At 43.5% G+C, this 121,896-nt stretch overlaps 6 protein-coding genes across 11 annotated transcripts; 3 read left to right on the plus strand and 3 right to left on the minus strand.

The window, feature by feature from the left end:
• Positions 1-12,208: 12,208 nt before the first annotated feature.
• Positions 12,209-14,989, minus strand: LOC135572782 (uncharacterized). Its single transcript, XM_065021208.1, has 9 exons — positions 14,932-14,989; positions 14,636-14,844; positions 14,365-14,482; positions 14,019-14,224; positions 13,807-13,924; positions 13,538-13,704; positions 12,795-12,877; positions 12,528-12,641; positions 12,209-12,262 (listed from the first exon to the last, which is right to left on the minus strand). Exons 1-9 carry the CDS (start codon positions 14,972-14,974, stop codon positions 12,256-12,258), a joined length of 1,065 nt encoding a protein of 354 aa, XP_064877280.1. The 5' UTR covers positions 14,975-14,989; the 3' UTR covers positions 12,209-12,255.
• Positions 14,990-27,865: 12,876 nt separating this feature from the next.
• si:dkey-19b23.7 (uncharacterized) lies at positions 27,866-33,288 on the plus strand. Its single transcript, XM_029667249.2, has 8 exons — positions 27,866-28,154; positions 28,511-28,582; positions 28,703-28,774; positions 31,108-31,322; positions 31,456-31,516; positions 31,599-31,764; positions 31,890-32,087; positions 32,435-33,288. The coding sequence occupies exons 1-8, from the start codon at positions 28,140-28,142 to the stop codon at positions 32,557-32,559; spliced, it is 924 nt and encodes a 307-aa protein (XP_029523109.1). The 5' UTR covers positions 27,866-28,139; the 3' UTR covers positions 32,560-33,288.
• A 329-nt stretch (positions 33,289-33,617) lies between these two features.
• LOC115133520 (uncharacterized) lies at positions 33,618-40,010 on the minus strand. The gene is made up of 3 exons (XM_029666795.2): positions 39,643-40,010; positions 36,839-37,588; positions 33,618-36,574 (listed from the first exon to the last, which is right to left on the minus strand). Exons 1-3 carry the CDS (start codon positions 39,656-39,658, stop codon positions 36,489-36,491), a joined length of 852 nt encoding a protein of 283 aa, XP_029522655.1. The 5' UTR covers positions 39,659-40,010; the 3' UTR covers positions 33,618-36,488.
• Positions 40,011-66,011: 26,001 nt separating this feature from the next.
• Positions 66,012-74,382, plus strand: sat2a.1 (spermidine/spermine N1-acetyltransferase family member 2a, tandem duplicate 1). Its single transcript, XM_029666796.2, has 6 exons — positions 66,012-66,217; positions 67,072-67,123; positions 67,535-67,618; positions 68,447-68,548; positions 70,164-70,204; positions 72,378-74,382. The coding sequence occupies exons 1-6, from the start codon at positions 66,155-66,157 to the stop codon at positions 72,549-72,551; spliced, it is 516 nt and encodes a 171-aa protein (XP_029522656.1). The 5' UTR covers positions 66,012-66,154; the 3' UTR covers positions 72,552-74,382.
• Positions 74,383-76,727: 2,345 nt separating this feature from the next.
• On the plus strand, positions 76,728-88,656 carry LOC115133522 (tumor necrosis factor ligand superfamily member 12-like). Its single transcript, XM_029666798.2, has 6 exons — positions 76,728-77,341; positions 78,868-78,949; positions 86,456-86,512; positions 86,620-86,643; positions 86,872-87,002; positions 87,148-88,656. The coding sequence occupies exons 1-6, from the start codon at positions 77,141-77,143 to the stop codon at positions 87,412-87,414; spliced, it is 762 nt and encodes a 253-aa protein (XP_029522658.1). The 5' UTR covers positions 76,728-77,140; the 3' UTR covers positions 87,415-88,656.
• Positions 88,657-89,448: 792 nt separating this feature from the next.
• On the minus strand, positions 89,449-121,187 carry chd3 (chromodomain helicase DNA binding protein 3). 6 transcript variants are annotated; one of them, XM_029666803.2, is made up of 39 exons: positions 120,741-121,185; positions 118,126-118,259; positions 117,790-117,969; positions 117,563-117,687; positions 117,053-117,339; positions 116,757-116,935; positions 116,478-116,610; positions 115,872-116,053; positions 115,406-115,678; positions 115,126-115,329; positions 114,641-114,858; positions 114,404-114,535; positions 114,157-114,253; positions 113,775-113,966; positions 113,207-113,407; positions 112,852-112,989; positions 112,600-112,721; positions 112,192-112,365; positions 111,744-111,885; positions 111,251-111,382; positions 110,958-111,075; positions 110,701-110,825; positions 110,094-110,325; positions 108,503-108,720; positions 108,065-108,242; positions 107,665-107,751; positions 107,107-107,195; positions 106,792-106,925; positions 106,437-106,581; positions 105,772-105,970; positions 105,406-105,572; positions 104,918-105,287; positions 104,598-104,735; positions 104,003-104,111; positions 103,422-103,554; positions 101,471-101,666; positions 100,204-100,367; positions 99,873-99,999; positions 89,449-92,692 (listed from the first exon to the last, which is right to left on the minus strand). In XM_029666803.2, exons 1-39 carry the CDS (start codon positions 120,901-120,903, stop codon positions 92,589-92,591), a joined length of 6,441 nt encoding a protein of 2,146 aa, XP_029522663.1. In that variant the 5' UTR covers positions 120,904-121,185; the 3' UTR covers positions 89,449-92,588. The 6 variants fall into 6 exon arrangements, with proteins under 6 accessions (XP_029522663.1, XP_029522664.1, XP_029522659.1 ...); XM_029666804.2 differs by having other exon boundaries at positions 107,665-107,730; positions 108,503-108,672; positions 120,741-121,164; XM_029666799.2 differs by lacking the exon at positions 89,449-92,692 and adding an exon at positions 93,234-96,233 and having other exon boundaries at positions 120,741-121,187.
• Between the last annotated feature and the right edge of the window lie 709 nt (positions 121,188-121,896).

The following is a 121,896-nucleotide window of genomic DNA, read 5'->3' on the forward strand; positions in this document are numbered from 1 at the left end:
TGTTTTATTAGGCATTCAACCGAGCATCTTCCCTGTAACAGCAATCAAAGCTCCCATCCCAACTATCGCCACACCCACATACTGCCCACTGCCCTGACCTCTGTTGGAGACTAGTGTATTAAATAGGCAGCAGAGGTTAGAGGGCAAAGGTTGAGTTGACAGGGTGTTCAATAGAGACAGTGACGATGTCATTAGCAGGGTAGGGACACTGAACGGTCAGCCTGAAACAAAACACAATTGTTAAGAGAACGGAACATTTGAATGTTAGTGTGTAAATAGTGTGTGTGCGTGCATCCATGTGTGTTGTTACCTGTAGGGAGAGTCTTGCAGATGAGGCCCTCCCTCACCCTCCCTCACCCTCCCTTTGGCATATCAGACCATGACTATCTACCTGCTTCCTGGTTACAGACAAAATCTCAAAACAGGAAGTACCAGTGACGTGCTCAATACAGAAGTGGTCTGTTGAAGCAGACACAAGGCTACAAGACTGTTTTGCTAGTACAGACTGGAATATGTTCTGGGATTCATCCAATAGCATCAAGGTGTTTACCACATCAGTCACGGGCTTCATCAACAAGTGCATAGATGACTTCATCCCCACAGCAACTACGAGAACGAACCCAAACCAAAACCATGGATTACAGGCAATATCGGTGCTCTACTAAAGGCTATAGCTACTGCTTACAAGAAAGCCCGCTACGATCTCCGATGAGACATCAAACATTCAAAAGGACAATATGGGAGGAAGGTGGAATCCTATTAGACCGGATCTCACTCTCCGTGGCTGATGAAAGTTAAGCTTTAACCTGTTACTCCTACCCACTACTTTTTTGAACATTCTGTTAAAAATCGCGCAACATTTCAGCGCCCTGCTACTCATGCCAGGAATATAGTATATGCATGTGATTAGTATGTGTGGATAGAAAACACTCAGACGTTTATAAAACTGGTTAAATCACGGCTGTGGCTATAACATAACGTGCGTTTCATCGGAGAGCGCAGGAAAAACTGATCACTGAAAATGGAAAAATATATTGCTGCGCGGCTTGAACCCATTGATAAAGGTGAACCACAATTAATGAGGCTGAGGTTGCAGTACCTACAGCTTCCACACGGTGTCTAGAGTCTTGTCATTTGCCTACGATTTGTTTCTTGGTCAAACACACGCAAGGCAGCTCGGTTCTTCAGGTCTAGGACCGGATATTTTGGTTGAGTTTCTAGCCGGACATTTTTCCAGACGGACAGCTATAGAATATACTTCGTCTTGTGATTAATTTGATCGCTTATTAACGTTTACTAATACCTAAAGTTGCATTACAAAAGTATTTCGAAGTGTTTTGTGAAAGTTTATCGTCGACTTTTTGAATTTTAAAAAATGACGTTACGTTATGAAACACTGTTTTTTTTTGTTTATCACACAGTCTACATATAACGATATCTAGGCTATATATGGACCGATTTAATCGAAAAAAAAAGACCCAATAGTGATTATGGGACATCTAGGAGTGCCAACAAAGAAGATGGTCAAAGGTAATGAATGTTTTCTATTTTATTGTGCGGTTTGTGTAGTGCCGAATATGCTAATTATTTTGTTTACGTCCCCTGCGGGTCTTTTGTGGTGTTACATGCTATCAGATAATAGCTTCTCATGCTTTCGCCGAAAAGCATTTTAAAAATCTGACTCGTTGCCTGGATTCACAACGAGTGTAGCTTTAATTCAATACCCTGCATGTGTATTTTAATGAACGTTTGAGTTTTAACTAATACTATTAGCATTTAGCGTAGCGCATTTGCATTTCCAGAGCTCTAGATGGGACGCAAGCGTCTCAAGTAGGAGCAACTGGTTAAAAAAGTTTAAACTCACAAGGCCACCGGGCCAGACGGAATACCAGTGAGTGTTCTTGGAGAATGTTCAGAGACCAGCAAGTGTCTTCACTGACATTTCCACTCTCTCTTTGTCCCAGTCGTTAATCCCAACACGTTTCAAGTTACCACCATTTTCCCTGTTCCCAAGAACTCCAAGGTAACCTGCCTAAATGAATATCGCCCTGTAGCACTCAACTGTAATTATGAAGTTCATTGAAAAGGCTGGTCATAACACATCAACACCATCATCCTAGACACCCTGAGTCCATTTCAATTTTCATATCGCCCCAACAGTTCCACAGATTACGCAATCTCAAATGCACTTCACAATGCCCTCTCCAACCTGGACAACAGGAGAAATAACTGGGTGGGCAGCCCATTACAACACTGGGGCCAAGCCCCCTGCCATCCAGGACCTCTGTATCTGGCGGTGTCAGAGGAAGGACTAAAAATGGCCAAAGACTTCAGCCACCCAAGCCATAGACCGTTCACTCTGATACCGTCCGGCAATCGATACCGGAGCATCGGCTCTTAGACCGACAGGCTCAGAGACCGCTTCTACCACCAAGCCATAAGACTGCTACATACTTAATGAAATGGTTACACAGACTATATGCATTGACCCTATCTTGCACTGACTCTACGCACACTCACAAGTATTCAGCGCATGTGACAAGTATAATACATGTTTTTACATTTTAGTCATTTAGCAACACTCTTATCCAGAGCAATTAGGGTTAAGTGTCTTGCTCAAGGGCACAGTGGCACATATTTCACCTAGTCGGCACTGGGATCTGAACCAGCAACCTTTCGGTTACTGGCCCAACGCTCTTAACCGTTGAAGTTTCAAATGCATTCTGACATTACTGAAAGTGTAGGTATTTTAACATTACTATTGTTTAACAGACAACACTTTTGATCAATGAAATATTGAATCAGTCATCTTCCTCAAATGAACGGGATGATGAAATCTTTGCAAGATTTGGTCCTCAAGTCGCGGCTCAGGCAATATATTCAGGATAAATCGATTTAACCCCGAGTAAGCCTGCCCCGAGCAGGTTATTTATGAACGATTAATTGGCATAACATTTTACCTGGCTAAAAAGGTGAGCCACTTTCATGGTACTGGTTATCCCGAGTTGAACTCAGAGTTGACCAAAGTTATCTAGAATTCCTGAAATCTGATTTGTAGTATCGGGCTCTGATTCTCATACAGTACACTAGCAAATTCCCCTCAACCTAGATGAGACATAATATACTGTATACTTAACACGTATGTTTATTTCATAACTCCAACTGGAACTGGTGATATGCCCACAGATGTTTGTATTGACCATTATGTTGGTAACAATTGAATAAACTCGAACCAACAACTGTATTCTGTGGCTCAACACACACACACTCTCGCGGTAGATACAGCCTGACTCAGACTAGACATTGTAAATCTGGGACACTAATTAGTATGATATTGTAATGGCCTCTATAAATCATAAATGAGCCAATGTCCACAACAGTTCTTGAGTCCTTCAATGAAAACTCACAGGCTAGTGCAAAAGTACCATGCACAAAGAAAAAGCCAGGTTACAACCTGCGGTGCCCCGACCCCCTTCCCAGATCCCCTGCCCCCACATAACTGACCAGGAGGGTCGCTACACAGCACCCTCACCACAAAGTCCCTTGTTCCAGAGGGAACAAAAAGTTCCGGAAGTGACCCGGAGGTCTCCTTTTTTTCCTACGCTTCCTGGATCCAGTACACCATCTTCTCCCATCCTATCCAGGACCATACACCGTCCCACCCAGTGACTCTCCAGCTTGGGGCAACTACGTTTCTTTCTTTCTTTCTCATCAGAGATGATGGCCAGCTGCTGCGCTAGCGTTTTGTTGAAGTGCTCCACGAGGCCATCGCTCTACGGGTGAGGCGGAGTGGTGCGGCTTTTGTGCCTATCCAGCCACTCACACATGGTGACGAACACACGGGACTGTCGCTGTGAATGGACTCAGCGACAAACTTGCTGAACATATGGCTGTGAGGGCATCGACGATGGTCTCTGCTTCCTGGAGTGTAGGTTTCAGGCCATTTTGTAAAATAGTCCATGGTCGAGAAACACCCAGCGGTTTCCACGGTCTGTGGTGGGGTACGGCCCGACTACATCCACTCCCAAACTGTCCAATCCCTACTCCTCCATGCATGCCCTAGAGCACAGCCTCCCACAGTGCTTTGGGACCACCACCTGCCACCTATCCTCTCCTGTAGCTGGCTCCTTCCATGCTCACTGTAGCATGCCATCAGCCAGCCGCACCTCCACCCACTCTAGCACTGGTTGCAGATCTGTGTCCTGCTGCTACCTCCATTTAGCCAATTTGACAGCCTGCATCTCACAACAGACAGGCACGCTCACCTGGCATACTGAGGCACCGACCCCCTCCTCCGCACACAGCTCTCTCTCATGGGCCTCTCTCAGCTCCCGTGTGCAGTACAGGGCCGGCGTTAGAGTGGCCCGATGTACAACTGTGAAGTCGTACAGCTGGAGCTCCTCCAACCAGCATACGACCTGCCCCTCTGGCTCTTTAAAAAACATGAGCCACTGGAGAGTGGAGTGATAACTCCTTACAGTGAAGGGCAAGCCACACAGGTAGTACTTGAAGTGTTTGATGGACTCCACTACAGCGAGGAGCTCTTGCCATATGACACAGTAGCAGTGTGTGTTTGTTGAATGTCTTGCTGAAGTACGCCACTACTCTCTCCCCTTCTGGCCCCACCTGGGCCAGCACCCCACCCATGCCCACATTGCTCGCATCTGTGTTCAGGAAAAAGGGCAAGGTGGGGGAGGTGAGCACATGGGCCTCGATCAGTGTACGCTAGAGGGTGTTGGAGACCTCCTGCCACTCTGCTGTCCTTTGGCAGCAGGCGGTTCAAGGGAGTGGCGACACTGGAGAAGCCCCGTACAAACCTCCTGTAGTACGAGACCAGGAAGCTCTTCAGCTGCTGCTGGTTAGTGGGAATGGGCCAGTCTTGGACAGCCCACACTTTGCGCCCCCAGGACAGACTGGAAGGAGCTGCCATGGGCCAGGATGTCGTCAAGGTAGACCAGACACTCCTGTTGGGGAATGCCAGCCAGCACCCTATCAATCACCCGCCCAAAAGTAGCTGGAGCGTTGCGCAAGCCGAAGAACAGGACCTTGAACTGCCAGTGCCCTCTGTTGGTGGGCGAAAGCAGTCTTGGTCCTGGGGAGAGGAGAACCTGCCAGTGACCACTGTTGGTGGGCGAAAGCAGTCTTGGCTCTGGGGAGAGGAGAACCTGCCAGTGCCCTCTGTTGGTGGGCGAAAGCAGTCTTAGCTCTGGGGAGAGGAGAACCTGCCAGTGCCCTCTGTTGGTGGGCGAAAGCAGTCTTGGCTCTGGGGAGAGGAGAACCTGCCAGTGCCCTGTGTTGGTGGGCGAAAGCAGTCTTGGCTCTGGGGAGAGGAGAACCTGCCAGTGCCCTCTTTTGGTGGGTGAAAGAAGTCTTGGCTCTGGGGAGAGGAGAACCTGCCAGTGCCCTCTGTTGGTGGGCGAAATCAGTCTTGGCTCTGGAGAGAGGAGAACCTGCCAGTGCCCTCTGCGGAGGTCCAGTGAGGGAGCTAGGAGGACGTCATAACCAGGTTCAGTGAGGGAGCTAGGAGGACATCCTAGCCAGGTTCAGTGAGGGAGCTAGAGGACGTCCTAACCAGGTTCAGTGAGGGAGCTAGAGGACGTCCTAACCAGGTTCAGTGACTCTTCGTTACATGATATAGGGTATGACTCCTTCCTGGTTACCGTATTCTGTAGTCCGCACATAACCTCAGCTTATCCCCCTTCTTAGGAATCACGACTATTGGTGCCGCCCAGGGGCTGCCTGAGGGCTCAATGAAGGCTGCCCACTGCATCTCCAACGGCCTTGTCTGCTGCCTTGTCTGCTTGTGTGCCAGTGGGATATGGCTGGGATGCATCTTGATGGGCCGAGCGTCCCCTCGTGCTGCACCAGAATCTGACCCACCTCCTCTTCACTCAGAGCAAAGCTGTCTCTGAATTCCAACAGCAACAGCCAATCCTGCTGCTCGGGGTCAAGGCCATCACAGCTCCTCTCCCATATCTATCTCACTGCGGACAGTGTCCTCTTCTCTCCCATCTGGGGTGGCTGGGCTGGCCCCGGCTCACAGATGGACGTTTCATGGAGGTAGCTGGGGAAAGTAACACACAGATGGGGGTTGTGGGCTTGAACCGAGTCCAACCTAGTACAATGTCCGTTCTCACCAGGGTTACTGTAGACAGTGACAGCGAAGAGACAAAAGTCCCCAACACCGTTCCGGCCAACCACAACAACAGGCTCCATTCTCATGCAGCAGTCTGCTCCTGAGCTCTGTGGGACTTTGGGTAATCCCTGCGTAGATGGCCTGGCTGGCCACACCCCCAGCAGACCAAATGGCCAGAGCGTGTGCTGCATGCTGTCTGTAGTGCAATAGAACGATTGAGTTTAGTTATTTTCACGCAGGTTTTTCCGGCTCTGGGCAGCACTGCACCACAGCCCACACAGTGGGTGTACTGTATCAACATGCCCCCACGGAAGCTCCAGTCCATACAATCTCCAAGGCTTTCTGTAATGAATCAAACACGACAGCGTCTTGGGTTTACCGAGAACCCCCCCAACAAATGGGGAATGGAATTAAAACATTTTCAGGGGGGGTCTCTCAGTTGGTTGAGGGGCAGCTCTCGGGGAACTATGGGAAGGGGATCCTGGGGGCTGGTCGCCTGGCAGTTGGGCGCTTGGGCCGATGGCTGATGGGGACCTGAACCAGCGATCTGTTTTTTGGCCTTGTGGGAGATCTGTCAACGTGCCCTTGTTTAGGGCGGTGACCCTGGTTGCTTCTGTGAGTCACTCTGGAAGATGGCTAATGTGATGTAGATGTTGTGCAGCTATACTGCAAGTAGATATAATTGTTTTATTAAATAGTACAACATAAAGAAAAATAATTACAAAAAAAGATTAGTGCAAGCTAATATACGGGCCACAAACAGGCAAATAACTGTGCAGCACAAAAGTGGTGTGCAAAACGGCATCTCAGAACGCACAACTCATCGGTGCTTGTCACAGATGGGCTAATGCAGCAGACAACCACACCGGGTTCCACTCATATCAGCTAACATCAAGAAGAACTGTGGGCACGCAACCACCAACACTGAACAATTGAGGAGCGGAAAAACATTGCCTGGTCCGACAAATCCCGGTTCCATCATGATGGCAGAATCCCGATTTGGTTTAAGCAGCATGAGTCAATGTCCCCATCCTGTCTGTTGACAACAGTGGTGTAATGCTGTGGTGGATGTTTTCCTGGCACACGTTAGGTCCAACACCGTTCCCCTGATGACCGAGGTCAGCCTGCAGGCGCCCGGTCTGCCACAAGGAGTCGCTAGAGCGCGATGAGCCAAATCAAGCCCGCCCGGCCAAACCCTCCCCTGGACAATGCTGGGCCAATTGTGTGCGACCCTATGGGACCCCCGATCATGATCGAACCCGGGTCTGTAGTAGCGCCTCCAGCACTGTGATGCAGGAGGCCCTTTTAGCGGGCTCTCTTGTATGCATCCATGTCCTATTCCCTCTGCTCTCGGTGATGCATTTTCTTCTTTGACGCACCTTATGTCTAAACTTCTTTACAGTGAAATGATCTTGATTGGTGATCTCAACTGGTTGGTTAAAGCCGGCGTCTGATGGTTTAAAAATGTTTTGTAATTCTATGAATCTTACCCAGTTGATTAACTCACCCACTCGCCCAAATCTTAAATGCCCAGATAAATCTACCCTGATTGATTTGATATTAACAAATGTTCCACATAAATATTCTGCGGTTGGTGATTTTTGTAATGATTTAAGTGACCATTGTGTTGTTGTTGCTGTTAGAAATATGAAGGTTCCTAAGACAAACCCACGTTTTATTCGTAAGAGAAATTTGAAGTGTTTTAATGAGCAGGCTTTCTTTCATGATTTGTTTTATTTTGACTGGAGCAAGATTGAGCTTACCCCTGATGTGGAAACTGCCTGGATATTCTTTCATGATGTTTTTTTCCAAATAGTAAACAAACATGCCCCATTCCGCAGGTTCAGGGTTAAAGGGCGGGATAATCCATGGTTTTCTTCTGAGCTGTCTTGTATTATTCACAACTGTAATCTAGCCTGGGCTAAAGCAAGGAAATCATGTTCTGATGCTGATTGGCTTATTTTTAGGCACTTACGAAACAAGTGTTCTTTTCTTCTCAGGAAGGCCAAGTCTGAATATTTTATGTATTTTACCACTGATAACCTGAATGACCCTAGAAAGTTTTGGAAGGCTATTAAGTCTATGTCTGGTAACAGTAATGTTAATTAATGAATTACCGTCATGTGTTTTGAAGGACTCTGTTGCTGTATATGACAAAACTGAAATGCTGAATTGTTTCAAAGAACACTTTGTATCATCTGGTAGGCTGTTTGATTCAGTGTCCTCTGTCTCTGTACAACCCTGTGTGGATGAACCAGTGTCCTCCGTCTCTGTACAACCCTGTGTGGATGAACCAGTGAGAGCTGGTCAAACGCTTAGCTTTTTGCCATTCTCAGTGCAGGTGGTACATAAAGCCTTGAAATACTTAGATCAGAGAAAGCCTGCAGGTCCTGATCTTTGGGATCCCTGCTTTTTAAATCTGGCAGCTGATTTCATAGCTGAACCACTTACATATCTGTTCAATCTAACCCTGGAATGTAATGAAATTCCAAAAATCTCAATGTACCAATCAGGCTTCAAGAAGAAGCATAGCACAATTACAGCAGCCATGAAGGTTCTAAATTATATCACTGAAGCCCTTGACAAAAAACAGCACTGTGTCTCACTTTTTAGTGATCTCTCTAAGGCTTTTGATACAGTTGATCATGCTATACTAAAGGCAGAGATTGTCGAGTGTAGGTCTTTCAGAGCATGCAGTTGCATGGTTTGCTAACTATCCGTCTGATAGAACTCAGTGCACTCAATTTGATGGTCTTATGTCTGTTAAATTGTCTGTCTTTAATGGTGTGCCCCAAGGCTCTGTACTTGGTCCTCACATTCAATATTTATTTAAATTATTTAGACAAAAATGTCCAAAATGCATTTTTATGCTGATGATACTGTTATTTACTGTTGTGCCTAGTCTCTTACAACACCTTTCCAGAACATGCAAACTGCTTTTTATACTGTTCAACATACCTTGTGTCAATTGAAGCTTATCCTCAATACTGACAAAACTAACCTAATGGTGTTTTTTAAAGCAAGAAATAGACCTCTGAACCTTTCACCTATTACTACCTGTCAGGTCAAGGAAATTGAGGTTGTAACCTCATATATCTTGGAATTTTAAATTGTTGACGGCCTCTCTTTTAAATTGCATATTCAACAACTTACAATTTTTTTTTAACTGAAATTGTGTTTTTCTTTTGAAGCCAGGAGGCGGCTAGTATCAGCTAAATGTATGCCTTTACTAGACTATTGGGGATACTTTATATATGAATGCTTCTGCTCAGTGTTTGAGATCAATTGACACTCTTTACCATGGCACTTTGAGATTTATTTTAAACTGCAAAACCCTTACGCACCACTGCACTTTGTATACCAGGGTTGGCTGGCCTTCTCTAGTCACTCGTAGGCTCAGTCACTGGTATACTTTTATTTATAAAGCCATTTTGGGTTTACTACCGTTTTGTTTGTAAATTTTTTATTGTTCATAAATGTGGGTACTCTTCATTCGTTGGACTTTATCCTGCTAACTGTTCCAAATGTCCGAACTGAATTTGGTAAAAGGGCTTTTATGTACTCTGCGCCATCGTCTTGGAACGCCTTACAAAATACTTTTAAACTGGAAGAACTTGTATTGGTATTTTTAAATCACTGATGAATGACCTTGAGACTGATTCCCTGACCTGTCAATGTTAATTTGTTGTTTTTGATTTTTGTTATACCCTTGTGAATTCTATGGTTTTTACTAGATTACTTGTAGTTTATGTTTGTCTGTAACTTTTGTAATGACTTGGTGCTACCTATCTTGGCCAGGATGCTCTTGAAAAAGAGATTTTAAATCTCAATGAGCCCTTCCTGGTTAAATAAGTTTAATAAAATAAAAATTCCTTGTAAGCGTTAGATTAGCCTTTAACCCAGCACTGATATTGTCTGTAATTCATGGTTTATTTTGGATACATTCGTAGTCACTGTAGGGATGACAGTCTGTGCACTTATTGAAGCCTGTGACTTTTGGTGGTAAACTCAATGTCTGTGTGTCGTCATCACAGGAGGCTGCTGAGTCCAAGAAGACTCTTGTCTGGAATAGAGCAAATGAAACAGCTGGAAACCATGTATTGGATAGCATTCTGCTCCAGCCATTAACACAAGCCAGTCCTCTCCAAATAAAAAGGTGCCACCAACCTCCTGTGAGTCATGTATATCGTCCTAAGGTCATGATTGTGTTGCTCATATTTGGTTTAATTATTTTATATTGGATGAACCCCAAAACATATCCCAATCTGTGCTAGCGAAAATCTTGTAGCCTCGCGTTTGTCGTCCTACCACTTCCGTATTGAGCGCATCACTGGCACTTCCCGTTTGAGCTTTTGTTTGTAAAACAGAATCACGTTTAGATTTGCTGAAGGACCTTATGCGTAATGACTCGGGATGAGCCAGCTGGGTCTGTGAAGCACCGTAGGAGAGAAAGTCTTTGTTCTGCGGCAGGTAGCCTAGTGGTTGCAAGATTGAATATGAGCTGACAAGGTCAAACAATTTTTTTAAGTCGTTCTGCCCCTGAACACAGTTAACCCACTGTTCCTAGGCAGTCTTTGAAAATAAGACTTAACCAACGTAATAAAAAATAAAAACTGGGAGAAACGCCAAGAATCAGACAACTCCACCGTCTGTCCACACACTGGAATCCACACCCATGCCCACTTCATCCACCCAGCAGACTTATGACCTGATGCCCTTGCCTCAGCCAGATCCGATGTCCAGCCACAAGCATTCCAGTGATCCTACACTCAGACCACCTTGAAGTATTGTCCCTTTCCACTGCTAGGCTTACCCACATTGCCAGCCACTATCGTCCACTAGTGCAATTTCAGTTTACTTGACACCAATATAACAACCTTAGTGTTCAGGCTACTGTAAATTACGTTGGTTAACAGTCTTATTTTCGGGGCGGCAATGCTATGTCCAATGCTCGAACCACTAGGGTAGCCTAGTGGTTAGAGCATTGGACTAGTAACCGAAAGGTTGCAAGTTCAAATCCCTGAGCTGACAAGGTACAAATCTGCCGTTCATTGAAAATAATGTTCTTAACTGACTTGCCTAGTAAAATAAAAAATGTATGGCTGTAGCCCACAAACACCCTAAAGAAACAGAACTGTTGGGACTAGAGATAAAAGGAAAAGCCTGGTCATAACTTGGGGCGGTTTCCACTGGCACTTGAAGGGTCAAATAGCTGGCTTAAAAGAAATGCTCAACTTCACGCTGGGTCAAGGGGCGGTAGGGTAGCCTTATGGTTAGTGTTGGACTAGTAACGAAAGGTTGCAAGTTCAAATCCCCGAGCTGACAAGGTACAAATCTGCCGTTCATTGAAAATAATGTTCTTAACTTACTTGCCTAGGTTAAAGAAAACTGGGCTGCACTGGCCCAGGTTAACTGGTGCCAGCTTGATTAGATTTAGGGCTGTGACTTTACACAACTACCAAGCTGATCACTTCTAGACACTGAAAGTTTAGCTAGTGCATGGACAAGCAGTAGTCATACATGGGGAATTACCTCCATAAATCCATCCTTCATACAAACGTTTTCACTATACAAAACAGACCCTTCAGCCCTTGAATGCTAGCAAGTCAGTTAGAAGATGGCAAGTGAATTCCTGCTAGTTCATATTGAACACTAGCCAGAGCCTATCATTTTTTTCTGGTTTGCTAGGTGGTAAATGCCATGGCAAGCAAGGAATTAAGCTAACACTAACCATTTAGTTAGTGAACATTAGCAAGCTAAATAGATGGATCAGTCATGCCACATAGCAGGAATTTGGGGTAAAGTTAGAACATGGTAAATTACTCAGGTCAACATCTTGCTAGCTACATTAGTGACTCCAGCTCATCACATTGTCTACCTACAGTAGCATCATGGCAATCTAATTTCTGGAGGCAATGGAAATAACATTCGAGTTAACCCACCCTGGGTTGACTTCAAAGTGCCAATGTTAACAGGGCTTTAAAGTGTTACCCAATTAGAATTCACTTGGGGTATAACCCCCAAACTGAATGAAGCCACATCAGGACAAGCTACAGAGATTTTAAAGATTATATTTATTAAGACATTTACACTCAACTCTTGGCAGCATTATCACTTCATTAGTTCCTACAGAGAGAGGAAGAAAAAGTTAGCTCAGTTTGAAATGTAACACCATACTAGTCGTCATTGTACGTCATAAAACTGTGTTGCGTGACTGGTGTGGGCCTAGAGGTTAATTTGCCAGTTGCCTTAAGCTGGCAGGTATTTCTCCCAGGAGTCACTCCTGTTTTGGAGGTTGAAGGTATAATGGGTAGGCTGAAATAGTGTGGACAGAGTCAGGATTACATTTCTCCACTTTTTAGATGCATGACACCAAGTATTGAACACTTACTTTACAGGGACTCTAGTCAAGATGGTGCCAAATCCTGGCGAGTCTGCTTCAAACCGCCGATACGCAAACAGCTTGTAAAGGCCACTCAGTGGATAGACACACCGCACAGTCACCCTAACGAGAGAACAATTGAACATAAGTATACATTAAAGCCACAAGTGCCTTTAGTGAGAGTTAATGACTGATGAATATTTATTGTACTTGGTTTCAACCAATGAGACCAATGAGTATATTATTAGTGAAGTCATGTACACAAAGGCAGTATACCTGGTTGAGACTGGTGCTTCCACTGATTGGCTTGTATGCTCAACGGTGATCTCATTTTCATAGGTAAGGTGCTGGTAATCAAACTGCAACACAAGAGGTCAAAACAAACCTGAATTTATTAATTCAACCATTAACCTGTTGAAAGCCATGTCTAAATGCTTACGGTTGTTCTTTTGTTTGTCCTCATGAGAAATCAAGACAGTTTAAGTCTTAATATTAATTTAAGTAGTTGGCCTGTATGCTGAAAGTTCCTGAGTTAAACCAGGGTTTCCCCAAAACTCAGTCCTGGGGCACATACTTTGCCCTGGCATTACAGATTCAAATACCAACTCCGCAAGCTTTGAATCAACTGTAGCACTGGAGTTTAAAAATGATTTTTTCAGTACCAGGGGCCCTAGAATAAAGTTGTGAACACCGAGTTAAGGCACACTAATCACTTGGACCGTCTCTGCACATTCAGGATATTCTGGTCATCAAATTATTTGGCCAGATTAGGATATGGGGCAAAGGTGGTGCTTAAATCATTTAAGTTAACAGGTTAAATTAGGGGGTTTCAGCCGAGTCCTTTGGTAAGGACTCAAACCGAAACCCCAGAACTAAGACCCACAGCTGACCAAAATTTAGCAAGATTTTAGTTGTTGGTTAAGATGGAAGAATGCTGGAACTTCCATTTCAAATACCGATCACTCGTGGAGCCCGATTGCATTTATGACTCTAATTCTATGGGTTGGACAGTGCTATACCTGGACCCTGGTTCCACAGGTGTCAAGTCTAAAGCTAAAGAGAACCCTGGTGTCATCCATCTCTTGAGGCCTGCAGTTGGAGTTCAGGAGGGAGGATCTGATGGGTTCAGATCCAGGGATGGCCAAAATCACAGACACCACTGTCATCACACCTTCAGTGGAACACACTGGAGAGAGGAAGGCCTGTTAGTGCTGATCAACCCTATAAAAGCGTCACCAGGCAAAAGCAAGCGACGCTGCAGGTTAATATCTGACCAACTAGTAGTTACCTATGACCTCAGTAGTCTGGAATAGACACGCTTTGGCCAAGGAGCTCTTGACCTCCAAGGTCTTCGGAGCTCTTGAGAGAATTTCAAAAGTGCCACGGAACTGCTTCAAATGGATGTCCTAGGAAGAAAAAAAGAGCAGGTACACTTTAATTATAACTCCTACTTTATCCAACTACGAGTCAGTTTAAGCACTTGACCAATGAGCATCTCACCTTATAAGTGTAGCCAACAGAGAAGAGGGGCACTTCCAGGGTCAGACTCTTGCTGTCATTCCGCATAATGTAGCCCCGCTTGGCTGCCAGATTTGTGGTCAGAATGTGAGGGCCAACACCCACCTCCCACAGGTAGTCAAACGGCTTATGGTCCATCTGGAAACGGATGCTTTTCTCGTTGCAGACGCCTTCGAAGACTGGAGGAACTGAGAAGAAACAAATAGTTTAGTCAATAGTGACACGACGTTAGGGGTAAACTTGGGGAAGTGTATCGTGGTTGGTTACTGGGCTGCGTCAAACCATCGTGCAGCCCAGGTCTTATAGTTGAAGGTTGAAGTCAACTTACAGACATCATTGAACTGAGCCACGACTGAGGCCAGGTAGAAGTACGGCTCCGCCTGAGGCAGGATGACCAACGTGTAGTTGATGTCCAGCGAGTATTCGAGAAGCCCCTCTGTAGGGTACTATGGACAGGAACACATCACCAATTAAGAAACAGTACAAAAGCCTTCAATTCACCTCTTAAAACCATGGAGAAAGTAGAGGCCAGGAACCCCCTCTTCTCCAATGTTGAGGAAAAGCTGAGACCACAGTAGCTAATATCATTGCATCATTACCAGCTTGTGAATAACGGCATCAAATGGCACCCTGAGAATGTAGGCATGTAGGGTACTATTGGGCTGGGGGACCATGGTTATGACGAGGCCACTTTTATTCGCCTCTAGTATGGTGAATTTGTGACCATTGAGCTTCACAGCCACCAGGTCAACATCATACGAGAGGTTCCCCAGGTAAACAGTAAACACACGATCCTCAAGGACTGTTTCTGTGGTGGGAGAAGGACAACAGGGTCATTAGCAATCATGACCATGGAGCTGAAGATCCACTTGAATTGGCTAGTAGAACTCCTTACGGTTAATGATGGAGAGGTGCTGGATCAGAAGGGGTGTGTTCATGGGCCTGTGGAGGCGGAGTCTAACACTTGCGGGGTTGATATGACCCACAATTCAATGCGAACTGTAGCCACATCAAACTCTAATTGGCACGAAGTGTCGAATTTAATGAACAAGACTGCAATTTCGGCACGTCAGAAAAAAGTGTGAAGCTAGCTTGCTAAAAAATAGACATTGATTTTAACGTTGGAAAATTGTCTTAGTCTCGCAGTGAGGAACCTATAAAACATAGCTAGATTCTTAAAACATATTTTTGGGAATTCTGACATGTATTGGAATAAATGACCAAACTATAAAACTAGCTAGGCAGCAGTGAAGGCTCCTCAAAGGAGAAAGGGGTGGACCATCCTCCTCTGTGAATTTCATAAAAATTACATGTTTAAAACATTAAAAAAGTGATCCCTTTTAGATAAAACTATACTAAATATAATCACATCACCAAACAATTGACTACACCACACTATTTTGAAAAGAAGGTCTACAGTAGCCTCAACAGCACTCTGTAGGGTACCGCCATGGAGTAGCTGGAGGACAGCTAGCTTCCGTCCTCCTCTGGGTACATTGACTTCATTACAAAACCTAGGAGGCTCATTGTTCTCACCCCCTTCCATAGACTTACAGAGTAACTATGACAACTTCTAGAGGATATCCTCCAGCCTATCAGAGCTCTTGCAGCATGAATTGACATGTTGTCCACCCAATCAACGGATCAGAGAATGAATCTAGTACTAAAAGCATAAGCTACAGCTAGCATTGCAGTGTATACAATGTGGTGAGTAGTTGACTCAAAGAGAGAGATAGACAATAGTTGAACAGTTTTGAACAAATACATTTCTTCCAAAATTAAGGAGAAGCAAGAGAGAAATAGAGAGAGCTTTTAAATTTTTTTCACTTTCAGTTTCACTTACTTAGCTAGAAAATGCAGCTAGCTAGTTTAGCCTACTGAAACACCCTGCTCAAACAGAGGGATGCTATGTTAGCTAGCTGCCTATGACTATCCAACACAACACTGGAACTTTTCCAAGTCAAGGTAAGATTTTGGTATTACTAATGTATTGCCATCGGGCCCCACCGGTGTAACTGCTCACTGACTGTACATTAACGTTACTCTATGATTGTAGCGGGTTTACTAACTCATTAGTTCTATTAGCTATGCTGACTACTTTAGCTAATATGATGGCAATGATGTAGGCTGTGTGTAGCGGTTTGGTTTGGAAAGGCTTTTTTGCCTGGTCACATACAGCTGATGTGTTGTGCATTGAAGTCCACAAGGGAAAGGACAAATTGAAAGGAGAGCGAATAGAAGGAATTCAACGTGGCTGCTATGAAAGTGAAATGTGTTTACATATGATCAGATGTGTATTCATTCCACTGATTCTGTTGAAAACGTTTCTTAAACGAAAGCCGGAAGTAAACGGAACAAAACAGGGATAAACATACCTAAATTTGTCCAATAGAAACTCTTGTTTGCAACTGTTGGACTAATGATTACACCCTAGATCAGCTAGATGCAGACAAGAGTGTGCAAGCTGGTATTGAATGTCACTGTCAGTCCAAGTGTCACTGTCTGTCGCCTCAAATTTGTCTCTCAACCTGTGTGCACTTACGTTGTAAACATTCATTCATAGGCTAGGTTGTAGCAACCTCTTGATGGGTATAGGGAAAATTTGAGTATCATGTTTAACCTCGCACTTCAATGCTCCTGGTTGTTGCTGAAATTGACCCATCGATAATTGACCCATCTCACTGAGTCTACCTTTAAACCTAACCTTTGACCTGTCCCATCACCTTATACATTAGCGCCCCACAGTGGAAAGAAGTGACATCCCAAAAAACACAAAACCTGTCTCCTAGCCTCCTATGCATAGGCTTCTTTCTGTACATGGGCTTGCTCCTACCTATCTTTCCGATTTGGTCCTGCCGTACATTCCTACACGTACGCTACGGTCACAAGACGCAGGCCTCCTAATTGTCCCTAGAATTTATAAGCAAACAGCTGGAGGCAGGGCTTTCTCCTACAGAGCTCAATTTTTATGGAATGGTCTGCCTACCCATGTGAGAGACGCAGACTCGGTCTCAACCTTTAAGTCTTTACTGAAGACTCATTTCTTCAGTGGGTCATATGATTGAGTGTAGTCTGGCCCAGGAGTGTGAAGGTGAACGGAAAGGCTCTGGAGCAACGAACCGCCCTTGTAGTCTCTGCCTGGCCGGTTCCCCAATCTCTCCACTGCGGCCTCTAACCCTATTACAGTGGCTGAGTCACTGGCTTACTGGTGCTCTTTCATGCCGTCCCTAGGAGGGGTGCGTCACTATAGTGGGTTGAGTCACTGACGTGATCTTCCTGTCTGGGTTGCCCCCCCCCCCCCCCCCTTGGGTTGTGCCGTGGCGGAGATCTTTGTGGGTTATACTCAGCCTTGTCTCAGGATGGTAAGTTGGTGGTTGAAGATATCCCTCTAGTGGTGTGGGGGCTGTGCTTTGGCGAAGTGGGTGGGGTTATATCCTTCCTGTTTGGCCCTGTCCGGGGGTATCATCAGATGGGGCCACAGTGTCTCCTGACCCCTCCTGTCTCAGCCTCCAGTATTTATGCTGCAGTAGTTTATGTGTCGGGGGGCTGGGGTCAGTTTGTTATATCTGGAGTACTTCTCCTGTCTTATCTGGTGTCCTGTGTGAATTTAAGTATGCTCTCTCTAATTCTCTCTTTCTCTTTCTTTCTCTCTCTCGGAGGACCTGAGCCCTAGGACCATGCCTCAGGACTACCTGGCATGATGACTCCTTGCTGTCCCCAGTCCTCCTGGCCGTGCTGCTGCTCCAGTCTCAACTGTTCTGCCTGCGGCTTTGGAACCCTGACCTGTTCACCGGATGTGCTACCTGTCCCAGACCTGCTGTTTTCAACTCTCTAGAGACAGCAGGAGCGGTAGAGATACTCTTAATGATCTCCTATGAAAAGCCAACTGACATTTACTCCTGGGGTGCTGACTTGTTGCACCCTCAACAACTACTGTGATTATTATTATTTGACCATGCTGGTCATTTATGAACATTTTAACATCTTGGCCATGTTCTGTTATAATCTCCACCCGGCACAGCCAGAAGAGGACTGACCACCCCTCATAGCCTGGTTCCTCTCTAGGTTTTGTCCTAGGTTTTGTCCTTTCTAGGGAGTTTTTCCTAGCCACCGTGCTTCTACACCTGCATTGCTTGCTGTTTAGGGTTTTAGGTTGGGTTTCTGTACAGCACTTTGAGATATCAGCTGATGTAAGAAGGGCTAGATAAATCAATTTGATTCGATTTGATTTACCTAACACTAAAACTGAAACTGAATAATATAAAAACGAATTATAAATGTTTTATAAAACGTAAACTACATAAAAACTAGCAAAGTGGATTTGAAAACTAACGGAACTAAACTGAATTTCAAATAAAAATCTTAAAACGAAATATGTTTTTAAAATACTTAAACTAAATAAAAACGAGTAAAGCGGATCTGAGAACTAACTGAACTAAAAAAGAAAAGTTTTTAAAAATCTTAAAACGACTAGAACGACTATAAAAACGAATATAAAAACACACAACTATAATAACCTTCTAGCACACACTCAGGTTGCTGTGGTAACACAGTAATCCAGGGAGAAGTTGAATAGGGCTGTTCATCTCTTTGGGGACACAGCTGAGGTCAAATATGGTGGTGCAGTTTGGTTGGGTGGGCAGGATCGTACCTGTCAGTCATTATCATCATCCTGGTAAGCACACTGGAAGTCAAGAGTTCAAGGATCGGTTTTAACAGTGTTTGAATGAGGTCAATTCGGTCATAATTTTCAATAGTATACCACACGTGTGTGTGTGTTACGCAGCAGCTCCCTGACAGGAAAGGTGTAGAGCTGGATAAGGCTGTCCTCCACTCTGTTTGTATGTTCACCACACTCACCTCCACCCTGCATACTCAGTTTCTACAAGGGGATGTAGCGAGCGAGAAAGGGGAGGTTTTCATAATGAAAGAATCCCCTGCATTGACTTAGATGTAAAGAAATATTATTTACTTTTAAAATATATTTATCAAATCACTTTTCCCTAATGGTATGTTTAAGCTCTCAAAATACTCAACAAATGCTTATATACTCTCTGATTCACAAATTAATTCTTAATTAATCCAACAAAGAGTGTACCAAGATCTGTGGGGCTTTAATGAGATTGAGATTCGGAATCACTTGAATTAATTACAGATTAAAATATACACATTAAGGCTGGTTAAGACAAGTTTCCAAAGCCCACATATCACATGCAATCCAACAGTTGGATGCCACCTCAAACGTGTAGTGAAGGTATTGTAGGTGAGTTTCATAGCTACAGTCAATAGGTGGCGCCACATCACCATTTTCCTTGCTTTCATATTAACAACATTTGACAAAATATGAAACTCACAAAGTGTGTGTGTGTGTGTGTGTGTGTGTGTGTGTGTGTGTGTGTGTGTGTGCGCCCGCATGTGTGCACCTTAACGTGTGTTCCCTCGGCTCCAAACGGAACGCTGACCTCCATCATCATGCCCATGTCCCTGAACCGCCCAGGGGGTAGAGGACACGGGGGACAGGCCAGAGCAGGTGTGACCCATCCACTATCGCCTCATCTGGTGGAGTTGAGAGAGGGCGGGATAGATGGAGGAGGAGAGGAGGAAAGCGACGTAGGGATAAAGGAGATTTTCAAAAGAAGGAATGGCAAATAGGACCCCAGTCAAAACTAGCACTTAGACAGAAAACATGGACTGACTAATAGAGCAGGCCGTTGTGTCATCAATGGCAAGGACCTTCCCTTGATATGGGTACAGGAATGTGGCATTGACCACTTCCAGCTCCACCCATTTGTCCTGTTTGTTCATAGATCCTGCCAAGAGGCAAAAAACAGAGTTACTCCATCTCTAACCGTATACATTAAAGCACACACAAACTGAGCACCATAAACCCCCTGCCTACATAGAAGTAACCTCTGACCTTGATGGTGTAGGAGAGGGATGAGGAGTAGGGGCAGCGGAGGATGATCCTGGAGCCTGAATCAGAGATGTGGTAAACCAGAGCACTGGGCTCCGTCATGTGCCTGGGTCTATACTCCTCCTGCGGTTGGCCTGGTCTGTGAACATCATGTTCCTATCTCCCACGTCCTCCTTTGACTGCTCAGATTCTAACACAGCTGGAACTGGTCGCTTTATGGACACGTTGGAGACATATTAAAGGAGAGACAGACGGTGTAAGTGAAATTAAAACATTGCTGATTTGAAACACGTACGTTTGACATGGACGTTTGGCAAAGTTCCACGCTCAGATGGACAGTAAAGCTCTCGGGGTGGCAGGTAGCCTAGTGGTTAGAGCGTTGGACTTGTAATTGAAAGGTTGTGAGATCAAATCTCCAATCTGATAAGGTAAAAATATGTTGTCTGCCCATGAACAAGGCAGTTAACACACTGTTCCTAGGCTGTCATTGAAAATAAGAATATGTTCTTAACTGTCTTGCCTAGTTAAATAAAGGTAAATATGATATTGTGGTCTGATGGTCCTGTAAGTCACTTCTGTGTAGTTCTCCTCACAGATGAGCTCATGGCTACCCTAGGGACACTGGGGAGAGCAGTGGGGTACTGCTACGTCCCTCCCATCTACCTGCCGGGTCATCAGCCACCACCCTGGACTGAAATCTGAGTCCCCCAGGCACACAAAGAGATATTATTAAATAAATCAGGTGTTATTGATTTCTTCACGACTGGACCACCGACGTTATCCAACTGGCCAACGTTGTGACGTAACCTGAACGCCCATCTGCGGCCTGCTTATTGTTGGCTGCTATCTATCGGGCAATTTTCTTGGGTCACTATAACTATATCTATTTTGCCAATTGGATTGGTCCCCTCTACCACACGGAACCCCACTAATCTACCGACGGAAACGCACGAGGTGGCTAAAAACAGACCTCCATCCTCTGATAGCTTGCTACCCATGGCCCGGCTAGCTGTCTGAATCGCCGTGACCCCAACCAACCTCACTACTCACTGGACCCTTATGATCACTCGGCTAAGCATGCCTCTCCTTAATGTCAATATGCCTTGTCCATTGCTGTTCTCGTTAGTGTTTATTGGCTTATTTCACTGTAGAGCCTCTAGCCCTGCTCATTATACCTTATCCATCCTTTCAGTTCCACCACCCACACATGCGATGACATCACCTGGTTTCAATGTTTGTGGAGACAATATCTCTCTCATCATCACTCAATACCTAGGTTTACCCCCACTGTATTCCTACCAAACCTACCAAACCTTTGTCTGTACATTATACCTTGAAGCTATTTTATTGGCCCCAGAAACCTGCTCTTTTTACTCTCTGTTCCAGACGTCCTAGACGACCAATTCTCATAGCTTTTAGCCGTACCCTTATCCTACTCCTCCTCTGTTCCTCTGGTGATGTAGATGTTAATCCAGGCCCTGCAGTGCCTAGCTCCACTCCTATTCCCCAGGCGCTTTCTTTTGATGACTTCTGTAACCGTAATAGCCTTGGTTTCATGCATGTTAACATTAGAAGCCTCCTCCCTAAGTTTGTTTTATTCACTGCTTTAGCACACTCTGCCAACCCAGATGTCCTAGTCGTGTCTGAATCCTGGCTTAGGAAGACCAGCAAAAACTCTGAAATCTCCATCCCTAACTACAACCTATTCAGACGAGATAGAACGGCCAAAGGGGGCGGTGTTGCAATCTACTGCAGAGATAGCCTGCAGAGTTCTGTCCTACTATCCAGGTCTGTACCCAAACAATTTGAACTTCTACTATTAAAAATCCACCTTTCTAAAAACAAGTCTCTCACTTTTGCCGCCTGCTATAGACCACCCTCTGCCACCAGCTGTGCTCTGGACACCATATGTGAACTGATTGCCCCCCATCTATCTTCAGAGCTCGTGCTGCTAGGTGACCTAAACTGGGACATGCTTAACACCCCAGCCTTCCTACAACCTAAGCTTGATGCCCTCAATCTCACACAAATTCTCAATGAACCTACCAGGTACCACCCCAAAGCCGTAAACACGGGCACCCTCATAGATATCATCCTAACCAACTTGCCCTCTAAATACACCTCTGCTGTTTTCAACCAAGATCTCAGTGATCACTGCCTCATTGCCTGCATCCATAATGGGTCAGTGGTCAAACGACCTCCACTCATCACTGTCAAAGGCTCCCTGAAACACTTCAGCGAGCAGGCCTTTCTAACTGGCCTGGGTATCCGAGCTGGCCCGGGTATCCTGGAAGGATATTGACCTCATCCCGTCAGTAGAGGATGCCTGGTTTTTTAAAAAAAGCCTTCCCCATTCAAGAAATTTAAAACCAGGAACAGATATAGCCCTTGGTTCTCCCCAGACCTGACTGCCCTTAACCAACACAAAAACATCCTATGGCGTTCTTTATTAGCATCGAACAGCCCCCGTGATATGCAACTTCTCAGGGAAGTTAGAAACCAATATACATAGGCAGTTAGAAAAGCCAAGGCTAGCTTTTTCAAGCAGAAATTTGCTTCCTGCAACACAACACACCTATCCTCAGCTGCCCACTGCACTGAGGATAGGAAACTCTGTCACCACCGATAAATCCACTATAATTGAGATTTTCAATAAGCATTTTTCTACGGCTGGCCATGCTTTCCACCTGGCTACCCCTACCCCGGTCAACAGCACTGCACCCCCTACAGCAATTCGCCCAAGCCTTTCCCATGTTTCCTTCTCCCAAATCCAGTCAGCTGATGTTCTGAAAGAGCTACACAATCTGGACCCCTACAAATCAGCCGGGCTTGACAATCTGGACCCTTTCTTTCTAAAAAATGATCTGCCGAAATTGTTGCAACCCCTATTACTAGCCTGTTCAACCTCTCTTTCGTGTCATCTGAGATTCCCATAGATTGGAAAGCAGCTGCGGCCATCCCCCTCTTCAAAGACCTATATCTATCCTACCCTGTCTTTCTAAGGTCTTCCACTGCAAATCTACCATTCCAGTGTTTTACTTGCTATATTGTATTTACTTCGCCACCATGGCCTTTTTTTGCCTTTACCTCCCTTATCTCATCTCATTTGCTCACATTGTATATATACTTATTTTTCTACTGTATTATTGACTGTATGTTTGTTTTACTCCATGTGTAACTCTGTGTTGTTGTATGTGTCGAACTGCTTTGCTTTATCTTGGCCAGGTCGCGATTGTAAATGTTCTCAACTTGCCTACCTGGTTAAATAAAGGTGAAATGAAAATCAAATAAAAAATTGGTCAAATATATATATTTGGCAGACGTTATCGCAGGTGCAGCAAAATGCTTTTGTTCCGCGCTCCAACAGTGCAGTAATACCTAACAATACAAAAAACTCAAACCCAAAGAATAAAAAGAAAGAAATCAAGAAATCAACTTGCCCTCTAAATACACCTCTGCTGTGCAAACGACCTCCACTCATCACTGTCAAAGGCTGTGCAGTAATACCTAACAATACAAAAAACTCAAACCCAAAGAATAAAAAGAAAGAAATCAAGAAATATCAGAACGAGCAATGTCAGAGTTCGGAATATAAATATATATGTATATGATGGTATGTGTAGACATTATTTATATGAATAGAAAAGGTGTGTACAGCAGTAGTTATACAGGATAAGCCTTGACTAGAATACAGTATATACGTACATATGAAGTGGATAAAACAGTATGTAAACATTATTCAAGCGACCAGTGTTCAATGACTATGTACATAAGGCAGCAGTCTCTAAGGTGCATGGTTGAGTATCGCGTGGTAGCCGGCTAGTAACAGCGACTAGCTTTCAGGGCAGGGTACTGGGCGGAGGCCGGGCTAGTAGTGACTATTTAACAGTCTAATAGCCTGTTTTTCAGTCTCTTGATCCCAGCTTTGATACAAGTGTACTGTCTCTGCCTTCTAGATGTTTGCAGGGTGAACAGGCCATGGCTCAGATGGTGAGGTCCTTGATGATCTTCCTGTGACATCGGGTGCTGTAGATGTCTTGGACTGCATTTGCGGAAGTTGCAATTGCTGTACCAGGCAATTGGTGCATGGTGCGGTGCATCTGTAGAAGCTTGTGAGGGTCTTAGGGCCAAGCCGAATTTCTGTAATTGACTGCTGAATACAGTCGATTACACACACAAAAACGTATCAAAATAAATACATTTAGTGGGATTCATTGTTGTGTGCAACATCAGTGGATGAGGTGAGTTTTCCACCCCAACCTAGTGTAAAACAATTAGAAAAGGACTTTATCAATCCAAAGCGATTTTATTACCACAAATAAGTAAATTCCAGCCTCCCGGGTGGTGCAGTGGTTAAGGGCGCTGTACTGCAGCGCCAGCTGTGCCATCAGAAACCCTGGGTTCGCGCCCAGGCTCTGTCGTAACCGGCCGCGACCAGGAGGTCCATGGGGTGACGCACAATTGGCCTAGCGTCGTCCGGGTTAGGGAAGGCTTGGTTGGTAGGGATGTCCTTGTCTCATCGCGCACCAGTGACTCCTGTGGCGGGCCGGGCGCAGTGCGCGCTAACCAAGGTTGCCAGGTGCACGGTGTTTCCTCCTGGCTTCCGGGTTGGATGCGCGCTGTGTTAAGAAGCAGTGCGGCTAGGTTGGGTTGTGTATCGGAGGACGCATGACTTCGTCTCAACCTTCGTCTCTCCCGAGCCCCGTACGGGAGTTGTAGCGATGAGACAAGATAGTAGCTACTACAACAATTGGACACCACGAAAAAGGGGTAAATATTTTACTAAAAAAGAATAATAAAAAAATAAAAAATAAGGAAATTCCAATATGGGTCAATCAAGTCAACCTAGTCGCTGACCAGACAGGAAGTGGACTCCATGGTGGTCTGATGACATCAGAGGTTTACAGGAAGTGAACGTCAATATTCACAGTGCACCTAGCTTACTCTAAGGGGACACAAAATCGTGTTATTTAATTGAATGATGTCTGAACCCATCACTATTTTCAACCAATAACATTACACTTTCACCTTAAAAAGTCGAATCTGATCATTAGGCAGAGGGAGCCAGACACAGACACATTCCTGTGTTAAAGGAATGTTCCTTTAACACAGGACAGATGGAATCATAACCATAAACTCATTGACACAGAACATGTTGTATTTGGTATGAGTCAGTAATAAAAGCAAGGAGGCTGATCAACAGTGGCATGTGTTTCACAGATTGTTTGTTTATGGTGTTTCCATCCGTCGAACCGTATGCAACCACAATAAGAACAACATGGTGAATGAATAACAATATGAGATTCTGTACAGTTTCATCATGTGTTTCCTGTCTGACAGGGTTATTTTCCAATCCTGTCAGATATACAGTACCAGTCAAAAGTTTGGACACACCTACTCATTCAAGGGGTTCTCTTTATTTGAACTATGTTCTACATTGTAGAATAATGGTGAAGTAATCAAAACTATGAAATAACATATATGGAATCATGTACTAACCAAAAAAGTGTTAAACAAATCAAAATATATTTTAGATTCTTCAAAGTAGCCACCCTTTGCCTTGATGACAGCTTTGCACACTCTTGGCATTCTCTCAACCAGCTTCATGAGGTAGTCACCTGGAATATATTTCAATTAACAGGTGTGCCTTGTTAAAAGTTAATTTGTGGAATTTATTTCGTTCTTCATGCATTTGAACCAATCAGCTATGTTGTGACAAGGTAGGGGTGGTATACAGAAGATAGCCCTATTTGGTAAAAGACCAAGTCCATATTATGGCAAGAACAGCTCAAATAAGCAAAGAGAAAATACATTCCATCATTACTTTAAGACATGAAGGTCAGTCAATGCGGAAAATGTCAAGAACTTTGAATGTTTTTTCAAGTGCAGTCGGAAAATCCATCTAGCGCTATGATGAAACTGGCTCTCATGAGGACCGCCACAGGAAAGGAAGACCCAGAGTTACCTCTGTTGCAGAGGATACGTTCATTAGTTACCAGACTCTGAAATTGCAGCCCAAATAAATGCTTCACAGAGTTCAAGTAACAGACACATCTCAACATCAACTGTTCAGAGGAGGCTGTGTGTATCAGGCCCTCATAGTCAAATTGCTGCAAAACCACAACTAAAGGACACGAATAATAATAAGAGACTTTCTTGACCCAAGAAACACGAGCAATGGACATTAGATCGGTGGAAATCTGTCCTTTGGTCTGATGAGTCCAAGTTTGAGATTTTTGGTTCCAACCGCAATGTCTTTGTAAGACGCAGAGTAGCTGAACGGATGATCTCTGCATGTGTGGTTCCCACCGTGAAGCATGGAAGAGAAGGTGTGATGTGTGGGGGTGCTTTGCTTGTGACACCGTCTATGAACTATTTAGAATTCAAACCACACTTAACCAGCATGGCTACCACAGCATTCTGCAGCGATACGCCATCACATCTGGTTTGCGGTTAGTGGGACTATCATTTGTTTTTCAACAGGACAATGACCCAAAACACACCTTCAGACTGTGTAAGTGCTATTTGACATAGGAGAGTGATGGAGTGCTGCATCAGATGCATCAGATGATCTGGCCTCCACAATCACCCGACCTCAACCCAATTGAGAAGGTTTGGAATGAGTTGGACCGAAGAGGGAAGGAAAAGCAGCCAACAAGTGCTCATCATATGTGGGAACTCCTTCAAGGCTGTTGGAAAAGCATTCCAGGTGAAGCTGGTTGAGAGAATGCCAAGAGTGTGCAAAGATATCATCAAGGCAAAAATGGCTTCTTTGAAGAATCTAAAATATATTTAGATTTGTAGAACACTTCATTGGTTACTACATGATTCCATGTTATTTCATAGTTTTGATGTCTTCACTATTATTCTACAATGTAGAATAGTAAGAAAATAAAAATAAAGAAAAACCCTTGAATGAGTAGATATCCAAACTTTTGACTGGTACTATACATGCTTAATTTAAGTGCATCTAAGATGAACTTTTATTGTGAATCTTCTATTGGATGTTGTCCTAATAAAATATCTTTGTTTTTGCATTAGAGCGTCAGTTTTGGATTTGTCCACATTTTCGACAGTGTTCAGATCTCCATCTCTCTGACAAATCTAAAGACAAAACACTTGACTGAATTCTCCTCTACTGACACTAAGAAAGGTTATGCTGTAGATGGCCAACAGGGGTCGACACTATCATATGACATTTTCAGTAAGAGAAGCAGTCCGGTCGTTCATTAATAAGCTCGTTAAGTCCGGTGGGTGAGAGCAGCACTGTAAATGTAATCAAATTTAGCAACTGGTACATAAGTATGGGTACTGTTGAGTGTAGCACAGAGTAATAGTATGCTGGGGAAAAGTGTTTAATTCAATTAAACATGTATATATTTATATGGAATAACTATTCTATTACTGTGACCAAATACTAGTAGCTTCACAGTCACTACCATCCAGTCTTAAAACTCACCCCAGCATGTATTTGGGAGACCAAACTTTTACTTAACAATGTATGGTCATGGCTGGTATAGTGTGAAGATGAAGTGAAAAATAATTGTATTTCTATTTCTTTATCTTTTTCTATTTTCTTGTGCAATTAGTCAAACTTACAATTGTTTTGCTGTTCATAACTGGCGCCATTTTGACTATTTTGTTGACACCTGTTCACACCTAATTGGTAAAAATCTGTTTGCTGTCATAGGATCTACCAAATAACAAGGCACATTGAAGAATTTACACGGATTTACAAGGAAATATTCAAACCCCATGCATTAATTGGCCCTCATATTTATGAAATCACTTTAGGCTTAAATGTATGTACGCCTACCCAACAGTTCCACATATTATGCCTGATCACGCATTTATCCTACGTTTCTCTGTAACACGGGAAGATACAGATGATCCCTTGCGTGTGAGACAACACCCGAGAGATGAGATCGAAGAACAAGGGATCTTCCGAAATAATATCTATAATGTAGATTTCTGTTTTAAAAGAAAATGCATTTGGCAGATAATTGTATCGCAGAAAGACGCATAAGATTCTGATGCAGAATACATTAAATTAAGATTAATGAAAAAGAGGGAAGGAATGATGCGTTTGCCGTTGAATCGTTTTGTGTATAGGTGTGACAGCGCACATTAACGCAGTGCAAACGTGCTAAAATACACAGTTCTGGGTTTAGATTTTTACAGACAACAAGATGAGCAGCGGCAGTGTAAGTAACCAGCCTAAGGAATCTGTTTCGGAAACGAATCATTTGACAATTAAATGTTTATTGTAGCCTATGTTTTCAATCACCCATAGATGAAATATAATCAATGATGTAGTTTTAAAATGCAGTTGTTGATATTATTTGATTTATATTTCCTTTGCATTCATAACCATGCATCTAAATAGCAATGGATGTATTGTTTGTGCACCATATAGTGGGATACTTGTCAAGGATGCTGAGGTGTTGCTAGGAGATAAGGGGTATCTTATTTTCCATGCACCATACTGAGGTCCTTGCTTTCAGATAAACAACATTTGCTCAAATATGAAATTCACAAAGTGTGTGTGTGTGTGTGGCAGAAGCGAGAGAGAGAACAGAGGAAAAAACTGCAGCACTTTCTGACAGACCTGGCCTTATTGGGATCATTGCAGGTTAGTTCTTATAGTTCTAGAACCAGATACATGATAGTTACAGAACACCTAAATAATAATCATTTTAAAGGTCAGAAAACATATATTATCATCAGGATAATCTTGTGTCTCTCCATGTAGGGTTTCCGGTACTTTCAACCTTGGCTGAGGGGGAGAGAGGAGCTACTCCTGACAGTAGTCAATGAAGACCTGGTTAGTGTTGAACTAACTCCACTAATTAACTGCACCTATCTTGTTTTCTCAAACATTCAGAAATCGATGATGAGCCATTCCTTTAAGTCTATATGAGTGGTTCCCAAACTTTATATAGTCCCGTACCCCTTCAGACATTCAACCTCCAGCTGTGTACCCCCTCTAGCACCAGGGTCTGCGCAATCTCATATGTTGTTTTGTTGCCATCATTGTAAGCCTGCCACACACACACTATACGATACATTTATTAAACATAAGAATGAGTGTGAGTTTTTATCACAAACCGGCTCGTGGGAAGTGACAAAGAGCTCTTATAGGATCAGGGCACAAATAATAATATAATAATAATCAATACATTTGCTTTTTATTTAGCCATCTTACATATAGAACCTTATTTGTTCATCAAAAATGGTGAATAACTCACAACAGGTTAATAAGAAGGGTGTGCTTGAAAGGATGCACATAACTCTTTATTGGAGAGTCTTCAATTATTTTCCACACACAGTCTTTGCCTGTATTTAGTTTTCATGCTAGTGAGGGCTGAGTATCCACTCTCACATACGTACGTGGTTGCAAAGGGCATCAGTGTCTTAACAGCGCGATTTGCCAAGGCAAGAAAGTCTGAGCGCAGCCCTATCCAGAAATCTAGTAGTGAATTCTGATTAAATAAAATTTTCACAAAACCGCTTTCTTGCAATTTCGATGAGCCTCTCTTGTTCACATATCGGTAAGTGGACTAGAGGCAGGGCATGAAAAGGATAACGAATCCAGTTGATTGTGTCGTCCGTTTCAGGAAAGTACCAGCGTAATTGCGCACCCTGTTCACTCAGGTGCTTCGCTATATCACATTTTACATTGTCCGTAAGCTTGAGTTCATTTGCACATAAAAAAATCATATAATGATGGAAAGGCCTGTGTGTTGTCCTTGTTAATACAGACAGAAAAGAGCTCCAACTTCTTAATCATAGCCTCAATTTTGTCCCGCACATTGAATATAGTTGCAAAGAGTCCCTGTAATCCTAGATTCAAATCATTCAGGTGAGGAAAAAACATCACCCAGATAAGCCAGTCGTGTGAGAAACTCGTCATCATGTAAGCGATCAGACAAGTGAAAATTATGGTCAGTAAAGAAAATGTTAAGCTCATCTCTCAATTTAAAAAAACGTATCAATACTTTGCCCCAGCGCATTTCTGCATGTTGTAAAAGCGTTAAATGGTCGCTGCCCATATCATTGCATAATTCAGAAAATACACGAGAGTTCAGGGGCCTTGCCTTACATTTTCACTGTAGTGTCCAAAATGTCTTTCAAGCTGTCAGGCATTCCCTTGGCAGCAAGAGCCTCTCGGTGGATGCTGCAGTCCGTTTGATGTCACAAAGCTGTCCATTGCTTTAAAAATATCCTATCATGTTTTCCTGGTTTCCAGTGGTTTGCAGAAGAGGATTTCTTCCTTAATTGAACCCCCATAAACGTAACGGACATATAGCAGGGGCTGTTCCAGGCCCAACACGTCTGTTGACTCATCCAGCTGTAACGCATATAATTCATTGACTTGTATGCGAAGCAGTAATTGTTTCAAAACATCTCCTGCCATGTCACTGATGCATTGTGAAACAGTGTTGTTTGATGGAGGCATTGGCTGTATCGTTTTTTGGGCCTTTTCCCCCAGCATTGTCTCAGCCACATCCCCGGCAGCAGGAAGAATTAAGTCCTCCACAATAGTATGTGGCTTGCCTGTCCTAGCCACTCAGTAGCTCACCATATAAGATGCTTATAGCCCCTTCTTATTAATGGTATCTGTTGCTTTTATACATGTCTTACTACTCGAAAGTTGTCTTAATTCTTGCTCAAAAAACTCCTGTGGCTTATTTTTCAAATGGTCATGTTTTGTTTCTAAATGTCTGCGCAAGAGTGAAGGTTTTCTGCGAGAGAGTAACGGTTAATGTGATTGGATGTTAATTATTTGACATTGCATAGATGGTTAATGTATTTATTTTTGGCAGTGAAACGAGGCTACTCAGGTGAGAAAAAAAAACTCACCCAAATGTATAGCTGAGTTGGAAAATATAAATGTACTATGAAGAATTATTATTATTAACAATATTTTTATTTTTTTATGTGAATCACATTTTTATTTGGCGTACCCCCAGTTTGGGAATACCTGGTCTATATTACTGTTAATCTTTCATTCCAGGACAGTAGGGAGAAAACGTTTTAAAAGAGAGTGAAATTCTACTTTAACTTGACCAATTAGAACACTGGTTTCCATTCCCTGTTCCAAAAACTTTTGCTACTGTGTGCTCTACTGAACAAGACCCTGGTCTGCCCCCTCAGGGTTGGCGTTCCCCTGGGTTCATGGTGTCGGCAGCATCCTCCTTCAGTAGCAGTTCCTCATCCAGCAGCACCAGTAGCACTTACAGCCTGGCTAGTGACGCCAGCTCCCCCCTGCCCGGGGACCACCAGGGGCCTCATCAAGGCCCTCAGGGGCCACAAAGCATGCTAAGGAAGCAGCAGCACTCATCACATGGGCCCAACCACCATGCCCACAAGTGAGGGGTTATGTTTTGCGATTATTAAAGTACACACACAAATACACACATGCAATTATGAAACACACACAACTTGCATAGATTCATGCCCACATGCACACACACAGAATCATTTATCTATCTTTTTCCACAGGGGCAGCAGTGAGGCCCATCTCCTACCAGCCTCCCCCAGTGAGAGGGAGATAGCAGTGCCTGTGAGTATAGTCATCATTGCGTTCCATTCACGTTGAGTTGTAAATAAATCAGTTTTATTCTGACCCTCGCTCATCTTTTCAGGAAGTGAATTGCACTCTTTTCCTATTGGCTGGCTATGCCAAGTATGGTCGCCCGTACGCCTGGATAAGGTCCAATCACGAGCGCCTGGTCAACATTGGAGGCACAGATTCGATGGTCAAGGACACGCCCATGAAACTCAAGGCCATCACGGACTGGGGATCACAAGGTTTAGAACGTTTATATTTATGTTTTTCTAGTTTGCACCCCACCATAACAATAATCCATCTGAAACACTGCATCACATACTTGGCTGATCAGCTATCCTCCTTTTCCCTGTTGCTCTTCCTATAGGAATACGGGTATGGGATGTAGTGAGTGAGCTGGTGTGTCTGTGCACCGTTCCATCTCCCTCCAACCCCTTTGCCCTGGACATGCGCTACCTGAAAAGCCTTCCTCTCCCAGAGCGCTTCCTGGTCTCTGGGGCTCTGCTTAACTTTCTGGAAACCTACGCTGTCTATGGCAACCGGGATGAGCTGCACTACGACAAAGGTAAGTCATAATTAAATAAAACTTCCTGGAAACGTATCTATTTCTGTACCCAGTATTAAATCGTCAAGACTAGAATAGGCCTATGGTGCTGGGGTTTAGTGAACATTTTCAACACAGAATCAAAACATCCAATTATGAATGTGTTGACCTGCAATGCCAAGTGTTTATAAATGGCTTAAGATGCATGGGCTACATTTGTATTTATTATCCAACCAATAATATTCATGAACATAATTATTATGAGTGTTGCTCTAGTCTATAGTTGCTAGGTGGCACTGTTGGGCTGTATATGTATGGCAAATGGCCTTCCTTTCTTAATCTCCTCACTCTTTCTTTCTCTCTCTCAGTCGTAGAAGAGATGAAGTCTCTGAGGCGTCTCCATGTCCAGACTCTTTCTGAGGTCCAAAGAAGACCGGGCAGAAGCACCAGGCCAGCCACTCCCGTTTCAGGAGAGTCCTCAGAGGAAGAGTGACAAGGGTCATATTCTTTAGTGCACAGCACACCGTAGCAAAACGCTTTGGAACGAAAAACTTTAAAAAACTACAGTTTCTTATAGGGCAAGTCCAGGGGTGCTTTCAGTTCAATATAACATTTGCTATGTTGCGTAACGGTTTGTACTGAACGACACGTTTCCCCAAAACGTTCAACGTTCTTAAACAAGACTTTGAGGTTTGCTCTGATTGGTAATGTATTTTAAGGGCAGCGGTGCATTTTGAACCCACAACTGAACCCCCCTCTCCATTATTCAACTGGTCGTTTCCGAACAGCACCGTTTCCTTTTAATTGAACGCTCCACTCATTTTTGTCCAACTTCAGGATGTTTACTTCCTTTTGGTGCCCCTGAACACAACCCTGATGTGGTGGTCAGTCGACATTGTAGGATGGAAGGAGACTGAGGGGGTACTAGTATATCCCTATGTTTGTGCATTTTTAATATAGGTAAACATATAGCCATATTGAATGATTATTTCCCCAACAGAGGTGTGATCAATGTGCCAATAAGACAATACAAAAGGGAACTATTATTTATCCCCCCCTGAAAAATGCTCTCATTTTTTGTGCTAGCCCCATAAATAGGGCACATTTGAATGTATGGTACTCCATTTCAATGTGTTAATGTACTGTAATTTCACCTCTGTCACAGTGATGTAGAGGTAAATGTCAGTTTAAGCAATTATGAAATGGGTCAGAATAAAGTAAAGTATCCTAAGAAATAAGCCTCATGACTTTCAGCTTATCCCATGAACCATGGTGAACTTCTGCTTTCCAGCTCCTTGATGGAATGTGTTCTTTCGAGTCAGAGATATAAACGCCCCTTTTAAAAAAAGAAAAGGGCAAATCGCCTTTTTAAATAGATAGGCCTCAGATTGTTTTGTCTCATTCATCAAACGCTTGGCTCCAGGACTAAAGATACAGTACACACTAGTGTGGTACAGGACTCTTGGTTTGGCCTGAGGTTGGCTGTTTTGATGCTCTGTGTCTTCAGTTAAGGTAGAAAATACATTTTCAAATATACAAGCACATACAGTATCATTGTATAAATGTTTATTATTCCATAGAACACATTTAAATATTTAAATATGCAACATAAAACCAGACCTTAAAGCATGCACTTACAAATGGCACAACCTCATCTTTGGAGTGTAGTTTGAGATACATCAGAATACAGTCATTAAAAATAAATGGTTAAACAAACATCCATTGACATCAATGGCATAACCTGTCAAGTCAAATAACATTTTAAAACAGAGGCACCTTTTACTGTAAAACATGCAGATAGCCATCGCTAACCTTTTGTTTATTTGTCACTAAAATGGTAAGGTGTAATGTGTGTGTGTGTGGGGGGGGTTGGCCCGAGGATAGGTAGGGGCTCAAATGTAGAATAGCCCCCATACCACCCCATTCGTAGACAAGCAGTCTCCTGTGTAAACTCTACACAAAACACCAGTCAGCTGTCATGAAACTAAATTATACAATACTGCATACTGTAGTATCTCGTCGAGAAATTAAGCTGGGATGTAATGTGACCTTTTCATAATGGTTGCCTGAGTATAGATGTCTTTAATGTATGGAATAAGCAGATGTGGGGAAGTGTGTGAGGCGCAAGAGAGCGTGTGTAAGAGAAACAGGTATTTGAGCTTGGGGCCACACTAACACTAATGCTATGAAACATGCAAAGTCATGAGGTTACAGTAGGTTAGGCCAGACAGAGAGGAGAGGTTGGGGGCGGGGCCAATGAGGATTTGTGAACTCTAGTGTCCCCATTGGAATGCAGGAGCACGACAGAAGTTCCCGAACAGTTCAAACCAACGTTCCTGCCCCACAGAGGAACAGAGGTAGCCTAGCGGTTAGAGCGTTGGGCCAGTAAGTGAAAGGTCGCTGGTTTGAATACCTGAGCCGCCAATGTGAAAAATCTGTCGATGTGCCCTTGAACTAGACACTTACACCTAATTTTCTCCAGGGCTGCTGAACTACTATATCTGACCCGGGGAACACATTTCACTACACCTATCCGGTATATGTGACAAAAACTTTACTACTTTGCATACACCGGAATAGTGAGGATCACAGATGAGTGATTTTTCCAAATAAACTGCTAATAATATAAATCTAACTGGTTCATCATTATGAGAAAAAAAACTGTTCTAGCAAACACTAACGCCTGTAAGGGAGGATTTAGTGTGAATAAGTAGGTTGATATTGCATCTATAGTATACATAAGCCGTGAGGCTCATTCAAATTCAGAATATTTGTGAAGACAGAGTTAGCATAGTCTTGGAATAAAATGCACTGTCAATGACTGGCCACATCATCATTTGATTTTCCCTTTAACAGTTCCATTAGAATTCCACAGCCCAGCCAGGCAATTTATAAACTTCATTTCTCCTGTAAAATAGTGTTAAAACATTATTTCCCCACACTACTAGGCTAGCATTTAGTTTGCAACAGTTTGGGTTTGTCTAAACCTTGCTGCTTGCCCCCGACTTGTGCAACGATGTTGCAGGTTATACTTGCGAGTGACAAGACTGACAGCTTCTCTTAGTCAGGAAAATTTATTTATAAAGGGTCATAACAATGGATATGTCAAAAGAAATGGCAATAGAAACAAAGGTAAAACAAACTAAAATGCACATAGTTTGCCATTATTTCAGCTGCTTGATGTGATAGTGTCAGCTTTAGTTAGCTAACTAGCAAAGGAAAAGTAGCTAGCCTGCATGGCAACCTTTTTTGGATGACCAGCTCATTTGGCTAGCTACTTCATTATTTCAGAACTAACAACTGGCTTTTGCTCAGGCTAGATCGCCATGGTGGAAGGATGAAATAAAACACATTTACTCATTAAAATAACATTGAATGAAAACACATCTTTAAAAAAAAAAATGGTAACCGTTTTATAAAAGCAATCAGGCCCCAGGAATTATCGTGAATAACATCCTCCTAATGGCCGTTTCCCTGATCCTCCATGTTGGGTCTTAGTCGTGAGTTATTCACACGATAAACCCTGGGTTCTCATGTCTTATAGCCTTAATTACAGTTCTGCCTATAAACACAGCCTACCATGTACCTACGACAACTCAGCAGATGTTCTTCTATGGTCGGCTCAAATGAACCCTTTATGCCCCATGAATCCTCACACACACACTTTGTAACACCTCTCCCAAGACCAACATGGAGCTCACATTGCAGGGTCAGCTCAAACAAAGTTCCTCGCCCCTTAAAAAAAAAAAAAAAAGGTACAGGCTGATGATCCATAAGCTAACAACAAAAACTTATTTGAAATACATTTTTTTTAAACTATAAAAAAAACAACCATCATTGCTATGACTGTAACCAGTTTCAACCATTCCAGCCCATACCCAGCATTGCATTGAGAGAAGATTGTGGTTTGGGGATATATTTGGTCATATCCTTACCTAGTTATAAAAGGCACACAAGACCATGTGCTCCTTTCTTCGAAAGCATAACTGGCAGTTTAGAGTAGCAAGGCCACTAGAAAACAAGTGCCTTGGAATGGCAATGGATATTAGCAGTTTAGCATTGAAGCTTTCCAACAGTGAAAGCAAGTCACAAGGCAACGGAGGTGAATGCTGGAAACAGCTTACAGTACCACACCATCAACCCAATGCCTTGTTCCCAGGTCTTCCAAGGCAGCTAGTCATGAACTGTCCCGGTTTGTAGGCTAAATGTTCATTTCAGTCATGAACTGTACTGTAGACTTACTAAGGCAATGTCCCATTTAAAAGAAAGTCCAGCACTAATCTCCTTCTCTCACCCTTCAGTCCTGTTGAGTCCAGTAGTGGTGGGTTCTTTCAATCCCTCGTCTCTTCCCTCCCTCCCTACGTGCTGTAACTAGTCTCTGTGGGTGTCATCAGTTTAGTGTCATGCTGGGGATCAGTTGTCTCAGTGCCAGATGTCTGAGGTGGATCTCTTCCTGATCATGGCACTCAGTGGACTGCGAGACAGGGACCTCCTCTTCTTCCAACGGACTGCAAACAGACACAGGAGTGAGAGAGGGTGTTAAATGTGCTGACTGGGCTTGATTTTAAGCACATACAACTCTCAAGAAAAAGACAGTGAAATGTGCAAATACAGGTACATACATATTCATGCGTTAACTGAAGACTATCAATTGATCCCTTTGAAAGTTTCCCCTACTGATAGGCGGTAAGGGGATTGCCTGCCTAAAAATGTTGGTTTCTATTGATTTCAATTGAATGTTTCAGTGTATCAGGTGCTCAGGCCATGTTCACCTCGTCTTAAGCTAGCTGTTAGCATGGAGTTTTTGGAGCTATTAGGGGTGGTGGGCATATCCTCTCCCTCCTTCACCCCAACCTTTTCTGGAGTCAGTGTACCGGTACTTCCGCCATCCCCCTGCCAGTCACTCAGTGCCCTCTGGAAGGAGTGTGCCAGACAGGCCGTCATGTCCCGTGCCCGCTCTGCCCGGCTGCACCAGAACACCCGGCACTGCAGCTGTTGCCCACGCTGCTTACAGATGTACAGAAACACGTTGGGTCTGGTGGCGTCGGCCGCGCAGTAGGCGATGTCCTGGAGGTACGTCTTAGTGAGCTGGCGTCCTGTGCTGAGCTCTTTGACTTCGACATAGCGTGGACGAACAACCAAGGCGTGGTCTTTGCTCAGCTTCTTTCCATTTGCGGCCCCGTCGAGCAGACGGGCTATGGCATCCTGGGCCTGCTCTCGATCCAGGGAGAAGATTTTCTCAGTGCCCAGGTAGTGGACCTTGAATAGCGGATCGCCGTGGGAGAGGGACTCTGTGCGGTCACGGCGGAAACGGCGGCGTAAAGCCGCCGGGGATTTCTTGAGGGTCTCCATCAGGTGGAAGGTATTGAGAGACATAGTGGACAGGAGGGTGGGTTTTGAAGGGGTCAAGGGGGGGTTAGTGGTAGATGTGGCACAGGTGTCGTGGTCTTCAGTCCTTTTCCTAGTTGGATTTCCCACTTTCTCTTTGAATCGAGTACAGTTGGAGGAGTCAACGTTTTGATCTGGAATACAGAGAAAGACAAATTGCAGCCTAGTTAAATACATTACCACAAATCACACATGAATTGCCAACACCATAACATAAGTTATAATGTGGAATATGGACACACGGTTCGAGAGATTTTACTAAAAATAAATATATATTTTTTGTTGTTGTTGAGAGGTGAACTATTCTTTTAAGCGTATTATGCAGAGTGGACACGTGTCAGTAGTTAAAGGGGACTGTTAGGACACAATGAACTGGGTTGTGGAAAAACAACCAAGAGCCAGTCAATCAATATTCACTCACTAGATTCAGTACAGAACCATCAAATATTTAACAGTTACTGTGCCTCGTCTTAATAAACCCAGCTCAACCTAGCTGCTGAGCTGGAAAAACAGCTAATCAAATGACAGTCCAGTGGAGGTGTATCCCCCCCTCCCCTCCCCATATTAACACCAAGGCTGTCATAGGCTTACCCTTCACCTCAAGCACATGATCTGTAGGCTTAGAAGACAAAAAGTTGTTGTTTTTTACAATACAAATCTTAAGTGATTTGACGTGTACTTACTGCAAGTTCTAGAATTCATAGCATTGACTTGACCGGACTTGTGTTACAACTAGACACTACATAAGAGCCAATGAGACCCAAACAATGGACTGTCTAACGGAGGTTAAGCGTCACCAGCTGGACATAGCTCTCCCATTGTCTTAAGAATGTCCCAAAAACACCACTCTCCTCTTGGCACATTGTGTGAGCTGTACGGCCCCAGCCATTGTTAGGCACTTTCTCCCCCCCCTCCCTTCTCTTTTCTCTGCCATTCTCTCCATATCCTACAGTCTCCCTCAGATGTTGCTTTGACTGCGAACCGCCGACTGTGCCAAGATGATGGCCATTGTTAGGCAAGCCCACTTCTCAGGAAACAGCTTCGCTTTCTACCCTGCCACACATAATATTTATCCTCCTAAAAAAAATAAATGGCATGCTTTGGTGAGATGTCAAGAGACCTAGACATCAGAAATAGTGTTATCACACACACAAAAACAGACCTCTTCTCACCCCACCCCAGGCTACAAGTTAAGTAATCTTCCACAGTAAATATGTTCAGTTCTTTTGGCATGTCTACAAACTGGTAGATGGCAGATACAGGTGAACATGTACACATACAGTAACGCCGATCGTAACCATGTTCAGAATGTGGTCAGGCTGCATTTTTCTGCACAGTGCTTTTTAATAGGATCAAGAATGCCCATGAGTAAATAGAGCAATGTGACAAATCCCAGAGGATATTATCTGATGTACTGTACTGCCCTAGTGGCAGACAGTAAGGTCTGTGTGTCTGTGCAGACTGGGAAATATGGAGAGTTGTTGAAATGCCATTATGCACCGAGGACATAAGCGGGTTTCCCTTCAGTAGAGCGTCTTTACTAGATGGCCCCGATTATGAGCCATGGAAAAGTCAGCAGCACATTGACGTTCCAATGACTCCACAAATTCTAACACATTCAATATGCACCAAAGGATAAGGCAACTTGATTTATTGGTAAATGCTTGTACTTCGGAAATGCCACAAATTGCCATCGTGGTCGAATAATTTTCATTCTGAAAAATAGTATTAGTCACATGAAATTGGTTTGTCAGTTTCCCTTCTCATGACTCAAATTACATTACATGACAGTGGAGACTGTTAGTGAATCTGGTTGATAGGTAATCGACGAGCTGGGCTGTTCCCCGGACTCCGTGTGTAGGGATTTGTACAATGCTTAAACAAGGCTATTGAACTTGACATTGGTGTCTTGTCTTTATTCTTGTCTTGTCTTTACGTCCCATCATTTTGCCTTGAGTGAGTCTAAACGCAAATATGCCTCGCACGCTATATGGTTTTGGAAACATTTGACTTTGCCTTTCATATGAGCAAGATATACACGATTATGTACCTTTCTAAACGTTTAAACAGGGTGTCGGGATTGTAGATCACATGGAGCCAGCTGTGGTCCGTACCATCAACTGAAATCCCAAAACGGGCTGAAAAATCCCTTTAGTTCAATAGAGTGAAAAACAATTACGCATCTTACCTGGCTTCAGTTTCATGCAAATGATGTCCTGTGGCGCTTCAAAGAAGAGTGCCCGTCTTCACAACTGACTGGATGCAAATGAACGGTTTCTGCTTCAGCACGGTTGTTTTCTCAATTATTGTAATACTTATATATAAGATCAACCAAAATGCGCGTCTCGTTTAAAAACATAACAATTCTGACCCAAAGCTTCGTTTGGCATTGCCTGCTCAAGATTCACGATACATTCCAGTAATGTATTTTATGAACTAAAACTAAAAAAGAACGTAGCACAATTTAGGATATTATGACTGTTCGGAACTAAAAACTCGTGCTTTCCTCGTCGGCGTGTGTGATACTCATCCGCTCAACTTTAATGTGGTGACGCCTTCCCGAGCTGCGCTTATGAACAGCGTGGGCGCGCCTCCGGCCTACTATGCAAGTGGACGAGCATTTGCGTCTTTGAGGGGGTTTTGAGTGTGTGAGTGAAAGGTGGGAGAAATGTGTGTGTGTTTGTGACTGAGTGAAAGGCGCACAATGGGATAAGGGGAAAACTATAGGGCTTTGAGCAGAGAAAGAAGAGAAAATACAAAGCCAAGACAAATAGTACCTGGAGGCAATGTTAGGGCTTACTATAGGGGAATGCTGGTATAGCCTATATACATAAATGCACACATAACTAAAGATGCATTGACTTGATAAAGAGGACAAAGAAGGAAAACACCTCAGTCACTGTGTGTCATAAACAAATAGAAAGTAAATGACTGATAACATAATTATGGACACATTCCCGTAACATTATATTTTACCTTTATTTAACTAGGCAAGTCAGTTAAGAACAAATTCTTATTTTCAATGACTGCCTGGGAACAGTGGGTTAACTGCCTGTTCAGGGGCAGAACGACAGATTTGTACCTTGTCAGCTCGGGGGTCTGAACTTGCGTCCAACGCTCTAACCACTAGGCTACCCTGCCTCCCCAATTAGGCCATTAGCCTAGCTCTTTCAATGAAAACAAATACACAAAAAAAATTTGGGACAATACAGTGACTCAGACAACAAACTGCAGTAGCCTAGGTCTATAGCCATAGCAAACATCTGAAAACCACTACTGCCCATCAGTACATTGCATCATCTATAGCCTCTTGCTAATCAGGGTTATTTACCATAGTTTCTATGTTCTTTTTCATCTTTTTATGTTGGGGGGCATTCGAGCTGAGGTGATGGAAAACGCTATATGGTTCCGTGTGTATGTGCGTGTGTGTTTCAGAGAGGAACAGTGCGCCCCTGTTTAATCTGGGTTTGGCCCAGCAGGAACTGTTAAGTTTTGGAAGTCACACCCACCAAAGTACCTTACAGTACACAGTGGAACTATTATTAGGCACCGATGACGCTATGAACCATCTACCATACCCACCCACCCACTAAACTAACATGATTTCAGCTCTACCAATGAAACAGAGCAGAACTGGCTAGGATGTGAATTGTCACGCAACTTGGGTCAAGATCTGTTTCTTGATTTGCTCTTAGGAACAGGGCACCATTGAAAGTAGTGATTTCTGGGGTAGCGTTAAGTGTGGAGGTGGAGGAATTGAAGTTGAAAATTCATGGTGTTTGTGACGCCTGCCATTTGGCGCGACGCAGGCCTGGTGGGAAGCATGGTGGAACAGAGTCAGTCCTTTTGTGTTTTGAGTTAGAGTCAGAGTCTCTAACCAAACAAAGCCATGCTAGGATATCAGTTATCATGTTAGAGCTTTTGTGCCGAATCTACTGCAGTGTTTCAGGTGCAACATTTATGGTCATATCACAGCAGTATGTAGGAGGGAGATTCCAAGATGTGGGAAGTGTGCAGGAGGACATGGGACAGAGGATTGTGTAGTTTCCGTGTATAAAGTTGTGTGTGTCAACAGTAGGGGTGCTCATGTTGCTGGGGATCCGGAAGTGTCAGGTGTGAGAGAGGCAGGTTGAGGTTGAGGTTGCCAGAGTAGTGCAGAAGGTATCATATGCTGAGGCAGTGGAGAAAGTAGAGGAGGATGGGTCAAGGGTGAGGGAGCCTGAAAGGATCCCAGGGAGTAGTAGATTTGTGCCAGCACAGAGGAATAGGGCAACAATTCCTTTATGCTTCAGTAAGGTCAGTTTTTTAGTGTTTTATAGCAATAGTTATCAACTGTACCGCGGAAATGGAGCGTAAATCACAGAAGATAGATATTGTGGTGGCAGCTGCAGAGAAGTATTTGGGTATACGAGATTTGACTTCAGAAGAGTTACACGGTGTGATGAGGGGTGTTGTCCCATCCTCCCAGGCCGTTGGCTTGGTGTGGGATCAGTTACGGTCAAAGTAGTGGAATGGGGTGGTGATTTTATTTCTATGAAATAGTGGTATATAGGTGTAGGGTTAGTTGGTGGTGCAATTGTTTTCCTTTTCCCCATTTCCTTTTTTATTTTTGTATCACAAATGTTTCATGTGATCCGCCAACCCAATCCCAAAAAAAGAAGAAGAGGAAGGCTGTGAATTGACAATCCAAAAACAGGGGTTAAGGCAATGGGCGAAAGATGAACTTAGTGGTACGAAGCTTTCAGGAAACTCACACCAGAGTATTTGCTGGTTGAAACTGGTTGCGATGGGTGGCTAAATCCATCATGAAACCGTGTCTACAGTCATATCAAGGAGGTCAGTAACCTCTGTTTTTGTTTCCAGCTCCAAGCAGCAACTTCCTGCATCTCTGAAGCAAAAGATAATGAGATTGAAGCTTTTTTGAGAACCACACAGGGGCTCTTTTTAGTGGAACAATATGTTAACAAGACGTTGTGTAGATAAAATGAGTTGAGTTGACACCCACGGTAGCAGCAACAATCCAGTATTCTGTTATCTCATGTTTCCATCAATACATATTTGGACATCAGTGCTAAAAGAACACGCTGAGATTGTTGACAGAAGGGAACAAATGAGCCGTAAAAAAATACATTGTGAATGGGAGATTTTATCCCAAATCCATTTTCCATTTTTTTTATCCAATCAGAGCATCTGCCACGCTTTTATTAATTCTACTTACAGTTCTCAACAAGTAGAAGTTTGATCTGACATCTTGGCTTTTGGGAAATAATAGGAAAAACATCAATATATTGCAACTTTACAAAACAAAACGGAATGTACATTTGACCAGAGCATAATGGCACTAGTTCAGGTGATTAAGAATGACTTAGATTCATGTGTGAAGTGTGAAGATACACACACTCATGAGATAATCAATGACATTCAAATGATCTCAAATGATTAATTGTACTTCCCTACCCATCAACAGCCTGTTAAGACTAACAAACACTACTTTTGTGGAGAGTGGTTAGAGAACACTTTGAGGGTTAGAGTTGTACAGTTGTCACAAGCTCATATTGATCAGCCAACAAATCTCTGCTGTTGCAAACCAAATGCTAGTCTAAAATAAATGGGAGATCATGTCTAGATGCTTTTTACAGTGTAGTTCTAGCATATACATTGCTGAGCTGATGAGATAGCGGATTTCGCAATCAGATGAAACAGAGTAAATAGGCATTTCAACGTCATAGATTTTAGGCGGTGATAACTTGTGGAAAAGAAACCGACTGGAATGTGGTTTTAACCAATCAGCATCCATGATTAGATCCACCTGTTGTTTAAAATATAGTAATACAGGATATTAGTTTTGAGTGCAGCCAGGTCACCCTTGATGCAAGTCAGTATTCGATGTCTCTCCATGTCTGAGGACGTCTGGGAATGACGTTGAAACCGGCCACTAGGGGCAACAGTGAGCGCTGTTACCTTCAAGTAGACCTTGAACCTCTGGTACCAAAGGTTGCATGTTCGAATCCAGCAATAGAAACTTGTTTTTGAGAGTTTTGTTTTCAGCCTATCTCAAACTTTAACCCTTACCTTAACCATTCGGAGTTAATACCCAACCTTAAAATCTCGGAGTTAATGCCTAAACTTAACCCAAACCTTAAAAATGTGTAGTTAAGTAACCTTAAACACATAGAAATTTGACGTTGGAACAACTTAGAAATTTGACATTTGAAAAACACGGATGAATGTCTAATTCTGACATGAGACTGTGAGAGCTAGTTAGACCCAGGCTTCCACTGAATCTGACCACCAAGGTCTGTTGAGGACAACCGTGTATGTCGGGTTACCAGTTAGCCATGCAGGATAACCTAGTAATTAGAACATTTTGCCAGTATTGAGAGAGAGTGTGTGTATGTGTGTGCTTGCATGTGTGTATGTGTGCTTGTGCATGCGCGTGAGTGTGTGTGACCACTTAATCTCCCCCCGCCCCTCAAACCCTCAATCGGTTTCTATTGAATTTAGTGATAACAATGCCCAGTCCCAGTCCAGAGAGTGTACTTCAAATCAGAATCAATGAGTTAGCCAGCTAAATGGCTAAATATTCTGAAATAACTTTTTATTTTTTAGGAGGATAAGCTTGAAATAGGTATGGTCTAATTGACTTGACAACCAAAAACACATATCTAAGCTTTCTTAATGAATCAGAAAATCAATAGTTATTTCTGGTTGTTTGTCAAATTTAGCTGGCTAACTCATTGACGCTGCTTTGTAGTATACCCCTGAGATGTCTTCAAAAAATTAAACTTAAGGTTCCCGCTCGCCCCACCAAACACTCCATTCAGTAGAATACTAAGCACAACAGGCCTGCGCTTGGCCGCTAGCCAATCCCTAAACATCCTTGTCCCTTCCCAAAAGGAAATGTTGTTTTTGCATTCTGAGGAATGAGCGTAAAAGCGTATATATAAATCGTTGTTTCACATCACTTATTGTCAGTGGTGTAAAGTACTTAAGAAAAATACTTTAAAGTACAACTTAAGTCGTTTTTTTGTGGTATCTTTACTTCACTATTTATATTTTTACTTCACTACATATTTTATTTTTACTTCACTACATTTCTAAAGAAAATAATGTAATTTTGAAACCATATATTTTCCCTGACACCCAAAAGTACTCTGTATATTTTGAATGCTTAGCAGGACAGGAAAATTGTCCAATTTACACACTTATCTAGAGAACATCCATGGTCATCCCTACTGCCGCTGATCTGGCAGACTCACTAAACACACATGCTTAATTTGTGGTGAAAAAGTGGTGTTTTTTTATGTAAGGAATTTGAAATGATTTATACTTTGACTTTTGATACTTAAGTACTAGACTTTTACTCAAGTAGTATTTTACTGGGTGACTTTCACTTTTTCATTTGTCATTTTCTATTGGGGTATCTTAACTTTTACTCAATTATGACAATTGGGTACTTTTTCCACCATTGCTTATTGTGATATTTTTACTTTAGGCCAATTGGTCAAAGTTGATCGGAAACATTCAAATGCACCCCCATAAACTCAACAACACAACACTGCGTCCAAGATGGCCGCCTTTGACGGGTCGTTAGTGTAAGTTATGGGAAACTGTTATGGGAAACTACTTCCTCAGGATGTCGCTATGCTATACGCACCCTGCCTGTATTGCAATAACAAGTGGCCTCTGTTGTTTTGTTAACTGACAACAACATTTTTATGGGCCAATGTAGGGTGATATATTGGACAGGAACTGGGTTGTATATTGTGGCTTACTGTAAATGCAGGTGTGAATGGCTGTTAAATATTTATTGAGCACATTGCAGAAAAAACTGTAGCCCTAGAGCTATCTTCATAGTTCCTTGTTGAGAAGTACTTTTCATCAGTACATATAATGTAGTTGCGAAAGTTCAACCAGTAAGGCTGGTCTGAATGGATCATCACTTCATCTTGGAAACTCTATAATTCATATTGCATCTCTCTCACCTATCAGCATAGCAGGTATTTATATAGTATAGTCTATAACATGACCTCATCTGTAAAGCTGCTATTTATAGGGTAGTGTTTTATAATGTTCCCTCATTAGCATAACATGTTATATGGTAGCTGTTATGTTACCGCATCAGCATGGCAGGTATTTACAGTGTATGGTAGATGTTATGTTACCACATCAGCATAGCAGGTATTTCTAAAACTAAATAGAAAGTATGTAGAAACGATAATGTACCTACAGTGCCTTCGGAAAGTTTTCATACCCCTTGACTTTTTCCACATTTTGTTATGTTACAGCCTTATTCTAAAATGGAATTTAAAAGAAATCCTCAGCAATCTACTCACAATACCCAATAATGACAAAGCAAAAATATATATTTTTTAATTTTTGCAAATGTATTAAAAAATAAAAACAGAAATACCTTATTTACATAAGTATTCAGACCCTTTGCTATGAGACTCGAAATTGAGCTCAGGTGCATCCTGTTTACATTGATCATCCTTGAAATGTTTCTACAACTTGATGGTCCACCTGTGGTAAATTAAATTGATTGGATTTGGAAAGGCACACACCTGTCTATATAAGTACCACAGTTGACAGTGCATGTCAGAGCAAAAACCAAGCCATGAGGTCGAAGGAATTGTGTCGAGGCACAGATCTGGGGAAGGGTACCAAAAACATTCTGCTACATTGAAGGTCAGTGAATTTCATCTAAAATATATTTTCATATGTTGAACACTTTTTTGGTTTCTTCATGATTCCATATGTGCTATTTCATAGTTTTGATGTCTTCTACATTGTAGAACAATAGTGAAAATAGTAAAAATAAAGAAAAACACTTGAATGACTAGGTGTGTCCAAGCTTTTGATTGGTACTGTATGTAAATGTGATATTTCAGTTTTGAATTTTTTATAAATTAGCGAAAATTTGTAAAAATCTGTTTTAGCTTTGTCATTATGGGGGATTATGTGTAGATTGATGAGGAAAACATTCAATTTAATACATTTGATTGATTATGACAAACAATTACGTCCAAGAAATCTGTGCAGCCCTCCATTGAATTTTGAAATCCCGACGTGGCCCTTGAGCCAAAAGTTTTGCCCATCCCTGATGTAGGCCGACTACAAACGTAAACTTTGTACCGAGGTCTATTGGGAAACACCTGAACCAGTGCACGTTTACAAGAAAAAGTAGGCTACAACAATTTACAAAGTTGTGCCTCTTGTTTCAATGGCAACAAATTAATGTCCGTTATCTGTAAACACCTTTTACTTTGAGAGAGGCCTAGGGCAAGGCAATAGGGGCAACACAAGCTTTTGCTGAATAGGTCATTCTGGGAAGTAAGCCTGAAAATCTACGCCTATTTAATGTCTGTGGATAAATTATCTGATTTACCAGAACAGGTTGCACTGGGTTATTGTTTAATTTTCTCTCTAAACGTCCATTGTGTCAGACAGAGACTGACCTGACCTGACCTTCTTGAGTCACATGTCCAACAGTTATCAGTAGGCGTGAGCCGCGAAGGCGAGCTGAATACACATTGTTCGTTGCCTCTCGCCCTATAGTGGGCTGCCTACTGGAGTGACACGACAACCACACATTTCCTAATATGGTTTACAGATGAGAGTTTAAAGTCTGTGGCGGAGAATGACTGAGATTGTGTCTCCTTTTTTTCTTCTGTTTTTCTTTCTCTTTCTCTTGCGGCAGGGTTAAGTCAGCGCACATGATGATCTAATTTCCTATTTTATCTCGGATCACCAGACAAAGTAGTGACTGATTGTTTTAAGAGGAGGAATTCCGTTTGAAAATAACTGAATTCCTCCTCTCCTGTCATTTGAGGAGGGGGCTGTAGAAATCCCTTTATTTAAAAAAAAAACATGTTTACTTCATGGCCTAGCCTACTGTGCTGTCCTAATCTACCCTGAACAAGTCATCATCTATTAATTAACATACCAAATAAACTATTACATTTCCCATAAATCTATGGTAGCCAAATTCTGGTCACAAATGTTACTGCAGCACAAGCACTGAGGGTTGTAACAACCAGTGAAGGATACAGTGCATTCGGGAAGTATTCAGACCCCTTGACTTTTTTGAAAAACATTTTTTTCTAAAAAAACATTTTTTGCTTTGTCATTATGGGGAATTGTGTGTAGATTGATGAAGGAACAAAACGATTTAATCCATTTTAGAATAAGGTTGCAACGTAACAAAATTTGGAAAAATAATGCACGGAGTCTACCAAACATCAGAAACACCTTCCTAATATTGACTCCAATGCTTCCCACAGTTGTCAAGTTGGCTGGATGTCCTTTCGGTGGTGGACCACCCTCTGAATGGTACACATAAACAATACATGTCTGAATTGTCTCAAGGCTTAAAAACATTCTATAACTTATTTCCTCCTGTTCATCTACACTGATTGAAGTGAATTTAACAAGTGTCATCAATAATGGATCATAGCTTTCACCTGGATTCACCTGGTCAGTCTATGTCATGGAAAGAGCAGGCGTTCCTAATGTTTTGTACACTCAGTGTATATATGAGAGGGAGGGAGGGAGAGAGAGAGAGAGAGGGGGGCGCTCTTGACATTAGTAAAATATGTGTAGTAAGATCTCTCTTCAATATCAGATGTGCATTCCTGCTTCTTACGTGTGTGTGAGTGTGTGAGTGTGTGAGTGTGTGAGTGAGAGAGAGAGATTTAACAAGAGGAATCATAATGTACTTTTAATGCATTCCCTTGTGGCCTTTCATTCCTATGGGGAAAAACCGCCAGCCTACATAGATTAACACTAGAAGGCGTCTACCCACTAGAGTAGTTCTCTTATCACAATAGTCCTATATTCCCCACATTGGGCTGGGTTGTTGTTCTTTGTGCTCCAGGCCATGTTATCTATGCTTATGCCATGGAAATACTCCTCAGCTCACAGACCAATCACGGGATAGACTTAACAGGAAAGAAGGCAGCTTCCTGTACCGGCTGAAAAGAGCTCCTAAATTATTTGGGAGCCCATCAAGCCAAAACACACCTCAACATGCCAAAATCTTGATGAGATGAGACCAAAATAGAGCTTTTTGGTAAAGCACACCATCTCTTTGTTCACAGAAAACAAAATGAAGCCTTCAGATAAAATAACAACTTCCCTACAGTCAAACATGGAGGAGGTTCAGTGATGTTTTGGGGTTGCTTTGCTGCCTCTGGCACTGGGTTCCTTGAACGTGTGCATGGCATCATGAAATCAGGAGAATACCAAGGTATTTTGGAGTGCAATGTTGGACCCAATGTTGGACCCAGTGTCAAAAAGCTGGATCTCTGTCAAAGGTCCTGGGTCTTCCAGCAGGACAATAACCCCAAACGCACTTCAAAAAGTACACAGGATGGGTTCAAGACAAAACACTGGACTGTTCTGAAGTGGCCAGCAATGAGTCCAGATCTAAATCCCATTTAAAACTTGGAGAAATCTGAAAACAGCAGTTGGGAGAAGGCCCCCTTCTAATCTGGGAGAACTGGAGCAGTTTGCACAAGAGGAGTGGGCCAAACTACCAGTACAAAGGTGCAGGAAGATATTTCTGATGTGCCGATTCCATGGCACGTGGTTTATGAATTGACACACAAAATGACACCGGATTCAAAACAGAATTTTTCAATTGAAATTATTATACAAAATTATTGCAACTAATAGAATGTTATATATATGGGGGATACAATCTTCCCAGCTCTGAAGATTTTGCTGCGAGGAGGCAAGAGTCATTAGATAATTTATTTTGGTACTGTCCATATGTAGCTCATTTTTGTTCACAGGTCCAGGGAAGGCTGAAGAATCGCAACATTTACCTGGAGCTAACGCTGCAGATATCAATACTGGGTGATTTGAAAAGTCATAGTCAATCGATCAATAATATAAATTATTTTACAATCTGTAGAAACTATGAGAATAGAAAGGTTCAATACTTTTGTGAAGCATCACAGCACAGTTTAAAAATATATGGCAAATAGAAATCCAATATGTGTAACGGGGTGAGTAACTGGTTGCCGGGAAGTCAGGCGTAGGAGAGCAGAGATGGGTGATAACAGGAGAACTTTAATATACACCCTGGCCCAAAGGCACAGGCGAGGCAGCACAAAGCACAACCACGGTAACATGAAGCAGATTAAACAAAACAAACAAACCTAGGTTTGAAACAAACCTAGCGCAAGCCAGCCTGACGTTGGCTAGAAGACCGGTGAAGTCGACCACCAAATGCCGCCCGAACAAGGAGAGGGACTTACAGTACCACCGGGGCCTCACTGCAGTGACGGTCTGCGCTGGCCTTCTGGAGGTGAACATGGGCGGCGTCCCAGGTCTCCTCTGCGCGCCTGAACCAGTCGTCCACCGCAGGAGCCTCGGTCTGACTCTGATGCCAATGCGCCAGAACCGGCTGGTACTGGGCGAGAGGCGAGAGGTTAGTGGAGGAGTGGCGGAGCGAGTTCTGAGCCATCTCGGCCCAGGGCACGAACGCCGCCCACTCCCCCGGCCGGTCCTGACAATAAGACCACAGAAACCTACCCACATCCTGGTTCACTCTCTCCAACTGCACATTACTCTCGGGGTGAAAACCTGAGGTAAGGCTGATTGAGACCTCAAGACGTTCAATGAACGTCCTCTTGGGACCCCGATCAGACACTATATCCTCAGGCACCCTGTATTGCCGGAAGACGTGTGTAAACAAGGCCTCTGCAGTCTGTAGGGCCGTAGAGAGACTGGGCAGAGGGAAGAGACGGCAGGACTTGGAAAACCGGTCAACAACGAGGAAGATTGGTGAGGAAATCGACCGACAGATGCGATCAAGGCCGTTGTGGAACGGGTAAGGGTGTAGCTTACCTGTGGGCAGGTGCCTAGGAGCCTTCCACTGGACGCACACCGAGCAGGAGGAAACATAAACCCTCATGTCCTTTGACGAGGTGGACCACCAGTACTTCCCACTCAGACAGTGCACCGTCCGATCGATGCCTGGATGACCAGAAGAGGGTGAAGTGCGGGCCCAATAGATCACGGACAGCAGACGGAACATACAGACGGCCAGCGGGACACTGGAGGAGAGCGGGCTCTGCACGTAATGCCCGCTCAATGTCCGCGTCCAGCTCCCATACTACCGGCTCCACCAGGCAGGAGGCCGGGAGTATGGTAAGGATCCATGGGCCGCTCCTCTGTGTCATACAGCCAGGACAGTGCGTCTGCCTTAACATTCTGGGAACCTGGTCTGAAAGAAAAGGTGAAAACAAAACATGGCCCACCTTGCCTGACAAGGATTCAGTCTCCTCGCTGCCTGGATGTACTCTAGGTTGCGGTGGTCAGTCTAGATGAGAAAAGGGTGTTGAGCCCCCTCAAGCCAATGTCTCCACGCCTTCAACGCCTTGACCACAGCCAACAGCTCCCGGTCCCCCACATCATAGTTTTGCTCCACCGGGCTGAGCTTCTTCGAGAAGGAGGCACAGGGGAGGAGCTTCGGTGGCGTACCCGAGCGCTGAGAGTGCATGGCTCCTAATCCCAGCCTCGGACGCGTCCACCTCCACAGTGAACGCCAAAGAGGGATCCAGATGGGCCAGCACGGGAGCCGAGGTAAACAGTGCCCTTAGGTGACCAAAAGCCCTGTCCGCCTCAGCCGACCACTGCAAACGCACCGGGCCCCCCTTCAGCAGTGAGGTAATGGGGGGCGCTACCTGACCAAAACCCCGGATAAACCTCTGGTAGTAATTGGCAAACCCTAAAAAACGCTGCACGTCCTTTACAGTGGTGGGAGTCGGCCAATTACACACGGCTGAAATGCGGTCACTCTCCATCTCCACCCCTGAGGTGGAAATGCGGTATCCTAGGAAGGAGACGGACTGTTGGAAGAACATGCATTTCTCAGCCTTAACATACAGATCATACAACAACAGTCGACCAAGCACCTTGTGCACCAAGGACACATGCTCGGCGCATGCAGCGGAGTATATCAGAATGTCATCAATATACACCACTACACCCTGTCCGTGTAGGTCTCTGAAAATCTTGTCCACAAAGGCTTGGAAGATTGACAGAGCATTCATGAACCCGTACGGCATGACAAGGTACTCATAATGCCCTGAGGTGGTACTGAACACTGTCTTCCACTCGTCTCCCTCCTGGATACGCACCAGGTTGTAAGCGCTCCTGAGATCTAGTTTAGTGAAGAAGCGCGCCCCGTGCATGGACTCAATCGCTGTGGCTATGAGAGGTAGCGGGTAACTGTACTTCACAGTGATCTGGTTAAGGGCTCGATAGTCAATACACGGGCGCAGACTTCCCTCCTTCTTCTTCACAAAAAAAACTTGAAGAGGAGGGGTGAAGTGGAGGACCGAATGTACCCCTGACGCAGAGATTCGGAGACATATGTCTCCATAGCCGCCGTCTCAGCCTGTGACAGGGGATACACGTGACTCCTGGTAAGTGTGGCGTCTACCTGTGGGTTTATCGCACAATCCCCCCGATGATGGGGTGGTAATTGAGTCGCCTTCTTCATGGAGAAGGCGAGGCCAAATCGGAATATTCGGGGGGAATGCGCACGGTGGAGACCTGGTCTGGAATTTCCACCATAGTAGTACCAATGGAAACCCCCAAACACCTCCCCGAGCACTCTCACGGCCACCCCGTGAGAGCCCTCCGTTGCCATGAAACAGTGAGGTCATGACAGGCTAACCAGGGAAGTCCTAGCACCACGGGAAACACAGTAGAATCAATGAGGAAGAGACTGATTCTCTCCCTGTGACCCCCTTGCGTCACCATGACCAAAGGAGTGGTGGCCTCCATGATAAAGCCGGACCCTAATGGTCGACTGTCAAATGCGTGAACTGGAAAGGGCCTAACCACTGGAACAATGGGGATCCCTAAACTATGGGCGAATGCTCTGTCGATAAAATTCCCAGCCGTGCCTGAATCGACGAGCGCCTTATGTTGGGAATGCGGGGAAAACTCAGGAAAGTTGGCTTGCAAAAACAGGTGGGCAACAGAGGGCTCTGGTTGAGAATGGTGCAAGCTCACCTGGGATGATGCCAGAGCGCTCTGCCTGCTGCCTCGACCCCCAGACAAACCAACCCGACACAGACCGGCAGTGTGACCTTTGCGGGCAGAGCGGCGGGTGAACTCCTTGAAGTGGTCCAGCGCCACATATCCTTCTACCCACACGGCGTTAGCCCTCTCCAGGGCTTTCCCCGAGAGGCACGAGATGAGGGCGGACACCCTCTCACGTCCCGAAGGAGATGGGTGGACAGTCCCCAGATACAGGTCCAGCTGCAGCAGGAACCCCTGGCAGCGTGCCGCCGTCCCATCAAACTCCCTGTGAAGGGATAAACGAATCCCCCTGGGACCAGGTGCAGGGGAGGCGAGTAGTGGAGACCCCTGTTGTGCTGGTGGGGCTGCTGGAGGGACTCCCTGTCTCTCCCAGCGGTCCATAGTCTGGACGTGAAGCATTGCCGAATGCTCCCGGACGTGCTCCTCTACCCCCACAATGGTACCCGCTTCTGCTGACTCCATTGATTGTGTGGAATTCTGTAACGGGGTGAGTAACTGGTTGCCGGGAAGTCAGGCGTAGGAGAGCAGAGATGGGTGATAACAGGAGAACTTTAATATACACCCTGGCCCAAAGGCACAGGTGAGGCAGCACAAAGCACAACCACGGTATCATGAAGCAGATTAAACAAAACAAACAAACCTAGGTTTGAAACAAACCTAGCGCAAGCCAGCCTGTAGCGTAACACCCTGCACAAAGAACAATTCCACACACAGACATCAGGGAAACAGAGGGTAATATACATTTAGTCTGATGAGGGAATGTGAACCAGGTGTACGGGAAAACAAGACAAAACGAATGGAAAATGAAAGGTGGGAGTGTCGATGGCTAGAAGACCGGTGACGTCGACCACCGAATGCAGCCCGAACAAGGAAAGGGACCGACTTCAGTGGAAGTAGTGACAATGTGGATGGTGTTAAGAGATAGATGGGAGGGGTTGAATGGAGCTGAAGGGTGGGTCTAATAACGGCAAGATAACAAATGTAAAACATATGGGGTCTGTAAAATGTATATAGGTTCAGAACTTTTGTGAAATAGCAAATATATGGCAAAAATATATGGCAATTGGAAATGGTGGATTGGAAATTATGCAGACAATTACATTGATGGAAGCAACAATCTAATTGCAATATTAAAGTTGATCCACCTCCAAAATAAATAAAAAATACAAGGAGTCGCTAGAACGCAATGAGCCAAATAAAGCCTCTCCCTTGGTCAAACCCTCCCCTAACCCAGACAACGCTGGGCCAATTGTGCGCCGCCCTGTGGGACTCCCAATCATGGCCGATTGTGATACAGCCCAGAATCAAACCCGGGTCTGTAGTGACGCCTCTAGCACCGTGATGCAGTGCTTTAGACTCCTGCCCCACTCGGGAGGCCCTTCTGTTTATTTTCTGATTTAAATGGATATAATAAGTTCAGAATAAAACATTTAAAAAGGTTCTGTAATATTAGCAGTAAAATCAAGAGTTGTGGGAACCAAATACTTGGGTAAATTTAAACTTATTTCAAGGGAAAATTGTAAGTTACTTGAAAAAAAGTGCTAGGGTGCCAATATCTTTGGCCAAAATTTTACTTGGCTCCAGGACTAGGAAAGCAGTTACAGCTCTTAGTAGTCTACATTAGTAACCCCATCCACCAGATGTCCCGCTTGGAACCGTGCCCAAAATAAGTTAATTTTATTAACCAGGGTCTGTGTAATGTGTACCTTGATAATGTGTGCTGTACACCTATTAAGTGGAATTGGCAAAGTGAAGAATAAAACCTTCAAATAAAAAAAAACGACCTAAAAATGTTTTGCACGTTGACATTCAACACTTCGAAGCAGGAAGCCCTAATGTTACCAAAACGTTTTATTACGTGTATTGATAATGTCAACCTTGTATAATGGTTGGTTAGTTGTTAACACTTGGCACAAAAGTCAATGCAGGGTTGGGGAGTAACTGATTACATTTAATCGGTCACATGTAATCTGATAACAAAACTGTAACGTAATAAGCAAAAATAATGTAATCAGATTACATATACTTCAGAAAAACTAAAGGAAAACTTTTAAATTCAGAAAGGATGCTTGTGGGAAAAAAATACATCATGACAACTTTCTGTTTTGTCAATGACATTTAATTCAGCAATGAAAAACAGTGCAAGTTTAAGTTTGTTGCACCTGAGCCAGTCTGACCACAAGTCAGAGACCACTATGATAACACACCACATGTATTTGGATGATTTTTTTACTTCTCCTAATGACTCTTAAGGAGGAAAGTAATCAGATTACATTACCGAGTTCGGGTATTCCAAAAGTTATGTTACTGCTAAACATGTTGGAACAGGTCACTAATAACTAATTGATTACATTTAGAAAGTAACCTACCCAACCCTGCATTTATGAAACAATGGATAATGGCATGTATTGATCTATAGCAGGGGTATTCAACTGTTACCCTACCAGGTACTTTTTTTAAAGGTCTACAAACTTCAGGGCAATAAATATAAATATTTGATTACACATGTATTACAATAGGCAATATACATGTATTATTCCTTCTTTACATGTGAAATAAGGGTATGCAATAAAATGCAAGATGCTGTTTTTGTGCATATAACCCTTGCCTTGATCTCCAGACTTTTTCTGGTACTTTTTCTGCAATCCTGTATGGGCCTGATATGATGCATTATGAGTAGGCCTAACAGTAGCCCACTGAAAGCTCCCCTTTTTCTTTTTCTCTCTGACTTTCTCCCTGACTTTCTCTCTCACTGTTCACACTCATATTCTTTACAATGTTTCCATATCTAAACGCATGAGTTCCAGTGCTGGAAAAAGTACACCATTTTCATACTTGAGTAAAAGTAAAGATTCACTTTTTTTTTAATTACTCAAGTAAAAGTGAGTCACCCAGTAAAATACTACTTGAATAAAAGTCTAAAAGTATTTGGTTTTAAATGCACTTAAGTATCAATCATTTAAAATGTCTTATATTAAGCAAACCAGACATATACCAGACAGTTCAACACTCAGACATAATTTAAGAAAGCATTTGTGTTTAGTGAGTCACAAGATCAGAGGCAGTAGGGAGGACCAGGGATGTTCTCTTGATAAGTGCATGAGTTAGACAATTTTCCTGTCCTACTAAGCATTCAAAATGTAACCAGTACTTTTGGATGTCATGGAAAATGTAAGGAGTAAAAAGTACATTATTTCTTTAAGAATGTAGATGATTAAAAGTATAAATTGTAAAACATATGAATAGTAAAGTAAAGTGCAGATACCCAAAAACACTACTTAGTACATTAACGTATTTTTACTTTACACAACTGTTGAATTCTCTAGTGAGTCTATAAAAAACCTTCCAGGTTCTCGCGCGCGCGCGCGTCATCAGCAGGACCCAGAGAGGCTGATGAGAACAGTGGCAAGCTCTGCCTTTGCTTACGTCAAATGAAAGAAAGAGCCGTTAGTCCGTCTAGAACGAAACCTCACTCCCTGGCTTGAACGTAAGTGTTATTTTAGACACAAGTCACCACTTTTCAAGGGTAGAGTCTTGTAATGACGGCATCGAAGCTCGCGCGCCCCCTCCTTCCCGTTTCCGCCCCACCCTGTCTGTACCTACTCAATGCCCTGTACTGTGAAAACCCCTCTGTGTCAAATCTATTTTTACACCCAACCACTACCCCTTTTCTATTTTTAGGGATAAAATCTGCAGCCGGGTCTCAGACTAGACGTAACATACTAAATGTAAATCCAGGACACTGAAATTAGTATGAAATGTTAAGTTTGGTATTTTTACATAAGACAGAAGGTTACTTAAGGCAAAAATGAAAGGAGGGTGGTTAGACGGGGTGGATAGTTGGGCTTATAATGCAAATGTCTAGCAACCTAAAGGCACGTTCCAATATCATCATGGGGAAATATAGCTTTTTAGCTAATTAGCATGTTAGCTAACCCTTCCCCTACCCTTAACCCTATTAATCTAACTCCCAACCTAACCTTAACCCCTAGCCTAAATAACTTTAGCCACCTAGCTAACGTTAGCATTAGCCACCTAGCCAACATTAGCCACAACAAATTGTAATTCGTATCATATCATACGAATTGTAATTTGTAATATATCATATGAAATGGACGATGGACATCCACAAATTAATACATACCAATACGAAATGTAACATTGCATACTAAATGGAGGGAGACAGATTTACATGTACTATTTTACATCTACCCCTATTCCAGGTTGAAAATCCCTGTACTTTGTCACAGTTATGGGTCTAATATTTAACCAGGTGATGATATGCCAAGTAGAAGTGTTATAAAGTGTTGTTATTTTATAAGCTACAGGTATGGTGCACGAGCCCAAATATAACCACCACAAAACATTGTTGATTTATTTTTTATATACATATTTGATACATGTTTTGTGAGAATGACGCTGCAATGAATAGCAGCTGTCTTACAGGCTCCTGACCAATTATGTTTTTTTGCTCTGATCTTAACTTTTTGGGTACATAATGTTTCCGCCATCGTGGACAGGTGGAATTGCAATGTCCTGTTGCACACAATACAGGCAACTGTTGGAGTTAAGCCTCTGTAGCCGTTCCTGAGGTGACAACCTAGCTCTGCCCCGTTGCGTAGGCACAGTAGAAAACGAGTCACTCGTTCCCGATGATTCCCGAGGGTTGTTCGGTACCTTCGAATCCTCTCGGAAATGCAGGCATCAGGGACTTCTGGGGTTCTTCGGGGGCGAACGAGCAGCCTTGGACGAACGAGTGTGGCCGAAAACAGACCTCCTCTCCCTCCTGCACTCCCGTACATCGATCCTTATTGTTAAGGCTATGAGGAAGTCGATGTCCAGGGGTAAATCCCGAGTTGCGAGCTCGTCTTTAATCTCCTCAGATAGTCCATGAAGAAAGGTATCAAACAGAGTATCCGGGTTCCAAGTCTACTGCGTAGTCTGCCACACTACGGGGTTATTGACGTAATCGAAGTAGCTTTTGGGCCGCCTCTCTCCCAAACACCGGAGAATCTAATACCTTCCTCACCCCTGAAATGAAATCTTCCAAATGAAGGCAAATGGCGGATAGTTGCTCTCAAGCCGCCATAGCCCAGGAGAGTGCCCTACCAGACATTAGCGTTATATTATAGGCTATTCTCAAACGGGATGAAGGGAACAAAGAGGGCTGCAACTCAAAGATGAGGGAGCACTGGGAAAGAAATGCCCGGCAGGTTACAGGACCCCCAAAATAGAGCTCAGGAGAAAGTAAGCAGGGTTTTCGGGAAGCCGGGGTAGGCTGTACAAAATCACTGGCAGGGGAATTACTGAGTCTGGGAGGTCTCCGTTGTGGCATGCTGCCTGATCGATAGTCCACAGAATTATTATAGTAACGTCTTGAAACCCTGGTCATGATGTACCCAACAGCGTATGGAGACCTTCCATAAGGCTCTGAAGTAGCTCTTCATGTTTTTCAATGGTGGCTGGTCCGGGTCTGCTGGGTCAGTCATGGCCAGTTCGTACGATAATGGCACAGGGCGAGACCCAGATGCGTACACAGGAGGCAGATGGTTCTAGTCTCTGATATTTATTAAAATACAAGGGACAGGCAGAAGTTCATTAACCAGGTCAGAGTCCGAAAGGTACAGGGGAGCAGGCAGGCTCGAGGTCAGAGCAGGCTGAATGGTGAGGCAAGTGGGCTCAGTGTCAAAGCAGGCAGAACAGGTTGGAACAGGGAGAGCTAGTAAACAGACTTGGAAAAACAGGACCATGGAAAAACACACGGGTATGCTTGACAAGACAAACTGGCAACGGACAAACAGAGAACACAGGTAAAAATACACTGGGGATAATGGGGAAGATGGGCGAGATCTGGAGGGGGGTGGCGACAAGCACAAAGACAGGTGAAACAGATCAGGGTGTGACAGGTAGGGGTGGTCTACAGAAGATAGCCCTATTTGGTAAAAGACCAAGTCCATATTACGGCAAGAACACGTCAAATCAGCAAAGAGAAACGACAGTCCATCATTACTTTAAGACAGGTCAGTGCGGAACATTTCAATAACTTTGAAAGGGGCGACGCACAATTGGCCTAGCGTCGTCCGGGTTAGGGAGGGCTTGGTCGGTAGGGATGTCCTTGTCTCGCGCTAACCAAGGTTGCCAGGTGCACGGTGTTTCCTCCGACACATTGGTGCGGCTGGCTTCCGGGTTGGATGCGCGCTGTGTTAAGAAGCAGTGCAGCTAGGTTGGGTTGTGTATCGGAGGACGCATGACTTTCAACCTTCGTCTCTCCTGAGCCCGTACGGGAGTTGTAGCGATGAGACAATATAGTAGCTACTACAACAATTGGACACTGCGGAATTGGGGAGAAAAAGGGGTAAAAACTCAACAAAAAAACAAAACAAAAAAATAACTTCGAAAGTTTCTTCAAGCGCAGTCGCCAAAACTATCAAGCGCTATGATGAAACTGGCTCTCTTGAGGACCGCCACAGGAAAGGAAGAGTTACTTCTGCTGAAAAGGATAAGTTCATTAGAGTTACCAGCCTCAGACATTACAGCCCAAATAAATGCGTCACAGAGTGCAAGTAACAGACACATCTCAACATCAACTGTTCAGACGAGGCTGCGTGTATCAGGCCTTCATAGTCAAATTGCTGCAAAGAAACCACTACTAAAGGAGAGCAATAAAAAGAAGAGTCTTGCTTGGGCCAAGAAACACGAGCAATGGACATTAGCAATGGAAATCTGTCCTTGGTTTGATGAGTCCAAATTTGAGATTTTTGTTTCCAACCGACGTGTCTTTGTAAGATGCAGAGTAGGTGAAAGGAGGATCTCCACATGTGTGGTTCCCACCGTGAAGCATGGAGGTGCAACATCTGTTGGTGGAAGAAGGTGAGGACCAAGGTGCAGCGTGGTACGTGTTCATCTTTTTTATTTGAACTGAACAACAAAGAGAATGACCGAAACAGTTCTGTCTGGTGCAGACACAAAAACAGAAAACAACTACCCACAAAAACCCAGTGGGAAAAGGCTACCTAAGTATGGTTCTCAATCAGAGACAATGATAGACAGCTGCCTCTGATTGAGAACCACACCCGGCCAAACAACAAAGAAATATAAAACATAGAAAATGAACATAGAATGCCCACCCTAGTCACACCCTGGCCTAACCAAAATAGAGAATAAAAGCATCTCTATGGCCAGGGCGTGACAGGAGGAGGAGGTTTGATAGTGTGGGGGTGCTTTGCTGGGGACACTGTCAGTGATTTATTTAGAATTCAAGGCACAGTTAACCAGCATGGCTACCACAGCCGTCTGCAGCGATACACCATCCCATCTGGTTTGCGCTTAGTAGGACTATCATTTGTTTTTCAACAGGACAATGAACCAACACACCTCCAGGCTGTATAAAGGCTATTTGAGTGATGGAGTGCTGTCTCAGATGACCTGGCTTCCACAATCACCCGACTTCAACCCGTTTGGGATGAGTTGGACTGCAGAGTGAAGGAAAAGCAGCCAACAAGTGATCAGTATATGTGGGAACTCCTTCACGACTATTTGAAATGTATTCCAGGTGAAGCTGGTTGAGAGAATGCCAAGAATGTGTAAAGCTGTCATCAAGGCAAAGGTTGGCTACTTTAAAGAATCTAAAATCTAAAATATATTTTGATTTGGTTAACACTTTTTTGGTCACTACATGATTCCACATGTATTATTTCATCGTTTTGAGCTCTTCAATATTATTTGACAATTTAGAAAATAGTAAAAATAAAGAACAAAGAATGAGTAAGTGTGTCCAAACTTTTGACTTGTACTGGATATAAGCAAAAAGCCTATAACAATTGAGATGTACAAACTATGGCATAAGTGAATGAGACGAATTTCGATTAAGACATTAATGAGCGAGCTAAGACGGACATAGTCAATATAACTATTTGTTCAGCACTTTTGAAATGTACAGCGACAGAATTCAGAACATGGGCCGTTCTTTGTGTTTTTCCTATACACCAAGTCAGAACCGAGAGATAAATAAAGGGGGTATGTAAACAGACAATGAAAGCTCTTACAATATTTGATGCTGACATTTCTCTAAAACAGGCTATAGGCTACATGTGCACCACAAAGTCAGAACAGTAGGCTAAATTACAAGAGGGATAGGTATCAAATTATTAGGGTGAGGCACATGGGCTACTAACAGCTTACAATACAACATACACTTAGTATTACTTTCTTAGCTACAGTATACATATCTCCCTATTACATCATTTATGCAACAGCATACAAGACATTTTTGGAATTGTTGTTGTTGTGCTGTGCTTACTTGAACAGCAAGGTGGCGAGGATATCCTGGCATTCCCTGGATTCATGGTGCTTTCAAGACAACTGGGAACTTTAGAGAAAAAAACAATATTGAATCATGACGTCAGCGATCTTCAGGTCGGAGCTCTAGGAAGAGGCCAGAGTTCCTGATTTGGAATTCCGAGTTGGATGACTGTTCAAAACAGTGGGAGCTCATTTTATTTCAAAGTTCCCAGTAGTCTTGAACTCACTGAAGTCTAAGATTTCCCAGTTCCAAGTTCCCAGTTTTGAACGTGGCAGATGTCATGCTGGATTGGCAGTGTGGCCAATGCATTCAACCTTTTCTGGCCCATGAAGTTGCGTGTGAATATTTATCCTTTTAAACTTGGAATAGAGATCCTTAAACCCAGATTTGGACCACACACCCTCTCCACGGAATAGAGGACAGGGGAAGCAAAATAGTGATCGCTTTGCAACCCTTGATATTTTCCGCTGGCTGCCCCTCCACCACAGGAAGCACTGAGCTAGGCTGAAAAACCTGCATTTTGGAACTGCCTTATTCAAGAAAGCAAAAAGGAGACCATGATTTTAACTCAATAAAAATGTTTTACATTGTTTGCAAACTGATATGTGACAGGTATTAATGTCAAAATAACATGAAAAACAGGCTAAAAAAACAATAATAATAAAATAAAAATCGTATATTTTAGCTAAACAGTTGGGGCTCAAAAATCAATCTAATCAAATCAAATCAAATCAAATGTTATTGGTCACATATACAGTGCCTTGCGAAAGTATTCGGCCCCCTTGAACTTTGCGACCTTTTGCCACATTTCAGGCTTCAAACATAAAGATATAAAACTGTATTTTTTTGAGAAGAATCAACAAGTGGGACACAAGTGGAACGACATTTATTGGATATTTCAAACTTTTTTTAACAAATCAAAAACTTAAAAATTGGGCGTGCAAAATTATTCAGCCCCTTTACTTTCAGTGCAGCAAACTCTCTCCAGAAGTTCAGTGAGGATCTCTGAATGATCCAATGTTGACCTAAATGACTAATGATGATAAATACAATCCACCTGTGTGTAATCAAGTCTCCGTATAAATGCACCTGCACTGTGATAGTCTCAGAGGTCCGTTAAAAGCGCAGAGAGCATCATGAAGAACAAAGAACACACCAGGCAGGTCCGATATACTGTTGTGAAGAAGTTTAAAGCCGGATTTGGATACAAAAAGATTTGCCAAGCTTTAAACATCCCAAGGAGCACTGTGCAAGCGATAATATTGCAATTGAAGGAGTATCAGACCACTGCAAATCTACCAAGACCTGGCCGTCCCTCTAAACTTTCAGCTCATACAAGGAGAAGACTGATCAGAGATGCAGCCAAGAGGCCCATGATCACTCTGGATGAACTGCAGAGATCTACACCTGAGGTGGGAGACTCTGTCCATAGGACAACAATCAGTCGTATATTGCACAAATCTGGCCTTTATGGAAGAGTGGCAAGAAGAAAGCCATTTCTTAAAGATATCCATAAAAAGTTTTGTTTAAAGTTTGCCACAAGCCACCTGGGAGACACACCAAACATGTGGAAGAAGGTGCTCTGGTCAGATGAAACCAAAATTGAACTTTTTGGCAACAATGCAAAACGTTATGTTTGGCGTAAAAGCAACACAGCTCATCACCCTGAACACACCCATCCCCACTGTCAAACATGGTGGTGGCAGCATCATGGTTTGGGCCTGCTTTTCTTCAGCAGAGACAGGGAAGATGGTTAAAATTGATGGGAAGATGGATGGAGCCAAATACAGGACCATTCTGGAAGAAAACCTGATGGAGTCTGCAAAAGACCTGAGACTGGGACGGAGATTTGTCTTCTAACAAGACAATGATCCAAAACATAAAGCAAAATCTACAATGGAATGGTTCAAAAATAAACATATCCAGGTGTTAGAATGGCCAAGTCAAAGTCCAGACCTGAATCCAATCGAGAATCTGTGGAAAGAACTGAAAACTGCTGTTCACAAATGCTCTCCATCCAACCTCACTGAGCTCGAGCTGTTTTGCAAGGAGGAATGGGAAAAAATGTCAGTCTCTCGATGTGCAAAACTGATAGAGACATACCCCAAGCGACTTACAGCTGTAATCGCAGCAAAAGGTGGCGCTACAAAGTATTAACTTAAGGGGGCTGAATAATTTTGCACGCCCAATTTTTCAGTTTTTGATTTGTTAAAAAAGTTTGAAATATCCAATAAATGTAGTTCCACTTCATGATTGTGTCCCACTTGTTGTTGATTCTTCACAAAAAAATACAGTTTTATATCTTTATGTTTGAAGCCTGAAATGTGGCAAAAGTTCGCAAAGTTCAAGGGGGCCGAAGCCTTTCGCAAGGCACTGTACATATTTAGCAGATGTTATTGTGGGTGTAGTGAAGTACTTGTGTTCCTAGCTCCAACAGTGCGGTAGTATCTGACAGTTCACAACAATACACACAAATCTAAAAGTAAAAGAATGGAATTAAGAAATGTATGAATATTAGGATGAGAAATTTCGGAGTGGCATTGACCAAAATACAGTAGCATACAGTTTATATACAGTTGAAGTTGGAAGTTTACATACACCTTAGCCAAATCCATTTAAACTCAGTTTTTCACAATCCCTGACATTTAATCCTAGTAAAAATGCCCTGTTTTATTTAGGTCAGTTAGGATCACGACTTAATTGTAAGAATGTGAAATGTCAGAATAATAGTAGAGAGAATGATTTATTTCAGCTTTTATTTCTTTCATCACATTCCCAGTAGGTCAGAAGTGTACATACACTCAATTAGTATTTGGTAGCATTGCCTTTAAATTGTTTAACTTGGGTCAAACATTTCAGGTAGTCTTCCACAAGCTTCCCACAATAAGTTGGGTGAATTTTGGCCCATTCCTCCTGACAGAGCTGGTGTAATTGAGTCAGGTTTGTAGGCATCCTTGCTCGCACATGCTTTTTCAGTTCTGCCCACAAATGTTCTATAGGATTGAGGTCAGGGCTTTGTGATGGCCACTCTAATACCTTGACTTTGTTGCCCTTAAGCCATTTTGCCACAACTTTGGAAGTATGCTTGGGGTCATTGTCCATTTGGAAGACCCATTTGCGACCAAGCTATAACTTCCTGACTGATGTCTTGAGATGTTGCTTCAATATATCCACATAATTGTCCTGCCTCATGATGCCATATATTTTGTGAAGTGTACTAGTCCCTCCTGCAACAAAGCACCCCCACAACATGATGCTGCCACCCCCGTGCTTCATGGTTGGGAGGGTGTTCTTCGTCTTGCAAGCATCCCCCTTTTTCCTCCAAACAGTTCTAATTTAGTTTCATCAGACCGGAGGACATTTCTCCAAAAAGTATGGTCTTTGTCCCCATGTGCAGGTGCAAACCGTAGTCTGGCTTTTTTATCGCAGTTTTGGAGCAGTGTCTTCTTCCTTGCTGAGCGGCCTTTCAGGTTATGTCGATATAGGAGTTGTTTTACTGTGGATATAGATACTTTTGTACCTGTTTCCTCCAGCATCTTCACAAGGTCCTTTGCTATTGTTCTGGGATTGATTTTCACTTTTCGCACCAAAGTACGCTCATCTCTAGAAGACAGAATGCGTCTCCTTCCTGAGCAGTATGACGGTTGCATGGTCCCATGGTGTTTATACTTGCGTACTACTGTTTGTACAGAGGAACGTGGTACCTTCAGGCGTTTGGAAATTGCTCCCAAGGATGAACTAGACTTGTGGAGGTCTACAATAGTTTTTCTCAGGTCGGCTGATTTCTTTTGATTTTCCCATGATGTCAAGCAAAGAGGCACTGAGTTTGAAGGTAGGCCTTGAAATGCATCCACAACTACACCTCCAATTGACTCAAATGATGTCAATCAGAAGCTTCTAAAGCCATGAAATAATTTTCTGGAATTTTCCAAGCTGTTTAAAGGCACAGTCAACTTAGTGTATGTAAACTTCTACAAGAATAGACTGATGAGTTTCAGAAGAAAGTTATTTGTTTCTGGACATTTTGAGCCTGTAATCAAACCTACAAATGCTGATGCTCCAGATACTCTAGTCTAAAGAACGTCAGCTTTATTGCTTCTTTAACTGTTGTTCTGATTTTCAGCTGTGCTAACATAATTGCAGAAGGGTTTTCTAATGATCAATTAGCCTTTTAAAATTATGAACTTGGATTAGCTAAAACAACGTGCTATTGGAACACAGGAGTGATGGTTGCTGATAATGGGCCTCTGTACGCTTATGTAGATATTCCGTTTCCAGCTACAATAGTCATTTACAACCATTTTACTTTTCTATTATTTCTCTATTTTCTTTCACTCTGCATTGTTGGGAAGGGCCCGTAAGTAAGCATTTCACTGTTAAACTACACCTGTAGCAAAGCATGTGACGAATGAAATGTGATTTGATTTGGCATTACACACATATTTCAAAATGCAAAATGTAATGGATGTCTCAGCAGATGTGCAAAGAATTTTAAACCGGGCTGAGATAGAGCAGTGTTTATGAGACAAGGGCGGATCCCCAAGGGTTATCTACGAAAAGCTGACACAAACGTGTAACATGTTTTGCTCTATGACGCTTACAAGTCGTTAGAAGGGAAGGGGTCCTTCTACATAGGAGATCATATGAAATCCAAGGACTTAGTGCCTATAATATTGTAATAAGCTCACATAGTTGCTGTCACAAACTGCAAACTCCACACAGTTGTCCCTAGCTAATTGTATATTAATTTCCCACAGAGAAAACAATTTCTGTACTTACAGCATTCACATAAATTCATTTTTATAAAGTTTCTGCTTTTTCAGACCGTTTGTCAATAAAAGTCATAAATGCAACTGTTTATGTCAAATTGTTTTGTGTTGTACTTGTATCCCTGGTTGTCCTGAAAATAAAATTGTTAGGCTAAATATAAGGTCTGGGCATACAGATAATTGAAAGTCAGATAAATGAAAATATTATTTTTGCTGGGGCCTCGGGACTGATAGGGTTAAAACTGCAACGATGTTCCTCAGTGTAGGCAATGACTTTGTCCATGTTCTTCAAATTCGTGCTTTTTGTGTTCGAAATTAATATTATGTAGGCCCAGTATAATTTCGAGGTCCACTGATGCTACTCGGATTGACTGCGTTTCCTGACGAGTTCCTACGGTCGCCACCTTACGCACGGAGGGCGCTATTAAATTATTAACAGCCTAGACTTTACGGTTGTGATGTAAAAGCGAGTTTATCACGTTCCTGCACTTTTCCGGATTACTGTACCTTGGTCTGACCTCTGTCTATCTTTTAATATTCTACATCCTTGATATATATTTCATAATATGGATTTCTCCATTCGTGCTTCTACACTAGAAGACTGCAAAGATATCGCGCGGATGATCTTGGTGAGGTGTCACAAATGCGCGTGTGCATTTCCGCTCCGCACGTGCTTGGAATTTGGAGACATGAATGATATATTTGCATAGAAATATTACGTCAGTATCCACAATACATTGATCGCTGCTCCTCATCATGAGAAATAAAATAATTTGTTTGCGGCTACTGTTAGGCTACACTGTATCCATTCTTTGTCTGGCAAAACAAAATAGTCTTATTCGATATGCTACAGTAGCCATATTTGTACAGTTATTTTTATACAAATGTTTTTTTCAAACCTGGCCCCATTATGTTGCCAAACGTTGTCGAACGTTGGACCAAATTACATAAATGGAGCCAACGTGGTTCCTTGGTCTATATATCGGGGAGAGGAATGTTTGTTTTATATTATGTATTTCTACCGGAACCTTCCAAAACGTGTCCTGGGGTCTATTCATTAGTCAGATTCTGTTGCAACACGTTTGGTCTGTTGTAAAACTTTTTACAACGGCAAACGTTTACTCCAAACGCAAAACGTTTTGCAAAAAAAAAAAACGTGTCCCTAGTGTGAGAGAGTATTTTATAAACTGGGTGATTCGAGTCCTGAATGCTGATTGGCTGACAGCCGTGGTATAACCCGTATACTACGGTTTACTGCTCTGGTTGTAACCAGTTTATAATAGCAATAAGGCACCTCAGGGTTGTGGTATATGTACAATAAACCACAGCTAAGGCCTGTATCCAGGCACTCCCTTGTGCCCTATTAAGAATACAAGCCTTCTATGATAGTCTCAGTGCTAAATCAAAGTTATGTTTGGAATCAATAACACTAATGCCATTTTGTTAGGCCTAATGTGTATTTTATGTCCTCATGTGTCCTCAGGAACTGGCTGAATACGAGAAGGTATTGGACCAAGTGAAAGTTACACAGAAAGGTAGATTAATCCATTCCAGCTATTTAAAAAAATCCCAATTTAATTTTTTGTAATTTAAATGCCATATTTTAACGTACTTTTTCTTTCACTCAATGATTTTACACTCTTCGAAAAAAGGTGCTATCTAGAACCAAAAAGGGTTCTTTGGCTGCCCCCATAGGAGAACCCTTTAAAGAACCCCGTTTTGGTTCCAGGTAGAATCCTTTTGGGTTCTATTTAGAACCCTTTCAGCAGAAGGTTCTACATGAAACCCCCAAAAGTTCTACCTGGAACCAAAAGGGGTTCTATCTAGAACCAAAAAGTGTTCTCCTATGGGGACAGCCGCAGAATCCTTTTGGAATCCTTTTTTTCTTAGAGTGTAGATCACTTTAACCCTTTCTGTTCTGTATCTTTGTCATCTCTCTTATCCAGATTTGGAGCAGGATGGGTTCATTAAAAACCCATTCTTTCATGGTATCGTCGCAGAAGTACCCGAACAACACAGGACCAAAGAGGGTGAGAGAAGAACTAACCATAGACACAGTTTCTATGTGCTGACATGACCAGGGTTGCGGTCAATTCCCTTTGAACTCCATCAATTCAGAAAGTGACTGGTAATTCAATTAATGTCTTCAAAAAGAGATTGGAGATAAATTATACTTTAAATTCATGAATTGAATTTCAAATTATTTACGAAACCGAAATAGAATGGGTCGCCACAATGCTGTTTTTGATTTTCCCAATTCAGAAACCATGTTTCATGAACTTCCATGATTTCAGATATATTATAACATCTTCTCCATCTACCCTCCCCATCATAGTAACCAGGCTGGATCCATATGTTAATTAGCTCTCTTTTTGTTACCTAACCATCCTCTGTCAGGGCTGACTATGCTGCTCTCTCTCTGCCCACTCATCATCTAAGGGGCTTGACATATTTTTTTTAATGAAGCCACCAGAACAAGAACATTATGCATTCCAACAGCTGCCAGACTCTTTCCGTTCCATAACACATCTCTTTTTACACATTCAGAACAGAAGCTGCCTGCCTGGCCACCTGGTTCATTTCATTAACAGACACCTCACTTCACATCGTGTGTGTGTGTGCCTGTGTGCGTGTGTGTGTGCCTGTGTGTGTGTGTGTGCCTGCGCACATACCTACGCCTGGGGAGAGGTTTTTAGTTCTTCTGTGAGTGTGTGTCTGTTTGTGAGTGAGTTTTAAGTGTGTGTGGACATGTTTTTCTGTATGTTCAGTATTACAGTATGTCCTGACACATAGACTATATGATATATTATTATTGATATTATTGACCTTGACCTTGTTACCTGTGTGTTTGTTTACAGGCCATGCCAAGGTGGGCTACGCACTTTACTTCTATACCTACAGCTCGTGGAAAGGACGGGCCCTCTACATGGAGGACCTGTATGTGATGCCTGAGTTCAGAGGTTAGACAGCTACTTAAGGGCCCGTCTTCACAAAGCGTCTCAGAGTAGGAGTGCTGATCTAGGATCAGCCCTCCCCACCAACCCCTTTAATCATCATGATTTAAAAACTGGTTCCAGATCAGTACTCCTACTCTGAGATGCTTTGTGAATATGGGCCTTGGTCTTGACCAGTTTTGTTTTAATCAAACAAGAGAGGAGGATTCAGAATATACAGTGCCTTTGGAAAGTAATCAGACCCCTTGACCTTTCCCACATTTTGTTACATTACAGCCTTATTCCTCATCAATCTACTCACAATACCCCATAATGACAAAGTTAAAACAGGTTTGTTAGGGAGGTGATCAAGAACCCAATGGTCACTCTGACAGAACTCAAGAGTTCCTCTGTGGAGATGGGAAAACCTTCCGAAAGGACAACCATCTCTGCAGTACTCTTCAGTAAAAGGCACACTTCCAGACTGAAGCCACTCCTCAGTAAAAGGCACATGACAGCCCGCTTGGAGTTTGCCAAAAGGCACCTAAAGGACTCTCAGTCCATGAGAGACGAGATTCTCTGGTCTGAATGCCAAGCGTCACGTCTAGAGGAAACCTGGCACCATTCCTACAGTGAAGCATGGTGGTTGCAGGAGCATACTGTGGGGATGTTTTTCAGCGACAGGGACTGGGAGACTAGTCAGGATCGAAGGAAAGATGAACGGAGCAAAGTACAGAGAGATCCTTGATGAAAACTTACTCGAGAACCCTCAGGACCTCAGACTGGGGTGAAGGTTCACCTTCCAACAGGACAACGACTCTAAACACACAGCCAAGACAACGCAGGAGTGGCTTCGGGAGAAGTCTCTGAATGTCCTTGAGTGGCCCAGCCAGAGCCCGGACTTGAACCCGATTGAACATCTCTGGGGAGACCTGAAAATAGCTATGTAGCAACGCTCCCCATCCAACCTGACAAAGCTTGAGAGGATCTACAGAGAAGAATGGGAGAAACTTCCCAAATACATGTGTGCCAAGCTTGTAGCGTCATACCCAAGAAGACTCGAGGCTGTAATTGCTGCCGAAGGTGCTTCAACAAAGTACAGAGTAAAGGGTCTGAATACTTACTATATGTAAAAGTGATATTTCAGTTTTTAAATGTTTTTATTATAAATTTGCAAACATTTCTAAAAACATGTTTTTGTTTTGTCATTAAGGGGTATAGTGTGTAGATTGATGAGGCTGTAACAACAAAATGTGGAAAAGGTCAAAGGGTCTGAAACCTTTCCGAATGCACTGTATGTGGAGGTCTTGCAATTCACCTATCCTGCTGTCAACTTCCTGTACATCTGTTAAACTAGTGTGACGCAACATGTGCCTGATCCACTAAGCGATTGCACAGTTTGCACCTGTTTCTCTCTCATTTCCACCAGTGTACAACAAAACAAATTCTAAAAGTAGAACTCGCCTCGCACCCAAATAAATTAGTCTAGAGGGTCTCCAGGAACAATATTTGTCAAACAAAGAAATGTGGACCGCACATTGATTTGTATTTTGATTAATCAGTTCATTTATACCAACCGCATAAAGCTGATCAATAACCCTACGTTTCATATCTCATGCATGTCTCTCTTTTGGCATCACAGGTAAAGGTATCGGGAAGGCACTGATGAGCAAAGTAGCTCAGGTGGGTGGTGCTGCCCTGTTACTCAACTTTGCCAAACCTCTGGCTGGGGTGTAATTGTATTGACAAAGCTTCCCCTTGAGTGCAATTGATATGTGTATGAACCTTTGCACACGTGTGTTTGTGCATAATGTGAATATGTAAAGTTAAAGTCGGAAGTTGACATACACTTTAGCCAAATACATTTGAACTTAGTTTTTCACTATTCCTGACATTTAATCCTAGTAAAAATTCCCTGTTTTAGGTCAGTTAGAATCACCACTGGATTGTAAGAATTTGAAATGTCAAAATAATAGTAGAGAGAATAATTTATTTCAGCTTTTATTTCTTTCATCACATTCCCAGTGGGTTAGAAGTTTACATACACTCAATTAGTATTTGGTGGGCATTGCCTTTAAATTGTTTAACTTTGGTTAAACGTTTCGGGTAGCCTTCCACAATAAGTTGGGTGAATTTTTGGCCCGTTCTTCTTTCTTTTTTATTTATTTTTAACCTTTATTTAACTAGGCAAGTCAGTTAAGAACAAATTCTTATTTTCAATGACAGCCTAGGAACAGTGGGTTAACTGCCTGTTCAGGGGCAGAACGACAGATTTGTACCTTGTTAGCTCGGGTATTTGAACTTGCAACCTTCCGGTTACTAGTCCAACGCTCTAACGCTCAACGCTCTTGACAGAGCTGGTGTAACTGAGTCAGGTTTGTAAGGCCTCCTTGCTCCCTTACGCTTTTTCAGTTCTGCCCACAAATCTTTTATGGGATTGAGGTCAGGGCTTTGTGATGGCCACTCCAATACCTTGACTTTGTTGTCCTCAAGCCATTTTGCCACAATTTTGGAAGTATGTTTGGGATCATTGTCCATTTGGAAGACCCATTTGCGACCAAGCTATAACTTCCTGACTGATGTCTTGAGATGTTGCTTCAATATATCCACATAATTTTCCTGCGTCATGATGCTATGTATTTTGTGTGCACCAGTCCCTCCTGCAGCAAATCATCCCCACAACATGATGCTGCCACCCCGTGTTCTTCGGCTTGCAAGCTTCCCCCTTTTCCCTCCAAACATAACAATGGTCATTATGGCCAATAGTCCTATTTCTGTTTTATCAGACCAGAAGACATTTCTCTGAACTACGATCTTTGTCCCCATGTGCAGTTGTAAACCGTTGTCTGGCTTTTTTTATGGCGGTTTTGGAGCAGTGGCTTCTTCCTTGCTGAGCGGACTTTCAAGTTATGTCAATATAGGACTCGTTTTACTGTGGATATAGATACTTTTGTACCTGTTTCCTCCAGCATCTTCACAAGGTCCTTTGCTGTTGTTCTGGGATTGATTTGCTCTTTTCGCACCAAAGTACGTTCATCTCTAGGAGACAGAATGTGTCTCCTTCCTGAGCAGTATGACGGCTGCGTGGTCCCATGGTGTTTATACTTGTGTACTATTGTTTGTACAGATGAATGTGGTACCTTAAGGCATTTCGAAATTTCTCCCAAGGATGCTCTAGACCTGTGGAGGTCTACAATTTTTTTTGGGATGTCTTGGCTGATTTCTTTTGATTTTCCATGATGTCAAGCAAAGAGGCACTGAGTTTGAAGGTAGGCCTTGAAATACATCCACAGGTACACCTCCAATTGACTCAAATGATGTCAATTATCTTCTAAAGCCATGACATCATTTTCTGGAATTTTCTAAGCTGTTTAAAGGCACAGTCAACTTAGTGTATGTAAACTTCTGACCCACTGGAATTGTGATACAGTGAATTATAAGTGAAATAATCTGTCCGTAAACAATTGTTGGAAAAATGACTTGTGTCATGCACAAAGTAGATGTTCTAACCAACTTGCCAAAACTATAGTTTGTTAACAAGAAATGTATGTAGTGGTTGAAAAACTTGTTTTAATGACTCCAACCTAAGTGTATGTAAACTTCCGACTTCAACTGTATGTACATCTGTAGTTTATTGTAGTTTATCCTGAAGCCTTTGCTTTTCTCGTGAGGCAAAGTGCAAAATACACAATCATGCATGTTTCCATCCGTGTGTGCACCGCTATGTATTGCTTTTTGTTTGTATGTTTGTTATTACTTATATTACTCATTTGACTTTATTTGACATTTTCCTCTCTCTCTCTCTCTCTCCCTCTCTCCCTCTCTAACACACACACATACCCCCCCTGTACTGTAGTTGGGCCTGGCCGCCGGCTGCACCCAGCTCAACTTTGCCGTGCTGGACTGGAACAAACCGTCTCTGGATTTCTACCTCAGCCAGGGATGTTTTGATGTGACGGCAGACATGGGGTACCACTGCATGCGCTGTGAGGGGGCAGCGCTGGAACAACTGGCCCAGGGGGACACTTAAACACCACCCGCCCCCCACTGGGTTGACGTCTGACCATTGCAATACTGAGGTCAACCTAGAACATATGCAGGGATAAAGAACCAACTCAAAGCCCCTGTTACAATACTTAAAAAATGCACCTTTCCTTTCCTTCTTATTTTCCTTTCCTGTAGTAAAGTAGTCACTGATTTAATATGATTGAATAGGTGAACATTAGGGAATTATTTGCATAGCTCTCATTAATCTACTAATATCAGATCAGTGATTACCTTTAACGAAACGAGAAAGACAGGATGTATTTTCAAAGTGTTGGAACGATGCCAATGCAATGCAAAAAGGTTGTAGCTGAACTAACAGTTCACCAACTATCTTATAGTTGTTGACATTAGTTGTGTGAACAGTAATGTGGTGTTTACCTGTGACCCCATAGCACCTTTCCCTGCTTTCTAAGCTAAGGTAAGAGACACCCATTGATAGTATGTGAGAAATCTGGTGAAACGGGAACCTACACAATACTATAAAATCACATGGGAGCCTGGGACTATAAGGTTCTACAGTATGTGCATTTTTGTCAACATTTTGTTATTGACATAACCATGTTCTTTCTGTTCAAAGTACTCTTAATTCCCCAATTCCTGTTAAGTTCAAACGAAATACAAGATAAAAAGGTCTGACACCATTCAAACCAGTGGGTTTTGAAATTTAAAGCCAATTATCTCAGAATCATTTTTTTTCAGATATAACCTTATAACAAGCTCTCCACCTGTCAATTGATGATTATAACTACTGTATAATTGTTGTTGTGATGAAGCAGAATGTGATTTTTATCAACTGATTCCTGTTTCACCTTCAACAGGATGGAATGCCTGTTTAAGTCACTTGATTACCTTCTGCAAGCTCAGACTGTTGCTTTAAGCAAATATGACAAACCAAGGCTTGTAATTTGCGATAGTTATTCAAGAACATTTTTTAAAAATAGATTTCTTTAATGAAAATATGTTTGATCTGATTAATTTTTTTAAATCACACGATTATTAGATGGTGGGCAATAACACTTAAGAAAAAGGCAATTAAATGTGGCATTAGCTTATAGTTCTATTCGTGGCATTTTCCATCAACAATACATTACAATATGTTATTCACCATCAACCTATAAACTAAGCAAAAACAATCAAGCAAAGCAATTACATTAAATACGCTGATTAAGCCACAGTAGATCAAAGACAATCTTACCAGCAATTATATTAACGTACCATATAAGATAATACTCTGGATATGTATTGCATACAGTCTCTTTATGTCTATTGTAAATCACAATTTAGAGAGCTGTCAAGTGTAGAGCAACGATGATGATGTTGTGGACTGGGCAGATACAGGGTCAAGTCTGTCTGTAAAACTGACATTGGTGTGTGTGTTTTTTTTTTTTTTTTTTTTCATTTTAAATGATGGCTTGTCCACTTTCTCTCACGTCCACTTTATAGAGCACCGTTAGAGTCATTGGTAGGTGTATAACTCCTCGATAAAGGTAGCACTTTGTGGTATTTGTTGTCCAGCAGCCAAATAGTTTGTCAGAAGCAAAAACTACAAAGAGTTACATGAGTTGAAGTCCATAGTTTACCGTGTTGCTATTAGATTTTTTTTTTTTAACCTCCCTTGAGTTGGTGTTTTAAACAAAAGCCACTTAATCCCACTTCTGTTGTCGCTATGTAAAACAGTCAACCTTTTACACTTCGAAATCACTGTAAGAACCTTGTTTTTTGTGTAATCACACTTCTTGTTGCATTGAAGATGACATTATAGGCTACTTGTTGTGTATGTTACACACTGTGGAATAAAGTGATGTGCCAATACAGTAAGTAGTGTGCTCCTATTATTTTATCATTCAATATATTCCCTTGAACCAACCAGCTATTGATAAATATGCATCTGACATAAAATGTTGTCATTGTGGAAATAATGACATTTGGCTATTCTGTACAATAGGCTATTTTGCTAGAATAGCCACAATTTGGCTATATCTTCTAGTAGAATGGGCTGCTTACATTAGATCCTGTGGTAGGTAGGGTACTTGTACTCTCTATCTCTGTAGTTCCATTGATAGACGGGTCATTCCTATAATCTTCAGGACTTGGACTGAAATAGGTTCAGGTACTAATTTTGGGTGCCGGTACTGTTTATATTTAGGTGCAGGAGCTCCACAATAGTTTTGAGCTAATATTTTAAAATATGTGCTGGTACTCCGCTAGTCAAGCACTGACTATCTTGTGCCTTTTGGAAGTAGACATTTTTACTTTTTTTGTATTATATGGGAAAAAGGTCATTTGACTTTCAGAAACAAATATTGGTCGAGCTCAGGCACTTAAATCCACATTTTCCACCTCTGTTAGGCGCATAATCCTAACAGGGTGGAAATGTGGAGCCTAAATAAGCCATAGCTTTGTGGGTAATTGAGAATGAGTAAACAATTGAAGAGGATTTTAACTTCTATATCAAACTTTTTATTTTTTATTTTATTATGTGATTAATTTTCTCTATACTTTTTCCAAAGAGGGTGGAGACAAAGAGACAAACATCATGGCACATTGGGTCGTCACTAGGTTCCACAATAGCAAAGTCATAATTAATGGCGAAACCCTGCCTACTTCTACAATTTATCTTCTTCAAATTTGATTTTAATCCTAACCTTAATCACACTGCTAATCACATCTGGAGGAAACCTGGCACCATCCCTACGGTGAAGCATGGTGGTGGCAACATCATGCTGTGGGGATGTTTTTTAGTGGCAGGGACTGGGAGACTTATCAGGATCGAGGCAAAGATGAACAGAGCCAAGTACAGAGAGATCCTTGATGAAAACCTGCTCCAGAGCCCTCAGGACCTCAGACTGGGGGGATGGTTCACCTTCCAACAGGACAACAACCCTAAAAACACAACAAAGACAACACAGGAGTGACTTTAGGACAAGTCTCTGAATGTCCTTGAGTAGCCCAGCCAGAGCCTGGACTTTAACCCGATCAAACATCTCTGGAGAAACCTGAAAATAGCTGTGCAGCGACACTCCACATCCAACCTTACAGAGCTTGAGAGGATCTTCTGAGAAAAATAGGAGAAACTCCACAAGTACAGGTAGGTCAAGCTTGTAGCGTCATACCCAAGAAGACTCGAATCTGTAATGTATGTGATATTTCAGATTTAAAAAATATATATATTTTTTTTGCTTTGTCATTATTGGGTATTGTGTGTAGATTGATGAGACAAAAAATGTAATCCATTTCAGAATAAGGCTGTAACAAATGTGGAAAAAGTCAAGGGGTCTAAATACTTTCCGAATGCACTGTATCTGATTTTGACTTTCTGGCTGAGGGATCTAGTGGAAACCATGTCATTGTGGAAAGGGGTTGTTTTGTTAAAGGATCATTAGTATAAACTAACAGGGTGGAAAGATATACCAGGGACACACAAAAAAACTTAAATACAGTAATAATATAAATACAGTACTCATTAAGTTTTTTTATTGTTGAGAGAGATTTGAACTAAGACTATAACATCATGAAGAAAGATACGCTATATTTTATTTTAGGGATTATATTTCTTGTAGAAGTTGACGAATAACTCCAGGGGACATGGCAAAATAGCCAAAATGCATACATTTCCATTGAGATCCATATCTTTAGGTTTTATTTTAAATGACACCTAACCTTATATTTCAAGCCTTTTGTAATCCACATTGTACACTAAATAAGAGGTGATCTTCCTGGGGACAGAGAAGGCACATGACAATTGGGTGTGACCCCATTTAGTTTTGACCATGTTATATACGAACTATCATTGGATGCTTTGAGTGTGATCCAGGTCATGCGGTGCCTGTGCGTAGCGCTGTCCTTCACAATGGGCCTTGCCCTATACACCAGAGCCACCTTGTGGACACTAATGAATTAGTTCAGTCCAAATAGATTCTAGTAGCCAAGGCTACAGTTCTGTTTTGTGCAATGGAGCAAATATAGTGTGACTAATGCTTTAATATCTACTTAGTGGCTTAGTGGATTCAAATTGTGGGCTGAAGGCTTTGCATTCGTGCGTCTGGCACATGACCGGTGCATTAAACTGAAAACCACTTCTTGGAGAAGAAAAGCTGATGCGGCAGAGTGAGTGCATCATACGCGGTACTGTATGTCAACGCCAGATATGACCCCGCTGCAAAGGCGGTGGGAAGACAAGGAAGTTGACTCAACGAATCAAGTGGCAGAAGGATGCAATCATAGTGGATGTAGTCGACAACTTTATTTGCACCACTTTCTGCAAATTTCTCAACATTGCGCATTTGGCTACGACCTGCAAGGCAGACAGTCCAAGATATTTCGTCTGTTTAAATTAGTTGATTAAAGCAACAGTATTGTCTATTTAGTTGCTGTTTTGAAACCTATGCAATTATTTCATATTTCACATGATTTCCACTTTTATCAATAGGGCTATTGAGCTCTCATTTGTACTGCGGCCGGTAGCACTTGCACGCCTTGCCAAAATAATGTGAGCATTTGGATTGTATTTCACAAAAAAAGGGAAACGTGTCGCTGTAATGAAGTTAATATGAACATTTCGAATAGTCTGCAATGGTAACCGGGGAATGTGGAACAACCATGCATCGAATTCTGCGGAGGAGAAAAGTGCGCAAACTTCGCTTCGTCTGGGCATTCATGGCCATGGTGGCTCTGTCGCTCTCCGCCTGCAGCGCACTGTTTACGGCGTGGACCTGGAGACAGACGCGGGACCTGTCCCAGTCATTAAAAACTCTGCAAGACCGATTGGAGCAGGTAAGTAGCCGAGCTAAGTAACAATGTAACTCTTTTACGAATGCACTTTGCATTGAATGCCTTGCATACTGTCACCAGATGTTTTTTTCCATAAAAACAATTTGGAGCTGTTGAAATTACTGTTACGCAACGTCTTTGTGTCGGTTGACTAGTGGTTACAGAAACCGTCGTAGGGGACTATAGAAAATGAAAAGCCACGTTTAGCCCCCCTTCCCCCATCCCGTGGCGTTAAATTGTACACACATAGCGGGCCTCTTCACTGCTGGTGTCCTGCGGATTCTCTAACAGCGGCCGTTTTATTGCTTACCAATAAGTGTACTCAAGCCGTAGATGTATTGCTTATTCTGCGTCCACAGTCTCTCTGCCAAGTTTAATCGTTCTACCGCCAGTTGTGTTCCAATTTACTGGAATCCCATGACTTCTTGGCTCGAGAGCGCATTATAGCCAACTGACTTTGCACTGAAGGTTTGAGCTGCGTAAAACAGAGAAGGCCTAAATGACTTGCAACATGTAAAGCCCACTTATTGCAGGTAGGCTAGGCTTCAACCAGTGGAATGTTCTGCAGTCCTAAGGGGATCTGAAGTGATGCTTTCTAAGGCATATTACACTGTAATGCACCATGTATTAGATTGTAACAATGCTCTCAGCACTGGACCTTTAACATGAGTTGCTGGTCTTTTCATTCATTCAAAACTCATCCTGATTGATAATACATTATGCGTGCCCAGCCTTAGATAGCCTGCTTATGCACTTAATATAACTTATGGTGGGGTTGACAGTAACAGTGGCCTGCTCCTGCCCATCTGTCAATGAGTCTGCCGGGACAGTTCAGGTCCCTAATAAACCAAACCTCCAGTCCAGGCAGACTACCTCAGTAGGCACTATATCAAAACCACCCCGTAGGCTGCACTGCCCAGCACACAGAAACAGTAGCTGTATATTGAAACCTACTTCCATCCTCCCCCTCCATCGCTCTCTCTAATTCAAGCAATAGGGCCCCTTTGGCATATATATACGGTAGGCCCCAGTACTTCAGAAAGTACTGGTTCAACTTTGCCGGCTTGACACATTTCAGTACAGTGTTTTTTTCTTCCTGCTTCTCAGTCTCAGCAGGGGAGTTAGGAAATGTGAGGAATGTGCGGCACTAAAAACACGCATTTGGTGTCGCAACCGGTTTAGGAGGAAGTGGTTGACATATTCTAAGCCTTGGCATTGCACTGGCATACTGACACACACTTGGAGGCTGTTTGTTTACATGTTTTTGCTGAAATCTTCTGTCTGTGTAAATATGCAGCAGGAGCCAATTTGACAACCTTCATAATAAACTCAACGGTCTCTCTCTCCCTTTTCTCCCTTTCTTTCTTGTCTTGTCTGCCTGTCCTGTCTGTCCCTCTCTCTCTCCTCTCTCTCTCTCTCTCTCTCTCTCTCTCTCTCTCCCTCCCCCTGCCTCCCCTCCCTCCCCTCCTCCCTCCCCCCTCTCTCTCTCTCTCTCTCTCTCTCTCTCTCTCTCTCCTTCTCTGCAACAGGTGAATACTCAGCGGAAGGCCATTGTCCAACTCATCATGGAGAAGAGAGATTTGCTGGTGGGCCAAAGGGTGAAGAGAGATGGTACATGCGTGTGTGCCTGCATGCTGGCGTGTGTGCCTGCATGCTGGTGTGTGTGTGTGTGTGTGTGTGTGTGTGTGTGTGTGCGTGCCAGTAAAAAAGGATTCATATAGCACTACACATCAATTACACTCTACCACAGTCAATGCCTCTTTCTCTGCCTCCCCATCATCATACATGCAATACATAATCAACAATAACCAAATGGTCACAATAGATCAGAGATGATAGATCCCATCAATGGTGCTCTGCTCTGTTTTTTTATGGAGCAGCACAGGATTTAACTACAGGGGAATCTTGGCTGAATGGCACCTTGGTTAAGCCCCATGGGCACTCGCTGCCTGCTGCTAAAAGTTGACACAGGAAACAGTAGGCAGCTGGGTGACTGATGCAGAAATTACAGGTCTGCTTTAGACTGAAGAGAACACAGAGAAACCATCTGGCACGAGGAGGGAGACCACGTTGCACGCTTCAGGGACCTAAAGTGATCTTCCCCCCGATGAGACTGACAATAGCTATGATTTGTTGAGAAAGATTGAGCAGATTGGCGATTTTTTTGATGATTAAGCATTGGATTATATATAGGCTGTAGTACCTACATGTTTCAAGCAGACCACCATAGTCCCTGTGCCCAAGAATGCCAAGGTAACCAACCTGTCTAAATGACTATTGCCCCCATAGCATTCACATCTGTAGACATGAAACCCTTTGAAAGGCTGTTCCTGGCTCACATCAGCACCATCATCCCAGACACCATGGGCGTACTCCAATTCCCATACCGCCCCAATAGATCCAAAGAGGACGCAATCTCTATCGCACTCCACACTGCCCTTTCCCACCTGGGCAAGAGGCACACCTGTGTGAGAATGCTGTTCATTGACTACAGCTCAGCGTTCAAACCCATGGTGCCCTACAATCTCATCACTAAGCTAAGGACCCTGGGACTGAACACCTCCCTCTGCAACTGGATCCTGGAATTCCTGATGGGCTGCCCCCAGGTGGTGAGGGGAGACAACAACACATCCGCCACACTGACCCTTAACACCGGGGCCCCTCAGGGTTGAGTGCTTAGTTTCCTCCTGTACCCCCTGTTCACTTAGAACTTGCATGACCACACAAGACTCCAACAGCATCCTTAAGTTTGCCAACGACATGACGGTGGTAGGCCTGATCACCGACAACGATGAGACAGGCTATAGGGAGGTGGTCAACTAGCGGAGTACCAGTTAGTTAAATAGTTAGCCAAATAGCTACCAAGGCTATCTGCACTGACCCTTTCTGGACTAACCTTTTTGACTCATCATGTACACTGCTGCTACTGTTTACGATAGGTGACTTTATTCCTAGTTATACAGTATGTGCATATCTACCTCAATTACCTAGTACCCCTGCACATCGACTCAGTACTGGTACCCCGTGTATATAGCCAATTTATCGTTACTCATTGTGTATTTATTATTCTTTTTATTATTACGTTTTTTTACTTTTCTATGATTTCAAAAAAATTATATCTCTGCATTGTTGGGAAGGGCCCGAAAGTAAGTAGTTCACTGTTAGACTACACCTGTTGTTTACAAAGCATGTGGCTAATAAAATGTGATTTGGTAACATTTGATTTGAGACTAGGCAGTGCACACGTCATCTCTGTGCATCGGGAAATAATTCTGAGGATGGACAATAGTAAACCTGGGTTGAAAATCACTAGGAGGAGACTGCTCAAGACTCGAGAGTTGATGTTCAATTCAGAAGCAAGATGTACATGAAAAAAGGCATCAGTAAACATGTAAATGATGGATCTCTATGGCAAGTTTTGTCAATATCAGGCCAGTGGTGTCTGGGATATCTCGTGTGACTACAGTTGATTACTATAGCAACCCCCTTGGGCCAGTCAATTTAGTAAAGGGCAGATCTCTATGGCAAAATCGGGCCGGTGGTTTCTGAAATATCATGTGGGTTAGCTAGACTCATATCCCTGGGCATGTGAGCCAAATTCTATCACTCTTGAGTCAAACGGCTCAAGAGATATCAACACGTGCAGGTTATAGTGCCACTGTGAGGTCGATATGTTCTTGCATATGTTGAGTCTTGACAGTGTTTGCAACGTGTCCCAAATGTTGTTACAATACGAATATCCTTGACTGATTTATATGCATTTATGTGCCAGACCACGCCCACGTAAATGTTTATTGGTCAGTGTTGTTTTCGGTAATAGTCTGGTAAGTGTTGCGTTGAGAGACCTTTGTCCATTTTGCAAGAAGACAAAGGTAGCCTAGTAGTAGCCTTGTGCAGGAATATATGATGACACTCTTATTCAAAACAAAAAAAGCTGGCAGCGAAATATAATAGAAATATGTAATAATCTGTTGTTAGTTAGAAGAGTAAAAATCCTCACCTTTTCTGGCTGTGATGGTTTCATATTTGCGAAATAGTACTGAATAGAACTGATATGCAGCCAGGACACTTCAATTGTAAATAACCTCAATAAGAAACCATATTGTTGCTTTGATCACATCAGAAGATATCCTCCTCACAATCTCCAAAATACAACAGCCATAGGACAACTTTGTTTGGATGTCGTAAAGGACCATTCGCCGAAACTGAAGAGATATAGCTCGCTAACATCCTCCTGTTCCACGTGAAAAAAAAATGTGGACAGAGACTTGCTAGCTACAGCAACTAGCTAGCTGAGATTTTCTACAAGGAATCTGCTTCCTGAAAAAAAAGCTTCTCCCAAGTGGGTGTGATACCTACTCCCATTTTCTGCTGCACTGCTTATTGGATTCCACCTGGCGATCTGTTCTCCATCTGCCCTGGCCTGTCTACCCCTGTCTGATACGGGTACCCCCGCCACATGCCCCCCTCTCTCCCGAGCTTTCGCTTGCCTTCAGCACACACGCGCTGCTGTGGCGAGTGACTCTGAACTTAAAATGATTAGCCCTAAGTCATAATTTATTTCTTGCGCTTTATGCTATTTGCCTCATGACTCCTCCATGCTTTGTTGACTATGAACTTGCTTGTTTACTAAACCGTGGGACAGACCATGTTTGTTCCCACACTCGGGACTCTGACTCTGTGTTGGCCTCTCATCTTATTCTAACCAGCTCTGGCTGGCTTTCTATTCATGTTACCTGATGAAATTGCTATACAATATGATCTTGTTGCCATCTAATGCACATTCAAATGTCATAAATCAACACCGCAGAGCTGTCCCTGTCCTCTGCCGTGCCCTGATTGTATTACTGTTGATGATATCTGGAAATGTGCATGTACACCCTGGCCCATCTACTGTTGCTAGCCCCAATTCTGACTAGTGCTCTGATATCTGTTTCACTGATTTCTGCTCTCGTAAAAGCCTGGGTTTTCTGCACGTTAACACCAGAAGCTTATTACCTAAAATGTATCAATTGAAAGTGTGTGTTCACATCTCCAGATGTGTTGGTCATTACTGAGACGTCGTTAAAAAAGAGTGTTTTGAACACTGATGTTAACCTTTCTGGTTATAACCTTTTTCAGCAAGACAGATCTTCCAAAGTTGGTGGAGTGGCAATCTTTACCAAGGAACACCTTCGGTGCTCGGTTGTCTCCACCAAGTCTGTCCCCAAACAATTTGATTTGCTGGTTTTAAGCATTAAACTTTCAAATAGGTCTTTGTTGACTGTTGCTGGGTGTTATCGTCCACCATCAGCACCGGCCTGTACCGTAAATGCCCTAAACTCTCTCCTGGCCCCTTACACTAAGTCTGAATTTGTCCTGCTAGGTGACCTAAACTGGGGCATGCTTAAACCACCTGACCAAGTCCTAAAGCAATGGGATTCCTTACATCTTTCTCAGATTATTACCAATCCCACAAGGTATGACTCCAAACACCCAGAAAAGGCTACTCTCCTTGATGTTATCATCACAAATAATTCTGATAGGTATGTCTGGTGTTTTCTGTAAATACCTTAGTGATCACTGTTTTACAGCCTGTGTTCGTAATGGCCACTCAGTGAAATGACCTGTCCTGATTTGTCATAGGCGCTTGCTTAAAAACTTGAATGAGCAAGCCTTCCTTAATTACCTGGTCCCTGTAAATTGGTATAGAATCAGCTTGATCCCGTCTGTTCAAGATGCTTAGACCTTCTTTTTAAAATATTTTCAGTGGTATTGTTACAAACACACCCCCATAAAGAAAATGAGAATTAAAAACAGGTTCAGCCCCTGGTTCGACCGTGATCTTGCAGAGTTACTCCACCTCAAGAATTCCATTTGGCGAAAGGCTCGCCACACGCATACTCAGGCTGACTGGCTCTCGTTCAGGCAAATGAGAAATAAGTGCACTCAGGCTATCCGGAAGGCCAAAGTTAGTTACTTTAAGGAGCAGTTCTCTCTCTGTGGCTCTAACCCCAAGAAGTTCTGGATAACGGTTAAAGACCTGGAGAATAAACCCTCTTCCTCACAGCTGCCCATGCCCCTTAATGTTGAGGATGTGGTTGGAGCACATGGCTGAGCTCTTTAATCACCACTTCATTAAGTCAGGATTCCTATTTGACTCAGCCATGCCCCCTTGCCCGTCCAACATTTCCTCATCTCCCAGACCTTCTAATGCAACTACCCCAGATGCTCCTCCCCGCTACAGGCGGTCACTGAGTCCGAGGAGCTCCTTAAACTTGACGACAAAAAAAAACATCTGGGTCAGATGGTTTAGACCTTTTCTTCTTTAAGGTTGCTGCCCCTATCATTGCCAAATCTATCTCTGACCTTTTTAACCCGTCTCTCTGCTCTGGGAAGGTTTCTATTGCTTGGAAGGCAGCCACGGTGCATCCTTTATTTAAAGGGGGTGATCAAGCTGATCCTAAATGTTCTAGGATCAATTTCTATTTTGCCCTGTTCATCAAAGTGTTGTAAAAACTTGTCAATAATCAACTGACTGGCATTCTTGATGTCTATAGTATTCACTTTGGTATGCAATCTGGTTAACACTCAGATTATGGATGTGTCACTGCAACCTTAAAGGTCCTAAATGATGTCACCATTGCCCTTGATTCTGAGCAAATGTTATGCTGCTATTTTTATTGACTTGGCCAAAGCTTTTGATACGGCAGACCATTCCATTCTTGTGGGCCGGCGAAGGAGTATTGGTGTCTCTAAGGGGTCTTTGGCCTGGTTTGCTAACTACCTCTCTCAAAGAGTGCAGTGTATAAAGTCAGAACATCTGCTGTCTCAGCCACTGCCTGTCCCCAAGGGAGTACCCCAAGGCTTGATCCTAGGCCCCACACTCTTCTCAATTTACATCAACAATATAGCTCAGGCAGTAGGAATCTCACTCATCCATTTATATGCAGATGATACCGTCTTATACTCAGCTGGCCCCTCCCTGGATTTTGTGTTAAACATTCTATAACAAAGCTTTATTAGTGTCCAACAAGCTTTCTCTGCCTTAACCTTGTTCTGAACACTTCCAAATCAAAGGTCATGTGGTTTGGTAAGAAGAATGCCCCTCTCCCCACAGGTGTGATTACTACCTCTGTGGGTTTAGAGCTTGAGGTAGTCACCTCATACAAGTACGTGGGAGTATGGCTAGCCGATACACTGTCCTTCTCTTAGCACATATCAAAGCTGCAGGCTAAAGTTAAATCTAGACTTGGTTTCCTTTATTGTGATCGCTCCTCTTTCACCCCAGCTGCCAAACTAACTCTAATTCAGATGACCATCCTAACCATGCTAGATTACGGAGACGTAATTTATAGATCGGCAGGTAACGCTGCTCTCGAGCGGATAGATCTTCTTTACCATTTGGCCATCAGATTTGCCATCAATGCTCCTTATAGGACACATTATTTATTTATTTAAAAAAAAAAATCACCTTTATTTAACCAGGTAGGCAAGTTGAGAACAAGTTCTCATTTACAATTGCGACCTGGCCAAGATAAAGCAAAGCAGTTCGACAGATACAACGACACAGAGTTACACATGGAGTAAAACAAACATACAGTCAATAATACAGTATAAACAAGTCTATATACAACGTGAGCAAATGAGGTGAGAAGGGAGGTAAAGGCAAAAAAGGCCATGGTGGCAAAGTAAATACAGTATAGCACAATAAAACACTGGAATGGTAGTTTTGCAATGGAAGAATGTGCAAAGTAGAAATAAAAATAATGGGGTGCAAAGGAGCAAAATAAATAAATTAATTAAATACAGTTGGGAAAGAGGTAGTTGTTTGGGCTAAATTATAGGTGGGCTATGTACAGATGCTCTGACAGTTGGTGCTTAAAGCTAGTGAGGGAGATAAGTGTTCACTCTATACTCCTCTGTAAACTGGTCATCTCTGTTTACCCGTCGCAAGACCCACTGGTTGATGCTTATTTATAAAACCCTTTTAGGCCTCACTCCCCCCTATCTGAGACATCTACTGTAGCCCTCATTCCAAATACAACACCCGTTCTGCCAGTTACATTCTGTTAAAGGTCCCCAAAGCACACACATCCCTGGGTCTCTCGTCTTTTCAGTTCGCTGCAGCTAGCGACTGGAAAGAGCTGCAAATAACACTCCACATGATGAATGGCCTCTATTCACATTACAGTTAATGTGAACTGCATAATCAAGAAACGGTATCGCTTGAGGCTTACCCACAGAAAATCCTGATGCTATGGGGTCACCCACCTGCTAGTAATTTCAGCAGGGGCACAATTTTCCTAAGCTAAGCGGCCCCCCTAGTGTTCAATGTTTGCCACTCTTTTTCCCCCACAACATATCCTACAGTGAACTGATCCTGCAGTGAATATATACTGTGTGTGTGTGTGTGTGTGTGCAGCCAGTATCAAGGCCTGGAATCACTCCCTGTAGGCCTGATACTGGAGCTAAAACAAACCTCTGGTGAACAACGAGGCCTGTCTCACCCCCCTCTCTCCCTCTCTCCCCCAGTTTTCAAGATGGATTTTATTTATTGTATTTATTTGAACGGTGGCCATGGCTGTTGCTCTTGCCTGTTTCTCCTGACAGGGCCTTCACAGCTCATTTGGGTCATAGAACAGCCAAAGGTCTCTCTCCCTCTCTCTTTTGCTCTATCTTTCCCCCCTCTCACTATCTCTCTCTCCCTAACTGTCTTCTGTCTCTCACATTCTCTTTTGCTTTCTCTCTCTCTCTCCCTCTATCTATCCCTATCCTCCCTTTCTCTCCTATTCTCTCTTAATTGACTGTGTTTCAGTTGACTGGACCCAGCTGGCACAGAAAGTAGAGAGAGACAGAGACAAAAGTAGGCTAAAAAACAGGAAGTAAAAAAAGACTGATATCCTAGCAGAGTAGAGCAGAGCCGGAGTAGAGGAGAAAGGAAATCCTTCTCCATCTTCTCCTTCTCTGTTAGAGCTGTTTGAGTATTCAGGTGGTGGATAAACAACCACAAATGAATACATTATGGTTTCTACGACACACACCACAGCTGTGACAAATGAAGGAAAACAAAAACCCCTCTGAATTTTTCTCGTCTGTCATATTAACTAATTCGTTCTTCCTTCTTCCCTTTGCAAGGGGGAACTGGGAAAGGGAAGAATGGACATGGAAAGAAAGTGGCTTCTCAGTTTGAGAGTAAGTGACTTGGCATAGTGTTATAATGTAGCATCTGTTGAAGTGGTTTGGATTGAATAACAGTTCTAAAATCCTAATTCCCCTTTCCCTCTCTCTCTTTCCACCAGTAACCAAAGAGTCTGTTCAGAAAGGTAAGCTTCATAAACGTGGATGATGACATTTATGATGGAAAAGTCTTCTGCATTTCTGGAATTGGTTTCGTAAGATCTCTGTCCCCGATGAGTGTTACAAACTGTAATAAATCATCCCTACACACACAAACCTACAGTATAAAGAAAGAGAAAATAATATGTTGTTATATTTACGCGTGCACCGGTTCCTCCCTTTCAGTGCTTTAAATGTGTGTGTCTGTGTTTCAGTGGGAGAGGACGGCTTGATAAAAGGATGGACGGACTCCGAGCACTTGAATATGAGCAAGGCAGTGAAGTACAATGCAGACAGAGGCATCTTCACAGTTGAAAGAACGGGAGTCTACTTCCTGTACTGTCAGGTGAGCCTCTGGGAGTTGTAGTCCTGTGTCCACCTGGACGGAACTACACCTGTCAAACAACACAGGCTTAATCAAACGCTGATTGACCCCTGTTGTTCTGCTCTCTGCTTCGTCTTCCTTCATTTTCTCCATCTCTATCTCACAGGTGTTGTTCAATGAGAACCAGTCTCAGCTGGTGAAGCTGGACGTGGCGGTGGTGAGGGGGAGCCAGCGGCTTCAGAGGTTACAGTGCATGGAGGGCTACGGGACCACGCCTGCAGCCGGATCACACCAGTTCCACTTCCTCAAACCCTGCCAGGTGTCCGGCCTGCTGCGGCTGGAGAAGGGGGTGGAGCTAAAAGCCATCACAGGCCCCGCTTTCAACCTCCACATCACGGGAAAGCATTACTTCGGTCTCTTTAAGGTCAACTGAGCTACCGGAGAGGATGGGCATTTTAAAAGGAAGGAGGAGAAACCTGTTTTAAAGGAAGTGTTTTGTCTTATTCCGACCTGTATTGAAGAGACACACCAATGTGATATTTCCGGATTCGTTTTTATTGTGAAATCTGGACCAACGATCTGAATCGTTGGAATAACTATGAATCATGTTACCTATAGACACTCTGTATGATACCTTTTCAAAGACAGAAACTACAAGGAAGACTTAAAGTGAAACTATATTATGCACTTCTGGACTCTCCAAGAGTTTCTACCCCTGCTTCTTTGAAGATTTAAAACTAATGGAATATTCTCTGATGGAGCTCTTTTGGAGCACAACACATCCACCTGACTCTTCTTTCACCGTGACTTGGCCTGAAGACTGCGGGGTGCACCTCTCTGAGGAGCTCCGCTGGTGGACTACTGAATGAGAAGGATTTTGGATAATGAGCTCTACAACTCTTGTCTCTTTTCCATTGTAATCCTAGCTTAGGTTATTTCAGTAGCTTGGAGATAATATAAGAAGCCCGAGTATTCACAATACTTGTTCTCATTCCAAAGCGCTCTTACGTGCCATTTGCAGCAGTATGTTTTGAATACAGACAGTACAAACAAAGTATTTCTATCAGGTGGTTTGGTTTAATGTTTCACCACTCCTACTCTGGTTTATAAGTAGTATGTGGGGGACCACATTGGTTTCCACTCAGCAATTTCCACACGTGCACGCACGCACGCATGCACACACACACACACAGCAAAAGTCAAGTTATTATGGTTTCCAGCTCTAAACGTCATTTCTCATCATTAGATCAAAAGTGTCAAATGTGGTTTTGTAATGTATACATAGTTCCTGTTTGATTTCCTAATCCTTCTCTGCTTCCCTTTTGTGTTTACCCACTTTGCACTACCCCTCACACACACACACACACACACACAGCTCTTCAACTCTCACTTCCTGATTCCGATCTTGAACCAAATAGCTGAAAGCGTTTGATGAAAAACATGTCGGGCACTTCCCTCCCCAATTCCTTTTATTTCAAATGTCAAAGTGTATTGCCACTTTAAAAAGCCTTATTTTGCACAATGAGGCCTTTCGCTGAGAAGTCTAACAAGTAGGGCAAGGTTGAAGAACCAGTGAGGGGATATTGTGTATATACATGTTTGTGAAATGATGTCTGCAACGCTGGTTGCTGTTCTAAACTCACTTCCTATAAAAATGTTAACCTTTAAAACCTTTTTTCCGTTTAAATATCTCCTTGTGTTCGCTTTTGACTCAGACCAGGGATTACTACTGTACAGAGACAGGATCTTAATTTGAGCCAGTTTGCTACAGCAGAAAAAAAATCCTGAAGCAACAGGAAATGTAACTATTATGTGGATTATAATTCAAATACATTTTTGTAGGGTTTGATACATTTTTCGGAAGGAAGAATCAAGTCTGAAATTTCAAAGTGGAAATTACAAACTTCAGAAGCCTTTTTAAACCTCAAATACACTACAAGTTTTAAATGTCCTGAATTGCAGGAAAGATCTCCTGCAACAGGGTGATCAAATTAAAATCCAACATATGTACAATGTACAATGATACAGTATGACACAAAACAAATAAATCATGTTCTTGTCATCTTCTAACCCCATTCTTCTCCGGCTGCCCTCGATGACATCATTGTATTGCTGAATAGAATGCGTGGAATCCTGCTCTATTCTAGTTCTTTAATCATGACTCACACACTACTGTGTACTCAGTCGTCACCACCTGTGATTCATAGATCTGTAGCTTCTCAAGGTCTGGATTCAGTGCAACACAGTGCAGACAGACTGAGATGACCTCATGTGGGGGCTGGAGGAGAGGACTCAGTCACAACTGATCTGCGTTACGTTATACCCTGTAGCGTCACTATGCTCCCTATCCTATTGTAGTATCCTGTAGCACGGTATAGTATCCTATAGTAGATTTTTACTCATGATCACTGAATCTCTGTGTGTGTGTGTTTTTCCTTACTGTTGCTATTCCAGCATCCATTCACAATTTTTTTTTAAACGTGTTTATTTTTATTACAAACAAAACCCCAAATAAAAGACAAAGAGATGCATTATTATTGTGGCATCACTGCCACTCATTGTTTCATCGATCGGCATCACAACAACGTACAGTAACACAAGATATCAAGAAATGAAAAACAAAACAAAATCTGAAAAAAAATGACAAAAGAAATCAAATGAGAAAAGAAGTGCTTGATTTGACAGTATACATTCTAGTTACGGGGTTGCAAAACACGTCCTGCGAAACGTAATCGGTGAAATGTTGCTTAGACTCTTCAACTTGGAACACCACTGTGGAGTATCCAGGGTGTTAGCTAAATAAATTAAACGTTTCTACTTTAATTATTTGAAATAAGTGCAGGGAACTAACTAAAAGTAGACTAGCATATATAGAGTTTACATCTCCTGATCTATTCAGGTTTAATACACTTAATTCAGACAGTTATTTCAGCTATGTTATGTTTAAGGCGTATTTGTGGATACAGTATATAAAATTGACTCGATTCAACTAACAGCCTCTGAGTTTCCAAAGAATAATGAATTAATGTACTGTAACTGTTAAGATCGTACACCGTTTCATTTAGTCTTTAACGCATTTAGGGTTACATATGTCATCTATTATAAAGGTTATTTGCAAGCCCCAAATCTAGAATGTCATTTTTTTTGTGTATTATATCTATCTATGAAGTTCAAAGGTCAACCTCTGTTTGCTTTCTGTTCTGACTATAAGATGTCAGATGCAGCATAAGAAATGCACCAAATCATAAGATTTTATCGTTTTCTCAATTTCTCATTTGGTAAAAGCTCTTTTTTTCAATAGTAACAGCAAAGACAACAGCAACTTCGACAACAACAATAATAATCATAGTCGTAGTAAGTTAACAAGAGTAAAAACACGAGAACACGAATGAGCCAAGTTTAAATATGCAAAGAATATCACAGAATTCGTAGAAAGAAGTAGAAACTCGAAAAAAAACAAACAAGGAAGAAAGGGTTGATTGAGAGGAAGAGGAAGAGAAAAGGGGGATAGAAGCCAGAGGAAAGAAGGTCAGAGAGAGCAAGGGGAGAGGAGGACTGTAGTTGAGGGTAGTCAAGAAGCTGTATAACACTGTATGACTTGCCTATGAAAGGTTATGACCATTCACAGGGGTTCTGAAACTATCCATTTGATTGCTGTGAGTGAGACCTATCCTGAACCAGCACCGGAACGAACCTCCCATCCCAATAAAATAAAAAAAACATGCACCCTGGTCTGTAAGAACATCCACTACGCTATACCTCACTCAGTCAAGTTGGAGTTAAACTGACTGACTGTTCAGTATTTCTACATGGACCATCAGGTCAACATGAAAGGGAAATGGGCTGAGAGTTTCCTGCCAAGTTTAGAGCCCCCTGAGTCCTATAATACTTCACATCAATTCTCCAATAGGACGATTGATGGTTTTCGGCGAGCCTCTGAGACAACACTAGAAGAAATACTGTAGGCACAACTTGAATGATAACACACCATTTTTTAGTGAGTATTGCATGCGTCAGAGGACGAATGGCGGGAATGGTGTTAAGAGTCAAATGTTATACTGTTATATTATGCAGCTTCCTGTTACTGGAGCGACCTGTGGAAGGGTCAAAGGTCAAACTCTGTAGTGGTTATTGGTTCTAGGTATTTGGTGTTGAGAGGTTGAGGGTCTGTGAGCGGTGCCAGGATAAAGAGGTTCTAGCTTATGGTACTACATGTATATTGTTCTGGAGTGGAGTGGAGGCCTATGAGTATTAGTAGGCTGCTTGTGAGGAGTATTGGTTGGTTTGAGGCAGACAATAAGAGATTGAGCAGGTGAGGGTATGTATGTATGTAACAGCGTAGACCACGTTGGTGTGTGTGTGTGTATACACGTGTATATGTTAATCTGTTTGTATATGTGTGTGAGAGTGTGCGTGCGTGTCAAGGTTATTATAGTAAATGAAAACTGAAACGAAAAGGGAAATTAAATAATTTACACATCTGTTTGAAAAACTAAAACTATACTGAAAATATTATCTTTGACTCCAAAACGAATTAAAATAAAATAAAACCATTATGAATTATGTTCAGTTTTATTTATTTTATTTTTTACTTTGAGCAAAAATTAAATGGAGTTTTCAAGCTTCTGTATCTGGGCTGTTTCAAATAGACCTAGCTTGTGCATCACTATAACTAGTTATTCCCAGAAATACTTGAAGATGTTAGGAGATGGGAAACTCGTGTATGTTGCCCGTACGTTGTCAATGGGCCGTGCGGTGCATTTGGAGCGATTCTGGGACAAGGAGCGCAACTCCTTCAAGGCTTGAATGGGAGTCAATTGGGTGCTAGCAAAAAATAAAACATTAGCATGAATTCTGTATCACAACCGGCAGTGATTGGAAGTCCCATGCAATTGGCCCAGCGTCGTCCGGGTTAGGGTTTGGCCAGGGTAGGCTGTCATTGCAAATAAGAATTTGTTCTTGCCTAGTTAAATAAAGGTTAAATAAAAAATAAAATAAACATTTAAATATGAATTAGCCTACCAGAACAAGAAACACAATATTACACATATTTTCCAAGATGTGAGATAATGAACTTGTTCTCTGTAATATGGTATAGCTTTGAAATAGTGACATTACGTACATTCGAGGACAATAGGCATGTTTCTAGTCTCGTACCCTGACTTTTACAAGGGATTGCGTGACGATTAGCTTAGCAACCACATTACACAGCATGACAACGTGAACGCGATTGGTCGACAGTCTGGGTGTTAAACGTGCCTTCATTCCTTGACCAATGAGATTCCTCTCCTCATTTCATAAACTATTTCTGCTGTCACTAGCTAATAGGGAAGAAATCCGCTATTGTCTGTCGCTATAACTAAATAATATAAAACAAAATATATATTTTTTTATAAAACTCAAACTAAATAATAACTAGTAAACCAGGTCTGAAAACAAACTGAAACTAAACTGAATACATTTTTTATGTAGAAATAAAAACGAATAGAAAAACACAAACTATAATAACCTTGTGTGTGTGTGTGTGTGTGTGGTGTGTGTGTGGTGTGGTGTGTGGTGTGTGTGTGTGTGTGTGTGTGTGTGTGTGTGGTCAGTGAGTGGTGTTATTTAGTCGTCGATACAGATGACTTCCCCAAAGCGCTGGTCTCTCCTGCTCAGGAGCTGCTCGGCTTCCCTCTCCTTCTTCACTGACAAGGGAGGCCCGTTCAACACTGTAGGGGGAAGAGAACACACGCATGAGCATACACACACACCCATGTATACGGTATATGCTTACCGTACATTCAGAAACATTTGGTCAGGCATACAACATACACTCACTCACTCACTCACTCACTCACTCACTCACTCACTCACTCACTCACTCACTCACTCACTCACTCACTCACTCACTCACTCACTCACTCACTCACTCACTCATTCACAGAACACGTCGAACCCTTCACTTTGTTTGATGTCCTACTCTTAACTTTTCTCCATTCCATGATTAACGGAGGCATTATGTGCTGAATCAAAGCACCATCCACCACAAGAATGATCACAATGTCACTCTATCACTCTCTGAATCATTACCCTGAACTCTCAGCTTCAAGTATGTGGAAAGGAGAGAGAGAGAGAGAGAGAGAGAGAGAGAGAGGGGAGAAACAGACACACACAAACACAACATAACAAGACGCACACACACACACACACACACAATTTAGATCACACGTACTGCACTGATGAATAGATTGATACACACCGGCCCCCGAGCACTTATGACAACCTTTTTAATGAGCGAGCTTGCATATACATTCAGAATATCATACATTATATGTCATGGTAACAATATGAATGAATAACAGCTTATATAGTTTAATGGGGGTCTTCTTGAGGACACACACACACACACACACACACACACAGGCAGCTCCTGTCTGCTCTGAGCGGCGTGTCCCCGGGAAGGCATAAATTGTCATAACACCCCCGTATATCAAAGTACTGATAGTGTACTGTACGAGTGGTGGGTGTGATGATATGATAACTACTGCTGGTGTGGCTGCAGCTGCTGTACATATAGCCAGAGAGAGACAGAGGGGGAACAGGGAAACCTTATGGCACGTGGCCCAGTGGAGGCCACTGGAAGGGACTACTTAACTTAGTGCTGTGTGACTGTGTGTGAGAGTTCAAATCTGATTACCAGCAATACAAATAAAGCTGGATAGTTGGAGTGAAGGGGAGAGGGGTGGGGTGGGGGGTGAGAAAAAGAGGGAGAGAAAGGGAGATGAGACATGTAAAAAGTGAGAGACAAAAGAAAGAGAGAGGGATATGAAAAAAGACAGAAAAAGACAGACTGGGAAAGAGAGGGAGAGAACAAGAACGAGAGAGAAAGAGAATGCGAGTGGGGGGGATGTTGTGGATCACTTGTGCTGTTACAAGATAAAGGCTTTTCCGGCTCAGATCATATACTTCACTCTCACTCAAAACCAATCCTCTCTCTCCCTCTCTCTCTCTCTCTCCCTCTCTCTCTCACCCCGTCCACTCATCCAACACTTTCAACTCTTCACTCTGACTCATCTCCCCCTCTTTTTCCCTCCCTCTCTCTCCCTTCTCAGGAGTGTAGTCTAATCCCTCGTTCATTCTGCTCTACCTGTTTCCTTTGTTCGAGCAGCTCTTTCTTGCCTATCAGAGAGAAAGAGGGAGAGAGAGAGAGAGAGAGAGAGAGAGAGAGAGAGAGAGGTGAGAGAGAGGGAGAGAAAGAGAGAGAGAGAGAGAGATAAGGTGAGAGAGAGGGAGAGAAAGAGAGAGAGAGAGAGAGATAAGGTGAGAGAGAGGGAGAGAAAGAGAGAGAGAGAGATAAGGTGAGAGAGAGAGAGAGAGAGAAAGAGAGAGAGAGAGAGAGAGAGAGAGATAAGGTGAGAGAGCACTGACAGTCAAGACTTTGTGGGCCTGATCCTCTAAACATCCAATGCCGTGGTGCAGTCTATCATTCACCTCGGAGAGAAATGAAAACCAGAAAGAGAGGGAGGAGGAGGAGGAGAAGACCTGGCAATGAAAATGAGAGCAGGCAGCAGATGTTTTGTAGACATAGTTGTCCATTTTGGACAAGAGGAGTCCTGGAGAGACAGACTTGCAGCTTGACTTAGCATAACAAGAATGTCCACAATTACTCTATCAGAGTTGTTTTTGTGTGTGTATGAGTGTGTATTCCCACGTGTGTATGCCAACACATGCATGAGCGTGTGTGTGTGTGTGTGTGCGCGCACAGGCATGTCCTGTACAATATCACTTTCCCTTTTGCAGATCCAATCGAATCTTTTTGTAATGTCATTCCATTAAAGAATTTGGGCCGACAAGTCAAGCCACGATTTGTGCTTTGAGGTACAGGAAACGCCAGCTGAGCACTTTTTCACACATACACACTTCATGACACTACACCACATCGTCGTCCCAATACCAGACCCCCTATTGCCTGCGTTTCCTTCTTACGTCCATCAAGATAAAGTGACCCCATATAAAGGTGCTACAGTAAGTATGATTGGCCAATACAGTACAAAGAATACAGGTCCCTACGCCCAGCTCTCTTCCCATTGGTCACTGTCCTCTTCACATCTCATGTTGATTGGTTCATTACGACGACAACAATATAAAAACAGGAAGTACTTTTGTTTCTACACCTGTGCTGCTTTACGGTTGGTTGGGCTTGGAATCTGGAATGCCAAGGGGTGATTCGATCCAGGGACAATTTTTCCTCATTCTAATTTTTTGGGGTTGAAATGAGAAAATCCAGCATGGTCCACTTTGGCTTGCATTTGCATTGCAGTGCCTTGTAATGAACAGAGGAGGGTAGTACAGAGAGAGACCAGTCTTAGTAGGTTTCGGTAATGTTGTGTGCAAGGTCTGCTGTGTGTGTGTGTAAGAGAGAGGGAGGATGAGGAGTGCAGGACTGAGAGAGGGATTGTGGAGGAATGAAGGAGTGCAGAGCCGAAGTGCGGAGTCGTTCACTCAGCCGTCGGATAAAGAACGATTCCGGAGGGGAAACGTTGGGGCAGAACGGGAGAGAGAAGGAATAGAAACGGGCCAGTAGATTTGTCTGACGCAGAGAAGGAGGAATGAAAAAGAACAAATCTCCCCTTTCTTTGCATGTTTCTCTCTTTCAGCTGCTCATACCTACATTCTTGAAACCCTTCTCTCTTGATTACATTAACATACTCTTGCTATTTTTTCCTCGTTGCCTTTTTCTCTCTGCCAACACTTCTCCCCCAGAGTCAGCTTACGGGCCTCTTTCCTTCTTTCCTTCCCTCTTTCCCCCTCTATTTGTTTGGCCAGACAATTCACCTTCCTCTCACTATAAATTGTCCATGTTTTACTTCAAAGCAGTGCCTTTTGGATTCTCTCTCTCTTTCTCCCTGCCTCCCTCCACCTCCCTCTCTCTCTCACTATCCATCGTCCATGCTTTACTGCAAAGTGCCGTCTCTTCTTTTGGATTCTGTCTCTCTCTGTGCTTCTCCACCTCTCCCTCCATCTCTCCATCCCTCCATCCTCAGGGTTTCTTGGGCCGTCCGTTGCGGGGCAGGTTCTCCACGGTGTTACTGAGGCGGTACTTGACGATGATGCTGTGCACCGTGGACTTAGGCATCCTCAGCTCCTGCCCGATGGACCCCTCCGATTTGCCGTCCTTCCACAGGTCGACCACGCGCTGCCTCTGCATGATGTCGTGCTCCTTGGTCTTCAGGAAGCCGGCGCCGCCGCCACCCGGGGCTTCTGGGGCTTCTGTGGGGGCAGACAAGCGGCAGAGCTGTAGAGACTGGGTGGGACTGGGAGGGAGAGGTAGGGGTCACCACGTCAACGCCACGGCAACACCCCAGCAACGCCATGGTAACACGAGCGACAGTCAGTCAGTTCAGGCAGTCTGGCCCTCAAAACTCCACTACTGAGGGTCAGCTTCCTCGAGGTGCCATGGAAACAACAAAAACCACAACATCATTGTTACACTTCCCAAAGGGCAACCCATTTTGAGGGACAGTCAATGTTGTTGAAAGTTTGTGTTCTCACAATTCAGGTGTGTTGAAATGCCATTACATTTTGCTTGGAGTTCACCGAGGTTAGCTACAGTTACACAGTGAGAAAAGATGCAGGGCAGACAGAAGTTGTTTATTTTGACGCAGCAGCAGCTTTGCGTACTCAGGACTGGGATGAGGTGACTAGACTGTTGAAGTGAGGTTATTATCAGGTTATTATGAGGTCATAGAAGTGTTAGCTTTTTCCATTCACTGTTTTTCCTCACTCTCTCCCTCCGCTCCTCTCCTCCACACTCCTCTCTGTCTCTCTTCTCTCCCCACTCTCTCATCTTTCTCCCTCTCCTATCATTTCCTGCTCTCTCTCTCCCCCTCTGCTCTTCTCTCTCCTCTTCCTCTCTCCCCCTCTCTCTCCCTCTCTTCCTTTTCTCTAAAAAGGGGGTCACCAACCAGAGCTACCCTAATCAAGACAACAAACCCAACGCACCCCCATATACCAAATATTTATAGCTCTACCCAGAGAGCGCGTTCGTTCGTTCAGACTGTCTGTGTGTTCAGCTGCTCATCTCAGCACGGTCCACTCAGGCTCAACACCCACAGAGAACAGACAGACGATGTGTGATCTAGCGACTATTTCTGAACACCAGCGTTCAGCCCAGCGTTCTGTTCAGCCAAGCCTCAGAGAGTTCTGGTTCACAAGTCACAACAAGGAGTTTACACAAGCAACTTCTGTGTGGTTTGGTGTCCTCTTAAAATACCTTTGTACAAAGTCCCTGGAGACCGAATTACAACTTGGCACCGCGACGAGGTACGAAATGAACTAACGGCACATTTTCGGAAAAAGAAAAGAGAAATCTCCCAGAATGCTATGTCTTAGACTGATGGGTCCCACTGCAAATACATAAATCAAGATGTAGGAATGCAGGTCCACACTACAGACGGACTGGACCACAGCACCCTGGATCAGCCAGGCCAATACAGAGGAATACCAGTGGGGAGTATCAGGTTTACCAAATATCTCTGCATCTCTGTTAGAGTTCTGTTACACACTCCAGAGCAGACGTATCTGGTCAACATCTGCTGTAGCCAAACTAAATGGAGGGAAAACAAATAGTTGGCAGTTGGAGTGGACTTAAAAACGACTGAAATAGCTAGACAATGAGATCCCCCCCCCCCCAAAAAAAAAAAAAGGTGGAGAGTTTGAGGTGGAGAGTTTAGAATATTTTAATTATGCCAATGAGTAGAAAAAACCTTTAGGAGGAAAAATCAACAACTGCAAATATTCTTCCAAAATTGTTTGTGGTGTTCCAACATACTGGACACATTCTTGCAAGCTTGGTTCAGAATAGCTAATAGAAAACCGTTTGTAGGGTTTTCAACAATTGAAAAGATAAAAGGGCAAATCCAAACTTCCACCAAGTAGAATTTTCAAATCTCCCAATATTGACATCAATGCATGACTAAGTGAAAGTTCAACTTAAGTGGAAGGATTCACCATAGAAACAGAATGACATCATTCCAGTTCCGAGGGTTCCGCCTCAAAGTGACAAAAGATATTGACATCAGAGATTGTGACTAGCAGTGAACCTGACACCACTAACAGCAACGAAAACAAAGACAAAGTGGATCTCACTGATCTAAGTGTCTCCGGCATTGCCAGGGTTTATTGAGTCATGACAGATGAGAGGACTTTCTCAACTCAGTTTTCTTCAATAAATAGTGCTTAGAAGGACGTTACAAACCAGGGAGTAATCCCACCGTGCCGTTTGAGAAAAAAAAACAGTGACTACTACACACTACCTAGACACGTTCACACTGCGATATAACACTGGGCTAAGAGACATCTTAGCCCGGGGCTAATCGAGTATTCACACATGTACGTTCTAAAGTGGGCTAGCACCAGAAACACGGTGCCAAAATAGCCTGTGTGAAACGGGGTGGGGAATAATGCATAGAATTGTCACTGTCCAATCACAAAAGCTGCACTTTCTCTTCATTTGCATATGCTTGTGATGCCTGTGATGTGTTCTTGTTCTATTTTGATAAGTACATTTATACTATTACATCTTTCCATCTGAGGACAAAAAAAAAACGGAAATCCTTTCATCTGTTCAGAAACAAAAACGGTTGCTACGCAGGCTGGCCAACGTCTTCCCACTGGGCACACATGGGTTGAATCAACGTTGTTTCCACGTTATTTTCATGAAATGACGTTGACCCAACGTGGAATAGACGTTTGAATTGACATCTGTGCCCAGTTTCATTTAGCTAGCCTCTGAAGCCACAGCCTCTACAGCTGGAAGGGCAGCAAACGCTCCATTTCCGTCTGTTTTCATAGGTTTAATATTGACATTTAATTGTATATAGCTATCCATGATAATAATATTGTTGGATGATTTTGCCTGGATCAGAAAAGTCGATGTGTCTTCCCTGCACAGCATTCTCTATACAGAGCAAGATCGCATTTCAAGTGAGAAAAAAATGTTTCCGAATGTCGGAAAGGCAGACAGCAAGGTTTATACAAACCGTCACTGTTGGAAATAAAACGCTAGGCTAGAAGCAAGAGGGAAATTAATATGTTAATAAATGCCTTAATCCTTATAAAATTGGTCGCGCTGCAGAGATAGAACGTGTTGTGTTTCTCTGTTATCCCAGGGCTTTGGAATAGTGTGAATCCTTAGCCCATGGCAAAAGCTCAGCCCAGGGCTAACACATGCTTGTGTGACACAAAGGATAAGCTATCCCAGGGCCAGTCTTAGCCCGGGGCTAAGAACAACGCAGTGTAAAAAGGCCTAGAAGCATTAACCTCACCATAATGATTTATATAGCAACGGGCACAAATATCTCACTACAAAATGTATGACCATATAAAGATGCTACATTCCCCAGATTTGACCCATCTGTCCCAAGATGCCAGAGCCAGAAGCCAATGCATTCTAAAACCCTACCTCATTAGGTCTATATCAACATAAATATAGTGCAATACACTGGTATAATACATACTCTCAGAGATACTGCAGCTTAAGCTAAATGGATTTGTCTTCTCTGCTTGGACTGCACAGACACCCTACTTGGAACGAGCACACACACACACAAACACACACACACACACACACACACACACACACACACACACACACACACACACACACACACACACATAAACACACAAACCACATTTTTTCCAAAGCTTCACTGATGAAGGATTTATAGTGACTTGTTGACTTAATCAGACAATAAATAATAAATGAAGGATTTCGGCAAGAAATACAGCAGCTGCAGAGTAGCAACCCATAAAAAAACTTCTAACTGATAGGAACATGGAATCAATCATTAGTAGTTTTGGAAAGCCCTTTTCAGTGAATGGGTGTTACAGCACAGTGTAGCCACTGACCTGATACGAAAGATCCAGGGGGCATCTGGCTGTAGTTGGCCCCTCCCATGGGTAAGACTCCCGGGGGGACGGGGGTGAAGGCAGGTCCAAAGTTCTGAGGAGTGGCGTAGGGTCCTGGAGGGATGGTCTGGAGGGAGAGGGAGCGGGGACAGACTGTCAATTTGATGATCGATCGAAATCAAAAAGAATAATCAGAAGCCTGTGTGTGTGTGTGTGTGTATATATGTGTCTTTGTGTGTTCACAGGTAGTTTGTGTGTATGCGTGTGCGCGAGCTTGCGTTACTGCGTGTGTATGCGTGCTCCTGCGTGTGTGTGTACTCAGTCTACTTACCGGGGGAGTGTGTGTGTCGGTACCCTTGCTGGCTAGTCTGCTGAGGATGCTCCTCTCTGACATCTGCAGGCGTGCGGCGATGGGCGGGACTCGGGACAGTGTGGCAGGGAGCCGCGTCACGTCAGCCTTCATGTCACTCAGCAGCTCCTCCAACTGGTTCAGCACTGAAATTACAACAACTCAACGGTCAATTCATTCCATTAGCATTTCAAGCAGCTATTAGATCAGTAAATTACTGTTAACCATTCCAAGCAGCTATTAGATCAGTAAATTACTGTTAACCATTCCAAGCAACTATTAGATCAGTAAATTACTGTTAACCATTCCAAGCAGCTATTAGATCAGTAAATTACTGTTAACCATTCCAAGCAGCTATTAGATCAGTAAATTACTGTTAACCATTCCAATCAGCTATTAGATCAGTAAATTACTGTTAACCATTCCAAGCAGCTATTAGATCAGTAAATTACTGTTAACCATTCCAAGCAGCTATTAGATCAGTAAATTACTGTTAACCATTCCAAGCAGCTATTAGATCAGTAAATTACTGTTAACCATTCCAATCAGCTATTAGATCAGTAAATTACTGTTAACCATTCCAAGCAGCTATTGGTGTGTTAGTATTAACCATCAACTACGTACTCTATCAGTCTCCCACTAAAGCCTGCCCCCACTGAAGCACTACAATATTGAACGCTCATTTTCGTTTAATGTCACGAAACCGACATGGCACATTTTGTATGAACGTATCTCTATCTTTCAGGACCGTTGTAGAATACTGAAAAAGTCAAGCCAGTATGTTGTCCTTTCAAATGAACAATACAAACATACCAACTCGTCAGAGATCGGATGAGGACATTTTCTGAACTAACAAAGAAGTCTGGTAACTGAGATTGTAACTCTATCCTGAAGTTGATATTGTGAAATGTTAGCTTCTGGCATCAGCAGCAGCTCTGTGAGGCCTGGTCTGCTGACAGATTCAGGTCAAAGAACGTTGGAAAGATGTAGTCTGGGAGATTGTTTCTTTATCTTTATTTCTGATATAAATGCGCACAGACGCACACCACACACACACACAGAAAGGGGAGGGAGATTTTGTGTGTGTGTGTGTGGGTGTGTGTGTGTGTGTGTGTGGGTGGGTGTGTGTGTGTATATGTGTGTGTGTGTGTGTGTGTGTGTGTGTGTGTGTGTGTGTGTGTGTGTGTGTGTGTGTTTGTGTGTGGGTGGGTGTGTGTGTGTGTGTGTGTGTGTGGGGGGTGTCCCTCACCCTTGTGCAGCACTGCGTTGGCAGGTTTGTTCCCGGCCAGGGACTCCTTGCTGAGGTGCTGGTGGGACTCAGCCAAACACTCCACCTCGGCGAAGCGGGCGTTCAGGGCCATGGCGGGGTGGACCGGGTCCTGGGTCATATTCAGGTAGGCTGCCCTCCTCAGCTGCTCCTCGATCACCAGGGCCTGCTCTAATAACTGGGGAGAGGGGAGAGGGGGGGGGGGTCAGTTCTTTCATCAAGGACTGTCCTAAAACTTGTCTGCTTCTTGACATGTGTGTTCACTGGCCAACATGTACAGTGTGTTACTGCATTTCATGGGAAGAAAGTTTAATTGAGTTTCATTTATCTGAATCGCAATGAGGAAGATGTTCGAGAAACATTGGAAGAAAGGGGAGAGATAAACCGAATGTGAGGATGGCATGAGGAGGAGGAGAGACGAATGAGTCAGAGAAAGACAAATGATGTGGGGAGAAATTCTATAAAAAATATTCATATTTACAGTGTTATTTTAGCCACCATCATTGTGTGAAAGTGAGAATGCGGATGTTGAGGTCAGGGCATGAAACATGTGAGGCCATCAAAAACAGGATGAGTGTCATTTCACAAACGCACCGGTCAGCAATACCACCCTGGTATCTGTCTGTCAATTCAATATCTGTCATTCACAGGGTCTCAGACTTACATCTTTCAAACAGTACAGTTAGATATTGAACTGTACTTAAATACAGTGAGCTCCAAAAGTATTGGGACTGTGACACATTTTTCTGGCTCTTTACTTCAGCACTTTGAATTTTAAATGATAAAATGACTATAAGGTTCATGTGCAGACAATCATTAATAATTTGAGGGTATTTTCATCCATATCCGGTGAACTGTTTTGAAATTCGAACACTTTTTGTACTTATTTTTTTATTTAACTAGGCAAATCAGTTAAGAACAAATTCTTATTTACAATGATGGCCTAGGAACAGTGGGTTAACTGCCTTATTCTGGGGCAGAATGACAGATATTTACCTTGTCAGCTCGGGGATTCGATCTAGCGACCTTTTGGTTACTGGCCCAACACTCCAATCACTAGGCTACCTACCGCCCCACTTATATGTGTATTGAAGTAGTGAAAGTGATTTGGTCCCGTATTCATAGCACGCAATGACTACATCAAGCTTCTGACTCTACACATTTGTTTGATGCATTTTGAGCCCAATAGAAATGAATGGTAAGGTATTGTGTCATTTTGGAGTCACTTTTATTGTAAATAAGAATAGAATATGTTTCTAAACATTTCTACATTAATGTGGAAGCTACCATGACTATGGATAATCCTGAATGACGAGTGAAGAATGATGAGTGAAAGATATAGACGGACAAATATCATACTCCCAACACATGCTAACCTCTCACCATTACAATGACAAGGTTAGCATTTCTTTTGGCTATGCTATGAATGTGGGACCAAATACTTAACTTTTTACTACATTAATACACATATAACTGATTTTGTCCCAATACTTTTGGTCCACTAAAACGGCGGGACTATGTACAAAAAGTGTTATAATTTCAAAACGGTTCACCCGATATGGATGAAAATACCCTAAAATGTAAGCTGACAGTTTGCACATGAACCTCATAGTCATTGTATCATTTCAAATCCAAAGTCCTGGAGTACAGAGCCAAAACAACAAAAACTAAATGTCACTGTCCCAATACTTTTGGAGCACACTGTATGTCCTGAATTGTGTTCATCTTGTCTGTGTCATGGTTGTGTGGTGTCATAGTTAAGTGATGGTTATGTTATAGTATGTCATGTGATGTGTAGGGCCCAGAGAGTTTCCTGGCCTTTTAGTTATTCAACGCTATGTATCCTATGCCATGTTACACTGCTATGCAATGTCATGTCATGCTATGTCATGTCAGGTTATGTCATTTTATGTCACGCCATGTGGTGTCGTACCTTGAAGCGGCGGGCCAGGAACTTGTTCTTCATCTCCAGGAAGTTGCCCTTGTTGGCCTGCGACTTGAAGGGCTCGTTGACAATGGCGAACTGGGGGTCGTTCTGGATGTCCTGCCACCTCGCGTACCCATGACTGATACAGAGAGGTCAAGGGTCATACAAGCTCAATAAATCATTGGCAAATCCCAAACAAACATCTAGCTTGTCAGTAGTAATAAGTATTTTTGCACAACTTCTACTAAGCCTATGAATGGGGCTATCATCATCAAGCTTATTCCTATCAAATTCTTTCAGATCTTTATTGTGTTTCTTGTGTTAGGAGGGCAAGGGTTAGATTCGGGATTGGGAATTCTAGTGAAAGTCACAGAAATAGAACAAACAGAATGGACTTCCAATCTCTAGTCAAATCAAATCAAATCAAATCCGTGTGTAGATCTCTGCAGACACAATCTAATACTTCTCTGCTACACAAAGGCATCAGTGGATGGACTTGTTGACTTCTAACAAGAAGCCCCTGCCGCAGCAAGATCAATAAATAAACACGGCAAGACGGTCTCCTTGGCAACCGCCGTCAAGGATACAGAACGATTCCCGCCAGCAGCCAGAAGTCGTGCCGCCGGTGCCAGATCTCATTCATCTTCCCAGAAGAGATGGCCGCCCGCTCCTCGTTCTGCCACAGCGTATGAAGCTCTGCAGGGTGAAACGTTAGCATAACGTTGTGTCAAAGTTATAACCATGTTAAAACAACCTGTGAGTTCTGCCACAGCGTGTGCAGCTCCGCAGGGGGACAATGTCAGCATAATGTCAATGTTATAACATCAACATTTTGTTGTTTTACTGTTAAATGAACAACGTGTGTCCTGTCACAGTGTGTGCATCTCTGCAGGGTAAAGTCAATATAATATTATATCAATGTTATAACAACAACCTGTGATACTGACTGAGGGTGTTCTGGACCTCTATAGGAAAAAGTCAACACAACGTTGTGTCAATGTTAAAACCCTCATGCTAAAGCAACCCATGATACTAAATCCCTGTGTGTGGAGCTCAGTGTGGGTGAATATCAACATAACATTGAATGAATGTTGAAACAACCCTTGATATAGAGTGAGTTCTGCCACAGCTCTAACACACAGTAACAGATATGACAGGGGTCATATGATAGGGGTCGTTTACCCGTGAAGCCCCCGTCAGCGATGTTGAACATGAAGCGCCGTCGCTCGGGTGGGATGATGGGGGGTTTCGGCAAGGTGTCTTTGGCAACCTCCTCCTTCGCCACTTCTTTCCCAGCATCCTTTTCACCTTTTACTTCCTCTGTGACCAAGAAGAACACAAGCGAGTTCCTTTAGATCAGTGGATGCCATTGAAATATACCTAAGAGTGTACCTATATCTATCTACCAGTGACTAGTCAGTGAGCCACTAACTAACGAACTGACTAACTAGCAGACAGGTACAGACGGATGGACGGATGTACAGACAGGTGAGGTCACTCACCTTTCATCACGTCAGAGGGTAGCTGTCTGTCCATCTTCTCCTTGTTGTCTGATGCTTCTGTGGAGACAGGAGCTTCCTCGTTCCCCTTGTCGTTCTCCTTCTCTCTCCCCTTCTCCTCCTCCTCCATCTTCTCGCCAGGTAAGAGCGTTACACTACCTGGTTTCTCATCTTTGACCGCCGACCCTTGTTTAGTTGTTCCTCCCGGTGCGCCCTCCGTACTCTCCTCTTCTCCTTTCTTCTCCTCCACTGGGGCCGGAGGGGTGTCCGTCGTTTTTGTTTCTTTCCCCTCCTCTTTTGTACCACTCTCTTCCCTGTCTGTTGTTGTACTAGGGGATAAGTCTTGCGGAGCTTCTTTCATAGGGATTGGAGGCTGGGGACAAGACAAAGCATAGTGTTCAGTGACAGTCGTTGGTATAACTAACTGTATGTAGGTCAGCAAGATTCATTAAGACTGTGAACTGTGTAATTAACAGCATTCAATCTCTCACCACTTCAGGATCTGCACTCCTGTTGCCCTCTACCGCTTTACCCCCTTCCGTCTCTTTCTCTCCATCTTTCTCTGGCTCAGACGGGGCCTTACCCTCCTCCTTCTCTCCCTCCTCCTTCTCTCCGTCTTTCCCGTTCTTCTCTAGTTTCTCTGAGGGAGCAGGGGTAGCTGAACACAACACACAGGCAGAGGGTCATCCCTCGCTCACACACACACATATTACACACACACATGTACACACACACACAGTTATCACGGTCAGACTTGGAGTGCCCCCTGCTGGATATGTTTGAGCTGCGTGCTTGCCTACGTGTGTGTGTGTGTGTGCATGTGTATGCATGTGTGTGTGTGTACTTTGTTCACCCACCTGGTTTGGAGGTGCAGGGGGTGTTGTCTGAGGTACAGCTGGGGTCAGGGGTGGGCGTAGCAGTCTTCATGGTCCCTCCAGGGGAGGAGGCTCTGGAGGAGGAAGACACACTGACCTCAGGCCTCAGAGCCTCAGGCTTCATCTCTGGCTTCAGCTCTGGGAGACTCCACCGCCCGTTGATGTGCTCAAACTCCTGGATCTGAGGAGAAAGGAGGGGTTCAGAGACAGGACCAAGCAGCTGTCAATCATTGTTGACTGGCAATAAAGTATTAAGTATTTTATTCTGTACTGTACTGTGCTGTTCTGTACTGTTCTGTAGTGTCCTATACTGTTATTTTCTGTACTGTTCTGTTCTAATTCTACTCTAGCCAACAGTCTCTTTCCCTGGGAAAAATGGGCTCTAATTTCTATGGCTTTTCCTTGATGTATCTTTATGTCATGAGGAAGTCACAGCCTGGGAAAATCTTAGTGGAGAGGAAAGAGGTCAAATGACTGTAAAATATCTCTATTTACTCATATGATTTCCTTTGTTCGATTCTGGTCTGACAGGTCTAAATGGGTGACAGCTGTGCTTAAAAAAAACAACAGTTGCTATTGGTTGAAATGTAACTAGCTAGCCTGTTAGTTTAGCATTGTGGTTGCTAGGATAGACTTTGACTTCTGACCTTCTTCTTGACCAGGGACATGACCCCGATGCGGGTCAGCACGGGCTGACGGCACAGGCCCTCCCTCGGCACGCCGTCGGCGAACGTCTCGGCGCCGTCGGCCACGGGTTCACACAGGTGACGCATGAACAGAGAGACATATGCCCTGAAAGAGAAAGAGGAGAGAGAAGTGAGGGAGAGAGTGGAACCAGGCAGAGAGAGGCAGTAGGAGAGCAGAAAAGGGGGAGAAGAGAGAAAAAGGTTTCGAAAAACAGCAAACAAAGAGGGACCAGCAACTACAATGTAGTGTGAAGATCTCAGTGTAAGCTCATACTGTAGCCGATGACGCAAACAATCACAGTTCCTCTCCACTCACTTAAACTCCTTCTCGCTCTTGCCCCTCAGGTCTCTGACCAGCCACTGGCAGGAGAAGGCGTCCTGGGCGGGCATGCCCCAACGCATCACCGCGTTTAGGAAGGCCTTCCGCTGGCGCGTGTTGAAGCCCAACACCTAGAGGGTTAGAGGGGACATAAGGACGTTATAACACATTCACAACCCATACACGTTGCATTCATATGCAGTTCATAAGCCATGAGAGGGGGGACGGCGAGAGAGTGGTGCCCAGGTGAAAGGTACTTCATAAGGACTTCATAACCCATACAAAGCAGAACAGAAGGTTATTTTGTCTAACCTCCAGGTTGCCGGCCACTCTGGCCAACAGGGGGGGCAACGGCTTGTCTCTCTCGTTCCTCATCTGGCGGCGGGACTGTCTGCGAGAACCTGGAGCGAGAGAGAGGATTCAGGTAGAGCGAGAGAGAGAGAGAGAGAGAGAGAGAGAGTGAGAGAGAGGAGGAGGAGAAGTCAGGAGAGTGGCTGGTAACCAGCGTAGTACTTACGGTACCAGTTGACTTGGACTGAAATAGGTTTGGATGCCGGTACTGTTTATACAGAATTTAGGTGCAGTAGCTCCACAATACTTTGGAGCTAATATTCTATAAGAAGAACGGGAGCTCAAGCAGTAGAACATTTGAGGTGCCAGTAGTCAGCTCCGCTGGGCTGCTGCCCAAGTCAAGCACGGGTACTAGTAAAGCAGACATAATATCAATCTAGTCTCTCCTTTAAAATCTAAACACTAAATGTGAGATAATAATAATAATAATATAATAATAATGTGAAATAATCTATCACAACACATTCAACAGAGAAGGCTTCATTCCAAATGTGTTGTGCCTTGTGTACTTTGGCCTACCTTCTGGTCTCTCGTCGAAGTCTTCATCCTCCTCCTCGGAGCCCACAGAGTACTCGGACTGGTTATCTGAAATACCAGTATGCCAGTCTGAAACAGCACATGGTGTACCGTCAACAGGCTAGGCCCAGTATCCCCATGCAGCTACTACTAGAAATACTTTAACAAAGCTTCAGCATTACTTTAGCATTACCTAACGTATTGCACAAAGACCGTGTATGAAAATATCTAAATCTAACAAAGAGCACAACATCCTTTTATCAACCATGAATGAACCAATACACGGACCTGACACAAAGTCTATCAACAACAAAAAAGTTATTCAGAATGCCCCAGGTTGCCATAGTGATGCACCTACACCCATCTCCGTGACAACCACGACTGACGGTTCCCAACTACCTACCTTGGTCCTCCTGTGCTGCGTCGTTGTAGTTGACAGGCTTGCGGTTCCTCTTGCCCTTGCCCAGTTTACTAGCCAGGTCCTCCTGTTGTTGCTCATAGTGATGTCTCAGCAGCTTCTCCCAGTATTCTGGGTCCACACACTCCTCCTGCTTAATGATCTCACGCTCCACCTCCTCAATCTGGACACACACATGCAAGAACATGGAAGAACAGTTTACACATAACCAATGTGATATAATCTACTTACAAACTCTCCTATAGTTCAATGGAAAGTGTTAACGGCTTAGATTAGCATAAGAGGAACAAAAGTACACCAACGTGCCATATAATATTTCTGTATAGATGCAAGCGTACAAAAATGTGTAATCTGAAACAGCAATGTTATCACTTCTCTCTCTCTATCCCGCTCTCTCCATCCCTCCCTCCCTCCCTCTCTCACCTTATCCTCCTCTCGGACCATGTATCGGGCCACTTTGAAGGAGCTCAGGTATTCGTTCATATTCTGCATGTCCGTGTCATCCGTAGCGTCCTGGCTCCGGTCCAGCAACCTCTCGATGGCCAAGCTGTCGTAGTGGATCACACTGCCCTCATCGTCCCTGTTGTCTCCCGCTGGACACCGTAGGGGAGAGAGGGTGGACATACGTGGTGGTGAGAGGACTTTGGGGGAATAGGAAACGGTGATGAAACAAGGATGAAGATGTGACTAAAATCATTCCATATACAGATGTATGTCACAACCCCAAAAAAGAAAGTGTAGTCACTAAAGAACCCCTCATATTAGTCCCTAAAGAACCCCTCATATTAAGTCCCTAAAGAACCCCTCATATTAAGTCCCTAAAGAACCCCTCATATTAAGTCCCTATAGAACCTCTCATATTAAGTCCCTAAAGAACCTCTCATATTAAGTCCCTAAAGAACCTCTCATATTAAGTCCCTAAAGAACCTCTCATATTAAGTCCCTAAAGAACCTCTCATATTAAGTCCCTAAAGAACCCCTCATATTAAGTACCAAAATAACCTCTCATATTAAGTACCTAAAGAACCTCTCATATTAAGTACCTAAAGAACCTCTCATATTAAGTATCTAAAGAACCTCTTATATTAAGTCCCTAAAGAACCTCTCATATTAAGTACTTAAAGAACCTCTCGTACCTAAAGAACCTCTCATCTTAAGTACCTAAAGAACCTCTCATATTAAGTCCCTAAAGAACCCCTCATATTAAGTCCCTAAAGAACCCCTCATATTAAGTCCCTAAAGAACCCCTCATATTAAGTACCTAAAGAACCTCTCATATTAAGTCCCTAAAGAACCTCTCGTACCTAAAGAACCTCTCATATTAAGTACCTAAAGAACCTCTCATATTAAGTACCCAAAGAACCTCTCATATTAAGTCCCTAAAGAACCCCTCATATTAAGTCCCTAAAGAATCTCTCATATTAAGTACCTAAAGAACCTCTCATATTAAGTACCCAAAGAACCTCTCATATTAAGTACCTAAAGAACCTCTCATATTAAGTCCCTAAAGCACCCCTCATATTAAGTCTCTAAAGAACCCCTCATATTAAGTCCCTAAAGAACCCCTCATATTAAGTCCCTACAGAACCCCTCATATTAAGTCCCTAAAGAACCCCTCATATTAAGTCCCTAAAGCACCCCTCATATTAAGTACCTAAAGAACCTCTCATATTAAGCTCTCAGCCTCCTATCCTCGCATTTGATATCCCTCTATCCTCCTCCTGCTATTGCTATCCTTCCCCCTTTCTCCTATCCTCCCTCCCTCCATCCTCCTCCTGCTATTGCTATCCTTCCCCCTTTATCCTATCCTCCCTCCCTCCATCCTCCTCCTGCTATTGCTATCCTTCCCCCTTTCTCCTATCCTCCCTCCCTCCATCCTCCTCCTGCTATTGCTATCCTTCTCCCTTTCTCCTATCCTCCATTCTCCTCCTGCTATTGCTATCCTTCCCCCTTTCTCCTATCCTCCCTCCATCCGACATCAACAGGTGCCACAAAATGCTTGACAATAACTCACATTCAATCTCGTCCTTGAACAGCTCCTCGGTGCCAAACTTGAGGATGTCGTCCAGTTCCTGTTTGGACATGGATCCAGCCTTGGAGCCCAGGCCGGGCCGTACCACGAGGTGGGTCAACATCATCTTCCTCTTGGCCACCTGGGTGATGCGCTCCTCCACACTGGCACGGGTCACGAAGCGGTATATCATCACCTTGTTGGCCTGCCCGATGCGGTGGGCGCGACTGAACGCCTGTGGGGGAGGGAGGGTAGAGGGGGAGGGAGGAGTGAGACAGCAGGGTGGGACAAGGGAGATTGAAAGAAGTAGAGGGGGTGAGACAGAGAGGGGTAGAGAAGAGATAAGACGAAAAAAGAAAACGGAAAAACAAAATATGCCGTAAAAAACCATACAAGCTTTTAAAAATATTTGTATTATTTCTTATTGTTGTCGCATTGTCGAGAGGGAACCTGCAAGTACATGTGTATCCTGTGCATATGACAAATAAACATGGCTTGATTTGATACAAGAATGCTGTCAAGACTTGTTTCCATTGATGCAAATGTAGATTAATGACAGATCTGAGTGCATTGTGGGCTATAGAATGGCAGTGAATGGCAGACATTCTACCTGGATGTCATTGTGGGGGTTCCAGTCTGAGTCGAAGATGAAGACGGTGTCAGCTGTAGCCAGGTTAATACCCAAACCCCCTGCCCTGGTGGACAGCAGGAAACAGAACTGAGGCGCACCAGGAGCTGAGAGAGATAGAGGGAGGGTGGACTTGTATTACACACACCCAAATCTCACAAAAAAACTAAAAAGGCCCCTTTCATCTATAGGCGTGGCTTTTGTTTCTAGAGCCCTTAGACTATGAGTGTCTCCCTCACCATTGAACCGGTCTATGGCCTCCTGTCTCAGAGCCCCTGTGACTCCTCCGTCGATCCTCTCGTACTTATAACCCTCAAAGTCCAGGAAGTCCTCCAACAGGTCCAACATCTTTGTCATCTACCAGAGAGGGAGGAGAGACAGGGAGGAGAGACAGGGAGGAGAGACAGGGAGGAGAGAGAGAGAACAGCGAAATGGTTATGGAAGTGCTAACAGTGCCCGTGTGTGTGTGTGTGTGTGTGTGTGTGTGTGTGTGTGTGTGTGTGTGTGTGTGTGTGTGTGCGTGCGTACCAACCTGTGAGAAGACGAGCACGCGGTGCCCTTGGTCCTTCAGTTTTCTCATCATCTTTTGCAGAAGAGTCAGTTTCCCAGAAGCCTTTGTGAGGTCTGTGCCCTCGTACGCTCCGCTTGCAGTCTTACGGGCTTCCTAATACCACGGTAAAGACAACACACCGTGTCCATGTGATGACATATACACAGATATAGCTTATTTACTGAACTTGCTTATTTTAAATCACCGGACAAGGTCATCTGATAAATAACTTAAAGAATATAAACTTTTTATATTTCATAAACATCTATGTTTGGACATATTTACATTCATGCATATTGCTAGATTTCCCCCCTGGACTCTAATAGGCTGGATATATTTGTAGCTATAATACTCAAATCTACCAGGAGGTGTCACTGTACTGCAATTCAGAGGTGAATTACAGTCTTACAGTGGAAAATGTTGATACAGTATTCCTGTAACATAAATTACTATAAATAATTATGACGATAGTTACCATGGAGGCGACAGGGAAGAGGTAGGGGTGGTTGGCACACTTCTTCAGGTCCATCATGATGTTGAGTAGAGACACCTGGTTACCTCCTCCTTTCGAGTTCAGAGCCTCAAAGTTCCTCGTCAGAATCAACTTGTAGTATTTCCTGTTAAAAATACATCAATTGAGACGGGCACAGTTAGAGTGTGATTGTTTTTATGATTAACTAGTCAAATACTCCCTCTCTCTGTTTTTTTCCATCTCTCCATCTACCACACTATTCACTTTCCCTCCCCTCTTCTTTCCGCTCTTCCCTCACTCTTTCATGACCTTTCTTTCATCACTACCGCTCTCTATTCCTGCCCTCCCTCCCTCCATGCATCATTACCTCTCTCTTTTCCTGTCCTCTCATCCTTCCTTACCCCTTCCCTTCCCTCCTTCTCTAACCTCCCTCCCTCCCTACAACCCTTACTTCTGCATGGGGCTGAGTTCCACTCGTACGATGAGCTCTGTCTTGGCCGGCATGTTCTTGAAGACGTCAGCCTTCAGCCTCCTCAACATGTGTGGGCCCAGCAGGTCATGTAGCTTCTGGATCTGGTCCTCCTTGGAGATGTCGGCAAACTCCTCCAGGAACCCCTCCAGGTTACTACAGAGAGAGGGTGGCGAGGGGGGAGGGAGGCAGGGACAGCGAGAGAGAAAGGGGCCATTTTGGTTGAAAACATGTAAGTAGAGGTAGAGATGTGTGACTGGTTATGTCTGTTAGCTGGTTTCCTCGAGTGTGCGCGTCTGTACATACAGCACGTCCAAGTGTGTATCAGTCTATACGGGTTATGTGTACGTGGTTCTATGTGTGAATGTGTGCGCGTGAGACTGGCCCTACTTGAAGCGGTTGGGAGTGAGGAAGTTGAGCAGGTGGAACAGCTCCTCCAGGTTGTTCTGGAGAGGAGTACCAGTCAGCAGCAGCTTGTGGTCAATCTTATAGTCATTCAGACGTCTGAAGAACTGACCAGGGAGAGGAGAGAAATCACATTGATTGATTGCTTTTATTGCCTTTGAAGAGGAAATTCAGTAAGGTTCTATACAGTGCACACACATACACACACACTCACACACACAAACAGAGGGAGCCAACCTTGCTCTGATTGTTCTTGAGGCGATGGGCTTCGTCCACCACTAGACAGGCCCAGTCTATAGACTTCAGGGAGGTCTGGTCTATAGTCACCAGCTCATAGGAGGTCAACAGGACATGGAACTTTATTGGGGCTTCTCTCTGGAGAAGAGAGAAAGAGAGGGAGGGAGATCGAGAGGGGTATGTGGGGGGGGAGATAGTATTGGGAGAGAAGTGGAAGGAGGAGGGGGGAAGGAGATGCTGAGATTAGTCAAGGTCGTAATAAAAGGATACACAGATTGCAGCAATCTCTCATCTCTTTTCTATCACTCTTGTCGTTCCTCTCCTCCCTCCCTCCGTCCGTCACCTCCTTCCTCACCCTCAGTTTGAAGGCTTTCTTCCCTCCCCTAATGGCCGTGTCGTCAAAGGTCAGCTCGTTCTCTCTGATGATTGCTCTGCTGTCCTTGTCCCCTGTGTAGGTCACCACGTAGAAGTCCGGGGCCCACATCTCAAACTCTCTCTCCCAGTTAATGATGGTGGAGAGGGGGGCACTCACCAGGAACGGGCCACGGGTGTGGCCCTTTGTGGGGGGAAGGAAAGAGAAGAGATGGACCATATTTCCAATGGTGACTGTGATACAGAAAGACCCATTGATAATGCATAGAATAGAGCTGAATATGTTAAGGAATTTGCATTGCAATTTACATTTTAGTCATTCTTACCCAGAGTGACTTACAGTAGTCAGTGCAAATATTTTCATACCTTCTTTGTACTGGTCCCCCCCATGGGAATCAAACCCACAAACCTGGCATTGCAAGTGCCATGCTCTACAAACTGCGCCACACAGGACTAGAATCCCTAACAAGAACTAGAAGGCACTAGAAGCACTGGCAATACCAAATACAGGTGTACATAGTACACAGAGCCACCTGACAGTGGTGTCCTACCTCTTTAAAGAGTGAGTAGAGGAAGACGATGGTCTGGATAGTCTTGCCCAGCCCCATCTCGTCTGCCAGGATGGTGTCAGTGCCCTGTGCCCAGCTGAAACGCAGCCAGTTGAGCCCCTCCAGCTGGTACAGGTGCAGAGTGCCCCCCGTTGCTGTCACAAAGTCTGGCTGCTCCTCGTACTTTATCGTAGGCTGGAAGATAAATACAAGGAATGAGTAGGCGGGATATTGATTTAAGGGAGAAAAAATGAGACCAACATAATTGGCATACAAGTAAAGAAGGATAGTAGAGTTTTGACTTGGAAGTGTTTGTTGATTGGCTACCAGAATGACGACCAATAGATGTGGCTGTTACAGAGTGAGTGAGCTAATCAGAACTCACGTCGTTGACAGGTGATCTGTGTGGGTCTTCGCTCTCCTCCATCCTCATGCTCCTCATCCTCCTCGGCATGTCTGGGGCCTCCTTCATCACCTCATCCCTGAATCAATCAATCAACCTATCAAATCCAGTGTCCTTGAGCCATATACAATAGCCTACAGAGTTGGGCAAACTTGGTTTGAGACAGTTTGAATGTTTTAGTGTTTGGTGCCAACATGGATGCCAGTTGGCCAGTACAGTAGTCTAGTACCTGTGTGCCCAGTAGTTGGCCTTGTGGATGACAAACTCTGGCATTTCCAGATTGTCTCTCTCCCATGTGCACTGGTCGTAGGTCAGGTCTCTCCACTTGACCAGGTAGTGGTATATCCCCTTCTTGTCCACACTGGGAAAAACACACACATTACGGCCTCAACTGCAGACATACCAATCAATAAACTAGCACACGCACGCACACACACACACACACCCCCCCCTCACACACACGTACCTGTGGTTGATGATGCGGTGGACCATCATCCATTCAGGCTTGATGCCGTATTTATAAAACTTGTCATCCAGGGCAGCATAGTCAGGGTCTTTCAGCCTCCTCTTCTCACTCTTAACACTCTCCTCCTCTCCCCCCGACCCATAGTCCAGACTGGGAGGCTCGTCCATATCTGTCTTCCTCTGGTAGTTACGGAACATTACCGAGTGGAAGATCTCCAGCTAGACGGATGGAGGGATGAAAAAGAGGAGAGGAATAGAGAGAATGTGTTCAATGAAAACAAGGAAGGCAAGAAATACAGGTGGTAGACATACTTGCATGCCAAGAGTTTCAGCTGTTCATATTATCTCATCAGCCTCTTCTCCAACTGTTTCACTCTCTCTCTCTCTCTCTCTCACACACACACACACACACACACACACACACACACACACACACACACACACACACACACACACACACACACACACACACACACACACACACACCTGTAGTTCAGTGATCCAGGTACAGTGCCAGTAGGACTGTCCGGCCAACTTGACAAAGAACTCTCTCTCGGCCCTGCCCTTCATGGGGGGTGGCGGGGGAGCATCAGGGGGAGAATCGGGGGCGGGGGGCACGGGTACAGGATCGGGGGGCTCGCCCCATCGCCAGTGGAGGATCCTCTGTACCCTGCCTTTGATGGCAGGACACTGGGGGAAGAAGACGAAAATGAAGAATAGAATCAAAGCGCTCCACACAAAGTAGAAACAAGCAAACATGACTTACAGTGCAGCGCGGACACAGCCACTCTCCGTTGGGGATCTCAGGCAGGGGCGGGTTGAGACAGTGGATGTGGTAGGAGGAGGGACAGGTGTCGCAGCATAATAGTTCCCCCCCATCCTTACAGACCCTGCAGAACTCCATGTGCTCATCCTCCTCTTCCTCCAGTCCTACCAGCAGTCCAACCCCAGGTACTTCTGGTACCACCATGTCCTCACTCTCCTCCTCAAACTCCTCAAAGTCCTCATCCTTCGCTTCCCACTGGATCCCCTCTTTCTCCTGCAGGAGAGGAGAAGAGGAGAGGAGCAGGACATGAGAGGAGAATGAGATCATGGAGAATGAATAGGTGGAGGAGCACTTAAAGGAATAGTGTGTATATGGTGCGAAATGGTAATATATTATTCCATACAATAATATAAATCAACCTCAGATGTGATGATTACAACCAATTTTGAGCATTACAGTAACTCACACAATGGGGGCAGCTCCATTTGCCCTCGGGGGCCTTCTCCAGCTCAGGCTCCAGACAGACCAGGTGGTAGGCTCTGGGACAGGTGTCACACAGAATAATCTCTCCTCCCTGCTGGCAGACCTCACAGTAGTCCTGGTGGTCTGTCTCATAACCATCCACCTCCACATCACCCTCACCCAGCACTGACAGAGAGAGGGGTGGGGGAGAAAATTAGGGAGTATAACAATGTGAGGGAGATAGAGGGAGAGATGTTGTGGAGAAAGAGAGACCATAGAGAGAGAGAAAGATGGAGAGAAAGATAAGCGGGAGAGAGACGCAAGGTACACTCTTAGAAAAAACGGTTCCAAAAGTGTTCTTCGGCTGTCCCCATTGGAGAACCCTTTTTGGTTCCAGGTAGAACTCAAAAGGGTTCTATCTGGAACCAAAAAGGGTTATTCAAAGGGTTCTCCTATAGGGACAGACAAAGAACCCTTTTAGGTTCTAGAGATGAGGCAGAGAGAGACAGACCCGGGAGAGAGGATGAGAGACAGAGAGAGAGATAGAGAAGAGAGGGAAAGAGATAGAGGGAGTGATTGGGAGACACCAGATTAGAATAGATTAGTTTACTTTTCTTCTTCTTCTTGGCAGGCCGTCCTCTTTTGTTCTTCTTGACACGGGGCGAGCTGTCGGAGCGGACCGAGGAGCTGTGGACACTGGAGTCCTCCTGCTCCGAATCTTCCTCCTCAACATCATCCCCACTCTGAGAGGAAGGGAGGGAGGGAGAGAGCGAGATAGAGAAGCACAGTCAAATCTGTCGACTCTCACACACCTGCATGCTCCCACAGACAGTAGCCCACACAGCACATCTATACATCCATATACATTAAATAGCATAGTGAAACTCACAGAGCTGCTCTTCTTCCTCTTGTTGCCTAGAGGCCCTAGTTTTATGCGTATGGGAGCCATCTTCTTGGCCTTCGCTGCTGCTGCTGCCGCTACTGCTGCTGCTGCAGCCGCTGCCACCGCCTTCTTCCTCTCAGCCAGAACACGAGGACTCTTACTGCGACTCTTCTTATATCCAGGTCCTGAAAAACAGTGAGAGGACCGGGGCAATTGGTTAGGACCAAACCCATTCCAATTCAAACCCTGCTACTGTACACATACTATGACAATAGACTCCTCCACCCTCCTCTTTTTCTAACCTTTGCCCTCTTTGGTCTTGGCCTTGCGGAGCGGGGGCGGCGGCTGGGGGGCCAGCCGGGGGGTTTGGGGCTGCTTCCGGGGCGGTGGGGGCTCCGGGGATGGGGAAGCGGTTGATGCGGAGACCTGCTCGGCGACGGCAATGGCGGCGGCCGCGGCTGCAGCTGCCACGGCCGCAGCACCTGAGCCCTTGAAGGGGTTGTTGGAACTGAACTCCCTCCACTTGACCCCCAGGATGGTCATCATCTTGGACATGGGGATCTTAGGGTTCTTCTTGGCGATCATGGGCCTGCGAGGTGCGAAGAGGAAGATGAGGAAGAAGAGGAGTAGGGGGAGAAGGGAAGCTAAATGATTACGTTAGGAATCTAACCTCAATCAATAACTCAGTAACTTGTCCCCTTTGACTGAGAACGAGGCGCAATAAGCTACATGTTTCTAGGCTAAACATTCTGCCACCGGCCCTGTCTGATTTCAAGTTAAATATAGTCAGCTGCGTGACATCTCCACAGTACCTCATAGACTGGCTAAAGGCTTTGTAGTTGGTGAGTGTGCGGTAGTCATCTTCAGTGAAGGTATGATCCACATCCTCCAGACCCCAGTCTTTAGCCAGCTGGGCCGACGTCTTCTGTTCTATTGGCTGGTGGAAAGAAACAACCAATCAGAGCGCTAGACTTGAGTCATCAGAGTTAGTCCAAGTAGAAGCAAAACAATGACAACACTTTTTTTGTTGTGTCCTTACCTTTATTGTCTCCTCTTGCGTGCTGTCCCCATTGTCATTTTTCATCTTTTTTTTTTTTTTCTCCTTCTTCTCCTTGTGTTTCTTCCTCTTCTTTTTCTCACAAGCGAAGATGCTGGCTGCACTGTCAGAGTTCTCTCCATAGTCTCTCTCTCGCTCCGAGTCCCTCTCTACATCACTGTCCTGAGAGGGGATAGGAGAAGGGGGGAGACAGGGAAAGAGAGAAAGAAAGAGAGATGGAACATAAAGGGGGGGGGGGGGGGCAATGAAAATAGAATGAAGTGTGATCAGAAAGTATGGTTATAGATGGAGTGATATGGTCATGTCCAAGAAGCTTACAATCTTTTTCCGTTTTTTAGCTTTGGAGAGTTTTCCTTCTTTCTCTTTCTCCTTCTTCTTTGTCTCCTTCTTCTTCTTGGGCCCTCGTTTCTTCCTCCCTAGACTGTCCCTGTCCAATGCCCCCCCTTCTTCCTCTACGGCAGGTTGAAGAGAGGAGATGTGGATGAAAAGAAAGAGAGCGAGTTGTGACTAAATCATATTGACTATAATCCTCTTTGAAGGCTTTGAATCGTCAATCTAATCTCTTCTGAACACAATTAAGCACAAGAGAAGCATCGCACCATCCCGCTGTGATGTGTGCATTGACACCACATGTGTCAAATGGGAGGGACTAGTGTCTTAACATGACTTTCTACCTTGACTGAATTCTGACAAATGTTCAATTAGTTCCAGTCAGTGTGTTTGACAGATAAGTGTATTTGACAGCTGCTTGGTATTAGTTCAATGAAAAGCAAAGCCATAACTGGCTACATTGACATTATATGTCAATGGGTGTTGTATAGCACACAATAATAGTATTCATGGTGGTATTTTAAAACTGAGGCTGTCATATAAGAAATGTATAACCATAGCATTATACTGTATTTGTCCTGCAATAAACAAATGGGGAAATAGAAACCAATCAAACATGTCATAGCTTTATTTCGAAGACAACACCACCGAACGTTTTGAGGATGTGTTAGTGCGTTTTCAAGGGACTTCCAAATGAGTCTTTCAACCCTTTATTCAAGTTTTTCATTGGGCAAAGAGACGGTAGCCTTTTTGAGAGTGAGAGAAAGATAAGCCTATGTATTGTCAGGAGGGTGGAGAAAAGGGGAACAAATCACCAAGAACTATCGCTTACGGCCACCATGTACATCGTATAAATTAGTTCGTTTTTATTGTTTGTCTTTGTTGGGCGCCTACAGTAGGGTTTTACAACCCGCAGCGCGCGCCCAAACAAAGTCTGCTTCAGAGTGCAGCCAGAGGCGGCAGCAGCACGCACGCGGGGCTCGGTGATTCTAAGGCCGCAAGCCAGTCTGTCTATATCTGATGAACTGAACCGGAGAGGAAGAGGCGAAGCGAGAGGGATAACTAGGCCCAAAATCTGTCTTCTCCAGCAGGTGGCGGTTTTGCGGTTTTTTCGCTCACCAAAGCGAGGAGTTTTGTATGGAGATCAATGAGAGTGTCGAATTTGGTTAAAACAAATATGTAAAGGCTTATTTGTTACTTGTGGCTTATTTGATCGAATAGAAGGTTCGTAATGCTTAGGGTACTACTAGTGTACTGATATAAGTAGCACATGTGACATACCGGGAACTTTGAGAAAAAAAACACTTTATATCGGAGTTGTGCCTGTTGTTCGCAGGCGTATCTGCCCTCTCATTGGCTAAAATCGTCCCACCTGCTCTTGCCTCCTCCCGACTGCCTTCCATTTTATTTACATGTATTTTTATTGTTAGAGCGGCCACTTGAGTATCTAGTCAAAATAATGGGGAGTCTGTGGCTGAAACAACTCCCTACCCCAGGCTACTTCCCGTTAACTCCAAAACATGAGTCCTGACCACAAGAGCGACAACCGCTGGCGGAGGTCGCTGGGGGTTGGCAACGGCGGGAAGCGCACTAATTGATTCGCGCGCTTGTCCGTCTCGAGACGAGCAATTCAGTGATTCTAAATGGGCCCTTGTTGAATATCCCAAAATCATGATATGCAATAGCATATCGAATGCTACTATTGAATAGGCTACATGCACATGCATTCTATTTAATTAGGCTAATTCAAATGAACTGTAAAATAATGCAAGCATGTTACTAGGTTTTCAGGAACCAGGTAGGCCTGATCATAGTCCCTCAAAAATGAACTTATTTGGAGAAAAAAAAACTGTTTTGCACATTACATTGTTGTAGGCAAGTCCTTTCTTTCATGTGGCAATATTTAGTATGTTTATTACATGCCTACTTGTTAAATATGTGTTAGTCTGCTATGACAACGAAAAGAGAGGGAAAACAAAGGCCCTGTAGTCGACACATAACGGTTCTATTCATAACTTGAGTAGAGTGTCAGTGTCCTATCATGAACCGTCCCTGTCTGTCAGTGTGGAGACAGTCAGGGGGTAGGGTCAGGTTTATTTACACGCTGTCATACCAGCACTCACTCCATCATCCGGTTTTAACGCTTACGCCTTACACATCACTATTCTAAAGATCACTATCAGAAAGCGTATTGCTGGGGAGTCCATGTTTTCTAACAGTGATGTCGTGAGCTTTACCCTTCACGTCGACCTATTCATATTGAGATATGATATATATTGATGAATGTGCACCATTCTACGGATGAAAAGAAAGTCGAGGATCAACTTTGTTAATTGTAGTCAATGTATATGGGATAAAACGAAAAGAGCATTCTCAAGTTGGTTTAGAAGTTGGAATCCTCAACTCTTTCTATTTCAAAGCTGCGCTATCCTCTGGAGCAAATAGGGCGCAACTAATTATATTGTAGCAAAAGATAACTATTGAGATGAGCGGCACAATGTGTCCTGTCTTACTTTTTTCACAATTTGGATGTGTTTCTATTTTGTGTGCGCGCTCCCGAGTCTTTCGCCAGTGTCTGTCTCCTGTAGCCTACTATAGCCTACCTGGCGCGGCTAGTGTTGCAGTTTCTCGAGGCGCCGCCGGCGAGTTTATGTCGCTTGCGTTCTCGTCTAGATCTCCGTCGTCCTCTTCTTCATCAAAATCTCCTCCTTTGGAATTAACCAACATGCCCTTGTATTCCTCACAGGACCGGAGAGGAGAGGACATTATATTCCTGTCATCGGCTCCGTACTCGAAATCAGAAATCCTCCGGAATTATGATATTTATTTAATATTCAAATCGACTCCAGAAAAAAAGTGGGGGGCGTTTTGGAATATTTTACACTACAACGCAAGGAAACAAAGATGGCCGCCCTTATATTTATTTTTTAACAACCCCCCCAATAAGAAAAATCCCCTTACATAAAAAATGGCTGACTATATTATTGCAGAACGCCCCCCCACCACCCCTCCTCCTTTCTCTCTCTCTCTCTCTCTTTGCCTGTCTCTCCCTCTCTCCGCGCACCCCTCCCTCCTCAAAAAACATTCACATTGTTACAAGAAAGGGGGTGTATGACTGCTTGTATAAATTGTTACTTGTTTGTCGTCGTCCCCCCAAAAAAAAATCAGACACGAAGGCAGACTTGCCTGGTAACTGTGCCTCAAGATCACACGAAACAACGCTCCCTTTCTGAACTGCAGAACACGACACAAATCTATGAAATATTCTTAAAGGCCCCCACCGTAGTATAAAATTATACGTGTGTGTGAGAGAGCGAGAGAGAGCGAGAGTCGGGGAGGGAGCTTGAAAGCGCGTGTGTGTGTGTGTGTGTGTGTGTGTGGGGCGGGGGGTTGGAAAAATCTGCCGCAGCCATGCCCAGACTTTACATCAGATTGGATTGCTTAAAAATTAACCACTTATGGTGGGGATAAAAAAAACAATGCAATATGCAGACTATCATTTTTTTCAACTGGAAATGATTTCGGATTAAAATATAAATCGAATAAATTATTTTCAAGATGGTGAACACAGAGAAATGAAAGAGGACACATTTTTAACGCATCTTGTACTGTTTCACTACAGTCCCTCTGATCTGGGTGGCAGTAAGGCAATGTGAACTCTAGTAGTCAGACTGCCTTGTCTCCCCTTTAGGCAGTTCAGTTTTGATTAAGGGGTCTACGATGAAACATACTGTACATACAATCCCTTCAGGAAGTATT

The sequence above is a fragment of the Oncorhynchus nerka genome, linkage group LG8 (assembly GCF_034236695.1).
Source record: "Oncorhynchus nerka isolate Pitt River linkage group LG8, Oner_Uvic_2.0, whole genome shotgun sequence".
NCBI lineage: Eukaryota > Metazoa > Chordata > Actinopteri > Salmoniformes > Salmonidae > Oncorhynchus > Oncorhynchus nerka.

Excerpts from the sequence above, each read along its gene's own strand:
- chd3 (XM_029666799.2), bottom strand. The coding sequence starts at position 120,903 with ATGTCCTCTCCTCTCCGGTCCTGTGAGGAATACAAGGGCATGTTGGTT. Across the intron at positions 107,196-107,664 it reads CTTCGACGAGAGACCAGAAG|GTTCTCGCAGACAGTCCCGC; the intron begins GTAGGCCAAAGT and ends CTCTCGCTCCAG. Across the intron at positions 103,555-104,002 it reads CTGCTGGCGGGAATCGTTCT|TCATGGGTACGCGAGGTGGC; the intron begins GTATCCTTGACG and ends TCTCTGTATCAG.
- sat2a.1 (XM_029666796.2), top strand. The coding sequence starts at position 66,155 with ATGGATTTCTCCATTCGTGCTTCTACACTAGAAGACTGCAAAGATATC. Across the intron at positions 67,619-68,446 it reads ACAACACAGGACCAAAGAGG|GCCATGCCAAGGTGGGCTAC; the intron begins GTGAGAGAAGAA and ends GTTTGTTTACAG. Across the intron at positions 68,549-70,163 it reads TGTGATGCCTGAGTTCAGAG|GTAAAGGTATCGGGAAGGCA; the intron begins GTTAGACAGCTA and ends TTGGCATCACAG.
- LOC115133522 (XM_029666798.2), top strand. The coding sequence starts at position 77,141 with ATGGTAACCGGGGAATGTGGAACAACCATGCATCGAATTCTGCGGAGG. Across the intron at positions 78,950-86,455 it reads CCAAAGGGTGAAGAGAGATG|GGGGAACTGGGAAAGGGAAG; the intron begins GTACATGCGTGT and ends TCCCTTTGCAAG. Across the intron at positions 86,513-86,619 it reads AGTGGCTTCTCAGTTTGAGA|TAACCAAAGAGTCTGTTCAG; the intron begins GTAAGTGACTTG and ends TCTTTCCACCAG.
- LOC135572782 (XM_065021208.1), bottom strand. The coding sequence starts at position 14,974 with ATGAACACACCCCTTCTGATCCAGCACCTCTCCATCATTAACC. Across the intron at positions 13,705-13,806 it reads CCAGACTACTGAGGTCATAG|TGTGTTCCACTGAAGGTGTG; the intron begins GTAACTACTAGT and ends TCCTCTCTCCAG. Across the intron at positions 12,878-13,537 it reads CCTGTGGAACCAGGGTCCAG|TTTGATTACCAGCACCTTAC; the intron begins GTATAGCACTGT and ends CTTGTGTTGCAG.
- si:dkey-19b23.7 (XM_029667249.2), top strand. Across the intron at positions 28,775-31,107 it reads CAGTAGTCAATGAAGACCTG|GGTTGGCGTTCCCCTGGGTT; the intron begins GTTAGTGTTGAA and ends CTGCCCCCTCAG. Across the intron at positions 32,088-32,434 it reads TGAGCTGCACTACGACAAAG|TCGTAGAAGAGATGAAGTCT; the intron begins GTAAGTCATAAT and ends TCTCTCTCTCAG.
- LOC115133520 (XM_029666795.2), bottom strand. Across the intron at positions 36,575-36,838 it reads AACAGCTAGCTTAAGACGAG|TCCGTTGGAAGAAGAGGAGG; the intron begins GTGAACATGGCC and ends GTCTGTTTGCAG.